The sequence below is a fragment of the Dermacentor andersoni genome, chromosome 3 (assembly GCF_023375885.2).
Source record: "Dermacentor andersoni chromosome 3, qqDerAnde1_hic_scaffold, whole genome shotgun sequence".
NCBI lineage: Eukaryota > Metazoa > Arthropoda > Arachnida > Ixodida > Ixodidae > Dermacentor > Dermacentor andersoni.
The window spans coordinates 203,351,846-203,496,024 of NC_092816.1; the positions used below are offsets into that span (position 1 = coordinate 203,351,846).

The window sequence follows — 144,179 nt, forward strand, 5'->3', positions numbered from 1 at the left end:
ACTTATCATGCCTGCGCATTTTCGCTGACGACTGCATTATCTATCGTTCTATCTTAACCAAATTACTAATTGGTGTGACACCTGGCTAATGACTCTATACTCATCAAAATGTAAAGGGATGTTCTTCACCCGCAAACGCACTAACGTGGACTATTGCTACTGTATTAAAAATATCCGATTATCTCGGACTTCATTCAAATATCTAGGCGTAAATCTTTCAACAAACCTCTCCTGGACTTCTCACATTACCACCATCTGTGCCAGTGCTTCTCGATCACTGGGTTACCTGCGTCTTAACCTTCGAAACTCATCAACACTTATCCGCAAACTGGCATTTCAAACATTTGTTCGCCCTCGACTTGAGTTCGCCGCTCCAGTCTCGTCTCCCCGCCAAAATTACTTAACAAGCTGGAATCAATCGAAAACAGAGCCGCACGTTTCATTTCCCGGGATTATGGCTACCATTCCAGCGTAAAATAAAGATTCACCTTTCACTACTGCTACTAAGTAATCGTCGCGACATAGCGCTTTTGTCATTATGTCATAAATACGCCCACCACACAAAGAAACGCTCCCTACATCTAGAAACGTCATTGCGCACGTCGCGCAGTTTGCACAATCATCATATCTTCACGCGCATCTATGGTAAAACAGAATCATTTAACTCGTCTGCAGTTCCACGTGCCATTCGGTTTTGGAACAGCCTCCACGATAACATAGTTACGGAAACTCATCGTGAAAAATTCAGGCACTCACTCAACTCGCTTAGCCCTTGTTAACAATTGATATCACACTAACTGTTCTCTGTTATTTTTCCTACCTTTTTCTTGAACTGTAATATGTTTGTTACAAACTTATCGAGTTGCTTTTTATTGTACTCATATACAGCTGTATGCAGCTAATACGTTTCTCTAATTTTTAGGCTGTGCACTTTGCTGATGTTTTTTTCTTCTTCTTTACCTTCATATTGTTACTTGATTTTATGTACTTACTTGGTTCTATGCACCCCTTACTCAATCCCTATGTAGGAGCCTTGTAAGGTATTTTACAAATAAATAAATAAATAAATAAATAAATAAATAAATAAGTTCTTCGTCCTCTACAGGCATTAGAGTATTGTGATGATTATGATCTCGACCACCCGGATATCCTCAAAGGCGGAGGCTGGCGCTGCGCGCGCGGCTATATATATATATATATATATATATATATATATATATATATATATATATATATATATATATATATATATATATATATATATATATATATATATATATATATATATATATATATATATATATATATATATATATATATATAGCCGCGGCAGCCACCGAATATTGTTTCTCCGCATGGTCTGACACAACACGACGACGGCGCCGGCTTGAAGTCTTCAATGAAGGTTTAATACGAATATATGCATCGGTTTGCCCAGGATGTAGACAGCTCGCGATTGAACTGACAGCTTAGTCGTGGGAACCATTGCTGAGGGGAACAAGGGGCGCTATTGTTTTCGCTGCCAGCGTCGGATGCGCTTTCGCGTCAAAAGTGCGCCTCAATTCGAGACCCGTACTCATTTCACCCACGGTGCCCAGACGCCGTCGTGGAACTCAGGACTGCCCCGAGGATCGATGGTCTCGTCCACGGGCGGCACGACGGTCTTGTTGTAGACTTCCAGCCTCTCCAACAGCATCGAGAAGAGCTGCACGCAATGACGGTGAATTAGTTTGTCGCACACGGAAACACTGCGGAAACCTGTGCTCTTGGGTAAGCATATTAAAGCGCACTAATGAAAACGTGGAATAATAAAAGCGCGCGCATAATTGTAGCTGAAAGCTGTAATCAGGTACCGCAGACAGAAACGTCAGATGCAATACAATAGCATTTTATTTATATCAGAAATATGAAAGGGGCTGTGGGTAAAAAGCACTTGACAGATTTGCACGAGACACTATAGTAAACAGTGACTAAATGTAAAACACCCCAGATAAGTCGAAAAAGAAGACTACAACAAAATGCGTTGACTTGCACGCATCGAAGGATATAAACGTAACGTTAGAATTCGTAACTACTCAAATGAAAATGATTTATTTACATCGAGAAAAAATTATAAGATTTCGTTTTGTAATTAAAGGCGGTTCGCAAATCGCCAAATTACAAATTCACTATAGTAGCAAAACGCCAGGCGACACGATGCAATGGTAGCAGAGTGGTAATGTTTCCACCGGGTCTTCGCAATCGACGGAATTGTTGCAGGCCAGGTGAAGGAAGCATTTCCGCTTATATAGAAGTTCACTGCCAAACATGCGGCAGTTACTTGTAATTCAAGAAGAGGCACAAAACGAAAATATCCCGCATTCCTCATGTACAGTCTGACATGCAAACCGTAGAAAAGCCTTCTAGTGATAACAGGCATTTTCCAAACACATAATGAATGATCACATTTAGCAACAACAGCAAAAAAATGAGTTAAAAAGATTCACGTTTCGCACAGTTTTTCACGAACACACTAAGTGTGGTCCATTTTCTCGAGTAGTTGCTGCTGCATTTTGCGTGCACATTTAGCTCGAGTGAGCATATTTTCTTCTTCGATTTCGTTTCTTTACCCTTGGCGGACACCAAGTGCGAGTAGTCGTCGACTTACAGCCACAGTCTCTCGCAGCAGTTTTCCCGAGGATAAAAATAATTGCGGGATGTTTACGGGTGTGCACTGCGAATGTTTCTGCTTCAGGCTGCAGTGCCGTCTAGAAGTTTTCACTCCTAACTTCGAGCCCGCTTGCCCGAGGAACCCAGACAGGTTAAACCTTGAGAGGGCGCTGGACTCTAGTTGTCGGTGTTCGAAATCTGACAGTTTCATCTTCCGTGCTAGGTGTTGTTGTGCACGGCGGCCATTCAGAGGGGGGATGCCGCCCCTGCGACATGCAGTTGTCACGCTTCACGCTACGATTCTTCGCACCTGTCAGCAGCCCAAATTAGCCTGTCCATGCTGGAGTGAAGGTCCGTGCAAGGCTATGCGTCTTGTCACCTCTCAGTCGCACAAACTGGGATGGCCACGCCGGGGATCGGAATCAGCGTGCGTTCCCTCTACTTTCCCTCTACGTGCCCAGTGATGTGCGTGCGTTTCCGACTGGGCCCACCGAGGAGGGCCCCAGTTCACCGATAACATCGGCGCACCGAAAGGGGCAACCAGCTCACCGACGCCGGCATTGGTCTCCTGATGACATCTGGATCCTGATGCCGACACCATGAACAATGATGACGTAGGCACAAAACGCGGATTCAGACGGCTGAGGAAGAGGACGCTGGGAAACAGTATGACTCGGACATGCTAAGACGTTACCATAGTCTGCTCCGATAGTGGGAGCCGTTTTGTAATCTCAACCATGTACCTTTTTCAATATATTCCTTTTTCTTATTTATCCTAGGCGTTACTAGGAACCCATTCTCCCGGCACCTGGCACGGCGCCATCAATGGAAAGTTCGTTGGCCGTACGAAGCCCCGACTTCGCAACAGTAGCAATCAGCGGTGAGATTGACCTCACGGAACTTGGGACGTGCTGACAATTGCAACAGTATGTATGCTGGCACAAAGGCGTGGCGTTCGTGCGAGCTGGTTTGTTCTAAATATTTTTGTTCTTTTCGTTTTTTACATGTTTATTGCAGAGAAATTTCATGCTGAAGATAGGTGCACGAATATATTATAACTTCTAACAGTTAAGCGAAGATCCCATTAATTTGATTCGGTCTGCAACACAATTTAACATGTACTACGCTGTTGGATTCTGATATCGAATAATTGGCATTCGCTATTTCAAGTTACATAGTTGTTTTATGATAATAGGCCATCACGCAAGCCTGACCTGACAAGCGGATTTGTAACAAAGGCGTTATCGTTCTTATAAATTCATAATTTGTGAACCTGAGTCGTAAAGCATCATCATCAGCAACATCATCATTATAAGCCTGGTTACCCCCACTGCAGGGCAAACGCCTCTCCCATACTTCTACAACTACCCCGGTCATGTACTAATTGTGGCCATCCTGTCCCTGCAAGCTTCTTAATCTCATCCGCCCAGCTAACTTTGACAATTTCCCAGTAATGATTAGCGCCTATCAAAAGGTCAATATTTCAACTTTCGCCGCCCTGCGAGGCGTCTGCGACTTGGAAGTGAAATCTTGGAAGTTGAAGTAGAATGGAATTTGATGGAGTAGCCATGATATCTGCACAGATGCAAGGAACTTCCAGCGCTTCCACTCACACTCCTTTTCGGCAGTACTGGCTTCTGAACATGTGTCGACCACATGACGCGTTTTTGTGCGCGCCATAGTAGACTGGTCTCCAAAGACAAAGATGTTAAGCTCCTCTTCCCCGTGATGATGATAATGACGATGATGATGATGATGATCATCATCATCATCATCATCAGCCCGGTTACGCCCACTGCTGGGCAAAGACCTCTCCCATACTTCTCCAACTACCCCGGTGGTGTACTAATTGTGGCCATGTTGTCGCTGCAAACTTGTTAATCTCATCCGCCCATCTAACTTTCTGCCGCCCCCTGCTACGCTTCCCTTCTCTTGGAATCGAGTCCGTAACCCTTAATGACCATCGGTTACCTTCCCTCCTCATTACATGTCCTGCCCATGGCCATTTTTTTTCTTGATTTCAACTAAGAAGTCATTAACTCGCGTTTGTTCCCTTACCCAATATACTATTTTCTTATGCTTTAACGTTACACCGATCATTCTTCTTTCCATAGCTCGTTGCGTCGTCCTCAATTTAAGTAGAACCCTTTTCGTAAGTTTCCAGGTTTCTGCACCGTGCGTGACTACTGGTAAGACACAGCTGTTATACACGTTTCTCTTGAGGGATAATAGTAACCTGCTGTTCATGATCTGAGAACGCTTGCCGAACGCACTCCAGCCCATTATTCTGATTATTTGAGTCTCAAGATCCGGATCTGCGGTCACTACCTGCCCTAAGTAGATGTATTCCTTCACCACTTCCAGTGCCTCGCTACCTATCGTAAACTGCTGTTCACTTCCGAGAGTGAAACATTACTTTAGTTTTCTGCAGATTAATTTTTAGACCCGACCTTCTGATTTGCCTCTCCAGGTCAGTCAGCATGCATTGCAATTGATCCCTGAGTTGCTAAGCAAGGCAATATCAGCGAATCGCAAGTTACTAAGGTATTCTCCATTAACTCTTATCCCCAGTTCTTCCCAATCCAGGTCTCTGAATACCTCCCGTAAAATTGCTGTGAATAGCATTCGAGAGATCGTATCTCCCTGCCTGACGCCTTTCTTTATTGGGAATTTGTTGCTTTCTTTATGGAGGACTACGGTGGCTGTGGAGCCGCTATAGATATCTTTCAGTATTTTTACATACGGCTCGTCTACACCTTGATTCCGTAATACCTCCATGACGGCTGAGGTTTCGATTGAATCAAACGCTCTCGTAATCAATGAAAGCTATATATAAGGGTGGGTTATATTCCGCACATTTCTCTACCACCTAATTGATAGTGTGAATATGGTATATTGTGGAGTTACCTTTACGGAATCCTGCCTGGTTCGTTGGTTACAGAAGTCTATGGTGTTCCTGATTCTATTTGCGATTACCTTAGTAAATACTTTGTAGGCAATGGACAGTAAGCTGATCGGTCTATCATTTTTCAAATCTTTGGCGTCCACTTTCTTATGGATTAGGATTATATTAGCGTTCTTCCAAAATTCCGGTATGCTCGAGGCCATGAGGCATTGCGTATACAGGGTGGCCAGTTCTTCTAGAACAATCTGCCCACCATCCTTCAACAAATCTGCTGTTACCTGATCTTAACCAGCGGCCTTTTCCCATCGCATAGCTCCGAATGCTTTCTTTACTTCTTCCGGCGTTACTTGTGGGATTTCAAATTCCTCTAGACTATTCTCTCTTCCATTATCTTCGTGGGTGCCACTTGTACTGTACAAATCTCTATAGAACTCCTCAGCCACTTGAAATATCTCATCAATATTAGTAATGATGTTGCCGGCTTTGTCTCTTAACGCATAGATCTGATTCTTGCCTATTCCTAGTTTCTTCTTTACTGCTTTTAGGCTTCCTTCGTTCCTGAGAGCATGTTCAATTCTATCCATGTTATGTTTCCTTATGTCAGCTGTTTTACGCTTGTTGATTAACTTGGAAAGTTCTGCCAGTTCTATTCTAGCTGTAGGGTTAGAGGCTTTCTTACACTGGCGCTCTTGATCACATCTTTTGTCTCCTGCGATAGCTTGCTGGTATCCTGTCTAACGGAGTTACCACCGACTTCTATTGCACACTCCTTAATGATGCCCATAAGATTGTCGTTCGTTGCTTCAACACCAAGGTTCTCCTCCTGATTTAAAGCCGAATACCTGTTGCGTAGCTTGATCCGGAATTCCTCTATTTTCCCTCTTACCGATAACTCATTGATCGGCTTCTTATGCACCAATTTCTTCCGTTCCCTCCTCAGGTCTAGGCTAATTCGAGTTCTTACCATTCTATGGTCACCGCAGCACACCTTGACGAGGACGTCCACATCTTCTATGATGCCAGGGTTAGCGCAGAGTATAAAGCCTATTTCATTTCCAGTCTCGCCAGTCGGGCTCCTCCACGTCCACTTTCGGCTATTCCGCTTGCGGAAGAAGGTATTCATTATCCGCATATTATTCTGTTCTGGCAACTCTACTAATAACTTTCCCTTGCTATTCCTAGAGCCTATGCCATATTCTCCCACTGACTTGTGTCCAGCCTGCTTCTTGCCTACCTTGGCATTGAAGTCGCCCATCAGTATAGAGTATTTTGTTTTGACTTCACCCATCACCGATTCGACATCTTCATAGAAGCTTTCCACTTCCTGGTCATGATGACTGGATGTAGGGGCGTAGACCTGTACGACCTTCAATTTGCACCTCTTATTAGGTTCCACAACAAGACCTGCCACCCTCTCGTTAATGCTATTGAATTCCTGTATGTTACCAGCTGTATCCTTATTAATCAGGAATCCGACTCCTAGTTCTCGTCTCTCCGCTAAGCCTCGGTAGCACAGGACGTGCCCACTTTTTAGTACTGTATATGCTTCTTTTGTCCTCCTAACTTCACTGAGACCTATTATATCCCATTTACTGCCCTCTGCAGCGGGGCAGAAATGCAGCGGTGGCGTAGAGGTAGAACAACCGCCTCGCGTGCAAAAGGTCCGTGGCTCCAATCCCAGTGCCACGCAATTTTCCACCGGATTAAAAAAACATCCGTGTGTTAATAAAATTGCATAAACAGGCCTGGAGTGTGGCCTAATCCCGGTGACCAGAAACGGTAACGCACTCCCTCACCAGAGCAGGATTGGCCACCCTGGTGCAGTACTTGGCCACAACCTCCTATACGAACACAACAACCAAACCCCGGCCCTCAGTCTCCAGCAGCTGCGAAGCAATTCACCACGGCGGCGGTCAGACCTGCGATGCAGCAGAGGGTGCTAAGAATCCCTGGCTCCGGACAGGCCGCCATAGGAATATCAACCTGGCAACATTTAACGCTAGAACGTTATCTAGTGAGGCGAGTCTAACAGTGCTATTGGAGGAATTAGAGGGCAGTAAATGGGATATAATAGGGCTCAGTGAAGTTAGGAGGCCAAAAGAAGCATATACAGTGCTAAAAAGCGGGCACGTCCTGTGCTAGCAGTGCTTAGCGGAGAGACGAGAACTTGGAGTCACATTCCTGATTAATAAGAATATAGCTGGTAACATACAGGAATTCTATAGCATTAACGAGAGGGTGGCATGTCTTGCAGTGAAACCTAATAAGAGGTACAAAATGAAGGTTGTACAGGTCCACGCCCCTACATCCAGTCATGATGACCAGGAAGTCGAAAGCTTCTATGTAGACGTGGAATCGGCGATAGGTAGAGTGAAAACAAAATACAGTATTCTGATGGGCGACTTCAATGCCAAGGTAGGCAAGAAGCAGGCTGGAAACAAGGCAGTGGGGGAATATGGCATAGGCACTAGGAATAACAGGGGAGAGTTATTAGTAGAGTTTGCGGAACAGAATTATATGCGGATAATGAATACCTTCTTCTGCAAGCGGGATAGCCGAAAGTGGACGTGGAGGAGCCCGAACGGCGAGACTAGAAATGAAATAGACTTCATAGTCTGCGCTAACCCTGGCATCATACAAGATGTGGATGTGCTCAGCAAGGTGCGCTGCAGTGACCATAGGATGGTAAGAACTTGAATTAGCCTAGACCTGAGGAGGGAACGGAAGAAACTGGTACATAAGAAGCCGATCAATGAGTTAGCGGTAAGAGGGAAAACAGAGGAATTCCAGATCAAGCTACAGAACATGTATTCGGCTTTAACTCAGGAAGAGGACTTTAGTGTTGAAGCAATGAACGACAATCTTGTGGGCATTATTAAGGAGTGCGCAATAGAAGTCGGTGCTAACTCCATTAGACAGGATACCAGTAAGCTGTCGCAGGAGACGAACGATCTGACCAAGAAACGCCAATGCATGAAAGCCTCTAACCCTACAGCTAGACTAAAACTGGCAGAACTTTCGAAGTTGATCAACAAGTGTAAGACAGCTGACATAAGGAAGTATAATATGGATAGAATTGAACATGCTCCCAGGTACGGAGGAAGCCTAAAAGCAGTGAAGAAGAAACTAGAAATTGGCATGAATCAGATGTATGCGTTAGGAGACAAAGCCGGCAATATCATTACTAATATGGATGAGATAGTTCAAGTGGCTGAGGAGTTCTATAGAAATTTATACAGTACAAGTGGCACCCACGACGATAATGGAAGAGAGAATGGCCTAGAGGAATCCAAAATCCCACAGGTAACGCCAGAAGAAGTAAAGAAAGCCTTGGCAGCTATGCAAAAGGGGAAAGCAGCTGGGGAGGATCAGATAACAGCAGATTTGTTGAAGGATGGTGGGCAGATTGTTCTAGAGAAACTGGCCACCCTGTATACGCAATGCCTCATGACCTCGAGCGTGCCGGAATCTTGGAAGAACGCTAACATAATCCTAATCCATAAGAAAGTGGACGCCGAAGATTTGAAAAATTATAGACCGATCAGCTTACTGTCAGTTGCCTACAAACCATTTACTAAGGTAGTCGCAAATAGAACCAGGAACACCTTAGACTTCTGTCAACCAAAGGACCAGGCAGGATTCCGTAAAGGCTACTCAACAATAGACCATATTCACACTATCAATCAAGGGATAGAGAAATGCGCGGAATATAACCAACTCTTATATACAGCTTTCATTGATTACGAGGAAGCGTTTGATTCTGTCGAAACCTCAGCAGTCATGGAGGCATTACGGAATCAGGGTGTAGACGAGCCGTATGTAAAAATACTGAAAGATATCTATAGCGGCTCCACAGCCACCGTAGTCCTCCATAAGGAAAGCAACAAAATTCCAATAAAAAAAGGCGTCAGGCAGGGAGATACGATCTCTCCAATACTATTCACAGCCTGTTTACAGGAGGTATTCAGAGACCTGGATTGGGAAGAATCGGGAATAAAAGTTAATGGAGAATACCTTAGTAACTTGCGATTCGCTGATGATATTGCCTTACTTAGTAACTACGGGAACCAATTGCAATGGATGCTCACTGACCTGGAGATGCAAAGCAGAAGAGTGAGTCTAAGAATTAAAGTAATATTTAACAGTCTCGGAAGAGAACAGCAATTTACAATAGGTAGTGAGGCACTGGAAGTGGTAAGGGAATACATCTACTTAGGACAGGTAGTGACTGCGGATCCGGATCATGAGACTGAAATAATCAGAAGAATAAGAATGGGCTGGGGTGCGTTTGGCAGGCATTCTCAGATCATGATCAGCAGGTTGCCATTATCCCTGAAGGGAAGAGTGTATAATAGCTGTGTCTTACCATTACTCACCTACGGGGCAGAAACCTGGAAACTTACGAAAAGGGTTCTACTTAAATTGAGGATGACGCAACGAGCTATGGAATGAAGAATGAGAGGTGTAACGTTAAGGGATAAGAAAAGATCAGATTGGGTGAAGGAACAAGCGCGAATTAATGACATCTTAGTTAAAATCAAGAAAAAGAAATGGGCATGGGCAGGACATGTAATGAGGAGGGAAGATAACCGATGGTCATTAAGGGTTACGGACTGGATTCCAAGGGAAGCGTAGCAGGGCGCGGCAGAAAGTTAGGTGGGTGGACGAGATTAAGAAGTTTGCTGCGACAACATGGCCACAATTAGTACATGACCGGGGTTTTTGGAGAAGTATGGGAGAGGCCTATGCCCTGCAGTGGGCCTAACCAGGCTGCTGATGATGATGAATTCCTCCAATAGCACTCCTCGGCCGGTATTTTGTAGCGATGCCTTTTACGATTCTATGCTTTTTCAGGCTTTTCGCGCTTGGCCAGTGGTCAGAGTGACGGTCTGCCCACATTATCAACGGGATCAGGCGGCCGTGTGTGGTGGATGATAAGACTAGCATAGAATAAGGCATAAGGCATCGCTACAAAATAGCGGCCCTAGACTCGCCTCACTAGATAACGTTCTAGCGTTAAACGTTGCCAGGTTCAGATTCCAATGGCGGTCTGTCCGGCTTTGATTGTTGTATTCATATAGGAGGTTGTGGCCAAGTACTGCATCAGGGTGGCCAATCCTTCTCTGGTGAGGGAGTGCGTTACCGATTCTGGTCACCGGGATCAGGCCTCACGCCAGGGCTGTTTATGCAATTTTGTCAACACGCGGATATATTTTAATCCGGTGGAAAATTGCGCGGCACCGGGATTCGAATAAAAAGGAAAGCAAGCCAGTGGAAATATTTGTTACGAATAAGCGATTGAATTCATTGCATAACACGTCGATACATGTTTGCTTCGACTTCAAGAATTGATTTCGACTGCCTGTAATACACACGCTCATATTTGAGCCTCCTGGAGCGTACAACGACGCCTTTTCACCGCAACTATGACAGAAGTGTATTCGTGATCCCGAATTACTACCAGTCGCGTGTTTGCGGTATCTATGTTTGTAAAGGAAAATAAAGTATTCTGCGGAGTACTCAAATACAGATATGTGCCTTCAATGTGTCCAACCATAAGAAACACGCTACATAACAAGCATTGTAAGGAAATTCAAGCACGAACTATCTGTAATACCGTATTAATGGTCCCACTCCACTAAGGCCGATAGAAGGCCACAGGTTAACCACACAAGGTTTTGCCTCTGTAGCAAGTCCCCCCTCCCCTTTTCCTTCTGTTTTACTCTTTTTGTAAGTGATATCAAGATTTCTGTGGAGCCCTATGCGGTACCTACTGGGAAACGAAACTAATTCATTCTTGGCATAACTGTCTTCATCATGTGTAAGGAAAACCGAGTCCCAGTTCTTTGTTTTTGTGTATTTTTGTTTTACAATGTACATATGAACTTGCAGCCGTAGATGGTAGAAACAGAAGACTGTTGGATTTGCACGTGCAAAAATTAAAATGCGCTTATATTGTGTGTTGACTACGCAACCAGGCTGCATCATTCAGCCTGTAGTGAGATTTACAGAACAAGCGTATTTAACAACAGTGGAGAAGGGAAGAATAACAATAAACACGTTTGAAGAACATACAAGACGAAATGCCACTAATACCCTTTGCCACTGTGGCGCGCGGCAAGTCGCACCAGGCAGTCTTTCAAGCGAGTAGTTTTCTATTGCGCTTTCACCCGTTTTCTAGGTATGGTTTACACAGCCGGTACAAAGGCGCTCGCGCAACCAAGTTGCGCGGCGTGTTCGTCGTCGAGCGTATATCGCGGGCACACATGGCACGTGCCCACCTTTGTGCCCCACTCGCTCGGCCCTTCTCCGGTCAAGTGTGTGCCACCCAAACCTTCTCGGTTTTGTACTTACTTCTGGTCGTTCTTCGGCCAAGTTGTTCAGCTCGCACGGATCTTGCGCGATGTCGAACAGGTAGCGATTGCCACCCGACGCGAAGTTATCCGCGGCGGCGTCTGCGCACGTGATCGTCGCTTCTCGCCTCCACTGGCTGGCGTGCTCGAAGACGTCCTCCTTCCCGTACAGGCGTCTGAGCACGGCTGCCGCACTTGAATTGCGCATGAGGGGGTCGAGGTCGCCGTAGGGGCGGCTCCCTCCTGGTATCTCGAAGTGTTCGTCCATGTCGCCGAAGTCTCCCAGGACCAGCTTCCAGTTCCGGTAACGCAGCGCCGATTCGCCCGCCTGCCGGTTGATGTTGATCAGGATCTCCGATCGCGGCGAAGCCTCTCCCGTGGTGAGCGCCCGCCACATGTCGAAGCCGTCTAGTGGTTTCAGACGCTCCACGTCACCACCTGTCCGAGGACAAAAGTTGTGAGTGCTATGCGCAAGTCCACTTTCGTTGCATCACATCTAAAACCGCGTCTCGAGTCCATGGTGACCTGCAAAAAAGCTATAGCTTCATTTATTTTGTTCATTCACATACACTTACATATCGCCCAAGCGGGCGTTACGGTAGAGGAAATTGACAATTAACCTCCATTGTGCACCATATAGTTGTGCACTATACACCACAAAATGTGCACCATGCAAAAAGAAAGAGAGAAAAAGAAAAGCAGTTTCGCCCGAACAACGAAGCACTCACACCGATAGCAAGGTCGCGTTGCGGTTCAAGCCCTCGGAGGGTGCCCTAAATATACACGCGTACAGAAGACGCTGGTGCATGAAAGTTGAAGTTGAAGCTGCACGAACAGCTTCAACGCACCGTGTAATGACAGCGCACAGGCGCCACTACACCGCATGGAAAGAGCGGCGCCAGTGAGATTGTGAGTGCTAGCATTGTTTTGTACTTATGAATGGTCTTAGGAGACTGAAGAGAACAGCTATGCGCTGTGAATTAAGTGTTTCATAACTTTATTTTACGCTCTGCTATTCTAAAGAAATGAATAATTCAGCGAAGAAGATAAGACCTGGCACGAGGAACTATCCTGGTTGAATGGCATAGCATCAATTTTCATATACGGCACAGATAAGCAAATAGCATACGCATGCGTATTTACGAAACGTGACAGCGTTATTTGCCTGGAGTGTCCATATACTGACTATCACAATAAAAGACTAGAATGAACACAGAGAAAGTTCTGCAACCAGTATTTACCAGTGGAATGAACTATAGAGTACAGAAGATACGAACTGCACAGCAGGAGCGAGGTTTCGCGAGTCAAACTTTGGGATGGCACCGAAAACCATGCTGCTCTTATAACCGAAGCTGCGCGGGTTGCGTCAGGCCGACTACCCAGACCACGCCCATTAGATAGTGTCTGTTAGCGACAGAGAGAGAGAGAGAGAGATCCTTTCTCTCTCGCGACTTTTCCACTTAATAGAGAGGCAAGTCTCTGTCTTAGGCGGAAAAGGCGTGTGAACCGAACTACGAAGTAAAGACGGAAGAGAGAACACGTGCACCAACTACACTAGTGTGCGCTTACCGAAACATGCAAGAAAGTATACGGCAATCATATATCGAAAGAACAGTACGCAAGCGCCATTGAGGCGTCACCACTAATCGCTCCCTCTCTCTCAAGAACGGTTGAAATTAACCGAGACAGTAGGACTGAAACAAGTTAAATATTTCACGCGGTTAACATTCCTTGTTGTAGTGACCGTCCGTGACTTCATAGTCCCCGCCATGAAGTCATTGTGCCTTGGCCCGGAAATGCAGTTTGCCTCGCCCTGGAGTCACTGCCCCCTTCTCTTTCTTGGAACCGAAGTTGCTGCACGACTGGGGCGCCACCACTGCCACTCGGCAGACCTGCTTTTACTTTTGAATAAAGCCAGTCGAGTCTCCGTTCTCGACCTGTCAAAGCGTGTATTACTTGCCTCCGCTAAACCGATCTCCCAGCAAGCGGTGACCCAGGACATTTACGCATTTTTTTGTCGAACACTGCCGTGGACGACGCTGCTCCTACTGCTGCTGACAGAGAAGACACCACGATTACGTCTCCTGTAATCGCGGCAGAACTTCAGCTTCCCAGCTTTCGGCCCAAAAATCTCCGACTATGCAAGTAGAGGCCCGTTTTCAACTCCAGCGCATCACTTCAGACAGAAGGGTACCGGCACCTCATCGCCAAGCTACCCTCCGATGTCGACGGTGCCATGGACCACTTGCTAGCGGGTACATTTTCGGCCACAGCATAAGGTAGCCCGAAACGCACATTCCTGCGGCGCCTCGAGCCATCAACAGAGTAAGCTCCAACAGCTCCTCTCCGAAGAACTCGGCGGCCAATGACCCTCGCAACTCCTGCACTGGTTGCATCAGTCACGGGATGAACACTCCGCAAACAAGAGCCAGCTTCTAATTTTGCGCGAGCTATTCTTGCAACGCCTTCCCCACTCCACACGAATGGTACAGGCGAGTTCTCACACGACGAATCTCGATCTGCTAGCTGCACTCGCTCACCGCATATACGACTGCTCCTCTGCGTCACAGCTACCTATCGCCGCATTGAGAGTCTCAGAGCCAGGATACCGACTCTCAGGCCTGGAGGAAGCAGTCGACCGGCTTTCCAGTGCACTAGAGAAGCTGACGACGGGTGGCAACACTGGCGACCAACTTCGGCTCAGCCATTCGCCTTCACTGTCTCGCAGCGCACCTAGGGACTCTCCACGGCAGTTGTGCTGGTACCACCGTCGCTTTCATGAACAAGCAAGTCGCTGCACCCAGCCCTGTTCGTGGACGGGAAACGTACCAGCCAGTCGTTAACAGCGGCATGCGACATGGGTCCTCAAGCAAGTCGCCTATTCTTCGTAGTCGACCGCATCACCGGCACCTGGCCCTTCGTCAACAACGGAGCTAAGCTGTCTGTCGTTCCCGCCACTGCCGCAGATGGCCAAAGCAACAAGTCCACACCCACGCTCCACGCAGTGAACAACAAACCGGTCAATAACGCTAGACATAGGCCTCTGCCGCTTACACAGATGGTTGTTTGTGATCGCCGAGGTCAGCTTTGCCACGATGGGAGCGCACTTCATCAGCCATTTCAACCTAGATGCGAGTGTTCGCGTTCGGTCCATAAAGGATAACGTCGCAGATCCCTCGATTTACTTGCCCTGCAGTCCAACCTCGCATCCTATGGCATCTGTACGTTTCGGGTGGTCTAAACATACGACAAGATACTTGCTGAGTGCCCGCAACTCACGAAGCCCCGAAACTATTAGCAGCCCGTGAAGCACAAAATGATGCATCATATCACCACCACCGGCCCACCTGTGGCCGTGCGGCCACTGAGGCTTGCTGGACGGAGGTTGGAAGTCGCCCGCCGCGAATTCGAACGCATGCTTCAGCTCGGCGTTATTCGTCCATCCTCGAGCAATTGGTCTTCTCCTCTCCATCTGGCTCCAAAGTAGGACAAAGGCGACTGGCGGCCTTGTGGTGAAAACTTGGCTTTGAATACCGCCACTACTCCGGATTAATATCCCCTTCCCGCGTAAAAGACTTCGGCGCCCGTCTCGATGGAATCAAAATATACAGCAAGATCGGTTTATGAGCGCGTACCACCAAATTGCTGTCGAGCCCAGCGACACTCCGAAGACAGCAATCACTACTTCATTTGACCTATTTGAGTTTGCCCGTATGCTTTACGATGCGAAGGATGCGGCGCAAACTTTTCAAAGGTTCATGGACGAGGTTACGCGTGTACTCCCGTTAATTTTCGTCTACCTTGACATTCCCGTTGCAAGTTGCACAGACGAAGAGCACAATGAGCACCTTCGCCTTCTCTTAGAGCGAGTGAATGAACACGGCATGGTCTAAAGCTCCAGAAATGCATTTTCGGAGTTTAAGTCCTGGATTTTCTCGGCCATAGCATTTCACCCCAAGGGACCATCAAGCCACTGGAATCACGGGTGCGGGCAATTGAGTACTTCCCCTCTCCAACTTCTTTCCGAAAGTAGCACGAGTTTCTCGGTCTCTTAAATTTTCACAAACGTTTCGTACTTCCCTGTGCGCAAATTCTTCAGCCGCTTACCGAGCTGCTGCATCGCTAGTAAAAAAAAAAAAAAAACGCACACCTTCCTTTCGGAGCAGGAACACTCCTTCCAGGAAGCCACAACGCCGTTGGCGACTGCAGTGTTGCTGCTTCATCCGTTGCCCGATGCGCCAACTCGCCTACGGTAGACGCATCGACCACGGTAGCGGGTGCAGTACTGCAGCAGCACGATGGCACAGACTGGAGGCCACTGAGCTTTTTCTCAAAGCGCCTCAAAACTAGAAAGGCTGGCTACATCACCTTCGGGAGGGAGATGTTCGCCCTTTGTTGCGCTGTCAAGCATTTTCGTTTTCTCTTGAAGGCTGTAGCTTTTACATTCTGACCGACCACAAGGCATTAATCTTTGCTTTCAAGAAAAACAGTTCCTCGTACTAAGAACAAGGGCTTTGGCAACTGTGTTTTATCTCAGAATTTTCTACGGAAGTCCGCTATATCTCTGAGACCGAAGATCGGGCTGCTGACAAACTGTAGCGGATCGGCGCTGTGCCCGATGGCCCTGTGGATTTCCAAGGTTCGCCTCCGCTCAGCAAAACGACCCGGAGCTGCGTAAATTTCGGGTAAAAGGCTCGTCGCTCCAGCTTGCGGAAGTACCGCTTTCCTACACAACAACATTAGTCCCGTGCGACAAATCGTAGGCAGCTCCTCGCCCGTTCGTGCCCAATAAATTTCGGCTGCGAATATTCGATACACTGAACGGGATAAACCATCCCGGCATCCCAGTGACACAGAGGCTTATCACAGACCGCTTGATCTGGCCACGGATCAACAACGATGTTCAAAGCAGGGCAAGCTCCCAAGCCTGTCAAGGCCATGAAAGTGACCCGGCAGACGCATTCAGCGGTGCAGCCGTTTCGACCACCAGAGAGACGTTTCGATCACGTGTATTTAGACTTGGTGGGGCCTCTCCGCCTTGTCAAGGTTTTAGGTGCCTCTTCACGTGCGTCGACGGGTAATCGAAGTGGCCTGAGGCGACGCCTTTACAAAACATCACGGCCGCCACGGTGGCGGAAGCATTTGTTGCTACGTGGGTGTCGCGGTACGGTGGCCCTCTGCGCATAACTACTGACCGAGGCCAACAATTTCAATGCTCGCTTTCTTTTGCCCTTGGGAGACTGCTCGGCACGCGCATTCATAACACCGCGGCTTCCCACCTACAGAGCAACGGCATGGTCGAGCGTCTCCACCGACAACTGAAGGCGTCATTAACGGCCAAGCTCGACAGACAGCACTGGGTGGGTACTACTGGGGCTGCGAGCAACTGTCAATGATGACTTTGGAGTCAGTGCAGCCGAGATGCTCTATGGGTCAGAAGTCCGCGTTCCAGGCAAATTTTTCGGCATCCAGCGAGGCATTCAGCCAGCGGCCGCTCAGCACATAGGGAGCCTATACGTTCCTGGCTCGAACAGCTTCGACTTACAACCCCACGTATGGCCCGCGGGTAGCCTGTGTTTAGTTTCCCGACGATTGACACAACCACGCACGGCTTTCTGCGGCGCGACTCAATCAAGGCACCATTGACTTCTTCCTATGAATGCCCCTTTACTGTGATTTCGCGTTCAGAGAGAAAACCTTGAAGATTGACGTTCGGGACAAGGAGGTTACAGTGTCGAGCGACCGCGTGAAACCATCCTATCTTGAACATTAACTCTTCAATCCTTCCGCTATTCACACCTAAGCCTCCGGCATTCTAGGGGGGCGGGGGGGGGGAGCCCTTGTAGCGACCATCCGTCGCTTCGTTGTCCCCGCCAATTGGGGTCGTTGTGCCTCGCTTCGGAAACCCAGTTTGCCTCGTCATGGGGGTCATTGCCCCCTGCTCTTTCATGAAACGTAAGTGGCTGCGTGACTTGGGCGCTACTACTCCACTCGGCAAATATTTGCTTTTACTTTTGAATAAAGCCTGACGACTCTACGTTCTCAAGCTGTCAAAACCTGTATTTCTTGTTTCCGTAAAGCCAAGCTCCCAACACTGTCATTCAGCACTTCCATGACGGACAAGTTACTCGCTCATGGATCTGATAGAATTTGTACGATGCGCGATTTCCCTTTCCGTGCAAGAAGCTCGTTCAGAGTCACAGGAATGAAGTTCAGGCAAATCCTTCATTCCCGTAATGTCTCAAGTGTCAGAGTAGATTACTGTGAAAATACTGGACGAGGTTTTCAAGCGGTGGCTTCTGCATGAGGCGCCTGCGGTGAACTGCTACGCCATCACTGTTTAATTGGGAGCTCATGTGAACTAGCTTCGTTCAACGCGAAGTGGCGGGCTTACGCGTGCTATGCGTTGCAATTCCTCGCTTTTGCGTGCTGCGCGAGCCACTTTGTGACTCAATATAACGGGAATTTAATGCTAAAGCGCGACATGGTAACCACACTATTCTAGAAGTTAGTGGTTTCGCCATTAGGGTAGCAAGATAGGGTAAACGGCGATATTACGGCGGTAAACGCGGTTTCGCTGCGATATTATATAGCAGGCGTGATATGCTGTAACTGACCTTGTGGAGCCTCGGGCAAGAAAGTTCAACTCAACATAGAAGAGCGAGCGAGCGAGATAACTTTATTTGGAATCCGGCGATCGGGCGGCCCGGGGCTGGGGCCGCCTAGATGGCCTCTGAGAGCTGAGTTCTCAGCTGAGCAGCGCGGCCGACCACCGCGCCCGTATATTTTCGGGGGAGACTGCCATTTTATCTTGATATATTTTACATACCTCCAAAATGTGTTGAAGGGTGACGCTAGCAGACTTGCATAGCTTGCATATATCACTCTTGTATATATCGGCGTAGAAAGCTTTTAGTTGCACGGGACTCGTATAGGTTTCTGTTTGTGATCCCCTCCAACTAACGGAGTCAGCTCTGTTCAGTTTACTGTGAGGCGGTGGTAATACTCACCTCCAATTTTGATAGAGTTCGCTAATATCACTGATTCTCTCCAGATCTCCTTCACCGCGTTCTCCTGACCGATGAAAGTCACTCTTTGCTCAGCTCGGCGTGCAAGAATTCGAGCTTCGCGGTGTGCGACCTTGTTGAGGTTGATTGCATGAATGCCTGGAGTCGTATGCTCTGGGGACCAGAACAATTGCCTGCCGTTATTCTCTGCGTTGGAGAGTTTCGCTTTATTGACTCCGATGATGTGCCATGCCCCAGGAGAGATCCTACCTTTTGCACAATTTCTAATGGTCACCTGAGAACCGTTAGTGATGTATTGAGCATTCGCGGAGACCAATGCTAGCGCAATGGCTACTTCCTCTGCGGTCTCGGAATGTTTGGTATTAACTGACACGCTTTTTGTAAGGGGTCTTTGGGTGTGATCTACAACTTCCACGTAGATATTTCTGTGGGGGTATTAAGCCGCGTCTACTAAGGTTGCTCTGCCATCTGGCCCAAAGCTTCAGATCATTTTCTCTGCTCTACTCTTGCGTCTGCCCTCGTTGTAACCTGGATGCATGTTCTTGTGTATATTTGGTACTAGGAATTTGTCACAAATTTCACTTGTTATCTTCCTCTTTTCCCCGTATAGATTGTGGTGATTCCTTCCTAGCTTGCGTAGTATATGCCATCTCGTTTCGGTTTTGGTTAGTCGTTCTGCCTGAGGTGTTTGTTGTGCTTCTATGAGTTCGTCCAGTGTGTTGTGCAGTCCTAACAACTTTAGCAAGAGATCAGTGCTCGTACTTATGGGAATCCCTAGTGCTAATTTGTATGCCTTTTTTGGTGCTTGTTAGCAATTTGTTTGAATAATCTCATGGTGTTTGTTACTTTTGTGTCTAACTTCTTTATAGTTTCCCCATTTGTGCTTTTGTTCTCGACTACTAGACCCAGCACACTGAGCTGGTTGACTATTGGGATATTCCGTCCGTTCTTGGTGTGTAGCTTGATTTCCTCATTAGCCTCGTTTCTGTCGTATCCTTTTGGAGGCCTGCCCCTATTTGTGGGGCGGTATAAGAGAAGTTCAGATTTCTCTGCAGAGCATGTGAGGCCTGTTCCTATGAGGTGTTTCTCTACTGTGTTTATTGCAGTCTGGAGTCATTGTCCTATTCATCCGTGGCTGCCATCACAAACCCAGATAGTAATATCGTCCGCGTAGATTGTGTGATTCAGGGACTCTGTCTGATTTAATTTTTCGGGGAGTCCCATCAAGACGAGATTAAGCAGCATCGGGGAGATGACAGCGCTCTGCGGCGTGCCTCCCTCCCCCTTATGTCGGTTTCGGGCGACTTGAGCCCTCCGACGGTGATGACTGCTTTCCTATCTGATAGGAAGCTCTTCAAGTAGTTATAGAACTGTTGCCCCAGTCCTATTTCTTCGATGTTTTCCAATACGGTTGCATGGTTGGCATTATCAAAAGCCTTTTTAAGATCAAGGCCCAAGATGGCCCTTGTAGAGCGCGGTTTCTAATCGATTATCTCATGCTTAAGTTGAAGCATCGCATGTTGTGTCGAAACGTTTTTGCGAAACCCTATCATTGTATCTGGATATATGTTATTGTACTCTAAGAAGTTATCTAGTCTGTTTAAAATTACATGTTCCATTAATTTTCCGACGCAGGATGTTAGGGAGATCGGTCTGAGGTTGTGGATCTCAAGCTTATTACCAGGTTTTGGAATGAGCGTTATCGTCGCTTTGTTCCATTGAGCTGGCGCTTCTTTTACCCAACACTTCCCTATGTATTCTGTTAGTTTGGCGATCGATTCATCATCGAGGTTCCTGAGAGTCTTGTTGGTTATACCTTCCGGGCCTGGGGCTGATTTGGTGTTTAAATTTTGCAGAGCCGCGCGGATTTCTGCTTCCGTGAGTTCCTCGTCTAATTTTGCGTTTATATTCCCGTTGTAGCTAGGATGGCTGCAAGGGGGTGCCTCATAAACAAAATTATTCCAGCAGTCTTTCTTTCAAACACAACGACCGAACTGCCATGTTGTGAGCAGTGGCCATTTCGCTTAGGGCTATTCGACTCGCGCTCTCCTATTACTGGGGTGCTGGTACGTGCGCAGCATGATATTCGACGTACCAGCTCTGAATGCTTGCTGAGAAAGCATGAAAATAGAGTGCACATGAAGGAAATGGCAGAAATGAATGAATGTTTGATGTTTAATGGCGCAAATGCCAGGTACGGCCAAAGAGCGCCATGCTAGTGTTAATGAGACAATGCTCACCTCGTCTTGTTTATTTCGTGCCTCGCCTACTTCCTTGCCGTTAACACTTTACGTTTTCTCCGTGCCGGAAGTAATGTCAGCTGATTTTGCACCAATGACAGCGCGCGGCAGCGAGCTCCGCCGTGCCCATCCGACACCCGTAATATATGTGGACATCGTATAAAGGCAAATATTGTAGGCAGTGCACTGAGCCGATGTATAAGGCAGTACTTATCGGTTAATGATAGGCAGGAACACTAGCGGAAGAACAAATTAGGTGACGTTTTCGTGCTGTTATTTAGTGACTGTTGCTGTGAAATGAACAGTCTCAAGGTGTTCGTAACGCATTCCAAGTGTGCAGAATTCAGCAATGCACTTGTACGTACTACTTTAGTCCTCCCACTTGTGTTCACGCGCTGTGACATTCCATTCACTAAAAGAGGAGCTAAACAAATGCACCGCTCGCGTCAACAGGTAAGCTGAAAATTTTGAGGGACAGATTCTGTCCCAAGTGTGTAAAGGCCTTTTCCCTGGCTTACGCACCGCAAGGGACGATCGATAAATAACGCGGGTGTGCTGAAAAAGAAAAAAAAAGGCATTGTTCAGGATGCGTTGAAGACTACTGTTGGCGTAAGCGATGCGTTACTCTTCGTCTTATGGCTAAATCAGCTTCAAGTGTAATGTCGGTCTTCACAGGTCAAGTAGCTGCTGTATTATCTGCATGTGAAATCGTTTGGGAGGCACCTCTGTCTCCATATTGTCATGTATAGTTGTGCACAGCTATGCTAGAACACGTGCTCGGATGCGCGCATGGCTGCGAGTGTGGTGTCACGCGGCACGGGACGCGTTGTTTTTGCCACCCGGCAAGGGTGCCTCGACAGCCGGGCTTGGTCTGCGTCGAAAACTGAAAGCAGCCGCAAATACCCCACTGACTTGAAGCTGCACTCTCAACAATGGGAGTTGGAATCAAGTGAACACGGTATTATAGTCCGACCACAGCATGAAAGCCAATCCCAACCGTAGAAATGTAACCCGCCGTGGTTGCTTAATGGCTATGGTGTCGGGCTGCTAAGCACGAGGTCGCGGGATCGAATCCCGGCCACGGCGGCCGCACTTAAAGGGAGGGGAAATGCGAAAACAACTGTGTACTTAGATTTAGGAGTACGTTAAAGAACCTTAAGGGGACTAAATTCCCGGAGTACCCCACTACGGCGTGCCTCATAATCAGAAAGTGGGTTTTGCACGTAAAACCCCTAATGAAGCTATAGAAATACATTTAAAACGAAGGAAGGTACTGCGCATGCGCAGAGGGAAGGCGCGCTCACACTACCAATGACGAAGTAAGATGGGACTACCACTTTGCGTCAACCTCAAGCACTCAATTTCCCTGTCGTGGAGGCATGTGTGTACTTACGACCAATCCTATGTTTGGCACAATTGCGTTCATAGAGACCGGCGGATCGAAAAAAGTACAATTATGCTAACCTCGTCTCATGGTCGTCGGTAAGTATGGTCATGTCAATAATGTAGAATTCCGCGTTCGCCCATCCAACTGGCTTAGCGCAGTGAAATACCTTCTTTGAGAACATCTGTCAATCGCTCCCTTTCTCTTTCATTCAGCTTTCGATTCATTTTCACTTGGATCTCACAGTACGTTTGAGCGGAATGTGTATGGGCCCTTCCGTTATAAGGAAAATACTGCGGCATTCCCAGCGAAGTGAGTGTTATAATGAGGAATACACGAAGGCATTTGAAAAGAACGCGTAATAGATGATTACGGTGGATTCAACGCGCTGACGCCCTTTCGTCACTCCTAGCAGTCTACTCGCGCTCTTTGGCCAATCTTGGTCTTTCTGCCATAAAACACCACATATCATCATCATAATAACAATCTACGAAAACGAACCACACTCAGACCCTTCTATATGTATACATAAATATATACAGCACTGTGACATGAACGACAACCTAAAAATTCTTAGGAAAATTGAGAAATTACACAACCAAGCATTTTAGCGTGCCAAAACATAGTCACTGTTTATGTGCAGAACCAGATCTCCGCTTGAGTTATTTTGTGCTGTTATTGCGTTCTGATGCGCGCCAGGCCGGCAGCGTTCTCTAAGTTAGAAACCTCGTACTTAGAATTGATGCAAATGGGAAAATGCTCGAGGAGCTACCAGCCGCAGAATAGAGCGTGGGAAGCCAGTCGGTGACGTGCATCAGCTGGTGAGACACCCGGCGGCGCTGCAGAAGCTCGGCAGTCCAGAGGAAAGCGGCCGCACGAATTCCGCCCTCCCAGAGGGTACCCTTGGCTCCGCGGAGGGGCCAATTCATGCCTCGGTTGGAGATGGGGCCCGTCGGAGCACCGCCGTTGTCGCTGCTGAAAACTATGATGGTGTCGCGCAGCATGGAGGCCTCTTCCAGCGCTTCCAGGATGATGCCGACGGACTGGTCCAGGGCATCGGTCATTCCTGTCGATGGAAAGCCAGTATGCAAACTTTCGACTTGCGTTGGCCCATATGGGGACACATAGCCGCTCTCGAATACCACCACCTTCCACCTTTCGGGCGAGCAAGCGAGCACGTGACCTACCTCGGTGCAAAAGGAGGGCGCCGCGCGGCGGAAGAACGCTGTTATATATATATATATATATATATATATATATATATATATATATATATATATATATATATATATATATATATATATATATATATATATAAGCGATGCAATAATCACAACACAAATCGCTGCTGCTTTGGGCGAGTTAGTGACTCGTTTGGTGAGGGCATGTGGCAGTCTCCGACGAGGGTTGTGTATGCGATGCAGCGGGCACCAAGAAAGAGGAAAATATTATACTCGTCAAAATGCTTGACATTCTTCAATTCTGAATGAACATTTTGACTTATGATGCCATAGTCGTTGTTCGAGATAACTGATTATTTTTCGAAGAAAAAGATGAGTCACGCCTAACTTTGTCATTATGAGTGCATATGGAAACGTATCGTAACCATTGTTGGCGGTTTGTTTCTGCGTTTCTGAGAGTTAATATTCAATTGGCTCTTATACCCTCGTATGTTACTTCAAACGTCAAGGAAACTAGAATTGCCTGTTTTTATTATACCGTTCTACATGCCTCGTGTACTGTAATGAATATTCAATATCCGCCGCATTTGCTGTAAATAGTGCTCATTAACACTCTAAGCACTATATCTAGTACACATGCACAAATACCTAAGAAAGGGCACAAATAGAGGGATTTGAGGGCAGAGGACAGTCATCTCCCTATCTCAAATTATAAAGCCCCAACCGCGTCATCCGGAGGTATGCGTGGTACGGCTCCCAGCGGTGCCAAGTTGTCTTTCGAAAATTTTCCCCGTTTTTCTTTTCATGAAAATGTGAACCTTATCGCACATTTCCTTTCTTCCATAAATATTTCTATACATCAGTTGAGAAGGATTCCCGGCTATGCTTTCATAGGGTTCATTGTATTTTTGTTTTTGGCTTCATACGAGAATACACTGGAGCGCCTCGCACCGATAGCCGCCCGGTGACAGCATTTTTGTTTTTGCATGACTACGGAGTAACACGGGTGGCAAATAAATTCTGAAGTGTGTGCAAACAAAGACCCACACGGGTCAGCGCCAGCACAGCCACGGTGGCATCGTAAAGGAGGCAGGAGAACTACAAACGATTTCTCCACGGAGTTGAGTCCGGGACCTCGAGGTTGGCACCTGTCGAAAGTCTTATGCACACTGGCTCCCAAAACCGGCGCCTAACAAGGCAGTTACTCGACAACGAAAACGCGAAGTTACCTGCGTAAACCTTCCTGTCGTCCTCGTCGATGTAGGGAAACTTGGCCACGTTCTCTCTGGGAGCTTCAATGGGCTCTGGGCCGACGCCACCGTGCGTCGCTTGATGCGCCAAGTACAGAAACAATGGCTGCGGGGAGAAAAGACCTCGTGGCTGCAGTTCGATGCGAACCATCGACATGTTCTCGCGTTCCTATCTCATTTCGCCAAACTATAGCGCAAAGCCGAAAGCAAAATTAAACCGTGTTCAGCTTTAATTGTTTCTCAGCATGACGAGTACATTTGTAACAAAGGAGGGACATTTTTATTGAGTACGTAAATACTTAGTACAATAATGCATTAATGCATTGGTTGCGGAACTAACTACTACCGAAAACTTGCTTCAAAGTATAAAAAAACTGTTACGAACTTTGCGCCTGATAATGAGATCACTAGTGCAGTTCCTGTTTAGTTTCTGTTCAGTTTCACTTTGTTATTGCACAAAAAATAACGTTACAAATGTCGAATATACAAACGTACAGAGGGAGGAGCCATAGTCAACATACTGCAGAGGGCCCCTCCCGTTAGTCGTAACTAGAAACCTTTAATACATGGAGCCAATATTCATGACAATAAAAAAGACACAACATATTGCTAATGTCTCCAATTAACGCACACAAAGGAGAACATATCTTAATGACAAAACGAAATTGTCAACAACAGTGGCCGGTGGAATATCACACATAGTGCAAACATTTACGGTGGTTAGATTTGAATCTCTAAATGTCAGATGATACTTTAGGATGACAAAGTAAAGAACTACATAATAATGTGGCTGGAATCGGCAGCGAATTTGTCTTAATTCGTTGTAGGTTTCGGCATTAACTGGCTGTTGTTAGAAGTGAATCGGGTGGACATGGAGTGAGTAAACTGGCCGTTAGTAATTAAAACAAATGTGAGCTTTCCGTGAGAAGAGTTATGTACAAGTAGACCCAAAAATACTTAATTTGTTTTGGGACAGATAAAGTACCATGAGAACTGAGCAATAGGAATGAGTCTGATCTGTAGCTGCCTACGTTTGTTAATGTGATTTGCCTGACTTTAGGTATACTGCACTGGGAATAAATCTGTAACAGGTGTTCCTCCATGACGGTACGCAACACCTCATGTGATTGTGAATGAACGCGAAGTGAAGGTAGGTGAGTGCTGTCGCATTACGAAAATTGCGAAGTTTTAGCAATATTCTTAAACTTTATAAGCCAGTGGTTCGTAAACTTTTTCAGTGCATTACAAGCCTTCTGAAAACTTACTTTTTTCCAATAACGCACATACATTTACATTATGCTTTATTCAAAAGATATTACCCACCGCACAAAGAGCTTTCAAATATACAGGGTGCCACAGCTATCATGTATCGCATTATCAAAAAAAAAAGGCGAGGCATTTTACGCGCAGATAACCAAATGTGTATTGTTCAGTAAAGCGGAGTAGCCACCAGTAATATTTTTGTTAATGCCATTCGATTCAATAATTATTTGGAATCAGGTACTTCTTTAGTTACTGCTCTCAATGCCGCGATTTCAATGAAGAAATTGAAGGAAATTGAAAGAAATTTAAACCGGCCTGTGTTCAGTCAGGTACTTTCCGTCCGTTTATTTTTTCCAGCTCACAATGAAAGTCCGCGAAAAATGAAAAAAAGAAATATCGCTTAATTGTCCACCAGCATCAAAAAGCAGCGCCCTCAAACAGGCTCCACGAGAGTTAGTGGCAGAACTGGCGCTTTACCGGGCGCGTCCCGCCTACAGCGAGGCGCCTTAAGGCGCCACGTTGTCGACCTGTCGCCGTAGGTCTTATGAGTGGATCTTGAACCACGTTTTACAGCGAAGCTGTTAGCCTCTAGTTGGTCGGCATTTTTTGTGTCGGAGTCCGTTTGCAAAAATATGGGCCGATCGCGGCGGCATGTGCAGGGTGTAAGCATTGGGAGGTCAATCCCACCGCTCGCAATCAGTTGTCAAGATTGGACTGCTTCTCATCGAGAACGAGGAATATGGGTTTATTTACAGTATCTACGTAAGAACGTTGCAGTTCATCAGTCTAGCATGACTGCGAGAGAAAGTACACTGAGCAGCCGCACAACAGAGGTTTATAAACACTCGGTCCTCCCTCGATCCCTAGGTGAGGGAAACGTTCGACCAGTAGACGAGCCGCCTTCCAGTGGGAGGGCTTCCGCACCGGTTTCACGGTCCGGAACATACTTCCGCACCGGTTCACGGTCCCCAACCGAGGTCAGATGGTCTTCGCAGAACTCGGGGCTTACGTCAGGAACGGTGCGTGGGACGGGGCCTCCAAATACGTTCCCTCGGGAACTCCCTTGCTCACGGCAGACCGGGTCGGCGGTGGCGTGTTCAGTCACAAAGCCTGGTTCGTCGAACTCATCTCGGCTCCTGCGACGGAGAGTCGAGGACGCGGCACTGTCCTCCGCACACAGTAGACTTAGTGGCGCCGTTTGGCTAGAGGGTGACGGTGGCTTTCCAGGAAAAGTCGACGCCGCTCTCGCACATGGCTGGCAAAACTTGCACCTCAGCAAGCCATTCTTAACAAGGGCCAGAACCAGTGGCTCGCACCCCCGTAAGACTCAAGCACTTCAAGCACTCAACAAAGTTGAACGAACAGTGCATACATTCTTTCGAATCACACATTCACCACAGAGAACAGCATAAGCTTTAATAAAGAACAAGCACAAAACAATAATCCTTACCGCATAATTGATAACGCGCTCCTGATAGCAATGTGAAGCATGCTCCCCGCATATGTCTGCCGGTTTATATTACTGGTGGCCAAGCTGCCACGTTGACGGCAGCTTGCAAAGTAGAGAGTGACGTCCCTAGCCTTTCGTGTATAAAAGAACCAGTCTAGCAACTGATTTCCCTGTTGTTGTAGCACCGCTATGGGCGGCGGCGTGCTGTCAACGTTACCAGTACTACCATTACTCTAATGCAATAAAACATTGCATACCCCCCTCAGTAGTTGTAGCGGTGGTTTTCAACAGCTTCGCTGGACATCCACTTATGCAAGGCCGGCATCGCGGGTCAATATTTTATAAATTTTTTTTTGGTTGAACAGCTTGACTAACGTTAGCTGGGACACACGATATACATACACCGTAAAACCTTGATATAAAGAAGTCAGTAAAATCGTCAATTTACTTCGTTGTACACAAAGCTAGTTCTATTGAAATTCAACCTTTTAGACAAATAACTGCATCCGCTTATTGATTTTTCTTACACCGAAAGGGGCCGCAGAATTTTCCAAATTATAGGGTAATCGAAAAAAGCAAATTTGACTGAGAAAACAATTCATTTTGATAAATTCGTGATTCTGCCACGAATGGTACGGTTTCATGCCACGTACGTCCACAATATAATCTCGGCGGTACGAATTAAGCGAAGCCAGCAAAGCTTTCGCTTGTACTCCACCCCCGACGCTGATAGTGTGGCCCGCACTGGGACGACACCATCACGAAAAGCGCCGACAGCGTGGAGCGAATGCTTCGTCTTCCTCTCTCTCCAACGGGTGTCCGAAACTCGACATTGTGTAACCTCCAATACTAAACGTGCGGTAAGGCTGGTGCGACGCCGTCTCGTAACGCCCACTTATTCCACACGCGGCAGATTGCCTCTAAAGGAGGGTGCCCGACTGCGCATGCACTCAGATGCGCTTACAGCCTTGCGCAGCCACGGCCAAGACGCCAAACTACTCTTCACTCCGTCCACCCCCCCCCCCCCTCCCCCGGTCCCTCACGCGCTCTTCATCGCGATACCGCGATATTGCTCCCCTCTCCTTTCTCTTTGCTCGCGCGGGAACGCGCACTCCTGAAGCCGCCATATTTCTTTTCTCTACCCTCGTACGCTTTCACTCGCACCCGAAGCACACAGTGCGCGGGGCGCGATAGTGTCTTATCGCACTTGGGCTTTATATGGAAGATTATGCGGCTCCACTTCGGCGGTCATATTTGTCACGCGGCGCGCGATTTGAGAGGTGCCCGTTTGCAAGCAGCCACTTATAATTCAATCGTTTGACCATATGCGTCCATGGAAGTATTTATTTATTGTCTCTGCATTCCTTTGCGGTGGCAGTGAAATTTCGTTATATTGTAATCGCATACACACACACTTCGTTATATTGAAGTTCTAAATACATGGTGTTCTATGGACAAGAGGTTATGAAAAGTTAGATACTTTGTTATCTTGCCGCTAGGTGTCACGAGCCAGTGCTGAGAGAGAAGTGACTGGAACGCGCGCTCGGCAAGAAGCGGGCGCCGAAGAAGAAGTAGAGGCTGAGGGCGCCGGCTTGAGTTTTCGCACGCCATCTTGTACAACTTTCTGTCTCGCCGACGCCGCGTGCATCTTCAATTGTCTTTTCGCGACAAAACTGGTGGAGGTGCTGGGTACGGTTCATCCGATGCCACAAACCAGTCCTGGTAGCAGCATTACCAGTCCTATACTGGTGAAACCCCTGTTCACCGGGCCAGCAGGAGAATCAGAGGATTGCCTCCGGAGCTTGATCATCTCTTAAAAACAACATCGACGCCCCCACGGACCGGTATGGAATGAACGTCGACGTTTCTATCGACCATTATGCAAGGTACGGCCACAACGGCAACTCAGTACTTGCTGCAGAATCTCCGAGTGCCGAAAGTGTTCCACGGGGATAACTTCGAGGATGTAGAAGACTGGCTAGCCCAATTTGAGCGCGTTGCCGAGATAAACGAATGGAGCGACGCGGCGAAGTTGAGAAACGTCTACTTCAGCTTGGAGGACGGTGCCCGCACTTGGTAAGAGAACCAAGAAGGGCTCATCAAATCGTGGCTCGAGTTCCGCCGTGCCTTGCTGGAGACATACACCAATGCTGACCGCCGCGAACGAGCCGAACAGGCGCTCCAGTCCCGCATTCATCTGCCGAATGAGAGGGTGACGTCATACGTCGAGGATATGACGCGCCTCTCCCGTCGGGTGGACCTTACCATGTCAGAGGCAAACAAGCTGTGCCATCTAATGCGGGGAGTTAAAGAACAGCTATTTGCTGGTCTTGTTCGAAGCTCGCCGAAGACCGTGGCTGAATTCTTAACCGAAGCCACCACGATAGAAAAGACGCTACACCAGTTCTCAGCTTTATATGAAAGGCAATTGAACGCTACTTCACCTGATGACCCTCGCTCAGCTCCGTATGACAGGCACGCGAATGCTGCTGCACTGATGGACGCGATTGCCTTTGGAAACGTGGACGTTCTCCGAGACCTTATCCGCTCTGTGGTGCCTGATGAGCTTCAACGGCTCAGCTGCCCGCCTCAACGCACGCTGGGTTCTATCTCTGCCCTTGTGAGAAGTGAAGTGCAGCAAGCGATCCAAGGTCCCGTTCCAAGCAGCAGTGCGTCGCCTGTGACAGCACAGCTGCAGCGGCCGTCGTACGCGGATGTTTTGGGGCGAGTCCCTGCCCGCGCTCCTACACATTTCGTCCCCGCCGCGTCATACGTCCCGGCGCTCCCATCAGTGCAACCGATCCAACGTATGGAGGATCGGCGCCCGCTCGAAAGGAAATGTGACGTCTGGCGTACCCCAGACTGAAGGCCTCTGTGCTATCACTGTGGAGAAGCCGGTCACGTATACCGCGACTGCACATAGCCACCTCGGACTGCAAGGTTTTGCCGCAGATTCACCAAGGCCCAGATATGGCGAAAGGGGTAGGGCGATTGAAGAATACCTGAACCAGCAGAGTATGCCACTGTTCCCGCGGCGGCAATCGCGCTCGCCGTCCCCGAGGCGGTCTTCCCCAGCTCCTAGAATCTGTTGTGCCCGTACAACCAGCCCGGATTCCGAATCTACAAGATGCAGAATTTATCCTGCGAACGCCCTTTGAACAAACCCGGGGCTGCGCCGAAAGGCACAGCGCCCTAACGCTTCCTTGACAAGTCAAGATGCTGCACCGCTAGGCATCGGAGTCCTGTGGAGGAGCATCGGCGAGCGACATGTCCAAACGTGGAACAAATTGCTAGACAGCCCGGCGCCGGATTTCCTTTCCCCTGGAGGTCACTGCGCGCGGCAAACTTGAAGCGGGTGGCCAGCGCGGTCGCTGGTTGGACCTCTCGGACGACCGTCGAGTGCTGGCTTTGTATTGGGCCGTTTGAGTGACAATCGTTTCTCGGGGCTTTATAAGCCCCAACGCTGCTGCCTGGAGAACCGGATCCACCGAACCACCGTGAGCCGAGTGCCGCTCTCGAGTAGAGTGAGATGTGTTACGCGTTGGAGTCTCGCCGGACGTCACCGTGCGGGAACAGTCGCATTTGCTGTTAGCTCTCGGACCCCGTACCGATCCGATCTTGTCCTGTATAATGGCCTGTATATAGTGTATAAAGTCTCTTTTGTTATTCTCACCGACGCCTGACTCGGAGTCTTTGCTACCGACTAGAGAGCTGGTAACGCTCTGTCACGAAACGGGTGACGAGCGCTACTGGACCACCTCAAAGTCGCAACAAAGCCCTCCAATGGCAGCGCAGGGACGATCGCCAAATCCTCACCGGGAAAATTAAGAACAGCGACCTTCGGGGGCGAGGCCGCTGATAATCGCCCTTCCGAAGACCTCCCATCGACCCGAGCACGGTCTATTCAGCACGATTCAGCGACGACAGCAGCCGAACTCAGCGACAGACTCTCGCTAGATATACCTATTCTGCTCGACGGCCGCCACGTTAGTGCGTTATTGGACACGGGTGCCGACTACTCCATCTTGCGCGGAAAACTAGCGATGGAACTTATAAAAGTTATGACGCCTTGGTCTGTGCTGCAGATAACCTATTCGGAGCCACGTGCGCCTCTCCGCGCATGCGTCGATGGTCCCTCTTTCCTTCTTTCTCTCTTTTCTCTTCTATATATATTTCCGAGCTGGAAATAAAGCGTCGTCTTTTTGTTCTGCGAATCGGCCTGGATTTCATCGCGTAGCTGCCGGCCTTTGGCCGGTACAACGTAACAGTGGCGACGAGGATTCTGCTGCAGCAAGGAAGCCAAGCAGAAGGAGCCTACCACCGACCATGGCACACAGGCTACCGTAATTTGAAGACGAAAAAGATAAGTGGCAGGCGTACCTAGTCAAGGTTGAAGCCTATTTCGAAGCGAATGATGTGAAGGACGATGCTAAGCAAAGGGCCCTGCTGGTAGCTGCGCGTGGAACAAGGACAATAGAAATTTTGAACGGAAAGGTAGCCCCGCGAAAGCCTAACGCCCTGACCTACAAAGAAGTTGTGCAGACGTTAAACAGCTACTACGACCCGGTACCGAATGAAATTTCTGAAAGTTTCAAGTTCTTCCATCGCTGCCAGCAAGAAGGGGAATCTGTAGATGCATTCATAGTGGCAATACGGCAGATGGCACACAAATGCAATTTTGGAACTATGCTGGACAGAATGATAAGGGACCGTATTATGTGCGGCGTCAGATCCAAGAATCTGCAGAAGCAGCTGCTAGCGAAGAAAGATGTGAATATTGAAGAAGCCGAGGCTCTTGCCCTTGCCGCAGAGAGCGCTGAACGCGATTCGCAAGGTATTGTTACGGACCAAGAACAAGCAAGATTGCTAAAGCTCTCTGGTCAATACGAATCGCGCGCAAAGTCGCAAGGCGTGCAACAATGCAAATGTTGCGGTAAGCGTGGTCACAAGACCAATGCTTGTCGACTAATCAAGCGCAAATGTTACAAGTGTGCACGGCCAGGGCATTTAGCGAGAATGTGTGCGGCAAATGAAACAAGCAAAATGCTAGCAGTAGCTGCTCAGGTGACGGAAAGCGAAGAGAGTGATAGCAGCACGTCACAAATCTGGTCCTTGACCACCACGCGCTCTCTCATACCGCCCATCAGGAAATCGTTTGCGTGGAATGGCATCGAAATGATGATGGACATCGATACTGGTTCCCCTGTTTGTGTCATTCCCAAGAGCATTCACAAATTGCACTCTCACCGATGGCCGCAGCTACGAAAGGCGGAAGTGCAGCTTTCATGCTATCTCGGAAAGTTGCTGCTTCTGGGTGCACTGACAATGCCAGTTTCTTATGAAGGTACAACAGTGCAGTGCAGTCTGACAGTTTTAGACTGCAATGGCCCCAGTCTATGCGGTCGGGACCTGCTGAAAAAATTAACAGACGAACGCATTCAGGTACTGAGCGTGTATTCGACGGCTCCTGTGCCAAAACAAGCCTTGGAGGACGTGCCGACGCTGCTCCAGCAACACTCTGACCTTTTCACTGAAGGCGCTGGTCTCATGAAAGGCCCGCCAGCCCGACTGCACATCAAGGCCGGAGCAAACCCCAAGTTCTTCAAGGCAAGGAAAATTCCTTTTGCACTTCGTGATAAAGTGTCTAAGGAGCTTGACAGATTAGTCTCAGGTGGTATAATATCTCCAGTCCCTCATTCCGAATGGGCAACGCCCATCGTGCCAGTTTTGAAGAAGGACGGAACAGTGCGCATTTGCGGGGACTTCAAGGTTACACTAAACCCTGTGTGCGATGTTGAGCAGTACCCCTTGCCTGTCATAGACGATATTTTTGCAAACCTGTGTGGAGGAAAAAAATTCAGTATTTTAGACCTTCGCGATGCTTACAATCAGGTCGAGCTAGATGAAGACTCGCGGAAATTAGCAGTGATAAACACACAAAAGGGGCTCTTTTGCTACAACAAGTTACCGTTTGGCATCGCACCAGCTCCAGCGGTATTCCAACGAAAAATTGAATCTGTGCTGCAAGAGCTAAAAGGGACCCAGGCTTATCTAGACGACGTCCTGATAGCCGAGAGCAGCGATGCTGAAAACGTAAACCTGCAAGCTGTGCTACAGCGTTTCCGCGAGAACGGTATCAAGCTTCGTTCCGACAAGTGCAAGTTTGGTGAACAATCAGTTACATATCTTGGCCACCGTATCGATGCTGAAGCGCTACACCCACTCGAGAAGCACGTGGATGCAATCAGGCTAGCCCCGTCACCGCGAAATGTTGCTGAGTTGCGATCCTTTGTGGGAATGGCTACATTTTAAAATAAGTTTTTGCCAAATCTTTCCACTATACTTTCACCCTTGTACAGCCTTCTTGAAAAAGGTGCAAAATGGGTTTGGCACGAAAAAGAAGACGCGGCATTTCAGAAGGCCAAGGATGCTTTGTGTTCAGCCCCAGTCCTAACGTACTTTAATCCGCGGCTCGAGTTGATGTTGCAATGCGACGCGTCACCTTACGGTGTCGGTGCTGCCCTTTTCCATCGAATAAATGGTGAAGACAGGCCTATTGGTTTCCGATCACGAACGCTCACCTCAGCAGAGAGAAAATACTCCCAAATTGAGCACGAGGCTTTAGCCCTGGTATTTGGCGTGACACGGTTCCGCGATTACCTGTTGGGACGGGAGTTCAGGCTTGTAACGGACCACCGCCCCTTGTTGGGCCTTCTCAGACAGGATCGTCAAACTTCTGTCATGGCTGCCGCCCGAATTCAGCGCTGGGCGCTTTTGCTCGGGGCATACCAGTACAAGCTGATCTGTAAACCTGGCAAACAGATGCCAATTTCTGACGCTCTAAGCCGTTTGCCTCAATCGCTGCAGGAGCCGCTAGCGGAAACCGAATATCTGTCCGAAATGGTGCTTAGAATAGACGAATGGGACCAGTCAGCGGTTTACCACCAGGAGATTCAAGCACTCGCAGCAGCTGATGGTTTTCTGCAAACCATATGCAGGTACGTGACTGAAGGGTGGCCCTTCGTCGCAGATGACAGCAGAGAAATGGCGGAATTCTGGAAAAGACGACACGAGTTGTCTGTAGAGAAGGGGCTGTTATACTGGGGCCATCGTGTGGTGATACCAAATGAGGCGCGTGAGAAACTGTTGAAGATGCTGCACGAGTCTCATGAGGGGGCGTCTACCATGAAGACAAGGGCGAGGGCTATATTTTGGTGGCCAGGTCTAGATCGAGACATTTGTAGAATGGTCTCAGACTGTCGAAGCTGCGTGCAGGCTCTGCCCATGCCACCCGCACGGAACCCCGTTAGCTGGCCGATTTCGCGAGAGAGGTGGTCACGGCTGCATGCCGACTACGATTCCGATGCCGACTACGACTACGACGCCCATTGCAAACAAGATGTTGTTGGTAATCGTCGACGCACACAGCCATTGGATAGAAGCCATTCCAGTATCTCGAGCAACCACTAATGCAACTGCCGATTGCATGCGAACCTTGTTTAGCAGGTTTGGATTGCCCCGCACCATAGTTACGGATAACGGTACGCCCTTTACCGGTTCAGAGTTTGCTGTATTTGTGCATAAAAATGGAATCGAGCATATTCGCACCCCGCCTTATCACCCTCAAAGCAATGGTCTCGCCGAATGGGCCGTGAGAACTATCAAGGAGGGCTTGAAGAGAATGCCTGGTGTGGAGTTGGAAACTGCTTTGGCTAGAATTTTTTGTAACTACCGAAATTCGCAACAGGCTTCAGGGTTTTCACCGTCTGAACTTCTTATTGGGTACCGTTTGCGTACAAGACTTGATATGTGTCTTCCTCCCAGGAGCCACGAAAAGCCCAAGGATCCAGCGGCTGATTCCGCCAGTTGGTACTTCGCCCCTGGAGATGCCGTCTATGTGCGCAACTACGGCATAGGAGAAAAGTGGAGACCAGGCAAAGTAAAATCGACGAGTGGTGCCCGTTTAGTCACTGTGGCGACCGAGGACGGCGTCGCTCGACGCCATGTCGACCAGATCCGGAAACGTTCATCAGACACAGACGGAAGCATAGAAATATCAAGTCCCGAGGAATCGCCTCCGACGACCTTAGGGGCACCGAAAAACGAGGCTGAAGACCCTCCCGGAGGGCCTGTTCCTGACCTTCGTCGTTCCACAAGAATCGGAAAGCCAGTGGAGCGCTACGGCTACTAGGGGAAAGGAATGCTGCAGATAACCTATTCGGAGCCACGTGCACCTCTCCGCGCATGCGTCGATGGTTCCTCTTTCCTTCTTTCTCTCTTTTCTCTTCTATATATATTTCCGAGCTGGAAATAAAGCGCTGTCTTTTTGATCTGCGAATCGGCCTGGATTTCATCGCGTAGCTGCCGGCCTTTGGCCGGTAAAACGTAACAGTCTGGAACGCCAATTCATACTGCTGGCGGGCATATCGTAACACCGTTGGGCATGTCACGGTCAGAGCACAAATTCGTGGGTTTAAGTTTCCAGCCAGGTGCCTTAATTATAATCCGCGATTGTTCTCGGGACCTCATCTTGGGCGTCGACTTTCTGCGAGAGTATGGTGCCATTATAGACCTCCGGGAGCGCATAGTGACCTTTTCGAGAGGAAAAGCAGCGAACAGCCGCGACTACTGCCTACGTAACGCGCTCCGGGTTTACGCCGACAGTGTAACTTGACACCACGCGCAAGTGTCCTGGTAGCGGTCGTATGCGACGATCTGCGTGACGGCGAAGCTGTTGCCGAGGGCGATTCCTCCCTTATGCTGACTCGTGGTGTATGTGCAGCCCGCAGTCTTATTATGCTTCGAGGTGGACGTTCTGCGCTCCTCGTGACGAACTTCAGCCAGGAACATCGGCACCTATTTCGTCGTACTACTATCGCTTTCGCTGAGCCCATAGCAGACGTTCCTGAATGCTTTGCGTCTATGACAAAGGACAACCCAGCTCAGACACTCAGCAATATCGACATCAATTCTTACCTTTCGGAGGAAAAGCAGAAAGCGCTGCGCGAGTTGCTACTTCGGTTGAAGGAGTGCTTCGCATCTTCTTCTAAGGTACGCCAGGCGCCCATCACGAGACACCGAATAATCACGTATGACGATTCTCGTCCCATACGACAACTGCCTTATCGTGTATCAGCGAAAGAGCGCAACGTGATTAATACACAAGTGAAAGAAATGCTTGACGGTGACGTCATACAACCATCCCAAAGCCCTTGGTCGTCGCCGGGGGTCCTCTTCAAAAATAAAGACGGAACTTCGGTTCTGTGTTGACTATAGAAAGTTGAACAACATCACAAAAAAAAAGGCGTTTATGCGCTTCCGCGCATCGATGATTCGTTAAATCGACTGCGGCGAACCAGGTATTTCTCATCCATAGATCTGAAGAGTGGATATTGGCAAATCGAATTGACGAAAGAGATCGCGAAAAAACTGCCTTTGTTATCCCGGATGGACTGTACGAATTTAGAATACTTCCATTCGACCTGTGTTCGGCACCAGCCACATTCCAGAAAATGATGGACGCTGTTCTGACGGGTCTGAAGTGGCACAGTTGTTTATTATACTTAGATGACGTCGTCGTGTTTGCGGCGACCTTCGAAGAACATCTGAAGCCTTTAAAGGCGGTACTTGAGGCGCTCCGCTCCGCTAACCTCACACTAAAGCCAGAAAAGTGTCACTTCGGTTACGAAAAGCTGAAGTTTCTCGGGCATGTCGTGAACGCCGACGGCGTCCAGCCTGACCCAGACAAACCATCTGCTGTTGCTGTTTTTCAGACTCCTCGTGACAAGAAAGCAGTACACTGCTTTCTCGGTCTGTGTGCGTACTATCGTCGCTTCATCGCTAATTTCTCCCGGATCGCCGAACCACTCATACGCCTCACGCGAGAAGACACCCTTCGTTTGGACGGATGAGCAGGACACAGCTTTCACCGAGTTACGGCAGCGCTTGCAGGAATCACCCGTCCTCGCTCAATTTGACGAGGACGCTGACACCGAGGTGCATACCGAGGCAAGCAGCATCGGTCTTGGCGCTGTACTCGTTCAACACCAGGAAGGCGGTGAGCGAGTAATCGCTTACGCCAGCCGCACCCTATCATGCGCCGAAAACTACTACTCAACCTCCAAGAAAGAGTGACTAGCGGTTGTGCAGGCCATCATGAAATTTCGGCCTTATCTCTACGGTCGCCCTTTCAAGGTGGTGACCGACCGCCATTCCTTGTGTTGGTTAGCCAACTTGCGAGACCCGTCCGGACGACTTGCTCGATGGAGTCTCCGTCTGCAAGAGTTCGATGTTACCATCGTCTACAAATCGGGCCGCAAACAGGAAGATGCGGACACGTCGCGCGCTCCGTCAAAACTTGCGATAAGGACATGGACGAAGACGGCGCATTCCTTGGGGCTCTCATCGCATCTGACCTGACCATACGGCAGCGCGAGGACGCTGAAATAGGCCCTCTCATCGATCACCTAGAAGGCAAGAATGTTGCAATCCCACGACACATTTCTCGCAGTCTCTCGACCTTCTGCCTCCGAAAGGGTGTTCTCTACAAGAAAAGCTCAACTGCCAGCGACAAAGAGTATCTATTGGTCGTACCTGCTGCCCTCCGTGATGACATTGTCCTAGCCTGCCATGATGAGCCCAGGTCTGGACACTTGGAATTTTCACGTACTCTTGCAAGAGTACGCCAGACGTACTACTGGCCCAGACTTTCTACCTCGGTGAAGCGTAACGGGCAAAGCTGCCGTGAGTGTCAACGCTGGAAATCACCGTCTTCGAAGCCCGGGGGGTTACTCCAACCCATCGTACCACCTAGCGAGCCCTTTGATCAAATCGGCATGGCTCTTCTGAGACCCTTTCCCTTGTCAGCCAGCGGAAGCAAGTGGATTACAGTCGCCACAGACTATCTAACGCGCTACGCCCAGACGAAAGCTGTACAAAGTGCCACGACCTATGAAGTTGCCCAGTTCTTTATCGATCACATAGTCCTCAGACATGTTGCCACCTCACATCTCATCACCGACAGAGGAACTGACTTTACGGCCCAACTGATAGAGGACATATTCGAGCTGAGCTGCACGCAGCATCGCAAGGCCACTGCCTATCATCCGCAGACCAACGTACTGACGGAACGGCTAAACAAAACCATTGCTGACATGCTGTCTCTGCATGTAGACGTCCAGCATAAAACATGGGATCAAGTCCTGCCGTACGTTACATTCGCGTACAACACCGCCATTCAGGAAACCACACGCTTCACACCGTTCCGTTTTCTCTACGGGCGCGAGGTCCAGACCACGCTAGATGCTATGCTCCCGCACGACACCGACGCATCACTTACTTCCGACGCCGAGCAACTTACTCAACACACAGAGGAAGCTTGTCAACTCGCGCGCATACACATCAAGAAGCAGCAGAGTACAGACGCACGACGCTACGACCTTCGACATCGGCAAGTCGAGTACCAGTCAGGTGACCAAGTCTGGGTGTGGACTCCAATCCGTCACCAGGGGTTGTCTGAGAAACTGCTTAGTAGATACTTTGGACCCTACAAAGTGATACGTCGCGTTAGTGAACTATGAGGTCATTCCCGATGGTGCCGCGTCGCCTCGGCGTCGACAGCATCACTCAGAGATAGTGCACGTGATTCGCCTCAAACCGTATTTCGCACGTTAAGGCGGCGCCAACCCGATCTCATACGACCTCCACACTTCCACTTTCCAGTTTAGGAAGCATCGGGTCGATGCTTTTTTTTTTGGCAGGGGAATAATGCCGCTAGGTGTCATGAGCCAGCGCTGAGAAAAAAGTGGCCGGAACGCGCGCTCGGCAAGAAGCGGGCGCTGAAGAAGACGTGGAGGCTGAGGACCGCGGCTTGAGTTCTCGCACGCCATCTTGTACAACTGTGTGTCTAGCCGACGCCGGGTGCATCTTCAATTGTCTTTTCGTGACAATATAGAGAATTCAGTTATATTGAAGTTCATTATATCGACGTTTAACAGTACTAAGATGTCGTCCACTACTTTTGCCACCCGCTGTGGTTGCTCAGCGGCTATGGTGTTGGGCTGCTGAGCACGAGGTCGCGGGATCGAATCCCGGCCACGGCGGCCGCATTTCGATGGGGGCGAAATGCGAAAACACTTAGATTTAGGTGCACGTTAAAGAACCCCAGGTGGTCGAAATTTCCGGAGTCCTCCACTACGGCGTGTCTCATAATCAGAAAGTGGTTTTGGCACGTAAAACCCCATAATTTAATTTTAATTTTTTAATTGCTTTCAGTTCAGCTTTTCTAGGTGTAGGATGACCTGGAATGGTACTCACTTATATGGAGTAAAATTTTTTGTAGTGTCATACTATTGTTACACTTCAATTGCAATATCAGTGTACTATATGTGCCTGATGTTTGCTTACATCTTCATGATTAGCAACCTCCTCTGTGTATTTGGCAGTTGCATATAGTCTCCTGGCCTAATTGTTTGCCCCCATATTGCACGGTTAAGCCTGTTGTGTTTCATGTTCAGGTGCTCTCGAGGTTATTTCTGAAGAGAGGGGTAGTCGTCTTTGCAGCTGATATGCTAGCTGGCATAAATCTTGGGGCCAGTTTCTGAGCTCTTGAGGCAAAGAATTTGCGCTGCAGGCCGCAACTCTACTTTGCCTAGGTGCTTGTTCATTTGCTCTTTCTCATAGAGGTCTTCAAGCATAGTAAAATTGGAAAGACCTGTTATTACCCGATGCCTGTATTCGATGAGTTGTCTTTTTTGTGCGCTGCTGGTAATTCATAACGTACAATACCTTGAACACAAGCACAGCATCTACGATTTTCCATAGTATCCACTTGTCCACCCCCCATGATTTCAAGATTATTTTTTAACCAGGTGTAGAATTTGTGTCCAGGCACGACATAATTGTTTCACCCACGTACTGGCTCTGCCGTCATGGTCTTACACTAGCGGAGGATTTGTGGATGTTGACTTGCGGCTATGTTTGTCGAGCTATGTGGAGCACAATATGCAATCTGGGGTAGTTCTTGATTCTAGTCTTTTTTCCGACGTCGATGTAAGCTGACTTACCAGAAAGTGAGAGGCCAGACTGGCCAAGAAAGTGGTTTGCATGTGGTATGCACGAAAGTGGTATGAAAGTGGTATGAAAGTGGTACACGAAAGTGCAAGAAAGTGGTATGCATGTTGTCGAGAGCTTGTTGCATCATTCTTGATTTCTGTATAAGATAGCTTTCCCATAGACTGTAGTACACCATAGGCTGTACTACACCTGTGTTGTTCGTGTGGGTAGGCCAAATGCACCTCCAACTCTCACTTGAAACTATCTGTCTTTCGAAAAGTAACTGTTTGACTTAGGTGCTCTACCAGAAGTTTTTCTCATCGTCCTCTTATTAGAGTAGCATGAAGTACTGCTGTTAAAAGCCTCTTCACTCTCTTTCATAAGCGGTATTACACAATGCCCTGCAATAAAGCTTCTGCTGCTTATGGCCCACTCATCTCTGCCAGAAGGGGCAACTCTTGGAAGAGGTATTCTTTGTGCTGTGTGCGCGACATAGTATGAGCATTCATGTCTTGACATTTATACATCTGTAGAACCAGCTTCCTGACAGAGAACTTGCTATACCTGATTATTCTTATTTGTGCAGTGCTGTTGAACAATACACATTGATGCAATGAATGTTTACATACTGGAATTATCACGAAAGATGGTTCTTTTACAGTTGTAACCTTTGCTTTGGATTGGCGTTAGATTTTGCATAAGCACGCCCCCTCCCCCCCCCCCCCCCCCCATGCAATAGTATTTGGAAGTTTAAGGGTTCAATAAAAGGGGATGAACTAAATCTAAGTGCAAGACCTTTTTTTACCTATGACTCCCATCGAAATGCGACTTCCATGGCTGGCATTTCAAACCCTCGCCTTGTGTTAGCAGCAGAATGCTATAGCCACACTGGAAGGTGAATAAATTGAAGAACAATATTTTTGTGTGTAGATTTTTTTTTCCTGTATGTAAGTAAAATTTGTAATAAGTTTGTCGTTGCAGAAAAAGCAGTTTGCGGTCCTTTATTGGATAAAGCAGATATCGTGTGTAGTTGAACTGCAGAAATTTGTTCTGAAATCCCCGCGTAATATGTTCTTGCAAGTAGCATGGTATTTAATTACTTATAAAGTTGGTAATCACAGCGGATATCGTTATGCGGGTTTACACACCAATATATGTGATCATAAACTTATTAGAAACTTCTTAGAAACATGTAAGGTATGAATGTTTCTGCACACTTGATCAGCTGTGAACTTGCAAGAACTGCTTGTACTTAAAAAATTCAGTTTCACAGGAAGGGATGCAACTGGCTGACTTCACTGCACAGTTTTGATTTACTCTTCTTTAACGTGTCGTTTTGTACTGTTTTATACCCTTAACGGCTGGCTGTTTGCCTGCATTTCGCATTGTTGCACGAGTTTTACATGACGGTGCAGGAGGGTACGTTGTCTCTGTGCCACTATAGCAAGCGAATAATTTACTTAATTTACTAGCTGTAGAGGTAATTACCTTTCAAAGCAAATGTTAATACAGGTGCAGTAAGGATACAAACTACGCAAGAGATTCAATGTTTATTGGTTTCTGTGCAAGAAAAAAAAAATTCTTCAGGGAACAGGTGCAACTTAAGATGCATGTAATATTCGAAAACAAATTAACGAAGCTGTTTATTCAAGCCACGGATTTAATGCTATCGTAGAAAATTCATTACGATAACCTACGCTTTTGCTCTGTCAAACTTAATAAGTGAGGTAAGATAACCTTTCAAGATGCATCGGGAAATTCACGCTTGAAAAGCGACAAGAAAATGCAACTGAACGGTAGCACATTCAGCACAACGTTGAAACTTCGGGTACATTGCTGTGTTGTCATTTGCCCTAGCCGAGGCCGAAATTATTTAAGCTGCTCCGTACGCGCGATTTTCGTATGCTATTCAACAAAAGAAAATTGTGAAGACCCCACAAGGCCATGTTCTCGTGGCAACTAGCAAAATTGTACGAAGCAAACGTGAAAATGCACTTCATTTGCTGCGTAGCGTGTCACCGAATGCGTAGAAATGGGAGAATGGAATCTGTGGTACAAGTTTTTATTCTCCCTTCGCGTACGTACCGAATTCGATAATCCACGTCTCCGCGCATTGCACGTTTTGAGCGAGACGCCATTTTCCAAAACAAACTGCCGAAATAGCTCTCCGCGCAATTTCGACGGAAAATCGCAGCGATTGCTGCGACGGTGTGGCTGTGCGACCAACCGGTTGGTCGCAGCCGAAAATCGGGGAGTCGGCACTGCGACTGCGATTTTCGTCGCAAACGACGGAAATCGCACTTCCGGTGCGACGAAAATCGCATCATGTGAAACAGGCTTTACACTGAGGAAGCACCAAAGAAACCTTCACAGAGGGCCCCTCACTAAGGAAGCTTACAGAGTGACCTAAGGTGGCCTCACCAGAAAGAAGGCTTCCTTACTGAGGTAAGGAAGGTCTTATTGTTTGGCCCTTAGAGCCGAAGAAACCTGAGCTACATAAAAAAGACAGGCGGGTCGTAGAACAGGCAAAGACTCACATGCGCCTCCGGTGTCGCTCGCTTCGATGGCATGTCTGGCGTACGCCGCATGCATCTGGTGCATGTGGCGTGTCATTGACTTACCGCTATACGTAATGCCGGAAAAATAAGTCGCGAAGTATAGGCTCGTTTATACGCAAACCTTTGTTAGTTTTTGCAGGAAATGATAGAAATGTAGAACTTTGTTAACTTCATTTCACACTCTTTTTTGCCGATGCTCTCGTCAGGTAACGGCTGGCCCCAATACAAGCGTTACGTATGTCTTGTTCCCGGTTTCCGCCGGGTGTCCGCTTTGGTTGAATGTTCTTTTCTAGGCTGCTAGTGTTACAAGTTGCCGCTGGGAAAAATGGCGATCCGCACATACCAGTGCGAGGAGGAGAGCCGCTCGGTACGTTGGTTCGAAGCTAAGATCCTCTTCGCCGATAAGACGGTCTATAGCAAGTCTTCTCGCTTCGAAGGAGATAGCTTGTCAAAGTTGATAAAACGATGACCGTAAGATTGAAGGCTGTTATAGAGCGCCGCTCTCAGGCGCCCTTTCCGGCGGCGAGCTTCCGCGTCCTTAGGCAGCCCTCGGCCTAGCTCGGCGTAACAGAGCGAACAAGCACAGCGAAAGTTGAAAGCAAATGCGGAGTGCAGCCGAGGATGAAAGACGCGGGGAAAAATGTGGAAGAGGGTATGCGCCCTCTGGTGTAAAGCGGAGGAGGGTATGGCAAACGCGTGAGAAGAAAAGCGCAGTGTGGCTGCGATAGCTACGAGATGGCGCCAGTGTAGCGCGCATCGTCTGCGAGGTCTGTTCGCAGCGGCGACTGCTGTGAATTGCGCCCACGCGCCACCCACGCAATATCTCTCGCGATCTCCAGATTAGCGAGGCAGTCGTGCCGCACTTCGCTCCAACTGCAACGTGCCGCACGAGACAGATTTTCCGCGCCAGCCAATATTTCGCGAAATGAAAATACGTTTACAGCTGCGCTCAAATTCGCATTAGGGAGTATCGTAATCGTCGGTGAGTTTTTTACAGTGTAATAAGCACTAAGATGACCGGTGATTACGATCTAAGTCCCAGACGTCGTCGCTAAAACTGCACTTCGTATGGTGGTAGCGAAACGATTTGATCACGAAATGTGGTTGCCTAAAGCCGGTGTCAGTGGTGGTGGTGGTAGCAGTAGTCATCCTGAGTATTTGGGGCTTATGCCCACAGTGAGAGATAATGGAGCTCACTAATTCTAAGATTTCGCCGAGAAAACGTTCTGCAGAAGAATAAAAAATGTCCGCACGCTTTTCTTGCAACCTCGATGGGTATAGATACTTTGCATCATACCGTATGAATAAACATCTGTAGACTGTCCTTTTTAAGCATTCCTCTAATAGACTGGAAGTCTGAGCCGACTGTCATGGTACGACTCGTACCACTGTCAAGGTACGACTGTCATGCAGGATTACCTAAAGTTGCGAAAAACATTGCGCAATTATTTCAGCGGACATGAATTATAGCCTTTATATTTACGTTATATCATAATTTGAACGGCTTGCTTTACAGCCTGCAAGTATGTATGAATGATGTATGCAGGCCCGCGTGATATCAGAATCGAAAGCTGCATTAAGGAACTTTTTGTCCATGACCCAACACGTACAACTATCTGCGGGATCGATCTGTATCTTGGAAGCTTCTAGAATTTTGTTTTGTGAAGTCCTCGTTCTTTGAGACATCCACAGCATATGGTGAACGTCCACTGTAGATGCAGCGGCAGAACTATCTCGATAGCTCACGGGTACTTCAGGTGTGAGACCCTGGGGCCCAGGTGACGATATAGTTGTTTTCATTAGGTAGAAGGTATATTTCGTTAGGTAGAAGGTATAGATCACCACCAGTACAGATGGGGAACATTGACCTATTATTTCCGCTAGACAAACGCGCGAACTTGCTGATCAAACTTTTTTGACTGAAACTACTCTCTAACACAGTAATAAAATTTACGTATCAGGCTAACAGTAAAAGGTCTAGACATGCTCGTAGAAAATAATGAACCCTTATTTTTTCCAGGAGAGGTGATGTTGGCGCAGCTTTTTTACCCAGGACCACTGCTGCATGGAATACTCTGCCTGTAGGTGATTTAGAACTATCCTCATATAACCGTTACTGGTAACGTGTCAAAAGGGAAAGGCGTGCGCACCTTTGACTTGTCCCTGTTGGCGATAATGGATTTGGCTCTTGTCGTGAACAGCGTAGTCGCATACGTGCCATTTTCAGTCGTAAGGGGCTCCGTGTTGTGCCAGAAGTCGAGACCCTGAAGTCCATCCTGGAGCGTCGAAGAAAAAAATACAAGCATGTCCGCAAATGCTTTGCCTTTCACCACAAATGTTAGAATTTCTACTGTCAACTGCAGTGGCTACAAAAAGAACAGCGCTATCTTGGGAACGGGACAAAACAACGAGGAGCACTCAGTCACAGCAATATTACCGTTGTTATGGACACGATAAACAATAATAGCAGTAGGACAGCGCTATGTCTGCGTGATATTTAACGCGATAGCGTTAAGGAGCCGGTGTCCCAGGAACACGGCACCGGCGTCCTGTGGCCGGAGTCAGACGTCGTTCCGGCAAAAAGATTTTCGAACCACGCATACCGAAGCCTTCCACGTGACGCAAGGAATGGACTGAAGTAATTGAATTTCTCTAGCTAAAATACGTGGAAATATCGTAAACTACGACTTACAAACAAGCTACAAACATGATAACTCTCGGATTGTAATTTGAATATACGCGAGAACATAATTATGCTATGCGAAAACTCCAACAAACCCCTTTTCCAGCGTTTCTACAGTGCATAGACCGGCGACGGCGTTCGGCATTTGCGCGCGCCGGCTCGTAGACATCCCAGAGTCCATGGAACGGCACGCCCGCTTCTTTGAAACACTTCCAGATGGCACTCGCCTGGGCTGCGTCGCGGCCCATGAAAGAGACCGTGTTTCTGCCAGAAAGCCCGCCTTCGTGCATAGCGTTCGCCGCGAGCGTTTCCCGGTAAACATTACGGTTACATATGCTGCAGTTTCCGAGAAGACTGAGAAGCAGTCAGGGATCTTTGAATGCTATCGTGTTCCATTCTTAAAGGCGAAGCTTAAGCGTCGTCCAAATTTTTCGTAACATCTTTGTCAGGTAGCTCTGTCTTCTTTTTGTAACCGTGAACCACCGGGCGCGTCAGTCATTCCTTGGGTGATGAGGCTGATTGGAGCCGTCGAGCGCTAGTCAGAAGCACAGCGGCAGCAAGAATAGTTCAGCTAGACGGGCGACAGGTGATGACGCCTGGCGATGGAACGCCGCAGTGCCGTCCTTCCTTACAATCGCACCCCGGCTGAAGAAGGAACCATCCTGGCGACCTACGCGTCGACGACACGATGGGCTATTAGCGGCTGTCTGGATGGATGGATGGATGGATGCTATGAGCGTCCTCTTTGGAATGGGATGGTGGTTTGCGCCACCAAGCTCTTGTTATTGTCATCATACGTTGGTGGGGAAGGATCGCACTGACAAGGAAAAGGTGAAGACACACAAGAATACACAACACTCGCTGTACTCGCAACAGTGTTGTGCATTCTTCTGTGTCTTCGCCTTGTCCTTGCCAGTGCGCTGCTTCACCACCAAGGTATGATAATTAATCACCAACTAGCCCAACTTTCCCCATTACCGAATCTTGTTATTATATTACCTAATGTCCTACCTATGTTACATAAGACAAAAGAAAAGGAAAAAGAGAAACCCCACGATAAATTCTCATAATCAAATTTTCTGAACCCCTATTGTGAACTTTGTTTTTGCACGCCTCCGTTGTTTGTCGTTTCCCTACTTTTCTTTAACCAATTTTCCAATCGCCTCTTACCAATCTCTATTGCGGACATGTTTACTTCCCCCTGCTCTCGCTGAACCTATGGCTTCATGGAGGTCAGAGGTACCTAAATCGACCGCGGGGCAGATATCTTGACATTCTAGTAAAACACATGCTCCATAGTTTCCCTAGCTTTGCCGGAGCAAGTACATGCATCTTCTTCCTTGTTGCATCTCGCTTTATAAGTTCGTGTTCTAAGAGATATAGAGCTTCCCTTTGAGTTATCATAAATTGTTTCTTTCCTGATTTCGTTTTTTCCTCCTAAGTAGTCACTCATAGCAGGTTTCTTTTCCATTTCCGCCACCCATGAGAATATCTCAGCTTCTGATTTTCCACTTGACGTTCTTTGTTGCCATGTTGCTCATCATACAGGTCGTATGCTTGCTGGCAAGCTTCCTAGATCTTTTTTCTGCACTGTGAATCAATGTTTTTTCCTGTACAAATAGCTGAACACTCTACCAGCCCATTTGCTTTCTTCGATATTCTTCAGTCGTTCTTCATAATCAATATTACTTTGAGCTTCTCTCACTTCAAAACTTCTCCAGCTCATACCACCCTGCACAGCCTCATTTGTAGTCTTCCGGTGAGCGCGCAATAATGGTGGAGGGCGAGAGCTCGGAGGGGCGCCCTCTCGCTAGTGAGGTCACGGCCAGGGCGCCGCTTTCTCCGGCTCACTCGGCTGACGCGCGAAATCATTCCTTTCGTGTATGCTTGGGGTATGGGTGGCTCGAACCGTACTTATTGAAATCGATGTCTTCTTTCTGCTGCCGTGCCTGAACCACAGTTACTTCTTTAAAAACGCATGAGTCAAGAAAATTTACGGCTTGGACATCGCAAGCTATATAGCGCTGAAGGGGCCTACTGGTTTGGCAATGCATATATGCGCCATGTATAGGCGCTCCCAGAATAATTCGGAACGCCACGCACGCGGCCGCTCACCGGCGGAGCGCACCCGTGGAAGAAGTAGTACCATGGTCTGCGCGTGCGCAGTCTCCCTAGCGAGCAAGGTTGTCTCCCTAGTGCATCTAGTTTGTGTTGCCTTGCTCCGGAACGGTAGCCCTAGGTGCCCCGTAACGTTTTGTCAAGGGGGGCTGGGCCGGTGGTGTCTGTGACTAGCTGTGTCTGCGCATGCACTCGAGTTGGAGCATAAGCGCTCGTGTCAGCATGTTCGCGCGCTTCGCCCTTTTTTTTTCATTTTTCGTGTGGGCCGTATTTATCATTTGCTAAAAATATTTATGGTAGGTTACCGTGACTAGCGCTGACAAAGGGCGGCGTTTTCGTCTGATGCAACCGTGATGATATCGGCGGCTCGATTGATAAAGGGATACGAACATATTTAAACAACGACAGTTACGCGAATTCCGCCCTATTCCAATCGAGGCAACATGCCGAAAAGAGTGCTGATGAATGTGCGGAGAAATATAATTAAGAGGAAGCTTTAGCTCGGGTGCTCCTATCTAAATACATGTAAAAGGAGAATTCGTTTTTCTCGGCAACCACTGCACCAAATTTGACGGAGTTTGCTGCATTTAAAAGAAAAGCTTAAAATCTAGTGACTGTTGGTTTCGAATTTTCGATTTAGGTCGTCAAATTTTTATAAAAATTTGGCAAAAATCGCAAATTCTCAGAAAACGAAACTATCAAGTTTACAACTCCGTAACTCAGCAAGAAAAAATGATATCTCAATTCTGTGAATTGTACCTGATAGCACAACTAAAGCGGACAAAATTGATATGTTGCACATGAACCTCAAAAAATGGAGTAATGTGTAATTACAACTTTTGCAGAACCTTTGTAAACAACGTAACAAATTCACGTAAGATGTAAACTGACATATCAAATTTGTCCGCTTTGAACGGTCTAATGGATGCCGTTTACAGAATCGCGATATCTGTTTTCGATGCAGAGTTATGAATTTGTAAACTTCGTTCTTCTATTTTTTTCAAACGTCTGAATTTTTGAAAATCCTTTTAACAAAATTCAAGCCCTAAATCAAAATTCCGCTTCCAACAGTCACTAGAATTTAACTTTCTCTCTCAAATGCAACAAGTTTCTTTAAAATCGGTCCAGGGGTTATCTCAGAAAAACGTTTTTGCGTTTTTACATGTATTTGAATAGGCCGCGTCGGAGTTGGGCCCGAGCTAAAGCTTCCTCTTAAGCTCAGTTCACAAGGTATACCTCAACGTGAGATATGCCGCCTCACAGGAAAGTCTATAAGTGCGGTCAACCGAATAATCCAAGCATACAGGGATGAAGATGGCCGACTCAAAGATGCAGCACGATCGGGACGACACCGATGCACATCGGAAGAGTCCGATCTTCTTATTGTTGCTGCAGCCGTTGCTGATCCTTTTAAGAGCGCCCGCCAGATCAAGACAACCCTCGACCTGCCAGCCAGTGAGGAAACAATTAGACGGCGCATGCGAGAGGCTGGTCTTCGTGGATTTGTCGCGGCATAAAATCCACACCTTACGGAGCACCAAAAACGCCGGCGCCTTGAGTTCTGCAGGGCATATGAGCGCTGGACGACTGCAGAATGGAAGGAAGTAACATTTTCAGATGAATCGACATTTTCATCTAGATGGGACCAAGAGCGCCGCGTATGGAGACCATATAACTGCAGGTATTTTCATTTTCTTTCTGATATTTTAAGCACAAATTCTTCGGACGCGCAAGAGGTATTTCATCTGAAAAGACCATTATCTATTCCCTTCTTTTCGTGCAGATACGAGCCTGGGTATGTTTCTGAGATCCACAGCAGCGGCCGCTGTACTGTCAACGTTTGGGGAGCAATTGGCAAAGAGGGCCTCGGTCCGCTAATCCGATTGTCCCCATCGTTCACAGCTGAAGCTTACTGCGACATTCTGGACTACCACCTATTGCCATACGCTCTGGACGGGCCATTTAAAGATGACTGCTACTTGTTCCAGCAAGATCTGAGCCCGGTGCACACCGCCAGAGCTGTGGAAAAAATTCTTCAAGAACGTGGGGTTCGCGTTCTTGACTGGCCTCCGAAAGGTGCAGACTTCAATGTTATGGAGAACGTGTGGGGCACGATGAAGGAAAGCTTATCCAAGCTGAATCTGGGAGGGGCCAGTGCCGACGAGCTCTGGCTCGCCATAACGCGCGAGTGGAAGCGCCTTGGTGAGAGGAGGGACTTCGTCGATGCGCTCTACGAATCAATTCCACGCCGCGTACAAGCTGCGCTTCGCGTGGACGGCGCATTCGCGAGATATTGATAGCGGAACACGCCAATCGCTTTAGACGAAACAGTTACGCCTCGATTCTTTTTTTTTTTTTTACTCTGGAAAAAATAAACCCCGTGTTCTTCCTATTATTTAGATTTACTATGTTCTCCTTACTACTTTTTTGCATTCAGCTCACACAGCCTACCCTGGATTATCATTGTATATTTCCTCTGAGCAAAAGAAAATGAGTATCTTCGCCAACAAACGCCGACTCGCGATCAATACTTAAGGACACTCGCTACCAATGGTCCAGATTCCGTGATTGATTGGCGCACAATATATACGAACCACTTAACGGGGTGAGTCAATAAATGAGTAGAGTCGTGAAGAGTTCATTAGAGTGACCTTTGCATGAAGTGACTTCCTGTGCGTGAAATTGGCCTTGATGAATGTGCCGCGTTATTTCATTTTGTGAACTCCTTTATTGCCACTATCGCAGACACACCCGTTAAGAGGGGTCATGTAATATTCGAAATTGTCCCCGTATTGCGGAGCTAGTAGTAACACGGATAGGGAGATATTTTGCTAAGAGCTAATACTTCGCAGGACAGGCTAACACGGTGGAAAAATAGGGCAGCGTTGCCGTTGTAGCCAAGCCGCCCCACTAGCACGTAATCACGCAAAGCATTGCTATCCCCCAGACGGGATGCAGACCATGGCGAGAATGCGCTGCAAGGAATGCAGGAGCCTTTATTTGTAGATAACGGTGCATGCATGCTGTGCTTCAGACATTCATTCGCCCAGCCCCCATTGCACAATGCTAAAGGGCACCTAGCGCTACCTTCTTGGAGCAAGGCAACGCCAATCTAGATGCACTAGGGAGCGAAACTTGCTCGCTAGGGAGACCGCGCATGCGCAAATGTTGCCTGTATTTATCCGCCGGCGCGCTCCGCCGACGAGCAGCTGCGCGTCCAGCGTTCCGAATTATTCTGGGAACACCTGTATGTCCATAAATTTTGCGTAAAGAGAATGACTGAAAATTCAACACACGAAGTTGTGTACGATGCTTTGCTAAATACTTAACATTTCCGCAGTACTTAGCTATGAGAGACATTGCATTTTACAAGGAAGAAAAATCTTCGTATTTGGTGTCGACATGTAACACGCTAAAGACACTTCCGAGCGAAGCTGTGATTACGATTCTTATTACTCTGTTGTGTTGTTCTAGTCAAATATGGCCCCTTTATCAGTACGTAAAAGAAAGAGTTAGCCGCGGATTTCGTATGAAAAAGTTTGCTGCTACTTTCACCACTCTCTGAAACAGGCCCTAATAAAACGAATTGCTCATGGCTGCTAACACGACGGCGCGTGATGTAGAGTATTTACGTAGTTAGTGCACAAATACCATAGTAGCAATCACCTGAAAGAAAAGTTTCGTGGTTAAGATCGAGAGCCAATCAATTGCAAGCGATGAAATGTTTCATGGACAATATAGCACACCCCTCACTCAATCCAGAGAGCTTATCACATATAACTTACCTGCAAGAAATTAGTGATCACAAGGTTATCCACGCCGAATTTTCGTTCTGCCTTGAACGGCGCGAAAAACTTAAGAAAACAATCCTTCTATATGAAAAAGGTAACTATGACGCAATTAACAACGAGCTTAGAAATTTTTTCCCTTTATTTGAAGCCCAATTTTACAGCATGCCTCTCCAGAAGAGCTGAGAGGTATTCAAATACAAAATACAGGACTTGGCCAACAAATTCATTCCTAAAATTACTTTCCGTGAAAATCACCAAAAGCCATGGTACACTAAGACACTTAAAACATTAGAAGGCAGAAAAAAGCGCTTCTTTCGTGCTGCTAAGATAAGAGCCTCGTCTAATGCGTGGCAGCGGTACTATACTGCCGAGAATGCCTACCTGATTGCTGTGAGAAATGCTAAGTTCAAATTTTTCAACAACGATTTGACAAAATTGTTAAATGATAACGCGAGAAAATTTTGGAAGGTCATCAACCCTATCGAATCGCGCGCTATCACTCTGACCAACGAATTGGGAGAAACCGTCGGGGACCTCGAATGCGCTAACACCTTCCACATTGCTTTTAGCACAGTTTTCACAAAAGAGCCCAGTACACCTCTGCTTACGACACCAGCTAAAACTTTGTCTACTATGCCTGCTATCACAATAACTCATGATGGAATTTTTTCATTGTTAGATAACATTAAGCTTTCTTCATCGACAGGCGTCGACGAAATCAATTCCAAGCTGTTAAAGAACACCAGACATACCATTACTGCGTATCTGTGTATTTTATTTTCTCATTCACTATCTGTAGGTCACTTGCCAAATGATTGGAAAGTGGGGAAGGTTGTTCCTGTCTACAAATCTGGTAAAAAAGATTCCCCACTAAATTACCGCCCCATATCATTAACAAGCGTCCCGTGCAAAATCATGGAGCATGTCATTTATTCTAATATCATGGCATTTCTCGATAAAAATAACTTTTTTCATCCATCTCAGCATGGCTTCCGAAAGGGCTTCTCATGCGAGACCCAACTGGCCATTTTCATTCATGACTTGCATGTTAACCTCGACACCAACATAATAACTGATGCCATTTTGTTAGATTACGCAAAAGCGTTTGATAAAGTGCCGCATCAACGATTACTTTTTAAACTAAACCAGTTAAACCTGGACCACAACGTTCTGATTTGGATCAAAGAATTCTTGTCTAACCGGTCCCAACACGCCCTTGTTAATAATCATACCTCTGACCCTATTCCTGTAACATCCGGTGTACCCCAAGGCTCGGTTCTCGGTCCTCTCCTATTTCTAATATATATTAACGACTTGCCTCAACACTTATCTTGCCAAATCCGAATGTTCGCTGACGACTGTGTAATTTACCGATCAGTTTCTAATCATTGCGACGCAGCAAAGCTTCAGCATGATCTAGACCGTGTCCAGGAATGGTGCGACCGCTGGCTAATGACCCTTAATCCGACTAAATGTAAACTTCTTTCCATTACTCGCCAAAAGCACCCCGTTACATTCCCGTACATAATTGCTAACGAACCTATACAAGCAATAACATCATTTAAATGCTTAGGCGTTACTTTGTCCAATGATCTCTCATGGCGTGCACATACTACAAACATCATATCATCGGCAAATAGAACTCTCGGTTTTCTCAAACGTCACGTTCGTAACGCTCCCCAACACGTTAAATTACTAGCCTATAGGTCACTCATCCGTTCAAAACTAGAGTATGCGTCACCCATATGGTCCCCACATCAAGCATGCGTCGTAGATGACCTTGAAGCGGTACAAAATCGGGCCGCCAGATTCATTCACTCATCTTATTCTCACGAAATCAGTGTTACCGCCCTCAAAGCGGAATCTGGGCTGCAAGCATTATCCCTCCGCCGACGCATAGCAACACTTTGCCTATTCTATAAGCTTTACCATTCATCACTTAACAGTGCCCCTTACATAACACCACCCGCATACATATCCCCTCGCACTGGTCACCAACTGCAAGTTTCCCGTACACGTACGAGAACTGTTAATTTTTCAGCATCTTTTTTTCCTCGCGCAGCCAAAGACTGGAACGCCCTTCCTCGCAATATCGTCGTTCTCACCTGTCCATCATCTTTTTCTACCAATGTGACTGAGTACCTGTTGTCACAAATTTGAGTGTTATATTTTTTATGTACACCCACCCCTTATGTAATACCCCCTAGTGGGGTCTTTAAGGTAAATAAATGAAATAAATGAAATGAAAAACCCCTCACTCAACGGCCGCAACCGACTGTCGTTATGGAGAGGCACGCACTGTTCGCGAAGCCCATCATTTATCTACAACTTCGCATTGAAACCATGAAGCAGTTTTTTTACAGTGCCAATTGCAATGCCTAAAGTATACTCGAGGTATTACAGCGCAGCTTATGGTTTTTAGAAAAGGGAAGTTCAAGCTCCTTCTGCCTCACCGTGTCTCGATCCACCGTTGTGTCATTATACAAACGGGAAACTATTCGCTTTATCAGTGCATAAAATTTATCCTCGCAAACCTTCCTAAGGAAGACACCACAAGCCCTAATTATTTCACTTGATTTTTGACGCCCCACCTAGGAATTCTAATATCTCCAATATGTCCCATACTACTAATGAATGACGCTTCGGCTTCTTTCTGGCTGAACCCATACGGTCCAAAAGGCATACTTCACTAAAAAAATTGAGCCGAGCAGCCAGTGTCAGTTCGCCAAACAGATTTGTCATGTATGCTCCTCAAGCAACAAACACCAGTAAACTGCTCAAGTGAGTTGAACGTGCAGCACGGGAAACGGAATATTTATTGATACATTTCTTTTCGTACTCTGCAAATAGCTGTAAGCCTCAATTAGCTTTACTTCAAGTTACCGCCACTTAACATAAACACTTGAAGGACCACCTAATTTTGAGAAGCAGTTAAAGAAGCCTAGTGCTACTGGTATAATGTAAAGCGCTGAGTTAGTTAAGTCCTCGTGTTACTGACGAGCGTTTCTGTTAATAAATGAAAAAAATCGATATTATACCATGAAATACTCTTCGTGAAAACACCTAGTTTAGCCGATTAAAGTTAAGGTAACATTTGTAGATATCAAATATAGTCAGGGTTTGTGGCATACCTGTTGCAGCGCGGCAGGTATGGTATCATAACTGGATTCGTATATGCTATGTTCTTGCGGTTGTCGATCCGCGCATGAAAAACCCACAGTGAGCTGGTCTGCGTCGGTGGTCATGACACTGTAACGTTGCCTTTGAGGACTGTATTGTCATCCAAGAAATCAGCTCTTTGAATAAATTTTCGCGAACGAAAACGTCGCAAAAGTATATTTGACGACTGCCAGAAGTATACAAGCAGATGGAACAAGAGCGAACAAACGAAAACACTGCAGAAAGCGCCCAGACACCGCCCTAACTGCCGCAGACGACTAGCGCGAGTCCGTGCCCCTACGTCACGCGAGCGGCGCTCGCAGCGCCCCTGTAGTTCGTTCTCGGTGCTAATAAGGCTTGAGTCTATCTACGTGAACAATTTCCCTTCCCCGGCGTCGGTGGTCATTTGGGGGCGGCAGTGGCTAGACGATGTAGTTGACGGGCGTGGTTCGGGCAATGACGCGATAAGAAACATGAAATCTTGGAAGCAGTTTGGAAGAGAGGCCAGGACTCGTAGGTAGGACCCAAAGACATTCGAGAGATTCAGGCGGGAAGGTAGGAGCGGGTCGGCAGTCGTGACATCGAAGCTTCTGGCGGGATTGGCCTGCGGTACTGAGCGAGCGGGCGAGCTGCCGACATTCTTCGCCACGCTTAGCGGTGGTGGAAACCGCAGTGCACTGTGAAGCGCATGGATGATATTGAAAAATTGTGTCGATGGTACAGGAAGGCTCACGGCCGAAGAGAACGGAAAAAACGGAGGGAATCAGGTTGTGGATTGTTTGGCGCTGTTCTATGCGTGTGCTACGAACTGTAGAGCAAGGTCCCAGTTGGAATGATCCGAGGCGACATACATGGGCAGCATGTTGCTGACAGTACGGTAGAACCGTTCTGCCAAGCCATTTGTCGGGGGTAATAGCCGGTTGTGATGCGACCTATAATGCTGCATTGATGAAGCAGCGACTTGACTACTTCATAAAGAAATACTCACCCTCGGTCATTGAAGAGCTCAAGAGGAGCGCCGTGGCGCAGGACGAGGTGATGGAGGATGAAAGAAGCGACGTCCTGCGCTGTGGCCACTGGGAGGGCAGTGGTTGTGCATGTCGCGTCAGGTAGTCGACCGCGACTATCGCCGAACGGTTGCCAGCAGCCGTACAGGTGAGGAGACCATTTAATTTAATCCCGACACGGTCGAAGGGGCAGACTGGGCATGGAACTGGCTGCAACGGAGCGGCTGAATGAGGAGCCAATTTGCGGCTTTGGCAATCACGGCATGAACAAACGTAGTTGCTTACGTAATTTACATGCTCCGCCAGTAATATCGAAGTCGAAGGCGCATGGAAGTCTTGGACACACCGCCATGGCCACACTGCTGGTCGGCGTGAAATGAAGCGCAGATATCGCTACGAAGTGGGCGCGGGACCACTTGAAGCCACTTGCGACCATCGCAATGGTAATTTGGGCGGTAGAGAAGCCCATCTCGAATTGCGAAATGCGGTGTTTAATGGCGGAGCGCACGAGGCATCGGTAGTCCGACAGAATTCTTCAGAAGGTTCAGAAGAATGGCTATACCCATGGGTCCTTTTGCTCCTCTGAAGCCAACTGGGTGATGTGCGAAGGTAATAGAGCGGTCGTTAGGGGCGAAACAATGTCGACGTCGGGTGGGATCGGCGAACGGGATAAAATGTCGGAGTCGGAATGTTTGCGCCCGGAGTGGTAGACAACCCTAATGTCGCATTCCTGTAAACGTAGGGCCCATCTCGCGAACCGACCAGATGGGTCTTTGAGGGACGACAAGCAGCAAAGCGCATGACGTTCAAAAGGTCGACCGTAAAGGTAAGGCCGAACTTTGGTAAGAGCCCACACAATGGCTAATTATTCCTTCACAGTCACAGAGTAGTTGGCATTAGCTTTGGTGAGAGTTCGGCTGGCGTAGGCTACGACGTATTCGCACAAGCCTGGTTTTCGTTGCGCTAGCACTGCACCCGCGCTGACGCCGCTGGCGTCAGTGTTATTTCTGTAGGAGCATTCGGATAGATGGAAGGATGGAAAATTGGTGGCGAGGTAAGTAGACAACGTAAGGTGGTAAATGCGACGTCACACTTTTCTGACCCGGTAGAAAGGTCGTTGGTGCCGGGAAAAAGCTGTGTTGGGGGAGCAATGATGTGGCAAAATTTCGTACAAAACGGCGAAAATAGAAGTACAGGCCTATGAAGCTACGGAGTGCCTTAGGTATCGTTGGCTTAGGAAATTCGACCATGTCGTGGAGCTTAGCGGGATCAGGAAGTACGCGGTATTTCAAAACAATATTGCCCAATATAGTTAATTGTGCTGCGTTGAAAAATCGCTTCTTTCATTTAAGCAGCAAATTCGCTTGCGTGAGGCAAGTCAAAACTTGTTTCAAGCGTTGCAGGTGTGTCTAGGTGTTGGGCGCGAACACTAAAACACCATCTAAATAAAATAGGCATGTTTGCAACTTCAGGTCACGCAAAATAGCTTCCGTCATCCGTTCAAATTTGGCCGGTGCATTACAAAGAACGAACGGCATGATATTAAATTCATATAAGCCGTCTGGTGTGACAAATGCAGTCTCACCGCGAACAGCCTCGTCCATGGGCACCTGCAGGCATTCAGAGAGAAGATCTAAGGAAGAACAAAAATGCGCTCCTCCTAAGTAGTCCAGTGCTTCGTCTATGCACGGCAAAGGATCGACATTCTTCGCTTGGTCTTATTCAAACAGCGATGATCGACGCAAATTTTCATGGAACCATCTTTCATCAACTAGAGCGATTTGGGATGGCCATGGATTACTTAGTGCCTGAATAACGCCGAGAGGTAGCGTGTCGGTCACCTGCTCATCAATAACCTGCCTTTGTGTGTCCGAAACCCGGTATGGTCGCTGCCGCAGAGGAACATGAGAGCCAGTGTCAATTGTGTGGCAGACAGCTTCCGTTCAATCCATAGAAGTACTGTGGCAATCAAATGAAGCTTTGAAGTGATGAAGAATACGGAGAAGCTCGTCGCGCTGCGTCTTAGAAAAGTTACAGTCGATGGATGCGGGAAAGGGGTGGTGTGAATAACTCTAAAGCACAGGGTCTACTGCGCCGGTGTAAGCGACAGGTGGATTGGTCTCCGTGCGTGTTGAAAGGGAAGTACACCACCCGCCGTAGTTGCTCAGTGGCTATGGTGTCGGGCTGCTGAGCACGAGGTCGCGGGATCGAATCCCGGCCACGGCGGCCGCATTTCGATGGGGGCGAAATGCGAAAACACCCGTGTACTTAGATTTAGGTGCACGTTAAAGAACCCCAGGTGGTCGAAATTTCCGGAGTCCTCCCCTACGGCATGCCTCATAATCAGAAAGCGGTTTTGGCACGTAAAACCCCATAATTTAAGTACACCATGCTCAGCATGACTAAGGCACTTGTGGCGTAACGAATGAAGCGGGAGTGACGTCGGGTTAGACAAACACATCGAGTGACACATCGATTCGTCCGATGGGCTCATAGAATCGAAAGGCGGATCCGATGAAACACAGCGTTGAAATTATCTTGGCGGGTGGTTTAAAGTTCGTTGCGAGAAGCATCCGGCGCAGGCAGAAAGGCGCCACGTGGCCAGCAATTCCGCAGGGGTAACAAATCGGCTGCTTGTCTGGTGTGCGGCATTGGTTTCGCACGCGGGGATACTGTAGCACTAACTGGGCGGGAGACGGTAGTGTCGGTGGTGTCCGTGTTGGTGCGTGAAACGCGGCACGGGTCAGCGTTGCGGGCACCGTGCCGTCCTGCGCATAGCTGAGTGGGGCAGCAATAGGAGTGTTGTGAAAGGCAAGGGGAATTCACTCAGCGACTTGTTCCTGGATGACGTGCTGCAACAGGACGTCAAGGAAGAGGAGGGCGTCTTTTGCGTGGGAGACTCTCATGAAAGTTGGCGCGCCACCTTTTCGCGACAAAACTACTTAATCTGCGTCATCATTGAAAAGCGTCGGGCAGCAACAGTCACGCCAGGGAGAGCCTACCAGCGAATTGCACGTGGCGACCGCTGCTTGCACCAGTCATTGTAGCTCCGGCAAAGAATCACACTCTAGACGCAGTGCATGGGGTTCTTTGCCAACAGCATCTGAAAGGCATCAACCCTCTTTAAAATATGCCTTATCTTGTCGCTTTGGGCCATTGTCGTATCGACACGATTGCATATATCCATGACATCCTCGATATGACTTGTGAATGTCTCACGGCTCTGACACGCTCGTTCTCACAAACGTTGCACGGCGCGAAGCTTGCGGACTGCAAGCCGCCCAAGCACCTCTGTAAAGCTAGTCGTGAACGTCACCCAAGTCGATAGGTCAGGTTCGTGGTGGCGTCGCCAGAAGTTCACAACGTCGCTCAGATAGAATATGACGTTCACTTTTGTAGCCTCGTCCAAATTGTTGTGGTTGCTCACCCTTTCATAGGAGGCGAGCCAGTCTTCCACTTCATGGTCTCCTATCTCGCTGGAAAGTGGCAGGTTTGCGTTGAGGCAATGCACCCGAGCAGGCCATGGCAGGCATTGTGGCCGTTGGACGCAGTGAAAGGACTTGCGTCATGACGGGAATGTACAGCAGAGTCGTGCTTTGAAGTTGCAGTATTTCCAGGCGTGTGCAGCACCTCCACCAAATGTGAGGAGGTTTATTTGAGTCCTTGAGCGATAGCCAGAAGCACAGCGGCCGCAACAATAGCTCAGCTGGACGGGCAAATCGCCTGGGTGACAGGCTATGGTGACGGCGCTTTCTAGCATGCCGATTTGCTGGCTACGTGACACGCAATATAACTGTCTGGTGCCGCTCTTCTTCCTTGCACTCGAAACACCAAATATTAGTACGTTGTTATCTCTCTCTCCTTCTCACAGAAAGGCATAATCATGTGCCTATGGTCACTTGTGAGATAGGTTCCACATTGTCCCGCTGACTTAACCCCTCGCACCCCCCCCCCCCCCCCCATAATTTTTAGCGTTCTGTTGGAGCACATGACTCGGCCAGGAGGGTGCGCAATGATCGGGGCAGACCTTATTAAAAAACGCATGGCGTTTGCGGAAAGTGGAGTGCACTAGAATGAGGTCAAATGGGCCAGACGGCGCTTGTCCGCTGAGGTGCCGCGCGTGAAAACAATGTGCAAGGACGTTGCGAGCGATGTGGGTTGGAGCGGAGACGCGCTCCGCGGCGTATTCAAAGAACTTTCACTGAGTGTGCCGAGGCCAATTGCGCGTTGTATGCGCTTAAATTATTGCTTTGTTTCAAGTGAAAATTTATGCTTGAGCTATTTTGACAATTATATATATTTGAGGCGTGGATTATGCTACTAGATGTTTTCAATTTTGTTGTCATTATGAACTGCGTCGTCTGCTAACGAGCGCGCGTTCGTTGCGTGGACACCCTGTTCCGGTTGCAAAGAGCTTGTACAATACATTTTCTTACATGTATTTATTTGCTTTTGTGCGCCCATGGGTCTTGTTAGCTGTTACCAATTGTAATATTGGTCCGGCGAAGTGCTGTCTTCAAAACAGATTCTTAAAAGTAACACGTAATTTTGTCACAGCAGCCATCGATCGGCAACATGAAGCTATGTAAGAAAATTTAATCGTGTTATTCCACGCCTGCGTCTTGGTGGAATATTGAAGAGCATGAACAGTAGTCAAAGAAAACAATAATATAGGGAAATAAACCAGGTTTGTAAGTGCGTTTAGCGAACAAGAGAAGCGGATAGTTAAACGTAATTCTCGATAAATTAAATGGTACATATAGACATACTACGACATCTACATAATAGAAAAATGATCAGACACTTAAGATGCACGAATTGACAATGTGATAACCCTATACTGGAAAAATTGGGGGAGGCTTAAGCTTCGCCTTCAAGAGTGGAACGCGATAGCGTTATGGCACCCCGTTCGCACTACGCACTCATTCGCTCGGCATGCTCTTGAGTCACACAAAGACATAGTTTTCATATACAACACTTCTGCGTCTACAGCACAACTTACGAGGCGCCTCGCATCGGACTTTGCACCCATCAATCACGCGGTGAGCGCCGAGCAACGCAGCGTTCGGCGCGGCAACGAAACGTGCGCCTGAGCAAGCGGAACGAACCAAAGAACTCGGTGTCTCGTAGGGAGAAACGATATACGCGAGCCAAACGTCGTGATCGGCATGGACAGCCGGGCCGTGATGCGCCATGAAGGCGGACGCGATCATGGGGCTGACGCCTCGATGGGATCGTCCTCTATCTCGTTTGGGAGCACCACGCAGACGCATGACTCCTCGCCATCAGCACGGCACACATCGCAAGGGACGCTTTCCCACCAGACGCGCTACGGCGCAGTGATCACGTCAGAGGCGTCCGGCATCGGACGCTACACCTAGAAATCACGCTGCGGTGGTGGTGGTAAACACTTATTACTTGAGCCTTTTTACAACATTACTTGTGAGGGGGCTCAGGAGCGCGTAGGGTGTCCGGGTGTTTGTGGCCCTAGGTGACCCTCAGAGCCCAGTCCACCAGCCGTATTTGGTCGGCAGGGTTGCAGCTAGACACCGCGGTCTCCCATCCCTCGACGTCGGTGAGTTGCAACTCAGAGGGTGGCTGGAGCTCAGGGCATAAGAACATTATGTGATGGAAGTTGGCTCTAGGCGCGCCGCAGCGCGTACATTCCTGTCGATATAGGCCTAGATGAACCAAGGCGAGAAAAGCTGGAGAAAGGAAAGTTTGTGCCTGAAGCTGGCGCCAGATACTTTGTTGGAATTTCGTTAAGGGTTTATCAGGGGGAGGATATCTCAACCGCATTTCGCGGTAGAGGAGAGTGATCTCGTAATATTCTACCAATCGGTCTCTGACGTCATCCAGGTCATCGGACGGCGTGGCTCGGTTGACGGCTACTCGAGCGACAGAATGGGCCATCTCATTGCCTGGATGGCCTGCGTGCGCGGGCACCCAGATGAGCTTAATTGGTCTGAGGGGCGTCTGATGACTGAGAATTTCCCGTGCCGGTTCATGAACTCGGCCTTTCGAGTAGTTGCGGATTGCAGTTTTGGAGTCACTAAGGATAACCTCGGCAGCGGCGGTTAGATGGCCAGCGCTATGGCAGCTCCCTCCGCCTCTATGGACGTGCGCGCCTGTATTGTGGCAGCTGCGATGTAACCAAGTTGATGTGGCACTGCACTTACGGCATAGGCTGCTTTCTGTGGGTAGCTAGTGGCGTTGACACACAGTGAGGTGGTCGTGTTGGTGTTGTTTGCAGAGGGCTATTGCCCTGGTCTGCCTGCGTGCCTCGTGATGCACGGGGTGCATGTTTTTAGGCAAGGGGAGAATAGTGATGCAGTTTTGCATGTCCGATGGTAAAGGACATGTCTGATTGGCCTTGGAAGTCAAGATTAGTCCTAGTTTGTCCAGGATGTGCCGACCTGTGGTTGTAGAGGACAGCCAATTTGGGCTGTGCGATGGGCTTCCGTGAGCTCATCAAATGTGTTCTGTACCCCCATGCGAGGGAGGCGCTCATTTGGCGTGTGCCTGGGGAAGTTAAGTGCTGCCTTATACGCTTGACGTATAAGGGCATCCACGTTTTCCGTTTCCGCCCGGTTGAGATGCAGGTATGGGAGCGAGTATACTACTCTGCTTATGACAAAGGCCTGCACTAACTTTCTCAGGTCATGCTCTCTCATCCCATTGTGTCTATTGGCTATCCGCTTAATCAAGTCCATAGGACGCACGCTGGACGTTGGAAGGGGAGAGAGCGAGAAAACTTATTAAACGTAAGGGTATTGGGGCATCTTCGCACCGGTCCCCGCTCGCCCCAATGCGCTCAAACGAGACGAAGGGGAGAAGCGGGCGAGTGGCGCGCCACCTGTCGGGGCAGTGCCGTCCATTGCGAGGAGGGGGTCTTCTGTGTTTGCCGCAAGATTGCTCTGCGTGTACTGCAAGCGCAGAAGAAATTTAGCGGAAACGTACTTCGCTTCTCGTTTAACTGCGACTTCTGTAATTTTCATGCTCATAATTACCGGTATACACCGCAGTATAACTTTCTACGGCACGTTTCTAAGGCTACACCGCATTCAGTAGAGGCGCTTTTGTCCCGCTTTGAACCATCGAACTCATGGCTGAGCTACTATATAGTAGTACAAAACAGGCAATAAACAAAAGAAGTAACTCATGGCTGAGTGGTAGCGTCTCCGTCTCACACTGCGGAGACCCTGGTTCGATTGCCACCCAGCCCGTCTTGCAAGTTGTTTTTATTTATGAATTGCCTTCCGGGATTTTCGCTCACGGCCAACGCCGCCGATGCCGACGACACCGGCTTTTCTGCGGCACAAGCTCCTTAACACTGTCGCGTTAGTATTCGCTCTGTAATCGTACTGGCTCACCATAGAGCGCGGTGATATCTTAAGAGGCAGCTTTAGCTCGGGTGTTCCTATCTGAATACATGTAAAAGGAGAATTAGTTTTTCTCTGCAACCACTGCACTAAATTTGACGAGGTTTGTTGCATTAAAAGGAAACCTTAAAATATAGTGACTGTTGGTTTTAAATTTTCGATTTATGTTGTCAATGTTTTATTAAAAATTGTCAATAATCTAAAAGTCTCAAAAAACGAAACTATCAAGTTTACAGCTCTGTAACTCAGCAACGAGAAGTTATAATACAATTCTGTGAATTGCATCTATTAGTGCGTCTAAAGCGGACAAAACTGATATGTTACACTTGAATCTCAAAAAATTTAGTAATATGGAAATACAGCTTTTGCAGAACCCCTATAAACAACCTAAAGATTCACGTAAGATGTAATATGAGATATTGAATTTGTCCGCTTTGAATGATCTAGTGGATGCCGTTTGCAAAACCGCGATATCTGTTCTTGATGCGGAGCTATGAATTTGTAAACTTCATGCTTCTATTTTTTTCAAACTGTCGAAGATTTGAAAATGTTCTTAACGAAATTCGGGCGCTAAATCGAAATGACGCTTCCAACAGTCATCAGAATTTAACGTGCTCTCTCAAATGCAACAAATTTCATTAATATCAGTCCCAAGGTTGTCCAAGAAAAACGTTTTTTGCGTTTGACATGTATTTCAATAGGCCCCGTCGGAGTTGGGCCCGAGCGAAAGCTTCCTCTTAAGTCGAAAGGCGGCGCTGTGATGCCCTCTTTTATGTTGAGTTGCTGTGTGAATGAATGTTCTTGAGTTCTGTAGTAAGAGCTCCTTGAAAGCAAGTTCGTTCGACGAATGACATAATAGGAGATTAACTGAGTTGCAGCAAGATATTGAAAGAAATGTGGAAAAGCTTTCTTGAAATGCGTAGATTGTTAGCGATTGTATTTTGTTACAACTCCTGCTAAGAGACTATGGAGTATCTGCGAGCTTTTATGTTTCAGTTTGTCGTGAGAAAAGTAAGGAAGGCTTCTTCCATTTGATTTACTAAGAATGGGGACTTAGTTAATGAAAAAAGCAAATGTGCACATTCAACTCACATGTTGGAGTTTGAGAAGTGTAGCATTCGAGAAGCTTTTAAATAAATGCCATGCAACTGATTATATTCTTCCCGGTGTTTTTCTGATGATGCATATACGAGGAGTCCCCACCACGTGACCCATCTGACTGCCATGTGACTGCGCACACGTAGAGCACACCGACGGACGCCCTAGCGGTGGCGGCCTATTTAAGTGCGCTCGGGAAGCAGGCAGTCGTTCACCCTAGATTTCATTGCCACATGTGCGGGATTGACGGAAGCAATGAATCACCACCATGTGGCGGGAAACTGCACGACTACAGGACTGCTTCGCGTTGTGTGCTAAAGCTGCCGCGGTTTGTAAGCACTGATGATGTTGGTTTTATGCGTCCTGTTAAATTATCGCACCAGCTGTCACGTATTTCATGTTTTTGTATCTATCTTATGCACGGCTTCGCGAAAGTTGAATTGTTGCTAGTTGCTTCACGCTAACTTTCGATTTTTTTTTAGTACCAGGTTCTCTTTTTACCACAGCATAGACGAGTTAACTGCTGGGCTTGTTGGTGATCTTGCATACTGAAAAGATTTTGCGCCAAAAAACAGCACACACAAGAGGCTTCTACCGCTTGACTGCCTCGCTTGAAGCGCCCGTAGTGTCGTCGTCTTTCTTGTGTGTGTTGTTTTTTGATGCAAAATCTTTTCAGTATACCATACCATACCCTACCAGGTTCTCGTCTCGCCTCGTTTGTATCGGAGTTAAATCACACTTTGCTTTATCAGAATAAAAAGAGGCAAACGTTTCATTAGCAGCGTGATTTTTTTGCCAGTCGACATCTTCGATATTGTGGTTACCTAAAAAAATGTTTTAAAACAGAGGTAGCTCTAGGTGACGATTGCTGTTAGCTGCTGCATGTGGTGCTGCTGTTCGATTTCAACGACAAAATTCACGTCATATTTGTGAACTCACTAAATCTTGATGCTGTGTGAGCAGACTTACCACACGGAGCACTTGTTTCAGAGCCGAATGCCTGTTCTATGTACATTTGGTAGTCACGTCAATTTTTTTACCGTCTCTTGTGGCGTAGGTGGGCTCTTTACGCCGTAAAGGACAAAATCCTGCACCTGCCGCCAGCGCCCATCTAGACTGGCCGGCGCAGCTCCGCCGTTAATTATGTCCTTTGTCTTTTCTCTTCAGTAGCATTGGAAAAATGATACTCCAATTTTGGTGAGAGTTGAGCTGTGTACGTTTCAAAGCACATCATTATGATAATTTCAAATTGAGAAGACACTAGCGGGAATATGATTTCGCCGACGTACGCAGGCGCATTGCATCGGCGGTGCAGCACGATCTCGCGCTTGTATGCACCTGTGCTTTTGGCGAATTCATTCACGATGGTACGAATATTCATTAGTAGTTTCATATTGGCTCTTCATGAGACGATTTTTGGGGCGGTTATTCTGCGATGTGACGTGTATTAAGCGCTAGTAATATCACTACAATGTGTGCTGCCATCGGTATTGCGAAGTCGTTTGAGATATGAGTGTACACTAAACACGTGCACTTGTTACTAAGGCATAGAAACAATAAGTTAACAACGGTAGAAAAAAGAACAGTAGATATATTGCATTAGCCAACAAAATAAGATCGCTACTTGAGACGAGCTCTACTTCGTAACTGGGCTTATCTGCTTATCTGGCGTAACTGGGCTTATCTGACGCACCTGCACGTATGCGGTCTGGGTTGTCCCCAACTCCGGCAACATCGCCTACATGTCAGCTCTCATAGAGGCCCGCGCATTCCCTGCAGCTGTCACCGCAGAAGCAGCAGACTGCGGTGACAGGGCATCCGAACGAAGGAGAAATCGCAGCCGCGAACTTCAGCCACCCTTGCTGAAAAGAGTTGTCGTCTGTTACTGCTTCCTAGCGTTCTTTCGAAAGCGCTCGCTAGGCGGCTGCCAGCGGTTCCTCTACTTAGGGTGCCTCGATGCCACGCTTCTTCGTACAGGGTGGTTACATGTCTAGTTGCGCCGCCATATTGTGTCGGAACACGCAAAGGCGCGCTATGACGTGCAAAGGGAATTTAATTTCTGTGCTCGCTGACAGTGTAAAAATTTCTAATTTTCGCAGTTTTCACGATGACGTGCATTGCAATATTTACATCTCACCTTAAAAATGGAGGTTGAACGCTCAGAGTAAAGCAATACTAGACTGAGCTTCCATCCCAGCAGGTAACGATTCATTTTTTCCACGGCCCCGTGGCAAAAACGACAAAAATAGTTGTTTGAAACACAAAGTTGACGCATATGCTGTACACTAAAGCTTTTAGAAGTTGTCCATTAAAAAGACTGACGCACGCTTTTGCCGTAAAGCTTTAGCTGCGTCATGCCATGAAAAGATACAGGACAGGACAAGGGGAATAAATACGGCAGCATTACCAATAGCTGAAGGTATTGTATTCATCGAGATACAAGTCGTGCGTGTTAAAGGTAAGAATGATAAACAGCACATAGTCGGAAACATTCTTACATTAGCAGCCACAGAGTATGCGAGTGTTAAAAAGCAAGCTCGTGGTCTCGGTTCCGGCCACGCCGTGGCTGCCGAATTTCAAACTAGGCAAAACGCAAAAGTGCTCGTACACTTACATCTACGCGCATGTCGAGGAACCACAGCTGGTCAAACTTATTTAGAAGTCCCTCACTACGCATAATAATCAGAGCGTGGTTTTGGCTCGTAAAACCATAGAATTTATTCTTTTTATGAAGTGAAAAGCAGAATCAGTGTAATTATACTGGCTAAATATTCCTTAGTTCTGTATGCAACGACCCGTAATGAGCCCAGAAATTTCAGAAAACTAAACATAGTGGCACGTCTCACTAAAAGAAAAGGAATGTTTGTTGCCAGGGTGATAATTTATTGCCGGTGTGGTCATTTTTAAGTCTACCGGAATTTTTAAAAATCGCCTGCTGTAGATAATGTAATTCTAGTTATTGAGATGGATTACTCAGACAGGCGGCCATTACTTGCCCGGGAAATCAAAACACATATTCAACTAGTAAAAAAATGACTTATTAGCTTCCTGATTAGTTACTTTACGGCACATATTGTAAATTACCAATTGTAGCTGGTGAATTTGCAAGGCTTATCTGCATCGAATGAATTTCCAGAATGACCCCACATTGGATACGTGCGTCATCAAACTCGTCGTAAAATTGCATTGTTGTTGTGCTTAATTTTCTAACTTCAAGTGGATACGTTTTGCAATCACAGCGGGTACCATTCATAAATTGCAGTGTGCCGCACAGTATTTAACTATAAATTTAATTAGCGTTTTCCTAATTTTTGAATAAAATTTTTTAGTGCGCGTTCTGATTTCTCGTGCTATTATTGTCCGCCTTTTTTAATGTACCAGTTCAAGGACAAGAAGTATGCTACCGGGCTCAGGCGATTTTTAAAAATCCCGCGACACTTGAACATGGTCACCCCATATAGCTGTCACTTGAGTAAAACCAGAGGAAGCGAAGACGAAAACAGAAATGTAGCTCAAGGCAGCTCACCAACGCGATCAGGCTGTCTGAAGCCACAGGAGGCCATGCCCACAAACTCGAGAGAACTGATAAAGCAAAGCTGAAGTTTATATGCTTATTATAAACATAAAAACAGATCAGTTTAGGTTTACACCTGTGGCGGTTTTGCTTCCATATTCCTTCTCTGTCTTTACATCTGGCTCAAACAATCGGTACAATGCTGAGCGGCAATAATACAGAACATCCCAGGAGCATTTTCCCAACATTAGGATGCTCAGTGCATGGGACTTGGAAATGACACAATGAATTTCAGCAGGCTTCTCCTCACCTTGATCAAATTATTTAGATGACAAACGCTTAGTAAATACGAAAATTTCCTGAACACCGTTTCACACGAATATACAAATTTAGGAATCATGGCTTAGATGAACAAGGTTCTTGTCAACTTTTTTTGATGCGTTCTGGGTCCCTGGCAAACGTAGGACACGTGTGTCGTTATTGCGTTGAGCTGGTGCAGAAAGTTCGCAGCGCACGGGCATGACAGGGTATTTCTAGCGATAAGATTGCCAAGCACCTTTCATGTCACGTCGTGAGGCCAAAAAGTCGACTTAGTGACGTGAGCAGCATCTTTGAAATAACAAACACCCGGCAACACTACCATGCCGCACTAATGCGCGCACATGTACGGCCCCTTCAACAGCTCCGACACAATATGGCGGAGGTGCGGCTCGGGCCTGGTCGAAGGGTTTCACCTCGCTGAACGGCGGGAGCCGGCGCTGACAGCGACGTGACCTACCTCTACCATAGAGTTAGTAGAACATCTCTAGAGGAAAAGCTGCGCCGGAAAAGTGGGAACCTCTAGGGCGCCGCCCTGTTGCTACTGGTCACTGTGGCCAGCGCAATTACTATTGGAAGAGCTGAAAACAGGTACAGGTCACCTTATGCTTTGTCATCTAAAAACGCATACCTGATGGCTTTATGAAGATGGTGTGTTAATATTAAGTTTACAGAAAGCGATCGCTAAGTCAGTGACTTATGTAAATCACGATGTACGCATTCATGCAATAAAGGATGACGCGAATTTCGGTTTCGAATCTGTTTTTCGGATGCGTAGTAGTTTCGTACAGTTTAGGTTTGACGTGCGATCGCGCGTCGACATCGGACGCTATGGCACATTTGAGGGAGCATTTGAGGGAAAGCAACAGGCAATGTGAACAGCCACTTCTCAATGTAAATGGTACTCTTCCGCTCGGATGACTCCTACGCCTCGCCACGTCAGCACTCTTGTGCACAAAGATGCCGCGGAGGCACGTGCAGGTCAGAGGCAAGAAGCAGTGGTACTGGTGTCGACATTCACTGAATTTCTTTTTCTTACACTGAGGCAGCCAGCACACCTCGAACAGCCACCTTGACTGCGGGTGTGTCAGTAGATTCCTGTTGTACATATGCTCATAATAAACTTCAGTAAACTTGAACTTGATAATAAACTTGAAGGCAAATGGGACATTGATGCATTGTTTTTTTGAACATTTTGTGTACACATACGTTATACTTTGCAGTGCTACAGAGCGCATTTTGAAGCTTCCCCCTATATTTTGCACCTTTAATTACGTATGTGTTGTGTGGCCCTCAGTGCAGTTCATGTTGTAGCAGCTGCTTTGTCTGTGTATCGCACATTGGCTTAAGCTCGTGATATCCACATACATTTCTCACATGTACAAAATAAAGTTCTATGTAGTCCTCAGTGTTACAATAAAAAATGAAAGTAAACAATCCGATCGTGGAATTGTGTTTATTACAGTGATTTCTATGTCAATTACTGACAAATTGACAACTTGAACTGGTATATCCGTCCATAGTCTCCTCTATTTTTCAAAAATAAAGGAGGCTATGATCCGTCATGACAAAGAATTGTATGTATACATAAATAAAGGGGTATGTGATTGTGTTTGTAGTAGAGGATATAGGATTAGGGCGGTACGAAAAAATGTACCAACACCGTCCTCTAGACCCATTCGGTTAAGGTACCGTAACAAAGCGTATTATGCATAAAGTTCATACAACCAACTCTGATATTACTACACACGCCAGGTGACGCGAGCTACATTTGCCATGACGCATTCGCGACTGCACCGGATGCCCTCCATATTACTCTCGTTAATCGTGCTCACTGCACCGAGGCAAAAGAAAAATCATGGGCGCAGGTGACTTTAATGTATCTCGACCTTGCGAGGCACTGCTGCGCGTGCCAGGGGAGCTGTCCGTGCGAACACTCCCTGGCACACACCTGCCTCGGCGGCCCCAACCTACGTACCGCTCTGCTTCGAGCTTTGATCCCCCCACCGTCCCTTGGATGCCCTGGAGTTCCTGCGCCGCCTGCTTTATTATAATCTCAGGTGCTCTCCTGAGACTTCCGTTGGTCGGTTACATGTGCCCTACAGCTGGATCAGTAGTTATAATAATAAAAAAAACGATCTATCGTCGTGTCGATAGTTCGCGAAAGCGGCTTTTGCAACATACCGCGCCCGTGCGAAGAGAATTACGGAACGCCGACGAGGAATCTGACCACAGCTTCGAGCTCGTAACCTCGTCGAATGACACTCCTGCAGCAGGCGTGACCCCTGAAAACCGCATACCGCCGGAAACTTCAACAGGATCATCCCTCAGTTGCATAACTGCCACCTGTACGGCCACCATGGACCACACCCACATCATCATCATCAGCATCATCATCATCATCATCATCATCGTCATCATCATCATCAGCCTGGTTATGCCCACTGCAGGGCAAAGGCCTCTCCCATACTTCTCCAACTACCCCGGTCATGTACTAATTGCGGCCACGTTGTCCCTGCAAACTTCTTAATCTCGTCAGCCCACCAAACTTTCTGCTGCCCTCTGCTACGCTTCCCTTCCCTTGGAATCCATTCCGTAACTCTTAATGACCATCGGTTATCTTCTCTCCTCATTACGTGTCCTGCCCATGCCCATTTCTTTTTCTTGATTTCAACTAAGATATCATTAACTCGCGTTTGTCCCCTCACCCAATCTGCTCTTTTCTTATCCCTTAACGTTACACCTATCATTCTTCTTTCCATAGCTCGTTGCGTCGTCCTCAATTTAAGTAGAACCCTTTTCGTAAGCCTCCAGGTTTCTGCCCCGTACGTGAGTACTGGTAAGATACAGCTGTTATAAACTTTTCTCTTGAGGGATAATGGCAACCTGCTGTTCATGATCTGAGAATGCCTGCCAAACGCACCCCAGCCCATTCTTATTCTTCTGATTATTTCAGTCTCATGATCCGGACCCGCAGTCACTACCTGTCCTAAGTAGATGTATTCCCTTACCACTTCCAGTGCCTCACTGCCTATTGTGAACTGTTGTTCTCTTCCGAGACTGTTAAACATTACTTTAATTTTCTGCAGATTAATTTTTAGACCCACCCTTCTGATTTGCCTCTCCAGGTCAGTGAGCATGCATTGCAGTTGGTCCCCTGAGTTACTATACCTCCTATATGAACACAACCATACCAACCTATATAGTTACCTCCTATATGAACACAACCACACCCACACCGTCCCGCAACATAGAATAAAGAACCAACTTATAAAGCCCAAATACACAGCTGCACGCACACATCACGACACTACAAGCGAGACGCCATGCTGCAACGCTGCTATGGTTTCCGGATTAAAACTGACTACTGTCACCAAGTCTAGCAAGCGTCTCAGGAGCTGGCAACCTCGGCGCGTAGCAACATGGCGGCGCTCTTGCGGTTCCAGATTTCAATGCATGGGCTATATGGGTAGCTTGTCCTCTAGAGTCAGTATAGTAACTCTATGACCTCTATATAGAATCACTGTATATGCTTCCCTTGGGGAGCATAGTTGCGCATCTGATTGATGCGCCGCTCGCGCCTCTATTCGCCAAATCTGGTCACATGGGCAGCAAAGTAGCCATTTGAGGGAAAGCCAACTTCACGGCGGCGTCTGCGCTGCCGCCCGCCGCGCCACCGCCTTCGCGAGCCTCCGCGTCCTCTGCCACGCCAGTGTTGGATGTGTTGTGTTTGTGTGCTGTTCAGTGCAGGTTGGATGGGCATTCCTTTTCTTGCCCTATGGCGCAGCGTCAAGATACGGTGCTCTACGGTGCTTCTCAGTGTGGCGAAGTCGCTACGATGACAGGGTGCTTTAAAAAAAACACTCTTGTTCGGACGACTCGCGAACGGCATCCATCTGCCTATAACTAATCAGGTTCGTCAGTCACTATGAAATCGACAGCTATTCGTCTCCTGATGCCTCGCGTGTAGTCACAACTATTCTTATTTTCTATTCTAACATTCTATTTTCTAAGCGCGGCCTCTGGTTTGCTGGCTCATAGAGTCACGAAACACCACTACAGGTACTGTGTTGCATGGGACAATGTGTAAATGTCGGGATGCAGAAATCACTCCTTGGGTACAAAACAATCCTTGTAAAGCAACCAGGCCTGAATCGTCAGAATTTTGTAATTGGCTCTTTTGTATGATTACATTGCCAGTTCTATTCGTGAGAGTGAACAAGGCAGTGCCCAATTTGTGACTCACGAAACTGACATTTGGACAATACTGTTAACGGCCAGCTTTTTCTCGCACCCGCTGTGTTATGTATTTCCCAAACACAAAATAAATTGTCTCGCTTGTAAAGCATGTGCCACCAAAAACAAGTGACCTTCGAACCAAAATGATCTTCGCATGTAGAAATCGGTACTGAGGGTCGAGTACCTCGGCCATTCAATACGACTCGTTAATTATTCCAGCCTAACGGAACGTTCCAGAATGTGCACACATCTGATGACTTAGAGTGATGCTAAAGTTTCTACCTTCCAATACTCGTAGCAGAGATTGCTCCAAGCTGGCGTAAGCAGATTACATGGTAGAGAAACTTCTCTTCAGCTGCCGTCGTCGTCGCTTCTGCTCTTACACCAGAGATGAGACGCCATAGACTTTTGCACTTGGAGAACAGACTTTATGTACACATTATTTACATCGACAGCTATTTACAGTAAGTCTGAAGTATCAATTCGACATAGCCGATAGGGCATAACACTGCTTGGACGTCAAGACCCTTCGGTTACACTGGGACCGGCGACTTAACTCGGCAGAGCCGAAAGTGCAGCGCACCGTTCCTGCATCCGGAACCCCCATGAAAGGTCGGGAGCCAGGCTTTGACCGTTCGGTTGCCCCTCCCCAATCTCCTCACGGCAAATCACGACACCCCAGGGACTTGATTGGGTCAACTGGGCTGTCACTCACTGGTCACTCTTTTTCTCACTCTCTCCCTGCGTTCCTCGGAACATTCATAGAGATAGAGGGAGAAAAATGAACCACCAAATAACAAATAAACAAATAACGTCCAAACCATCCTGCTCTGCGACATGTATGGGAAAATCTCAAGAACAATTGCGGGTAAAAGAACATCTGCGTCGCCCGGTCCTCGTGGCTTAATGAAACATCGCGCACTGCATGCCGCAAAGAGTATCCCTGCCGAAGCGCACCCACCGATTCACTATGCCGTCTTGCGCGCGGATCGTCTCCTGCGGCGGGCCCATAAAACTGCCAGCGCAGAGACGGATTGTGGCTCTGGTGCCAGCCCGTCTTTCAAGAGGCCGCGTATCGGGTCACACGATCCGTCTGGCTCCTTTGTCCCCCAAGCACGCCCATTGACGCCCAAATGACGCTCCGCCCGTGGTCCATCCCAGGCGGGGCGCGAGAGGGCAGCCGTTCGCGCCTCCGTCCGCGCTTCCGGGCCAAAGAGCTCCCAACGTCACACACTTTCCCACGTCCCGAGACCGCACGTGCGGCATTATACGATGTCCTGGGGTGGCGTAGCGGATTCTCTGCAGCCAAAGGGCCCCTCCTGACCCATCAACCAAGCGCCTCGCTGGTTTTGCCCCCGGCGAAGCCCGAAAACGGCGATCTTCCTCAATTCTGGGGCTAAATCACTTTTCAGCTCCCATGCCGTCATACCGTTTATCAGTATGCTTTGCAGTAAATATAAATCTCATTAGCAATATTTCTTTGATGAAAATCGGCCATAACTTCCAGATGTATGGCTCCTCTGACATTACATAACAGCTGGTTAGCAGGTGAAAAAAGCTGTACCGAATAAAAGATACAAATGTGTGCGTCAGAATAAAGTATATATAAAGATTTACCTTACAGAAATGACAGGGCAACGTAATACAGTCTATATAGTTAGTCGTCGTCCATCGAACTGCGAAGTGCAAAAGTTTGAAGCCGTATCGATCGAGCGTCTATAACCCAAGACCTACCTCGATTGGCGCAAAAATTTACTTAGCGTGCGTTATTTATCAAGCATAAAGCACAGATAATTTTTAGCACTTGTTTTATCCCCAATCGTTGTTTGCTCAAGTTACCGGATTCATCTTTCATAGCACTGTGTCACAAACGACGTGCAACGAGCGATTTGTTGAACTTTATACAGAATAGTGTCTGTTCGACGTTTGTTACATTTTAAACAAAAATATTTCTGCCGATAGTAACCCGCAACAAACAATTTATAGAATAAAGTTTAACTAAATTCGTTCTTTCATCGAGGTTTCCCTTTTTTCTTTGATGTGAGACTCTTCTAACCGCCAACGACAAGGAATGAACGAGTAAGCACACTTGCCCGCTAAGCCGCGCCGTCTCCTGTGTTCAAGAGGAGTGGCTCTCCTGCTTAACATGGATGCGTCGGCGCGCAAGATGGCGGACCTACGGGCAACTCTGCTGCCGTAAGCAGCATATATAGTAACTGTACCTCTACAGGCGACGCACTACGGGTATACTGTCTCCGCAATTGGCCCCTTTTGCGGCGCACCGTCTAGAGCAGGCCGGTCCTGGAGAGTGTGCAACAATAAGTACCCATTAGTCGGTGAAAGACCTACCGAGCATATGCGCCAAACTTTAAACCCTGGGACAGTAGGTACAGAAAGGTTTGCTTAATATAGCAACTGTGCGTTTAAGTGCGTATATCTGTTACAATGACGATATTTAGGTATCATGCGTTTTTTCACTGAGTAATTCCGTAGAAAACCAGGCCAGCCGCGAGGACACTTGTAAGGGTTATGGTAAAGATGGTAGTGCTATCATGCATGCTGGCTCTTCGGGAAGACAGGAGCGGCGGCCACGGTCAAAAAAACTCCGGGAGGGTTCTCTTCGAACGCTTTAAAAGAGAACAAGCACGATCGCCCGCGCGCGAGTGTCTGGCTTTTTGAGCTCATATTCTGTCTTTAGCAACGTTTAACCAACTCGCGCCCAGCAAGAGACTCTTCAGACGCACTTAATTTGAGGTACCATGTTACTTATGCTTTGGGAAGACTTGATGTGCTGTATGACGCGATTAGTGGTATTACCACAGGAAAAAGATGAGGGCGTTGTTCGAAAGTCTGCGCTTTCTGATGACTCCATCATGTGTTTCGATAATGTTTAGTGGTTCACTATGCTATTACACAGTCTTAAAATAAATGGATCTCAACAGCTCCCTACCTTGCCTTTATTTTCTTCATATTTGCTTTTTGAACTCGCATGTAGGCCGCCGAATATAACGTTGACTCATATCTACGCAGAGGTACGATTTAGAGACCAAAAGCACAAACAATTACATATCATTAAGCCTGGTGTCTATCGGTTTGCACCAATTTTACGGCTTCCATCCCTTCTGCTAGCTCCTTCCGTTTTCTTACAGGCGAGTGTTGCCGCTCTTTTTCAATTTCAAAGGAAAACACAGGCAAACTATCAGTGCAGTAAAGTTCGACGCCTAGGATAAACCGCTTAAACAGACTCACCCACTTCAGCACATGAGTGTAATAGTCGGTGGGACCGACGTGCATTCCGAGGAAGCTGTCGAAGCCACGGTAGGTTGGAGTGTAGTTGAAGCTATAGTATCCCAAGTGCCACTGGAATGAGAGCAACATAAGTACAGTTGCCGGACTACAATCAGCAACCAATGCGGGGAATGGAAAGTTGATTGAGGGCAGAAGCAAATATTGTCGCATTGTCCACAGCGAGTACCATGTGGTCCGGAGGAATCATAGGGCCCTATAAGGTAAAACTATTCCAATATCTTTTTATTCCAATCTCCTGCCGTCAAACTTGCGTAACCGCCGACGCAAGGATCGAGTGGTCACCCACAGGGTTGTCTGAACAGACCAATAAAATGCTCTTTTCGTTCATAGCAGGTCATTTTTGTTTGCTTGAAAAACGAATAACATTGCCTACACTTAGCGGCTTGTCTTATCTAATTCGCTTACAAGAGGCGAGGAGCACGCTCAAGTGGGGAGGGATTCGATGGGGCCGAGCCACTGCACTGAATATCGATAACCGGATCAAGAGGGTGGTGCCGGCGTCTGCCGTTGGTCCGCTTTCCCTTACTTAGCTTGCGGTGGCTCGTCGAAAATCGCGGCGGCATGCAACGGAAGCTTAAGAATGACGCTGAAACGTATCCCCAGCAAAGAAGAGTTGGCATAACGAAGTCGTAAACGTGCCGAAAGTGCTCGAAAACGTTACACGGCCACGCAAAAAGTTTTATTACACGCAATTAAACCCGTGCTCTACGGCAAGTGCGAGTCGCCAGTGCCTGAGCGATCGCCAGCAGCCATCTTTTATTCCTTTCCGAATGGGGCAGCCTGCGTCTATTGAGAAGAAAATTTAGTTTCGTTCGGCATATTAATGCATCTCTATAGCGCACACGTCATTTTACCGCGGTGAGTTTTTGCACTTTTCTGACGTTGCTTGACAGACAGGTGAAGTGAGTGCAGCCCGAAAACTTTTGACCAATTGGCGAGGGCTAATGACGAAAAGCGGTCGAATCAAAAACAACTATTTTTCTTTTGTTCGATCAAATCATGCATAATCAGTGTGTACGAGCCATATCAGATGGGGAGCTATCACGATTTTCTTGACGTCGCGTGACACACAGGTTAAGGGTGGGTGGGTGGTCCAAAAAAGTTTTTGACCAATCGTGGAGGGCCGATTGCAGAATTTGAATTGAAAAGTTTGAAATAGTTTTACGTTATAGCGCCCATATATACATTAAGAGGCCCGCTCACACCATGACCTACACTCTCAAATATATGATGAGGGCAGCACGCCAGTCCCCACAAAGCACGCGTGCTCACCAAACGCTTGCTCCTTTTAATTAAAGCCCGCGCGGCGCAGCGGCATGGGGGCAGTGCTTGGCCGGAACCATTTCGGGACCATGGCCGCTGGACCCTCTGAACAAGTAACTGGCTTTTTCTTTTTTCCTTGTTGACGAGGCATAAGTTCGCCTTTTCGCTACGTCCTATACGTTCCTTCTGCAACTGCTTTCGTTACCGTTCTTTTTTTTTTCCCTCACTTTTTGCACTGTGGGCGCGCCTTTGTTATTACCCTTTGCCTAGTTGTGTGCAAACCCGCTTTGTTGAGAAATGTGCACATGACAACTGTAAACGTTTCAGTTCGCCACAATACTGGTGGTCTTTTTTTTTTTTTTTATGCAACTTCTGCACCCCTCCATCGAGTCGGGGTCTCTCGGACCCTTCCCTTCGAGGCAGTGCCCTCAGTGTAAACGATGCGTAAAAACTTTGTGCATGTGTACCTGAACTCGTTGACCCATATGCTTGGCTCACAGGGAAATTTCGTAAGATATAAGCAATAAAGAGCATGTGTTAGGACGGGCGGAACGCACCTTCCCACGACTATATACTCGTACAGGAGCATAAGAAAGCGAGACATTATGAAGGAAGCTTAAAGTTTCAGTACACCTTTCCCACGATATGTGGCTCGTAGCCCAACTCCTTGAAATATTCGGGCATGATCTTGATGTCGAGAGGTAGGCCCCCGAGTTGTCGTGGCAGCAGGGGGCTGTCCTGGAAACCTGAGACGCAGAAGGATGACTATATTAACAAAGCGTATAGACATATGCCAGTATACGGAAACACGTGAATGGGCAGCAGCACTCCTGGCGCTATCTTGCGATTTTCAAGCATAATGCATTAGAAACGTAATGGTGTTGCACGGCGATTGTCGCAAGTCAAGAGACTCAAACACCGTCGCCATTGTTATGTCGCCGGAAGCGCGGTCACCCTAGCAGGTAAATACCCACTTGTTGCAGTGAAGCCTCTGAGCGGTATGTTTAGGCCAGAGCGCAGTACTATGGGCGGGTGAAATCTGCCGATGCAAAGTGTTTGCGGTGGCTACAAGCAATTTCGGGGTAAACCCTAGTAACTTCTCCTGGCCGAATACACTTTGCATACAGACAACAGTTTGCATCGGTAATGCGCACGTGTCCCGGTCACTGGCGCGTGCTTTTAAACACTTATCGCTCTTCATCACTAACTTACTCCTTCATCTCGAGGTACACGTGGGCGCCCGCTCACTCCTCATCATTTAATGGCGTTTATTTGTATCAGAAAAACGAGCAGATGGTTCCATCGCAGACGTTCCGGTAGAGAAGTCCTCATAAAATGGTTAGTGGGGGTGCTATTCAACCGTTTTTGACACGAGGCGCGTGGTCATACACTTCTCTGGTATGTCTCTGTTGCGTAATACTTTTCTGGGGCGAACTTCACTGAACAAAAAAAGGATGGAGAACTCTTCACGAGCACTCTCCTTTCACTTCATGTGCGCTGTATTCGCTCTTACATCGACGGTTTTTCTAGAACATATGTACATAAATCTAATAAAAAGTGAGAAAATACAGCATGGTTCCCAACCCAGCTTAAAATCCCTTTTCATGAAATGCACCCGGACATTGATGTGAACCTACAGGCTGACGCATACTTTCTTGATTATGCAAAACATTTGATAAAATCTCTCACCACCCGCTGCTAGTGCAGCTTTCACGACGCAACTTGCAGTCTGATATTTTCAATTGTGGCTATCAGCTTCTAAGAGCACACTCAGTTTCCTAAAATGGTGCTGAAACAAGGAAAGCTACTTGCCCACAAAGCAGTACTTTGTTCAAGACTAGACTATGCATCTGATGTCTGGAATACACAATAAAATTATCTCATCGACACGTTCGAAGTAGTTCAAAAGTCCACTGCACGATTCATTCAATCTTGCTACTCCGCATAGGCGGAAAGTTTTCAGAGCGTTCTTCCAGGGGGGGGGGGGGGGGGGGAGGAAGGTGTGCTGTGGCCGGAATAGCTTTCTAAACTCTCTCTCTCTCTCATATATATATATATATATATATATATATATATATATATATATTTGTGCGGAAGAGAGTCGGAAGACTATTGAGAGAAGCCGACGAAGTCCGGCAGCCCAGAGAGAAAACTAAATTCATCAATATCGACGGCAGTCATAATGACGTATTCTTCATCTTTATGTACATCGCTCACCCTAAATAGTAATACTATGCTTTTACGTACACTTCATTTTCTGGTGCCTGCCCACATTAGTTTAATTGATTACATTGTGGGCCTAGTATTGGGGATTATAGATGAACGAAATGGCTGACAGCCTCGCGAGAGTGGTCGTCAATGGCCCTGTACTATCATAACTTCCTACATCAGCCTACCAAACTACTGCTAAATTCAGGACATATGCGATTGCTCAAGACTTTTAGAACCCAGCTATAGCAAATTTAGCAGAATATCGACGCGTCCTATTCCCTTGGCACAAAAATTCCTTTCACATCAGAAAAACTGAAGTAATTTTTACCAGATTACGCTGTCGAACACCGTAATCAAATTTTTATCGTCACAGGGCTGGCCTGGCGCCCTCCTCATGTGCCCAATCTGTGCAGAAGAGAGACCATAGATAATTTTTTTTTCTTATTCTGTCGCCGTTTTTATTCTTTAAGGAAAAAACATTTTACAAGTAACGTTCAGGCAACTAGCTTTATATATTTCAATTCTAAATATCTTTTCTCTAGGAGCTTCGTCTCTTGGAAACGGCCACAGGAATGTTTGCTCAGCCATGGAGGAAATTATAGTTGCGTCAAGGCGATTCTCCCGAATTCTGCATTCATTATGTTCATTTATTTCGACCTGACACTTGTACTAATTTTTGTGTCAGCAGCATCTCCCTAATAGCATCAAAATATTCACTAATTCTCAGCATTGGGTATGCGTCATCGTAGAAGGATATCTATCCTATCCTATTCTATCCTGGAGAGTGCAAAACAGCGACCCACGCTCTTAGGCCAAGGCTGTTGTTGCGCAGCCCTGCTTGTAAGTAAGCCCTTCTACAGTTTGGCCGAAGGTGCCGGGTGTCTCCCAGTCTCCCAACCAGGATTTACGAAGTTGCACCTTACCTCCAGCCTCAGCGATGCCTGAAGACACTACTACTCAAGGCTCCGAGAATCATGCGACCGTCTGTCCCGGCGTGGTGCTTCAGCGTCACCCACCGATATTCAGTGGGACTAAAGACCAACACGTCGAGGACTGGTTGGCAACTTACCAGAGGGTGAGCGCAGCCAACAAATGGGACGATGCGACTATGCTGACTAATGTAATATTTTACTTGACCGGCGTCGAGGAGGAAGAAGAAGAAGCTGAAGAAAGCGGACGTGCCCCGCATCGGCTCCGTCTTTTTGAATGATTCTGCCGGCACTTTTGGCAGGACCACGCATTGAAGCTCATCATCGGATTCGTGAGGTTAACCCGAATCGGTGGATACCTTTGGACAAGGTGGGCCAGCATTTCTTGGACTTCTATAGCCTCTTTTCTGTGCATCGCAAGTGGGCGCCACGCTGGGCCTAACGCCACGTAGGTCTAGCGAGCCCGCCAAGCCGGCATGGCCGATATACGCATGGACGACGAACTCTCCTCGGAGACGGAAGACGGCGAGGAAAGAATGGGTTGGCAGGTGGTCACCAACCGAAGATCGCGATCTGCGAAAAAGACCTGGGGAGCTGGTGGAGCCGCCAATTTGATCCAAGAATCACAAGGAAAGGTTATCGCCAACAAAGATGCTGCCGGGGCCGACAAGCTCAAACGCCGGATTGTGAAGGCGTCAAGAATGCCGCAACTGCCGGAGGAGCACAGGAAAATCATCGTTAGGCCTCGAGGAGGCCTCAACCTGAACAAGGTCAGCACAGCTATTGGAGAAGCGGTCGTCGAGGCAGCCGGGCTTACAGCAGACCAAGCGAAGGAAGACATCGTCTGCCCCAACTTCACACAGAATATTGTGGTGGTTAGTACACCGGACTCCTCTCGTGCTGAAAGGTATGTGAGAATCAAGTCCATTACGATCATGGAGGCAGAATATGAAGTGAGTGCTTATGAAACAGCCCCCCACTCTACGTGCAAGGGGGTTATTAGAAGAGTGAACCTCAATGACAGTCAGGGTGTGATCACGAAAAAGATTGTGCATGAATACAACCCAACGGCGTTGGCTGCACAACGTATTAAAGCTACGGGATCGGTTATTGTGCTTTTCGACGGATTCAGGGTGCCCAACTTCATCAAATATGGGTCAACCCTCGTGAGGTGCTATCTGTACAGGAAGCAATTTGACGTATGTTACGCATGTGGAAGAATCAGACACAGATCAGACGTTTGTCCAACACCTGATGTTGTGCAGTGCAGGGGATGTGGTATGCAAGACCCAGGTGAGGCTCATATCTGCTCTCCCAAATGCAAGTTCTGCGGTGAAGATCACCCCACAGGTGACAGGGCTTGCAAGCAGCGGTACCAAATACCATATGTAGTAAGAATAAGAAGAAGACAACGCTCCAAAGTGGAGACCGAGATGGAATCGGCCCAACCGACAAAGGCAACCCCTCCAGGCGCCGGAAGGCGCTCACGCTCCAGAAGCACATCAAGATCAAGACAGCGCTCAACATCGAGGGGAAGAAGCCGTTCCAGGTCTCGGGAGGCGCAGGTGCGCTTCGAGGAGCAGGAGCTGAAGACAAACAAGAAAAAGGAGCCAGGAGCGACTTGGGCCGAGAAAGTCAAAGGTACTGTGAAAGTCACAGATGCGCTAGCCTCGCAGGAACAAAGTAATGATGCCAGAGTAGAACAGCTGATCAGAGAGGTTATATCACTAAAGAAAGCAAATGAAGAACTTAAGCAGCAGATTCAGGAAATGAAAAAAGGGTTGAGGACAGAAAGCGGCAGTGTGGCAATAGCTAAGCCGGTGTGTAGAAGTAACAGCCAGGAAGAAGACACACCGGCGCCCAAAAAGAGAGCTGTAGTTCCGGAGGCAGAATCGATGTGCTCGGCTCTGGAAGAGATTAGGAATGCGATTAGGGACCTAAAGGACACGGTAGACAGCGTTAACCTTAAGGTGGATAAAACATGGAAGAGGAAGATAATAGCCGAGAAAAGGTTGAAAAGGCTAGAGGCCCAAGGAGAGGATGAAGAATATATGCCCTTGGAAGCAGAAAGTGCTAGAATACCCCCAGGAGCGGTAGGTGGTACAGTCAAGCGAACAGTGACAGGGGGTAGCAAGTCAGGGGGCAGCGACAATAATAATGGATAATAGAAATAGACTTAGTGTGTGGCAGTGGAACTGCAGAGGATTTCAGCAAAAAAGAGCGTCACTAGCACAGATAATCAAAACGGTTGAAAATAGGCCGAAATTAATAATGTTGCAGGAAACTCTAGCGGAGGAGATCGGGCTGTCCGGCTTCAACTCGGTCTGCAAAGGCAAAGAACCAGGCAGAGGAATTGCCACCCTAATTGACAAGAAAATTCCCTACATAGAGCACGATCTAAAATTAGGGGCGAGTTAAATTGAATACATATTGATAGAAATGGTCCTAAAAAGGCACAGAGGTAAAGCGCAAAGCTTGTTCTGCCTCAACATATATAGCAGTCCCAGAGAGGTGAGACAGAGCTTCAGAGCAATTTCTAATAAGGCCATGAGGGTAGCCAAAACTGCGCCACTCAAATTAGGAGGGGACTTCAACGCCCCACACCAATCTTGGGGTTACCGCTGGAGTAGTAAAAAAGGGGAAGGAATCTGCATCTCGCCACAGATTTAGGCCTTTCTCTTATCACGGACCCAGCCTTTCCTACCAGGTGTGGCAGTTCCACGTGTAGGGACACTACCCCGGACTTATCCTTCACTTATAACTTACCCAGGGCAGACTGGATCAACTCTGGTACGGACCTAGGAAGCGACCATTACATACTACACATAATGGTGGAAACGACAGGGGGGGAGGTAAAGCATTTCACTTACATAGACTGGGAGCACTTTAGAAAAATCAGAAAAGACAGAGCAGACACAGATAGAAAGGGGCGCATCACACTACAAGAGTGGGTGGCTCAGCTTAGGGACGACTTGAATGCAGCAACTAAGGCTATAGAGACTGAGGAAGAGGTTGAACAAATTGATAGTAGATTGGCGCATTTGATCGAAGCCAAGCAATCGATTTTACAAAGATGGAAATCACAACGCCTAAACAGGAGACTTAGAAAACGAATTGCTCAGCTCAATAAGAATATAGAGGAACACGCACGATATTTGCAGAAACAAAAATGGGATGAGGTGTGTAAATGTCTAGACGGAAGGATAAAACGTGGAGGCAATTGGAGTCTGCTCAGGCATCTGCTCAACGAAAAAGGCACTAAATCGAATAGACGTACGGCAGTGGCGAAACTGGTACACCAGGAAAGTCAGACTGCAAGCGCAGAGAGCATAATGGAGCGATTGGCTACTAAATACTTGCCTCTCAGGAAAGAAGATCAGGATGTGAGTTATCCCGATTACTTAGGGGTAGAATGCAAATATATGGATCAGGAATTCACCGAAAGTGAGGTACGCACGGCACTGTATGATCTGAATAGTAGGTCAGCAGCTGGCCCGGATGGCATCTCTAACAGATTGCTTAAGAATTTGGACGACGATTCAATAAAATATCTGACCACATACATTAATGACCTATGGAAAAATGGGGTATATCCAGAAGAATGGAGGACGGCCAGTACTATCTTAATACCAAAGCCGGGCAAGCAACTCAACTTGGATAATCTGAGGCCAATTTCGTTAACATCATGTCTAGGGAAGACAATGGAGCATGTCATATTGAACAGGTTAACGAAATATGTGGAGGACAATGACATCCTACCGTACAATCTGATTGGTTTCAGATCAGGCTTGTCCACACAAGATGCCATGTTGTTAATCAAACATCAACTGCTATTAGCTAAACCAAAAAACACTCGAGCTCTCTTGGGGTTGGATGTCGAAAAAGCTTTTGACAGAATTAAGCATAGAGCAATACTTGAAGTGATTTCCGAACTGGGATTGGGGAGAAAACTCTATGAAGTGGTCAAAACCTTTCTTGGCAATCGTTCAGCTCACCTTAGATTCGGGGATATTAAATCAAAGAAGATGGATCTCGGTGACAGAGGGACGCCACAAGGGTCGGTCTTGTCACCTATGCTTTTCAACCTGGCCATGTCAAAAGTGGCAAAGGGACTAAAAGGGATAGAGGCATTCACTTTACCATTTATGCAGACGATGTGACTATATGGACCGCTGAAGGAAGTATGGGACATGCGGAAAGCAGACTTCAGAAGAGCATTTATGAGGTAGAGTCTATTTTAGAAGGCATGGGACTCAAATGCTCTGCTAATAAGTCTGAACTCCTTGTACTTAAGAACAGAAGAAGGGGTAGAAAACCGAGGGGATACGTTCCCGAGGAAGAACCCAGGTTAGTACTGACCACGAAGGCAGGCGAATCTATTAAGCAAGTAGAATCCATTAGAGTCTTAGGGTTATTCCTGGAGGCAAACGGGGCAAATGGAAGAACAATACGACACATCACAAGCAAGACTGTGGAGGTAATAAGACTGCTAAGGAGAATCACTAACAGACACAGAGGGCTGGGAGAGGAGAGCGCCATGAGACTGGTCCACGCTTTCGCCTTGTGTCACTTCTCATATGTAGCTGGGATGCTCACTTGGACACAGACAGAGATAAACAAGTTGAACAGATTAATTAAAAGGCTAGTCAAAACAACAGTGGGGTTACCGATTAACACTCCGGATAACAAATTAATGAAACTCGGGCTCCACAACACAATAGCCGAGATAATTGAAGCTCAGCAAATTGCCCACAGAGAGAGGCTCTCTGGAACAAGGCCAGGTAGAGCAATACTAGAACAGGTAGGATGGTGCCCAACCGAATCCAAAATTTCAGGTGAAGGCACAGTAGAACTAAAAGATAGCATAAGAAAGGTAATCAAGACGACTCCTTTCCCCAGAAATATGCACCCGGTGCACAACCTGGAAAGACGAAAGGCAAGGGCCAAAGCTCTCCTACAAGAGATAGAACACGACAGAGAACATGCGGCATTTGTAGATGCTGCATGGGTCAGAGGAAAGAAAGCCTTTACGGCAGTAGTAGTAGGTTGTTGTGCTAGAGCTCCCAACAAAGGTTCGCTTTGCCGGCATGCGGCTGAAGCTGGGCGCCGAACGAATTCGCCCGGCCCGACGGCGGGTCGTGTTCGGTTTACATCCGGTGGCGCCGCCGGAGCGGCGCCGTTGAACCACTTCACCGGGATCGCCTGATGCAGGTGCCTCTCGTCCATTCGTCGAAATTCGCACAGCAACCCGTGGTGGGTCCTGATTGGAGGTTCGAGCCGATGGCAACTGCATCGACTCCTGTGGTTATAAAAGCCCGAACCACGGGACGACGACGACGACAGCAAGCAGAGGCGTGCTCCAGTTTCTCACCGCACGCTTTAGTGCGAGTCCATTATGCCCCGGCCTCTGAGCCGTTCATGTAACGCCCTTGTACATACTGCACATAAATGTTTCGTTTAATCACCGTCGCCTTGGATCCTCCTTCGCAACAGTGGCGGCAGCGTTGAGACGTCTCCGTCACAACAGTTGGTGGCAGCGGTGGGATCGACCGGCGTCAGCTACCCCGGCGCGGTGAGTGCCTGATGTTTTCCCCTCAGTTCACCAGACTTCTCTAGCACAGGTTATCGTAGTTTAGAGTAGGGCTGTGTGAAGCACTGTGGAGAGCTTTGATTGTTTCAGACCTAGTGAGAGTTTTGAAACCAAAGCTAGTGCCGAGGGAGTAAACAAGACAGTGTAAAGAATTGCTTGCGCGTGTCACGCTAGTAGCTCGATAGTAGTGAACGGCAAGGGAATTCCAACAAGGGCAAACGGCAAGAGGCCACTGTGAACAATGGAGAACTTTCGGGTAAAGGAACTCATCGAAATTTGTGAGGAGCTAGGCCTTACCGTAGGCCGTGCGAAACGAAAGCAAGCCATTCTTGATATCATGAAGCACGAGAACGTAACTGCTGAGGAGGCCAATGAGGCCTGGGCTGCGATCAAAGAGCGCCGTGAACGCGAGCTCGAGGAGGCCGAGAGGCAGGAGCGTATACGTAAAGAGGGAGCCGATAGAAAAGAGCGGCTCGCGACAAAGAGGTTGGAGTTAGAGCTTGGGCAGTCCTCGCCGGCGGTAGCTTCTACGACAGTTCAGGCGAGCGGTCCAAGAATTCGGGACCAACTGCCGCCGTTCGTAATTGGCGAAGACATGGCAAAGTATCTCGTCAAATTCGAGCACGTTTGTGAACGAAACGACATCGAGAGGTCTCTTTGGGCACAGACCCTGTTAGCTATGCTTCCTGGGGAGGCATCTGACGTGATAACGTGCCTGTCAAAGGAGGCGTTTGAGAGGTACGATGATGTCAAAGAGGCTCTATTGAGGAAGTATAGATTGTCACCCGAGGCTTTCCGGCAAAGGTTCAGGTTCGCAAAAAAGGGCAGTGAGTCGCACATCGACTTCGCATTCCGCCTTAAGGCTGATTTGATTGAATGGCTTAAGGGCGAAGAAGTTTATGACGATCGAGATAAAGTGGTAGAGTGCGTAGCATTGGAGCAATTCTACCGCTGCATCGAAGATGACGTCAGGCTCTGGCTGCAGGATAGGCTTCAAGAAGTAAAGCTGAACAAGGCAGCAGAGCTAGCTGAGGAGTACTATATCCGCCGAAGCTTGCATAATAGGGCCGTGCGAGTGGAAAAAGCGGAGAGGAAGGACGCTTTTACAAAGCCCGATGAAAGGAAACCGTTCGCGTACCGCAGTTTTCGGAAGGACTCATCTCCTCCTAAAGAGACTGTGAGGAAAGAGTTATATGAATCGCAAAAATCAAACGATGATGCCAAGCAGCGAGAGGATGCCGCACGTGCATTTGAGACGCGGAAGCCGCTAATCTGCTACAACTGCAAAAGGGAAGGGCACATCGCGGCAAACTGTAAACAGAAGGTTGCTTTTGCAACGATTCGAGAAACAGAAAAGAACATGCGGTTGTTGGAACCCTATATGCAGGAGATAAGCGTTAACGGAAAAAAATGCCGAGCACTCCGGGACTCAGCGGCCACTATGGACGTGGTCCACTCTTCACTAGTTTCTCCAAACGACTTCACAGGAGAATGCGCGTGGATAAAGCAGGTTGCTGAGGAGCAGTGTGCTTGCTTACCGATCGCTACGGTGATCATTGAAGGCACTTTTGGTAAGCTTAGTACCGAAGCGGCCGTGTCTGCAGCCCTCCCAGAGCATTTTCCTTATCTTTTCTCTAACAGCTCGGAGCAGCTCCTAAAAGAACAAGGAAAATCGTTCTTTGCCAGCTTGGCGTGCATGGCCCTCACGCGATCGCAAGCGCGGAAGCTTACGCAGAAACTTGATACTGCCCCAGAGAGTGAGACACAAACAGCGGCCGAGCAGCGTAACCCGAGCAGTCAGTCGACCGGGCTGGAGAACTCCCGCAATAGTGCAGTCGGGCCGTCTGCTGCGGAAGAGGGTTGCATCGTCCCCACCGGCGGAAAAACCGAACCGGCGCCGTTGGGCGAGGTGAGCTCGACGTTGACCCCAGTCTCTGACAGCTGGAATGAGCTACTGAACGTTGACCGAGCGACGTTCATTCGAGAACAGCAAGGGGATATCTTGATAAAGGACTTGCTTGATAATGTGAAAGTGGGAGCAGCGAGAAAGAATGTTTCATTCCATGAGAAATCTGGCTTGTGGTACCGCAGTTATACGGATGTACAGGGTCGTAAGTATGAGCAGCTTTTAATCCCTCTAAAGTATCGCCGACAACTACTGGACCTCGCGCACGAGAACGCGTGGGCAGGGCATCTCGGCTTGAAGAAAACGAAAGCTCGACTTGCCCAAGAGTACTACTGGCCTCGTTGTTGGAAGGACATTGAAGAGTTTGTGCGCTCTTGCGATACATGTCAAAGGGTCGGTAAGAGTACTGACAAATGGAAGGCACCAATGAAGTTGGTACCAGTCATAACTGAGCCTTTCCGTCGGCTGGTAATCGACATAGTAGGGCCACTGCCCGAGTCCGAGAACGGATGTCGATACATTTTAACTGCCCTGTGTGTCGCAACGAAGTTTCCGGAAGCGGTGCCACTCAGAGAGCTCAATTCTCCTCAGGTTGTTGACGCGCTCCTTTCTATATTCGCTCGAGTCGGATTTCCTTCGGAAATTCAATGTGATAATGGTAGCGTCTTCACTAGCTGCCTAACCTCTACTTTCCTGGAAAGGTGCGGAATCAAAGTGTTCCACAGTTCGATCAATCACCCGCAATCCAATCCAGTAGAGCGAATGCATTCAGTGTTGAAACGAATATGGAGAGCTCTTTGCTTTGAGCGGAAACGTGATTGGGAAGCATGCGTACCAGCCGCAATGTTCGCTCTGAGATCTGCTCCCCACGAGAGTACGGGCTTCAGCCCAGCGGAGCTTGTATACGGTCGGAGTTTAAGAACCCCGCTGCGCATGCTACGAGAGGCGTGGGAAGGCTACGATGAGGACCCAAATGTAGTTGCGTACGTTCTTAACTTGCTTCAGAGGCTCGGAAGAACTAAAGACCTTGTCGAGAGCCACCTTAAGGCTGCACAGTCATTGTCAAAGGTGTACTACGACCGGTCAGCAAGGAAGCGTACTTTTGAAGTGGGTAGCCAAGTGATGTTACTGCGGCCTTCTAAGAAAAATAAACTGGAGGTTCATTGGGAAGGGCCAGCGAAGGTTGTATCGAAGCTTTCTGATACAAACTACGAAGTGAAATTAGGCAAACGACCGAACAAAATCTACCACAGCAATTTGATGAAACCATACATTCAGCGTCACGCAGTGGTGAACGTAGTTTTGAGTGTTCAGGACGAGGAAGGTACGGAAATCCTGGCCACTGCGGACATTAAGGAAGGTGGTCCGAATGTCCTCCTGGAACAAGTAAAATTAGAACCTCGTCTAAGCGAAGCCCAAAAGGAGTACTTGAAAATAATTGTTTCTGAGTTTGAAGAGGTCTTTTCCGATCGGCCCGGAAAGACAACGCTAATTAAGCACGACATTGAACTAACGTGCGAAGAGCCGATACGTAGTAAGCCGTATCGTTGTTCTCCCGTACAGAAACGGATTATAGCGGATGAGATTCAGCGCATGTGTGACCTAGGAGTCATTGTGCCGAGTGAGAGCGACTACACCTCGCCTCTAATACTAGTCCAAGTACCGGGAAAGGATCCGAGGCCGTGCATCGATTATCGACGCCTCAATGCGATAACCCGAGATCAGACCTATCCGATACCGAACCTCGAGGAAAGGGTGGAGACGGTATCGAAGTCGAATTACATATCCACACTAGACCTTGTGCGAGGCTATTGGCAAGTCCCCCTCACAGAGCGGGCCAGTCGCTACGCTGCGTTCGTTTCCCCGAGCGGAACGTTCCGCCCCGTCATGTTGAGTTTTGGACTCAAAAACGCGCCGTATTGTTTCACCAGTCTAATGGATCAAGTGCTTCGTGGCCTGTCTGAGAACGCACTCCCTTACCTCGACGATGTCGCCATCTTTTCAAACACTTGGGTCGAACATCTGGCGCACTTACGAGTCGTGCTGAGCAGGCTTAAAGAAGCAGGTCTTACGGTAAAACCTGTGAAGTGTCACCTTGGTTGCGCCGAAGTGACTTATCTGGGGCATGTGGTGGGGCGCGGCCGAAGAAGACCGTCTGAAATCAAAGTAGCCGCGGTCGTGAACTACCCCCGACCAACCACCAAGTCCGAGATAAGGGCCTTCTTAGGCTTGGCTGGATATTACCAGCATTACGTGAAAGATTACTCTGCGCTTGCTTGTCCTCTAACTGACGCACTTAGAAAGTCTGAGCCAGTGAAGGTGCAATGGGACACGGCAAAAGAGAACGCATTTCAAATGCTGAAACAAGCCTTGAGCGAGAAACCAGTTCTACTGGCGCCAGACTTTTCAAAAGGTTTTTTGATCCAGTGCGATGCGAGCGACCGTGGTATGGGAGCGGTGCTATGCCAAAAGGATGATAACGGCCATGAACGGCCAGTTTTGTACTTGAGCCGTAAACTAACTTGCAGAGAAGAGGCTTACAGCACCTCTGAAAAGGAATGCGCCTGCGTCGTGTGGGCCGTGCAGAAATTGGCCTGCTACGTTGCCGGTTCCAAGTTTGTGGTGGAGACCGACCACTGCCCACTGACTTGGTTAAATAATATGTCGTCTAAAAGCGGCCGGTTGTTAAGATGGAGTATGACGCTCCAGCAGCACAATCTTGTCGTTCGCTATAAGAAAGGAAAGTTGAACGCGAACGCAGACGCATTGAGCCGTGCGTTCTAAACAGTGCTGCCTTCGAACTCCTCGTAACTTGCATTTCGTTACTTCACGAAACGCTAATGGTGTTGTTATTAGCTGAGGGCAAAATTTAGACACCTCATTTTCAGCCTCAGCTTAGTGTTTTCTGACCAAGTGATCTCAAGAAAACCAAAATTTTGTTTTGTATCGTAATCATTACGTGTCATGTAGTGACACATTGTGCCGCGCTTGAGAGTTCTGTATACCACATGTATCTCTTGTCGAAGAGGGAAATAAATTGGGACAGACAAAGCTAGAACCATTTCGATACGTTTGAGTCTGGTATGACAAAACGGCACTTGCTCGTGTTGGGGGTTGCCTGTTGTCGGTTGGTTCCCTGATGCTGCAGAACTAACCCTTACCGGTGCCGAGAAGAAAGCCTGTCGGAGCTGCCAAATAAAGCTGGTCGAGACACTTGGGCGACAAGCCGGAGAACGAGTGACCCTGGCCTGGCGAGTGGGGCCTGTTCACGGGGAGGAGCGTGGAGCCACCTATTCCCCGGAGCACGGAGGGGAACCTGGATGGGCCTGACCAACAAGCGCGCCCGGCATCTGAGCCACGAGGGAGCAGCTCGTCTTCCTGGCGCATGGTCTGGCGGCGGGGGTGCTGTTGTGCTAGAGCTCCCAACAAAGGTTCGCTTTGCCGGCATGCGGCTGAAGCTGGGCGCCGAACGAATTCGCCCGGCCCGACGGCGGGTCGTGTTCGGTTTACATCCGGTGGCGCCGCCGGAGCGGCGCCGTTGAACCACTTCACCGGGATCGCCTGATGCAGGTGCCTGTCGTCCATTCGTCGAAATTCGCACAGCAACCCATGGTGGGTCCTGATTGGAGGTTCGAGCCGATGGCAACTGCATCGACTCCTGTGGTTATAAAAGCCCGAACCACGGGACGACAACGACGACAGCAAGCAGAGGCGTGCTCCAGTTTCTCACCGCAAGCTTTAGTGCGAGTCCATTATGCCCCGGCCTCTGAGCCGTTCATGTAACGCCCTTGTACATACTGCATATAAATGTTTCGTTTAATCACCGTCGCCTTGGATCCTCCTTCGCAACAGTGGCGGCAGCGTTGAGACGTCACCGTCACAACAAGGTGCAGATGGTCTCACTCGGGATGCTATTACAATCATGACTAAAGACACGACAGTCGCGGAGCAAGTAGCGATAGCATTGGCTTTAAGGAATAATAAGTGGACGAAGATTTACAGTGACTCTAAGATGGCTATTAGACACTTTACCAATGGCTTTGTAACCAAAAGGGCTGCCCAGCTGATCGGTGAGTTGGACAGCCAAGAGATCGAAATCCGCTGGTTTCCTGCGCACATGGGGTCTGTCGATCCATCTCGGAAGAATTTAAACGAGATGGCTAACGCAGATGCACGAGGACTTACTATCCGTGCACTACGCGACCAGGACCTTAATAATATACAGGAGGAGAACAGGGACCAATTACTAACATATAATGAAATCACGAGGCATTATTACATGAACAGAAGGGAATTCCCAGTGCCACACGCTAAGCTCAATAGAGCTCAAGCGGTGACTCTGAGATTGTTGCAAACAAGAACTTATCCAAGTCCAAACTTTATTAACAAGATATATCCTGAAAGAGAGATACCAATCAATTGCGAGAAGTGTAATGGCATCATTACTCTGGATCACATGCTTTGGCAGTGTCCTGTGACTTTCACAGACTGTGACAAGGAGAGAGACTGGTGGCAGCGAGTCCTACACAGTGGAGGTCTTTTCGATCAAGTACAGGCCGTCCAGAAGGCCCATGATACGGCGGTAAGGTTAAACCTTACTGTCCCGACGTGGGAGCCGCCTGCGTCAACCTAAGGGTTGATCTTCAGGACATTAAATAAAGTTCATCATACCATACCGGCGTCGCTAGTCTCTCGTTCTGAAATCACCAAGCGGAGATTCGTAACTGGGCGTCGTTAAAGACTACTCTTTCGTAACTCTTCGGCCACCCCGCGGTACGCAAGCTCCGCGCTGAAGAGGGACTTCATGAACGCGCTCAATAACCCGGCGAGGACTTCACCAGTTAAGTTGAAGACGTCGTCGACTTGTGTAAGCACATAAACCCGTCGACGCACGAGTTCGATAAGATCAAGCAAATTCTCAAAGGAATAGCCGATGACGCATTTGAAATTTTATTGGCCAAGGACTCACAAACCGTCGCAGATGTCAGATTGTGCTAGAGTTTCGACGAATTACGCAAGCGACGCCTGCAAACTCCACGCCCTCTGGAACCGAACGACTCGATCGCGGCCTTGACTCTGAGTGACCAGAATGCACTGTTGATTCAGATCAAGCAGTTAGTTCGTGAGGAGGTCGCCCGACAGCTCTCCATTTTATCGAGCACGCCCGAGCCATCACAAGCATCACATCTGGTCCCAGTCATACGACAAGTGATACAGGAAGAGGCCACTGACGCTTTGCCTTTCGCTCGTCCGCCACCTCTGCAGTCTGCGCCCTTGTCCTACGCGCAAGTCATCGCTGCCGGGTCGCCCCGCCAACCAACCGATTCTTCGGCGTCGCCACCCGTTCGGCCACCAACAGGTCCGCTAAGCCGACCAGTCCCCACGTTTTCGAATCCATTGCGCACTGCGGGCAATCGGCCTAGATGTTATTCTTGCGGTCGTGCATGACACGTGGTATGCTTCCGTCGCCGTGGCCCTCCTTTTGAAACTGTGCCATGCGCAAGTCTGCGTACGATCCGTTAATAGCACAGAGCGGCTACAACAATCCTCTTCGCCCGAACGCCTGCCCTCAGCTAGCCGCCTATCCCCATCGACGTCGCTCGCTGTCACCTACGCGCCGTCGCACTGCCCTTCTGACGTGGAAAACTAGATGCCGCAGTTCCTGAGGCGTGAACTGCGTCAACGTCGAAAAATTCAAGTTCGCAAATTTCTCCGGCTAACTTCAACGAAGTTTTTGTGGATAGATTTCGTACCCTTGCGCTTGTGTACACTGGTGCTGCTGTTTCAGGGATAGATATCAAACTTTACCACTTGCTTAGGAAGGTTACCACGACGTCAAAGGGATCGTACCTCTGTACCGCCTGCGCGCAGCATATTCAGCCATCAGCCACCTGCGCAGCGCGTGTCGTCATTCAAGATGATGTGTATCCCGTTTATTTTCTTGTGTTACCAGCCTGTTAGCATGATACCATCCTCGGTTGGTGTTTTTTCTCTCGCCATCATGCTGTTATTGATTGTGCTCGTGCCGAGGTGGCGTTCTCTGCGTTGTGTTCTTCGTCGTCTGATCTTACGTCTGAAAAGTTGTTTGTTGACGACGATACGAACATAACACCCAGTAGCACAGCCCTCGTCCCCGTGTCCTGTGCCGATTTTGGTGGTTCCAAAGTTCTATTTACACCCTCTGAGACCGTTCAACACCGCAGGAGTCTCGCGTTGCCATTTTCCGTTCTCGACATTCCGAACGGCGCTGCATCCTTGTTTGTAATGAATCCGTTGCCAGTTCTCTCAACCTTACTCCGTGGTAAGTGTATAGGTACAATTCAGGCATTCGGCATATCCTCCATCTTCTGCCTTGACGACGCGGACAACTTGTAACTTAGTGCCCTGACGTCTTCTACTGGTACGCCTGATCGCCCACCATAAGTATGTTTGGCTCGGCCATCGACGACAAACTAGCAGCGGCGTATCGCGAGACACGTCTTGCACTTCTACACCATACACAAGTTTCGTGGCTCGTTAGTTGGCCAGAAGACGTACACTGTTCTCCATTCGATTGACACTGGCTACCAAGTGCATCTGCGACAGCACCCTTACCGCGTATCCCTTGCTGAACGTCGTGTGATCTCCCAACAAGTCGACCACATGCTTCAGCGCGGCATCATTCAGCCGTCCTGCAGTCTGTGGTCGTCGTCTGCTGTTCTTGCCAAGAAAAAAGACAGCTCGATCCGCTTCTGCGTCGATTACCGCCGATTAAACGAAGTTACGCGCAAAGATGTGTATCCTCTGCCACATATCGATGATGCCCTGGACTGCCTTCGAGGAGCCGAATTCTTTTCATCATTAAAGTCAGGTTATTGGCTGGGCTTTATGGCACCATCTGATTCACGTGGCACCATTCATGTGCTTTTCACAGGCTGTCGATGAGAGGCTCTGCCGGAGGTGTGAAGTTTCTTTTTCAGTCAACAAAGCACGCAAAGCAATTCGTAGCTAGATGAGCATACAACAATATATTCATTTTCTAGACATAGGCTATCCATACCATCAGAAATAATTGTTAGTTGGCTAACTCCTTCTCTTTAAAAAAATATAAGAAACTTTGTCCTGTGTATACAAGGTGTCCCAACTATCTTGCAGCAAGATTTAGAAATATGCACATGCCACGTAGAATAAAAGTAATGTTGCTTACTGTCGCTTGGAGATACTCAGATTATTATTTTTGCATTCCGCCAATAACACACTAGTCTTAATTGAGTAATCATTGCAACCTCTCAAAATATTACATTTAGATGAAAAGTGCCAATGAGAAAATTGTAGAGTGACAATAAAAACTACCGATACAGCTTTCTGTTGCTCGATACGTGCTAACAGTGGTTTCCGAGTTTGACAGAAGCCCGCGAATACACGCAGCATTGCGTTGCGACGGGCCGTTTGGGGTACTTTGCGAGTGTTCGGAGGCTTCTTTGACGCTCGGAAAAACACTTTTATGTCGCTCGTATCAAGCAACAGAAAGCTATATGAGGAGTTTCCCATGTTGCTCTACAATTTTCTCATTGGCACTTTTCATCTAAATATAATATTTGAGAAATTGAATAATTAACACAATTTATGTAGTTAGGCGGAATTAAATAATCTGGTTATCTTCAAACGATGACAAACAAAATTACCTTGGTTCTGTTCAGCTACGTAGAATCTGTATACTTTAAATCTTGGTGCATGATAGTTGGGACACCCTGCATATTTGCATATGCGTATTGGGTCTGTGCAGGATGTTCGCAGCAGAAATAAAGAAAAAAATACGGAAGTGAAAAATACGGATGAGGTAGCTGCCGCTGGTGCTTTAATGCACTTGTCCTCCTATTGTAAGGATATGCAGAAAAACGATAACATGAATTAACAGCCGTGCAGGTCCGCGCCAACAATGATGCAGTAAGCTTTTAGTCGCAGTAAAAATTTTTTTTAGTCGCAGTAAAAGTGAAAAGGTAGAGGCAACTGAAAAGAAACCTCAAATGATGTGGATAATCGAACACTCCGGTAATGACAATTTAAGGGGTAGGCTGCGGCATCGCCGGGCAGGAGAGGTGGCTACTCTGACCCTCGCCCCTCCGGCAAACTCGGGAGTGGGCTCGGGCCCCGGAGCTCCCCCTGTAGTCGGCACCTGTGCTACACCCACCACATCAGCGTTGCGTCACCGAAATTAGAATCTGGCCTACCATCATTGTACCGTAAGTACTTTTTCAGTGCGGCCCTTCACCGAACAGCCTATACATCACACCTGCATCACACAAAATATTACTGGACCAGCCATTAGTCTCAAGCTGCGACATAAGGGAGCGGCTTCCCCTGGATATTGTTGTCTTCACCTGTACGTCAATTTTTGCGGCGAGACACAAGCCATCATGAGCGCAGTTGTGGATAAGCCTGTTTTATTTTGCATCAGTTTTGATTTATCCCGCCCACGATGTGATATCCCCGGGAAGAAGGCCTACAAATTTAAACGAACTGCAAGCAGTATCCAATGAATAAGAGGTAAATAAGATAGACGCGTAAGAAAACGTCACATCTTCAACAGAAGGCCCACTGGATACACCTTTTGCTTTTCATCTATAAGGAAGTGAACTTTTTCGGGGCAACATGGGCGTCCTACACGAGAAACCGTGAGCTAGTGATCAGACTGGAAGGTCTGCCTTCTAAATCTCGTGATCGAGCAGGCGGACACCAACCTATGTGTATGCAGTAGCGGCCGCTCAGGAGCGCTCCCCTGGAAGGCGAGCAGGTCGGCTGCACGTAGTAGTTGTTGAGCACCACTCCCGTGCTGGCAAGTGCGTCGATGTTGGGCGTGGGGATCTGTGGGGAGCCGTGGAAGCTGACGTCGCCCCATCCCTGCATGAGATCAAGGTAAGGCGAACACAAAATCACCCTTTGGCAAGGCGCGTTGTTTTTTGGCTCTACCAAAAGGAAAGTGTGTGCCCGTGTGGGAGAGAAAGAACCCTCTCGGAAAGTGCAGCAGGGTGGAGAGCTTGCCTAATTGGAGCAAGATGCCTTCTTAAAATGAGGGCTAAAATAATAATAATAATCATCAGCTTATTTTAGGTCCACTGCAGGACGAAGGCCTCTCCCTGCGATCACCAATTACCTCTGTCCTGCGCCAACCGATTCCAATTAGCACCCGCAAATTTCCTAATTTCGTCGCACCACTTCTACCGTCCTCTACTGCGCTTTCCTTCTCTTCGTACCCATTCTGTCACCCTAATGGTCCAACGGTTATCTAATCTGCGCATTACGTGACCTGCCCAGGTCCATTTTTTTCGCCTAATGTCAATTAGAACAACGGCTATACCATTTTTCTCTCTGATCTAAACCACTATCTTTCTTTATCCTATTGTTTTGCCTAAGATTCTTCGTTCCATCGCTGTTTTCGCGGTCCTTAACCTGTTCTTAAGCTACTTTGTCAGTCTCCGAATCTCTGCCCCATATGTCAGAACTGGTAAAATGGGCTGATTGTGTACCTTCCTTTTCAATGATAACAGTAAGCTCCCAGTCGGGAGCTCACAATGTCTGCCGTATGCGATCCAGGCCATTTTTATTCTTCTGTGAATTTCCTTCTCAAGGTCAGGGTTTCCCGTGATTAGTTGACCTGGGTAGACGTACACCTTCACAGACTCTAGAGGCTGACTAGTGATCTTGAACTCTTGTTCCTTTGCCGGATTATTTATCATTATCTTTGTCTTCTGCATAAGAATCTTCAACCCCACTCTTACACTCTCCCTGTAAAGGTCCCCAGTGATTTGTTGTAACTCGTTCGCAGTGTTGCTGAATAGAACAATGTCATCGGCAAACTGAAGGCTGCTGAGGTATTCGTCATCGATCCTTACTCCTAAACCTTCCCAGTTTAATTGCTTGAACACTTCTTCCAAGCACGCAGTGAATAGCATTGGAGAGATTGTGTCCACTTGTCTGACCCCTTTCTTTATAGGTATCTTCCTTCTCTTCTTCTGTAGAATTAAGGTGTCTGCGGAATCTCTGTAGATAGCAGAAGGGTTGAAGTCTGGGCCAGTTGGTACATACTTGAAGGAAAAAAACCAGTCAAAAACACAAAGGACAAGAGGAGAGGTTCACACCACAACGACTGGACTATCAACTGAGCTTTATTAGAATCGGTGTAGTCCCCGCAAGGCCAGCAGAGCATGCTCACCCGCATCATCGCTAATCACAGAGCATGAAACGACAAGAATCGCTTCTATCGTGACCAACCTAGAAATGCAAATTCTTTTCCAAGTAAGCGCACCGAGGTTGTACTAACGCAGTCATCACCTAATAAACTGATGTAGTACGCTTCCAGGATTTCTCGCTCTTCTTTGCCCTTGCCCCTACCAAGAATCGTTACATTGCTGAATGAAGGGGACTACACCGATTCTAATAAAGCTCAGTTGATAGTCCAGTCGTTGTGGCGTGAACCTCTCCTCTTGTCCTTTGTGTTTTTTGACTGGTTTTTTTCCTTCAACTCTGTAGATATTTTCCAGGGTATTTACGTAAGCCGTCTGTACTCCTTGATTACGCAATGTCTTTATGAGTGCTGGTATCTCTACTGAATAAAATGCTTTTTCGTAATTTATGAAAGCTATATAGAGATGCTTATTATACTCTGCGGATTTCTCGATAACCTGAATAATGACATGCATGTGATCCATTATAGAGTATCCCTTTCTGAAGCCAGCCTGTTCCCTTGGTTTGCTAAAGTCCTGTGTTGTCCTTATTCTATTGGAGTTTATTTTGCTAAATATTTTATATAATACTGGAAGTAAGCTAATGGGACAGAGTTTGGCAAAATTCCGGATCTCCGCGAGCTCTGGTGACGCACTCAAATGAATGAGCCAATGGTATCAAGGCTTTAAATTTAACATTCCGCACGCCTCCAGTTTCATTGGTTTATCTCGATTTAGGTTTGGCTTATCATCACATGGACGTTAAATATTGGGCGGCTGAATGAGAAGGAGTCATGTGGTCGAACCATCGGTACCTTCTTTCATTCGTTTATCGTTTCGCCCACAGCATTACCTGTTCAAGTAAGGTATAGAAAAAGACGTTATGTATCAAATTATTCCAAAGAAAGGAAATGGTTGACGTGAAAATGCGCCACGTCTTTTCCCTTCCCATTGGACGGTGGGTAGACAGATAATGTCAGAAAAATGAAATACGCCCGTCATGCCTGCCAGATAGGCGTGGCAAGCAGCTTGGGCTGAGCATGCACATAGATAGAAGGGTAGTCACGGTATTGCGATATTGCGTTGAAAACAATAGGCACTGCTGGCGCGTAATATTGTCCGGTCTTCCTTGTTCGAAACGAGGAAGCGGCGTGCGCAGGGTGCGCTCGGTTGACATACGCGGCTTTAGCTCGACATTAGACGTCGTCGCTTTACGTACGTTAAAAGATTGGACACGACCACCTTAGCGGAATGTTACGGTACGGGTCCCTTCATGGCATGTAGTTTAACGTACGGGAACGCAAATGAAAGGGAGACGTTAAAAGATGGGGCACCATCTGGTGCCTTGTTCTAAACGTACCCAATTCAAGACAATCCAATATCAACAGTAGTGCTATGCGCAGGGAAACAGTCTCGTTAGGCCTATGGGCACCGGTATGCGCTATGCGCTCATGACTAAGGTTTCGAGGAAGACAACGCTAATTTGAGTAGTTTCTGGCGATCAACGAAAGTGAGGGCCAAACCATCACGAAAATTCACGCTGAAGCGGGAGCCATGGGTGCTGCCATATTCGACAACAGTATTTCTTTGCGTGTGTAAAAATTACGAACATTAATATCACCAAATAACGTACGTTATTACAGCGCACGTAAGCTGCAGAAATCCAGTGACGTTCGAAACATGCGCTGTGAGGACAATGCTATTTCTTTATGCATATAATGCGCTTACATTTGGTTGCAAACGCTATAATAAAGCCATATATTTTTCTGCCTGCTCCTTTTGCGCGTTTCACGCTATCTTTGTTCACTGACTACTGGCGAGCAAACTCAGCATAGCAAAGCCTTAGCATAGTTAAAGCTGACGAAGCGTGATGGCCAGCTGAACAGAACCGCAAGAAGCCTCCTATCCATGGAGGAAGGAGAACGTTGAGGAGAGATCATACCCACTCCGCGCGCTAGCAGAAAAGTGTGCAGGAAGTCACGTTGTATTTTTTTTTTTTTTTTTTTTGCTATAGCGGCCATGTTGTCGGGCCACGAGGGCAGTTTTGTTTGGTGGTGTGCTCATACGTGTGCTGCTCCGTAGGTCTCGTAATGTGGTAAAGGCATCGTGTGTGCCGGATAGCGTTAGTCCTCGTGTTTAGTACCGGTGTGTTACCTAAAGCGTGCTTTCTCGGCTGTTGTGACCATGTGAGACTGCAAGAAGTAGAAAGCGTGAAACGAGCGCGCTTGCAACGCCGTATAACACTTATTCTGAGGCCAAGCAGCTCGATAAAACGCAAGCAGTCGCGTTTAGACGACTCCAGACAAACACATACCCACGCCCAAAGTACATTAACAAAATCACAGGGGGCAAGGAAAGCGACCTATGTAGGCTCTGTTCACCAACAGGGACACTCACACACATAATGGGCCTCTTCGATTTTCGGAGTTCTGGCAGCCCGCTGGCAGCCAGATGGCAGCCAGCTAGTTCCGGTTCTGACAGGAAGTCACGTGGGCTGGGATCCCAAGACAACCCGAACCTGCCCGAAGTTTGCAAAATCGAACGCCGGTACAGCTGGCCAAATGTAAACATGCAACCAGCATGGCAGCGCCCGGCGAGGCCGGCGCGCACTCGGCGTAGTCGGCCCATTTATGCGTTACCAGCTTGAAAATATATAGCTGCATTAAGGAATACGATCACTTTCGCGCGCGCGATTTCACGCGACTCGGCGCAGGACGCGTACTGGGCCAACCTCGCCTTGCGCAGCGCAACAGACGGCCCCCGACGCGGCGGGTGACAAGACGCGAAATCGTGAAGCGATAGTTGAAGGATCCCTGTTCGCAGCGATCACGTCGCCCAACGGCGACATTGATGAGTTGGCGCTGTGTCATCACAAGACATGAAAAAGCAGGTTATCGGATACGTCTCATACGCATAAAATTTCGCGCCAGACTGCTTGCATGGGCTTCGATTTCAGAAAGTTTGTTGTGGCTGATGGTGCCTCTCATTTTGACCCCAAGGAGCTGGGGACGCGGCTGGCGCATGAAAATGCACGTCGCCTGTGACCAGCGAAACGTTTCACACGAAAAACATTGGTCGCAATCATGAGAGCAATCAGCCAATGTACGTGTTTCTAATGTGCCTAGTACAATCAGTGTATTCTTATATGAACGGCCTGCAGTTCGAACACATATCGGTTTCGAGCTGCCACCTAAGCATACGACGGAGAGACGGATAGAACACGGGGTAGCTGCAAAGCCTTCGCTAATTGCAGAGATAGGAGAGATATACATACGCGAGATATGTGAAAAGGAACGCCACCAGTGAAAGACGAACCCAAAATGTACCGCAATGTGTGAATGAGCGTCTACAACTTGCGTGGAACACGATGCAGTTAACATGCACGCATGAGAGCGCGGCGCTCTGTTCACCGCTGCGAAGAAGCAACCAGGGGACACATATACACACACACAAAAGCTTCAAACGGTTCACCACGGCTCGTATCACACCGCTTCGCGATGCAGAACGGAGCGTTAGCACCTAAAAAGATAACGCTAGAAGTAAGGAAACCCGAAGATGACCGTAGACAGTTGGCTGAGCGAGGTAAATGTAAGTCCTCAAGCGCCCGCGTTGCAATCTGTGAAGTCCCAGCAAAGATGGCGGCGAGCGCCCATCGCCTCTTTTAGTCGTCTGCTAGCCAGAGAACTTCCAGAGAGCAGCCAGACCAAAATCGTCCTGGCAGGTTCTGGCAGCCCGCGGGTAGCCAGAACCGTCCAGCCCGAGCAAAACGAACGCCCGGCGGAAGTGCGTCGCGCGGTGGGCGGAGCAACCCGAGAAAAACGAAGGCGCTCTGGCTGGCTCTGGCAGCCCGCGGGTAGCCAGAAGTGGAAAATCGAAGAAGCCCAATGTGGGAATGCACCTCGCTCCCGTTCTCTAATCCCCGACTGACTGGACAGCCTGGCTCAGGTCCGGGGACGTCGAGCGACAGCTTGAACTGGTGGACTGGGCGCAGAAGGCCAAGCAGGCCCAGGGCCTTACTTGACCCCGATCCCGAGAAATGGCGCTGGGCAGGTCATGTAATGCGCAGATTAGATAACCATTGGACCATTCGGGTGACATAATGGGTACCAAGAGAAGGGAAGCGCAGTAGAGGACGGCAGAAGACTAGGTGGTGCGACGAAATTAGGAAACTTGCGGGGGCTACAGATGGGATCGGTTGGCGCAGGACAGGGGTAATTGGAGATAGCAGGGAGAGGCCTTCGTCCTGCAGTGGACATAAAATAGGCTGCTGCTGCTGATGATGAATGACGACGACGACGACGACGACGACGACGATGATGATGATGATGATGCACCTTAATGCCCTCTCATTCTTTTTTAACTCTTGAAAGCCTCATCTACTTCGAGATATTGATCCTTCAGTTGTGACCATAAGTCGAGACTGAGAGCGACAGCTCTGGCAGCACAGAAAAGGCGACCCCGCTAAGATATCAGACCGAAACGTCCCGTGACGACAAGGTCAGGAAAGTTTTAAACTCAATGTTTCGGCCAGTCGTGGCAGCTACTACTGCTACTACTACAGTACGCTTTGCCTGACAAGCATGCGCACCTCTCGGTCGGGTCGGGGTTTTCCGCGGCACGCTATCATTCAAACTTCACTCCAGGCTTCTTTACCAGGCGTTGCCATCTAATGCGCAGCGGGACGCTCTCAGCGTCGATAATGGCACCATGGAGCTTTGGAACTTGGTGACGAATAGCTCAAATTAGGTGGGATTTTAAAGATTTAAAAGGAAAGTGGTGTCCATAAATATGTGACTGCCTCTAAATTTGTTATATAGTCAACTGCCCCAAGGTAGAAATAAAAAGTAAATTACTGAATTCTTCTTAATCAGTCTTCCGAAGATCACCTTATTGGTGACGAAGTTTGTCCACCTCACCTAGGAATTCGTCTGCAAAAAAGCCACGTTAGATGTCCTCATTACTATATCTTATAAAAAGTCTGTATGGACTAAAAAGTAAGCCTTCTATACACGTAAGAGCAGAGAAATTGTGTTTCTGGGCAGCCACAGGGCCATTTTTTTTTTCGCATTTAAAAGAAACAGCGAAGACGTAATTGTTCGAAGTGCATTTTCAATTTTGTCAACCATATAGTTCAAAACATTCTGGAAAATTGCCATAAAAACTAAAGTATGAAGCTTACAGCTCTGTAAATCAATTAGAAGCATCTATTCTGTACGTAAGCTGCGCATGATAATAAATCTAAAGTGAACAAAATAAATGTACTATATATCACCCTTAAGCACATCGCAAAGTTATCATTAGGACTTTTGCACAACCTTTCTGAACATTTTTAAGAATTTCACGTAAGCAGCAAATTTATATGAAATATCTGTCCGCTTGAGATACTCCAATTAAACGGAACAGTTTGCATAACTGCGATACTTGCTCTTGGTGCACAGCCTACATTTTTAACATCGCGCTTCGATAATTAAAACCCTTGTGCACTTTTCGTTTATTTTTGCGAACGTTTGAGATTTTGAGTCAAAGTTCGGTGTCAGCGAGTTGCTAGAAATTATCTTTCTTTCTCACATGGAACAAGTTAAATTTAAATTCGTTGAGCAGCTTACTAATGAAATAATTTCTACATTTTACATGCGTTTGAATAGAGAAATCGCAGTTGGTCCCGAGATGTAGCCATTTCTCTACCCGCATTTCCTTCTGTTCTAGCGGCCACTTCATTAAGAGAAATATTAATCCGACGTATTGGATACTATGTTGCAGACGTCACTGAGTTTTTTATAATCATTTACTACCCGATCAAAAGTTTCATACACTACATATCGAATATCCAGCAAAGCAGTTTCAGATCACATACAAAACAGATGTATTCGTTGGAGATTATTACATGTGAGAGCTGTTTCTTACGAGATATCTTTGCTAGAGCAAACGTTTATAATACCATTTTTTATATAAACTTTAGCTTGGCTTTTGGCATACATAAACGTGCTAAATATGATTGTGAAGCTTTGTCTTAAAGTTAGGAAAAGAAATGCTGGCTCTCCCGTAATCGAGAGTAGATGTAAGCATGAAATGGATACCGGCAAAGCCGATTGGTTGGAGTAATTACGACGATTACTCACAACCCTTTCAGAAGCATCCCCGGCGCACCGGACGCTGCCGGCCTAGTCGCGCAGCGTGACGTCATCTCTTGACGGAAAGAGCGCAAATTCTGCGCCGCGGAACTCGCGGACCGCTGGCTTTGAAAAGAGCACAGCAACCTTGGTTCAGCACCAAAAGATGACAATCAAGTGTATGGTGCACTGTGTCTACCTTTGGGAAGTCGCTATTGGCAATGACAAAAATTTAGCATTACTAGAAGTTACAACTTGAGTGGTATCGTGAATAAACATTACAACAAAAAAAAAGCTCGGGAGGAATATTCTTTTTCAACTTGTTTCGGCAGTAACTACCGTATGAAAGCGGCACTGCGTAGAGGGTAGGGGCTCACAGACCGCATTTTCTTTAGTTTTGACTGATTGCCCGGATGATCTCGTTTTGTTCTCGCAACAATGCCCGGATAACGGATCTGGCTTTTGGCTCAAGGTCGCTTGAAGGGTCGCTGACAACGGGAGCCAAAAGCATCTCATGCTTAAAATAAAGATAGATGATCTCGTCTATGAGTTAATTTGATGAAGGCCACCTGACGTGGATGACGTCGACGGACCGTTTTCAGCCCGGTAAATGTCCACACTAGGTGGCCAAGTCCGCCTGCCATTACTCTGCCATCATTGGTTTTTGCATTTCACTGTATATTACGCGCAACATTATTAAATGCACGAGAATCCTGCATAGGGAGCGCTCCACCGAAATAAACCAGCCATTATTGGCCGTAAACGAACTATACATAGAATCGGGTTGGCTGAAACCAAAGAATAGCATTATGTGTTTGACAAAAGAAAGGGCGGGTGCGGGCGATAGCCTGGTAACATCATAACATTGAATAACACGCAGCCCAAGAATGGCTGAGACCAAACATGAAAAATGTAGCTTGAATAAATTAATTTTTATGTGACAGTCAAATACCAGAATACTTCGGCCAGTTGAGAAATCACCCAATATGTAAGCAGCTGGCACTGTTGTGGGACAACTATGCCGCAGTGCATGATTTGTAGCCTTTGTACGTACCAGGTCGTCGGCCAGGATAAACACGACATGGGGCGGTGATTTACTGCTGTTCACTGCGACGGTCCTCGTAGCACAGGCGAATAACAGCGATAAATGGAGCCCACCAATGAGCCCGCGAGTCCGGATGTGCGACTGGGAGTGTACGGGCATGTTCGAAGAATACCTACGGGAGAATGTACACAAAAACGGGTCATCGAAGCTTCCCAAGATTTCGTGCTCGAGTTCCTTGACTGGCGTGTACTAAATCAGCCTTTAGGAGAACGTGAATTAGAGAGCAGACGGAGGTAGACGATGTTCTAGTTAATCTTAAGACGAAGAAATGGACTTAGGCAGGTCATGTAATGCATATGACAGACAACGGTTTGCCTATTACGCAGCTGCATAGTGAGAGTGAAAGGAAAGGGATGCGCCTTCGAGGATGGCAGAAAAATAGGAAGTGGTGAGATGAAATTAGGAAATTCACGGGCACAGGATATTCGCCAGCTGGCATGAGACCGGTGGTGACTGTGAATCAGCAGTTTTGCAGCAATTGATAGGCGTGCAAAAGGCTCGACCATAGTTAGAGAACGTGAGTGCAGAATCTACAAATAAACCCCCCCTCCCTCCCCCTCTCTTCATCTCATGCTTCGTCCAAGCTTTTGTCCGATCGCATTGCGGTGCGTGTTCACTGAATAGATTTGTCCAGCCACCATGTATCACGGGCCTCTCCTCGGGCCGCTGGTTTTGCATGCTTGTATGCGTCTTGTCGGCATAAGCGCAATTAGTTACATGAACAAAAACTAATGCGTGCACTCGTTTTTACATCGCTTTTACACCACATGGCGTAAGGTCCATGAAGATTCAAAATTGGCGCGATGGCGCACGCAGTGTGCTGGATGAAAACAACATACGCCTTAAAACAGGTGGGACCATATGATATCAGCTTTCACCGCCTAGCGCGAGTCGGGCATCGCTGATCTGATAGCCGCCGCCCGTATAAGACCAGCGGCCGGTTGGTCAACTGTGAATCAGCAGTTTTGCAGCAATTGATAGGCGTGCAAAAGGCTCGACCATAGTTAGAGAACGTGAGTGCAGAATCTACAAATAACCCCCACCCTCCCTCCCCCTCTCTTCATCTCATGCTTCGTCCAAGCTTTTGTCCGATCGCATTGCGGTGCGTGTTCATCAGGTGTATGAACACAGAAGAAAAAAATCACCGACGATTACGATACTCCCTAACGCCAAATTTGACCCAGCTCTGTACACGTTTTCATTTCGCGATATATAGGCTGGCGCGGATAATCTGTCTCATGCGGCACGTTGCAAACGGAGCGAAGTGTAGGGGGACCAAGGAGGCTAAAGAAAACTGCTGGAGTGGAAGACGTCTATACCGGCCTATGGGCTCAGGTGAAGCCGGCGGCGGCCATCTTGCGGGGGGCAAGAAGCGGCCTGGCAAGAGCTTCGCAGCGCTGCTCGCCGACTTTTCCAGCGGTTTTGAAGCGCTTAGCTGATTTTTAAGTTGTAACACAACACTGTGGGCGATGAGGCGAGCCATATTGGAGGTCGCCGGATCACAGATACCTGAGCACTGGGGAATTTTCCATTTTCTCGGCATGAATATGCAGCTGCCGCAAAGTGGAAAGAAATTCGCGGAATAATTAGCGTTTATTCGCATTTTCAACGCAGCGTACAAATTTATTAATCATGAAAGCTGTCAGAACAAAAGTAATTACAAACTGAATAAGTAGCATAGAAGATAGCAGTACATGCAACAAGCATAGGTATCAATTATTGGATTGGATTGGATTGGAGAAACTTTATTTATGCCTGCAGTTGGGCGCTCGCGCGCCCCGACGAGGGCCTACGTCATCCTCGAAGTTGCCGTTACTCGGCGCGGGTCTCCGCTCGCCGTTGCCGGCTCGCTGGGTCCGTGCCTTTCGAGCGCCTCGAGGACCTGCTGGACGGCCCAGAGCTGATCGTCTCGGTCGTAGCTCTTTGCGGCTGCCTCGAGCCACGGTGGGAGTGTTCTTGATTTAGCGTCTTCTGGATATTTGATGCAGTCCCACAAGATGTGCGTGTAGTCTGCGGTCTCCCTCCGGCAGACTCTGCACATATCTGTCGGATATGTCTCGGGGTACATGCGATTCATCAGTTTCGGGCTCGGTAGCGATCCGGTCTGGAGCTGTCTCAGTACTACCGCCTCCGCTCGACTCAGTCTCGGGTGCGGGGGTGGAAGAGTCCTGCGAGCCAAGCGGTAGGCCTTCCTGATTTCATTGTAATCCGCCATGCGGTCCTTAGTTCCGAACCACGTCGGACGGTCTGTCGCCGGGGCGCGGTTGGTTAGCGCTCGCGCCGCGGCGTGTGCCGTCTCATTATGGTTCTCATTGCGTTCCGACGCGTCGCCCGCGTGCGCCGGGAACCAATTGAGTCGTACTTTTCGTTCGTCTAGTTTTACCGCTCGCAGTACGCGCTCAGCCTCCCTGCAGATTTGCCCTTTGGCGAAGTTTCGCACCGCCTGTCTAGAGTCACTCAGCACCGTGTGGCAGTCTGCGTCGGCGATGGCCAGGGCGATGGCTACCTCCTCCGCTTGTTCCGCTTCGGTGCTTCTCACGCTCGCTGCCGTCCTCGTGGCGCCGGTTGACGCCTCTATGACGACCGCTGCGAAGGCGTTCCGTTGGTATTCGGCCGCGTCCACGTACCGCGCGTGTTCGTCGTTGGCATGCTGGTCGATGAGAGCCTTGGCCCTCGCCGCTCTTCTTCCCTTGTGGAACTCGGGATTCATGTTCTTACGTATGGGGGCGATTCTGGTCTGGCGTCGGACCTCTTTGGGGACGGGGAGCTTCATCTCCACCTCGTTCGAGCCTCTTATTCCCAGATCGTCCTGTATCTTCCTCCCGGCTTTGGTCATGGACAGCCGCTCCAGTTGAGAGGTCCGTTGCGCTTCCGCTATTTCTTCGAGCGTATTGTGTAGCCCGAGCTGTAACAAGCGGGTCGTGCTTGTGGACTCGAACAGGCCCAGCGCTGTCTTGTACGCTCTTCTGATGAGCACGTTGATCTTGTTTCGTTCGTGTTGCAGCCATCTGTGGTAGGCTGCAACGTACGCGACGTGGCTGATGACGGAAGATTGGACGAGCCTAATTAGGCTCTCCTCTCTGATGCCAGCCTTTCGGGAAGTGACTCGTTTGAGGAGTCGAATCGCGTTGGCTGCTTTTGCCTTGAGACGGGTGATGGTTTCGCCGTTCCTTCCGTGCTTTTCGATGACCATGCCTAGGATCCTAATTTTGCCGACCTCGGGGACCACGTTGCCGGATTTGGTCACGATTCTGATTTTTTCGTTTTCGCGTTGTCTGGTCTTGCCTCTGCTGTATTTGGTAGCGGGAGTATGAGAAGCTCCGATTTGCTCGGCGAACATCTCAGTCCGGTGCCTTCCAGCTGGTCTTCTGTTGCGTCGACAGCGGCTTGCAGCGCGCCCTCGATGTGGGTGTCGCTGCCACCGGTCACCCATATCGTGATATCGTCCGCGTAGATGGTGTGCCTGACGTCTTCGATGCGCCCGAGCTTTTCGGCCACTCCGATCATTACCAGGTTGAACAGCATCGGCGAAATGACCGATCCCTGCGGTGTTCCGGTGCTTCCGAGCTTCTTCTCTTGCGTCTGTAGGTCGCCTGCTCGTAGCTCGACGGTCCTGTCCGTGAGGAAGTCCTTGATGTAGTTGTAGGATCTTTCCCCCATGTTGAGCTTGGAGACTTGGGACAGAATCGCCGAGTGTTTCACCTTATCGAAGGCGCTCTGCAGGTCGAGCCCTAGGATGGCTTTGTTGTCGCGGGCGCTGCCACCATCATCGATGATTTGGTGTTTGAGCAGCAGCATCGCATCCTGCGTGCTGAGATGCTGTCTGAAGCCGATCAAAGTGGCCGGGTACAGCCCTTCTCGTTCCAGGTAGTCTTGCCACCTGTTGAGCAGGACGTGCTCCAGCACCTTGCCCACGCAGGACGTGAGCGAGATGGGCCGGAGGTTATCCGTGTCCGGCGGCTTCCCCGGCTTGGGGATCAGGATGGTCTTGGCTGTCTTCCACAGCTTTGGCAGCGCGCCCGCTCTCCAGCACTTGTTGTAGTATTTTGCGAGCTTTTCAATCGAGCCGTCATCGAGGTTCTTGAGCGCGTTGTTCGTGACGATGTCCGGGCCGGCTGCCGACCGGCTGTTGAGGTCGTGCAGGGCCGCGCGTACCTCCTCGACGTCGATGTCACGATCGAGCTTCGCGTTAGGCAGGCCGCAGTACGGCGCGTGTTGTTCGGTAGGTGTAGCCGGCAGGTATTTATCGTTAATGCGCCTGGTGACTTCGTCGACGCCGAGTGCTGAGACCGCCCGATGTATGAGCCTGGCGAGTCTGTCCCTTTGGTGCGACTTGGTCTTCGTTTCGTCGAGCAGGTGCCGCAGTAGGTTCCACGTCTTCCCGCTATGCATCTGCCCGTCTGCCGCGTTGCAGATCTCGTTCCACTGTTGCATGCAGAGAGCGCTGCAGTGATCCTCGATGGCTCGGTTCAGCTCCGCCACCTTCTTTCTCAGTCTGCGGTTAAGCCGTTGTTTCTTCCAGCGATTGAGTATCGACTGTTTGGCCTCGATGAGATGCGCAAGCCGGCTGTCTACTTTGTCGATCTCCGCGCCCGTTTCAATCTCTTTGGTCGCGTCGCGTACGCTCTTGGTGATTTCGGCCGTCCACGAGTCGATGTCTTTGATCTCGTCGTCACCGTCGCTCTTCTGGCTTCTGGCGTCTCGAAAGGCATCCCAGTCTATCCATCTGTGTGTTTTGACGCTGGTGTCGTTGTGTTCCGGTATGCCGATTTCCACGATGGTGTGGTCGCTGCCTAGGTCGATCCCCGTGTTTCTCCAGGTGATCGCGCCCCGGATGTCATTCTTGACAAACGTGAAGTCCGGAGTGGTGTCCCGGGACACGGAGTTACCAATTCTCGTCGGATGTGTCGGGTCCGTGATGAGGGTGAAGTCGAGTTCCGTGGCTTCTTGGTACAGGTCGCGGCCCTTTGCTGTGTACTTGTTGTAGCCTCAGGCAGGGTTCATCGCGTTGAAGTCTCCGCACGCGATCAGCGTGTTGCGGCCCGCTAGGTGCTGGCTCTGTGCAGTAATGTCTTGAATCTCTGTTTTCTCTGAGATGGGTTGCTGTAGACGTTGAGCAGAAATATGCTTCCTTTCCTCTTCTTGCCCGGGATGATTTCGGTGAGTGTGTGCTCGATCTTGATATTGCTTTGCAGCTCATGTTCGACGAACGTGAGTCCCTTCCTGACCAGGGTGCACAGGCCTCTGCCGTCGGGTGGTCCCTTGTGCACTCTGTAGCCGGGGAGGGACGGTGCGTCGGTTAGTGTTTCTTGTAGTAGTATAACGTCTGGCTTGCGCGCGGCATGTACGATGTGCTTTTGGATGACTTCCTTCTTCCTTCCGAAGCCGCGACAGTTCCACTGCCACGCGGTTACACCTGCTGCTGCTGGTGTTGCGTTGGTGGCCATGATTGCGTTGGCGTGTACGGGGCTCCCTGGTTGGGTGGATGATGCGCGAAGAGGGGCGCAAACGTCGGGTGGCCTACCATCGGCTGTAGGGTCCTTTCGATGTAGGCGAATCTGTTCGTGTTATCGGCTTGGTTGGTCTCCATTGTTTGTTTCAGTGCTGTCACTGCTGCGATGTTTGTCGCGATTAGCTGTTCGAGTTTGCTGAATGTCGCTTCGAATTTCGCTTCGAGGCTGTCGATGCGATCGTTTTCTGTTTGCGTGCGCATGGCCTCGATGGCTCGCTTCTTCGGTGCCGGTTCCTCTATGGCTTTCTCCGGGATGTTCGTTGTCGTTTCCTCGGCCTTGCTTGTGCTTGGCGTGGGTCTCTGTAGAGGCTCGTTGTTGCTTAGCAGCAACTGACGAATCTCGGCGATCTCTTTCGTGAGGTTGTTGATGGTCGCTCGCAACGCCGCGTTTTCTTGTCTTAGGAGCTCATTTGCCTCCCGGACCTTATTAATATCTTCTTTCTTCGTGGTTTCGGTGATTTTCTGCGCGTTCCTTATGTTGTTTCCTTTCGCTGCGTCGACCCAGCTCACTCGCTCACGTGATGGTGACGTTTTCCTGCTGAGGCTTCTCTTGCAACAACTGCTGTCTCTGGATTTGGGCGCGCGGTTTTCCGATGGGGTCCTTGACTTTCGCGCAGCTGGCGGCTTGTCGAGTGGCGGGAAATCGCTCTCCGACAGCAGCTGGCGTTCGGCCTGTCGGCGCTCCCATTGTCGCTTGCGCACTACGTAGGGGACCTTGTATTTCGCCTTGCACGTTCGGTCTCCGGTCGGGTGTTCGCCTCCGCACAACTGACATTTTGGGCTACAGCGATGGTCTTCTGTAGGGTTCGCGAGTCCGCAGGCCAGGCACGTCTTGATTGTGGGGGTAGGGCACACGTCCTTGCGGTGTCCCACTCGGCCGCACTGCTGGCAGACGTCGATCTGTTTCTTGTAGAGGCGGCACGGTATCAGGGTATCAATTATTGTCTTCACTGTCACCAGGTGTTGCCGGTGCTTTATCGTCCTCATTGCATAGAGGGTCTCGGAAATATAACATTTTCCTTTATTTTAGAGCAAGGCAATGAAACCTTATGCAGTGTTGGGCTGCTGAGCACGAGGTCGCGGGATCGAATCTCGGCCACGGCGGCCGCATTTCGATGGGGGCGAAATGTGAAAACACCCGTGTACTTAGATTTAGGTGCACGTTAAAGATCCCCAGGTGGTCCAAATTTCCGGAGTCCCCCACTACGGCATGCCTCATAATCAGAAAGTGGTTTTGGCACGTAAAACTCCATAATTTAATTTTTAAACCTTATGCAACCAATGCAACCTTATTTGAATTAGAATGAAAACGCTAACATATCATCTGTTTGTACTTCAACTTTCCTAACAATACCCGAGCGCGCTAGCACATTTTGGGATCTGCACAGCACCGTGCACGGCAAGTACGACGATCCGAAACACATAAGCTGCGGCAACTGCAGGGCTTTTGCCCCCCACAAGATGGCGTCGCGGTGGCTTCACTTGACGGGCGCTCCCTCCAATCCAGGAGTTTTTCTTTAACCTGCTTGGGCACGACAGCCTTGCTAATCGGGAGATGGCGAGAGGTGGCGCGTGGGTGACGCATGAGTGCGATGCACAGCAGCCGCCGCAGACAGACCTTTGCTGATGCAGCACTTTGTTTCCATTTATTGTATCGATCGTTGGCCTTATCAGTCAACAAACGCCGCGCGCTACTCTGGCGCCATGTAGCGGTCGTCGCCGCAGAGCCCGTCTTGCGCGGCATTGCGTTATTCTCACACTCTCGCCATGGCCGCTCCTCCGCTTTCCTCCTCGCGCTCTCTTCGATATTGCCGTCTTTCATTACCTGCTGTGCTCCGCGTTCCCTCTTTGATCTTTCGCTATTCTCGTTCTCTCGGTTACGACGAGGATTCCGAGGGACGCTGATGCCCCTCTCAAACTGGTTGTCTAGGGACAATAACTCACGGAACAAGAGAGAGAGAGAGAGAGAGAGGGAGAGAGAGAGAGAGAGCGGAATATAAGGAAGGCAGGGATGTTAACCAGTCAAGAGTCTGGTTGGCTGCCTTACGCATGGGGGAAGGGAGAAGGGGAAGAGAGAAAAGGGGGAGAGAAGGTATAGAGACGTGCACGGACATTACTTGAGTCAAAGCCGCTCGCACAAACCAGACGTTCTGACAAAGCACAGAATTGCCTTTACTGCCTTCTGAGCCGGTGATCGGTGGGGACGGTGCTCGAGTGCTGTCTGTTGACTCAGAGGATGATCACCTAATTTCCTCAATGTGTGAGACTAAGATTGTCTTTGTGCTTGAAATTGAGGACAGTGCCACAATAAGCGGTCAATATTCTCCTCGCATCGTCAGACATCACATGCCGGACTATCAGCCATTCCAATGAGTGCTGAGTAGGCTTTCGTGAAGGCAACTCCAAGGCACAACCGTCACAGAAGAGACGCTTCACATCGGTGCAGTCCGGCCGGAGGTCTGAACTGCAGTGAAGGGTTTTGTCTGTGTAGTCTTGTGTGCTTTGTATTTCCGGTATTCCACTCTGCTAAGGAGAGCGTGCGTACTAGAATGCGAAGTTGTCTCGCAGCGTCAGTCCTTGAGAGAGGAATGGGGACGCAGCGGCCTTCTTTGTTTGACGTCCGAGCTGCCTTATCTGCGTCATCATTTCCAATGATACCGAATGACCTGGTATCCATTGAAAGGAGATATCATGGCCTTTTTCTCTCAAGTCACGGACAAGTTCCACCATTTCGCACGTTAGCTGATCATGAGTTCTATGTCGGGGGAATGACTGCACATATGGCAAGGCCGGCCTTGAATCGCAGAAGTCTGCTAATTTTCGAGGAATTTCAGCATTTATTAAATGAAGCGCGTCGGGGAAAGCCGTGAGCTCTGTAGCTGTAGATGTATTGATATGGGAAGCCTTGAACCGCTGGGTTATTATCATTGTTGCTATAGCTACAGCGCCACCAGAACTGGTTGATGTAGTTGTTCCATCAGTATAGACGTGTATGCATTCGGTGTATTTCTCGTACAAGAGAAGTAAAGTTATTTGCGTGAGTGTTGATGACCGCAAGTCCGACTTTTCGTGAAGTCCTGGGGTTGTAAGGTTTATTTGAGTACGGCTCACACACCATGGAGGAATCGAAGGTCTGGCCGGAGGTGCGTAACCTGACCTGGGAGACGCACGGTGCGCGAAGACAGTTGCACTGAATGTCGTGTGGGGCCGTTCTACTGGGAGACTTGCGAGGTGGGGGGTAAGGGTCTGATGTTATCTGAGAGGGGCTCGCAGATGACAATGATGGGGAAGTTATTCATGAACACAAGCTGTGGAAAGTCTGACATGCGTGGCTTAAGTCATCTGGCGTTCCACTGGAATATCTACGCGTTCCGGACTTTGTCATGAAACGATGGCCCCTTCTGGAAAGCCACGATTTCAACCAACAGCGGAAAGTATTGGACTTAAAGCGCCCAGCACCTGTAGTGCACTTTGCGAAGACGGAGATGTGATGTTGAGTATAACACGAATGAAATTCATGAGCGACCGCAGAATGTTGATGACCAGGATATCATTAGCCAGCGTCGCTTCAACAGCTGCCGAAGCCATCGAAGTCGGTGCGTTTTGAGGTAACTTAGCAGGTAGTTGTGCCTCGGTAGCTCAGGCCATTCTTCAGGACGGCTTCAGGACAGATAGCGGCTTTCCTTGTATCTGTCTTGGTGGCACTATGCGGTGAAGCGGCAATCCTTCTGACGGAAGATGGCGTGTCACTATCTTCAGCTGCGGTATTTCGTGAACGTTTTCGGTGTGGATGCCGACGTCACCGAAGAGCGGCAGCAGCCTCTGGATGACTTGAATTTTCACGCACCATTCGTTTGAGGATTGCGAATTCCTTCCGCGCCCGTGGGCAATCCTTTAATGATGCCTTGTGAGCACCATTGCACTTCGGGCACGTTAAAATATCTGCGCTGCAGGCGTTTTCTGAATGCGACTCAGTGCACCGCGGGCACACGACGTTGTTCACGCAGGCACCATTTACGTGGCCAATCTCGCAACACTTGAAACACTGGAGAGGGTTCGGTACGAATGGTCGTACTGGATGGTGGACATGTCCTACTTTGACGGGGGAAGGAAAGCTGTTTCTTTCAAACAATGTCTTCACACAGCGTGTGTTTCCCAGTCTGAAAATCCTCCTAATGAAAGTGCCTTCTGTCGCTTGATCAGTATTGGCAAGTGGTCATTCATCATGGCAACGTCGACGTCATAAAGGATGTCCGCGGTACCATCGCCCCCTGTAGGGATCAGTGATCGCCGCCTTTACATTGTCGATATCAATTATATTACGTGGGCCTAGCAGGGCACTGCGATGCAACACATCAATTTCCAGGACATTTTGCGCGAGTTTATTCTCACGTCTTTAATCTCATTCGGTGCGATTCTCTCGAGCAACAGATAGGACCTGCCTGTTTAGGAACCGCATATTGGTCGCCGGGTCCACGGGAATGATGAGCACAGTGTGCGGCCAGCGCTGCGGTGCACGTTTTATGGTAGAAGCACTCACCGACGAAGATGCTTGCAGTAGCCTTCTTTTTGGGGACCTACTTATCACGACCTCGAAGTCAGCGTCCGACGAGTCGTAGCAGTACAAACATATCTCAGCGGCCTCGCTGTCTGTATCGCTTGACGCACTTGAACGTTTCCTGGACCTTATCCAACCTGACGGCTGCGCATCAGGAAGGCCCTCGGAGATCTCTTCTTCCGTTGCCGCAAGGAGGGAGCGGCAGCTATCAGAAGGGCAGGGAAAGAAAGCGAACAAGCAGAGAAGAAAGCACAAGCGTTCTATCAAAGAATATTCCTAACAAGGCGAGGCATGTGTCTGCTGCATCAAAAATCGGGAGACCACTCGGTCACCCAAAGACTAAACTACGCATTCGCTATCCGGCGCGTGAAAGCTCGCGCCCACGCGCCTCACGCATGAGCAGATGGTTCAGGACAGATCGTGCGCTTGAATGCGCGGCGGGAAGCCAGAAATTTTCTACAGGCAAATATCGGTGCTCTGGCTTCCTCACAATAATATCAAAATAGTACAAAGTGTTTTTTAGATGTGAAAGAAGCCCAAGAATACACGCAAAGCAACTCGAGTGACCAGTCGCGCGGCAATTTTGCGTGATATTGCGGGCTTCTTTCACGCTTGGGAAAACACTTTTATATGGTACGTAATGAGCAACAGAAAGTTGTATCGAGTTCTTTCGTGTCAGTGTACAATTTTCTCATTGGCATTTTTAAGCTAATTATAATATTTCCGAAGTTGATTAATTAAGACTAATTGTGTAATAATGCGGAATGAAAAAAATAATTTTAATACCTTCAAGCAACGGTAAACAACATTATCTTGGTTCTTTGAAACTCTGGATAAAGTTAGCTGGAACATTATGCGAACAACGAAAAACTGCGCAAAAAAGAACAAGACAGAGAAAGAACCACACGACACAGGCGCATGTGTCGTGTGGTTCTTTCTCTGTCTTGTTCTTTTCTGCGCAGTTTTTCGTTGTTCGCATAATGTCATACCAACTAGCCCCTCACCGTACGCTTCTAGCTGGAACATCCTGTATAATGATTATGAATTGTCATAAAACGAGTGATTCAATTATGCTTACTGAGAAGTGGTGTGATTAGTCAAGTGTGCTAATTAATAATTTATTTACTGGTACAATGGTATGTCTCATTCGTACAATTCCTCAGTAAAACTTATTAAATGAATATTTCTGTGGTTACCACTGCTGAATGATTATGCCTGGTAATTAGTTATTACTAGATACGCTCAGTTCAATGTTCTCGTACCTTCATATAGGTTAGTGTCATGAATATCAAGTGAAGTCATAAAACGATGATTCATTTATAGCAATTGGGAGGTGGTAAGGCGGTATCACAAGTGACCTTAAATCGCTAAGTTTAGTATGACAATGGTAGCCTTCATTTGTGCACGTCATCATTGGCATCAATCAAAAAGTGATATGTCACCATTGATGACTTATAAAGCGTATTTTTTAGTGATCTCTAGTGACACGCTCGGTTGGATGTTTTCGTATTTTGCACAGTATAGGGTCATGAGTATTAAACAAAAATTACATAAACAGTGATTGAATTATATTTGGGAGGTAGAAGTATTGAGTCACTAGCGATCACTAATAATTTTGTTAGTATCACAGCGGTTGCGTTCATTCGTGCACGTCGTCATTGATATTATTAATGCAGTCATGAAATGAGTGATGACGAGTCGTTAGGGATCAATAATATTACGTTCAGTTCATGTGCTCATACTTTTCAGCAGCATGATGTCATAGATATCAAAGGAGAAGTCATAAATATGTTGACTCAAATATGTAACCTAGGAGGCGGTTGGATTGAGTCACTAGTGATCACGAATCACTTTGTTTTATGACAGTCGTAGTCTTCATTCCCTCGTTGTCACTTCTAGAATCAGTGTCATAATATAGTTATTTTTATGAATATATACCAGACAGGGTCGTCATACTGGCAATGAATAGTGATTTTGTTCAAGTTAGTGTTCTCGACTATTTACGGATCTGAACATTATGGATATCAAGTGAAAGGCTTCTTAAACGGTGGTTGAATTTTGATAACTAGGAATTGAAAAGTTTGAGTCACTTGTGATTACAAATGTGAGGAGTGGGCTGGGAGGAGTGGGGAATGGGCTTAAACGTTAATGACTGCTCTGTTATGAAGATGAACAACAAGACATACCCAGGAATTCTGAACATAGCCCTAGCGGATATCTGCTGAACTTCAGCGCAATGCTCCAGCGTAACTCAGAGGGCAGCGTTTAAAAAAATCATATTTCGAAAGGCCGCCAGAATTTCAGTAGCTTTCAGTTAGCAACACCAAGAGGGTATGCCCTTTTAATAACAAGCGTGTTTACGGCACGTATTGGTAACATTCCTGCTGAATTGCAGCAGTGTCTTAAACCTGGCTAAAACTGTCTTTTTATTGACGCGTTTATCCTACGTACCCAACCACGACGCGTAAAATAAATACAATCGTACTAAAAAGGGATTTGTACTCATTTGTGACTCAGACTTCTCAAGTCCTAATTATCAGAGTTGAATCACCCTTTAAACAACGTTTTAGTTGATATTCATATAGTTTAGATTTGTAAATTGTTGCGAACACTTAAGTGAACATAATTACTGGTGATCACCCATATTTCAACCCTGGCTGCTATATATTAAACAAAGAAGTTTAGGGAAACTGATTTACAGAAATGAGAATGAATAAATGGAGACTACCACTGTCATTCTAAATATAGTGATTCATAAACGCTAATGACGGATCCTTGGCATCTCATAGTTATATTATTTGGATTGCCATTTAAAGAAAAATATCTTGTTATCCATGACGCAGTCGTGCTCGTACGAATTCGCCTTAGTCGTTGCCATCAAGTCGTCTTTCAAGTTACAAGCTGAAGCCATCCACGTATCTCGTCTGACAGGGTATTACTCGGCTACATAATTCCCAATCTAACGGTCATGCTACGGTGCCAGTTGAAGACTCCTGTGCATTGAAGACCATGAGAGTTGCAGGTTTCATGACCATTTAGTCTACTACTTTGCCTATCTGCCAGTGCTTCTATACCAGATGTTTCTACGAAGACCTTAAGTAGTATTTAAATATAGCTGTTTTAAAACGAAAGGGCGATTCCGTCAGAGACACGGAGACCACGACGGGAAAGGTGATACGAACTAATTAATCACTATTTTGACGAAATCAAATACAAGATGGGTATAAGTACACATTCGGAGGTCCAGAAGTAACAACTGTCGGGGGGACCTCCAAACAAAACATGAAAAGGGGATAGTAGGATGGTGCCAAACAGTGAGTCATGTCATATATTATACAATTTCGACATCATCATAGGAAATAAACTGTAAGAGAGAAAGAACAATCAATTAAAAATATCCTAAGTATAATCACACAGTTAAAGAGGAGAAAAATAATTGAAGAAGCCTTAAAAAAACTTGCAGAAATTCAAACGAGGATAAATGGCACGTAGAGCTAACGAGAAGTATCAATTATAGGCAAAATTCAGTGACTCGGTAATTGAACAGTACATTGCATAATGGTAAAGCAGAACAATATCTAATCCTAGGTTCGTTAAATTATACTATTTGTCAGATAAAGTGCTCATGAAATGCTGCTTCGTTCTACGCTTGAATGATAATAATGTAGAGGACTTCATATCAGATCGCATTGAATTCCAAACAGAAATGCCTGAAAACGCAACGGTAAATTTCCCATAATTAGTTCTTGCTTTTGGAAGGAGAAGATTGAGTTCTGCTGAAAATCTTGTGTTGTTATAGTTGATGAGGCTAGAGCGAGTAAAACCTGGACTATTAAACTGGGTATTTATAAGACGAAACATAAGTAGTGACAGCTTATGATTGAACAACATGCGTAAAGGTAAAACATTTAGGGAACGGAATATGGGAGCAGAGGGAGATGTATGCGATTGGAATGCAAATCATCGTAATGCCTGCTTTTGCAAAACTTCTAGCTGATGAAGATGAGTGGCATATGTATTAGCCCAAGATGACAGGCAGTATGAGAGGTGACTTTTTATGTACTCGTAATATAAAGACATGAGAATGGTTTGCTAAAAAAAGAGCGAGTTTTTATGATGATGTGAATACCAAATGAGATTTTTTGAGTAAGTGATTGAATATGGCACAGGAACTTGAGGTTCTTATCTAGAACTACACCAAGAAATTTAATAGACGCGGATCTTGCCAATACATTACAATAGAGTCAATGTGCAAAGTTTTTGAAGAATGGGATACCATAACTGTTGTTTTAGACGGGTTAATGGTTAGCTTGTTTGTTTACACACCATGAATGAACATTCGCTAGGTCAGCGTTAAGCTTATCCTGCGATGCGAATAAATTTTTATCAGATGCAAAAACAGTCGTATCATCAACACAAAGAAGGCAGTGCGCATGTGTTAATATTTCTAGCAAGTCATTAATGAATACGAGAAATAAAAGTGGCCCAAGTATTGATTCCTGAGGGATGCCTGTATTTACAGTTTTTAAGGAGGAGAAGACAGCATTAACTTCGACTATATATTGTCTGTCTATTAGGTAGTTGCGAATTAATTGTAAAGGCGGCCCAGAAATTCCATACGATTCAAGTTTACTTAAAATAATACGATGGTTAATTGTGTCAAACGCCTTAGTGATATCAATAAAGAGAGCACCGACTAAGAGGCCTTGATCGATGGATAGTTTAACCCTCTCAGTAAAAGTAATAAGCGCTAGTTCAGTTGAAAAATTGTCACGAAAACCAAATTGTTCAGGCGTTAAAAGATTAAATTTGGATAAGTATTCTGTTAAGCAATTATGTATTAACTTTTCGATCACCTTACTAAAGAAAGACAAAATGCAGATATGACAATAATTACTCATGCACTTATGGTCACCTTTCTTTAAATACTGGGATTATTTTACCTGTCTTGAGGTGATTAGGAAAGATGCCATCTATAAATAGTCTGTTTGCTGCATGTGCCAACTCAGGTGAGATTTCGTTAGACACAAGCTTAATGCTAGAGGGGTGTATCAAGTCGAGGCCTAGACCGGTTGTGTTAAGCGACTTGATAATGTTGTATACTTCTAGTAATGTTGTGGGGAACAGGTAAAAGGAATGAGAACAGCGTGGAAAACTAAGCAACGTTGAATCAGGCTGGCTACCGTCTGCAATACTAAAATGGTCACTGAAAACATTAGCTATGTCTTGAGGGTCAATAATATTAGCAGAATTGTGGTTCACGGAGGATGTGTGATCTTCAGTTGTACTAATGTTTAAGAATTCTTTAATAACCTGCCGATTTAGTCTGGTATCACTTCCATTTTTTCTTATTTTATTTTCGCAGTAGTTACGCTAGGCATTTTTTAAAGTGGCTGTTAGAACATTTGAATATGTGTGGAAGCCCAAACGCAACGCATTATTGAATGGCTGGACTTTAAGTTTCTTACGAAGTATATCTCTTTTTTTAATGGGCGGCAGTAAAGAATCACTAATCCAAGGCTTTCTTGGCGAGCTAAACCATCGCGTCACAGTAGTGTTACTTGTACTCAGGTTAGAGCATTCGGATATTATTGCAAAAAAGATTGAAAAGCCCGTTCGCCACATTGCTCTTCAAGCACGTCAGCCCAGTCAATCGCACGAATCATACGAGTGAACTTATTAGAATCAAAGAAAGTCCTGACATCTTTTGCTGCTTCAAAACGCGTTATGGGACCTATGCAAAAAAATATAGGGCAATGGTCTGTTACGGCATATTTCACTATTCCAGCTGTGCTAAGATAAGTAGGTATGTTAAACAGTACATGGTCAATTAAAGTATTAGGTCCGCCTATTTCACACCTGGTTGGAACTGTAATTTGTGAAGAGAGACCACAGATTGTTCGCGCCAGTAAATATATCACGAAATGAATACACGTATGGAGCTGCGCTTAATTTCGCATTACGGAGTGTCGTAATCATTGTTGAATTTTTTTTATTGGCCGAATCTGTTGTGGCCACAAAGGCAAATAGTTCAAGCACAACGATAGCAGCGAGCACAGTCGGCGATCATCGAAATTCGATCTGCGGTTCAAGTGCATCGGCTTTTATACATGACTCGTGGAAGTTTCCAGAGTAATCGCCAGTGCTCGCACACTTTCCCGAAAGCACAACATTATTCGCGACGCGCATACAATGTGATAACACAACGTCCGCCGAGAACATACAAAACTGATAGAATCAACGATAAGATTCGAGTCAGTTAGCAATTATGCAGGCGCGTCTTGAGCTGAGCGATAATTGTAAGTTGTTAGCGTTTGAAATGCAGTCCCCGGAAAAAGGCCAAGAGTTGTCCACTCTCTACTCTTGTGTCCTGTCTGCGCGCCTCACCTCTTTCTTGCAATAATTAATCCTTACCAACTAGCTCAGCTTTCTGTCGTTCTAAGCATAAATATGAACACGTGTCAGTATTCGGTCCATCTCAGGCGCAGTGCTGTACCTACACTCTGTACAATTGAGCAATGTATGGCATGTTGCATGGTGATGGTGCTGATGATGATGTTGCATCAAAGGGGCTCAGTCTAGCAGTCGAGCCGATTCCACAGTAGGCGTGAATGTACTATTGAGCTAGTTCGTTTTACAAATTTGCATTTACCAGCACCAATTCAGAGCCAACACTATTCTCTTTCCTATTTGGTTTTGCCATCTCTGTGCCGGAAGATAGCACTAAACCAATGTTGGCACTCGCTCTTTTTTCAGGGCGCCTCTTTAGTGCTATAAAATTCATATCACCATGCGTCTGTAAGTCCAGTGTCACGAAGGAACACCACAGCACACCAGATTTATCTCCGGTTCCCTGAAGATAGCCCTAAGTCAATGTGGGCAGTCCTTTTTTCCGGGCCCTTCTTCAGCGCTATAAAATTCATATGCCCATACATCTGTACTCGTACTTTTAAGTACGAGTACTTCAAACAGAGCATATCGTTAGTTTTCACTAATGACTCACAACCATAATTTAACAATGGTGACCAAATATAGTCATTTAATCCCTTCTTGTTTGATATCGATAGCCACGTGCACGAATCAGAGCTACCGCTGCCATACTAAACAAGGCGATTTGTGATCACTGGTGAGCCAGTCCTACCATGTCCAAGCTACTATAATTGAATCATTCTTTCTATGTATTTTCATTTGGTAACCATTACGTTTCATTGGGTAATACCTTGGAGTACGCTTAAGCTTCGCCTTTAAGAGTGGAACGTGATAGCATGCGAAAATCGCTGACTGCTTCTCACGCTTCACGGCAACTGCAGCTTTCCAGCTGCAACTGCAGCTAGAAACGTTGGCAGCGAGTGATGTGCACGAAGGCGCCCTTTCTGGATCTTTCTTTTGTCTTTCCCCCGTGGTGGGCGCAGGGGTGCCGCAGGTGGGCGGAGGCGAGCGCCATCTGGAGGTTGTTGGAAGGAACCGAGAAGGGCGCGCCGCTCTTACTAAGACAAACCTCAAATGGCAGCTGGAAAACGGGTGTGCGTTTTAGTTGCGGCCTAAAAGAATTATGTTTTCCCGTACATTCAAATTACAATCCGACGCTGTCGTGTCTGCAGGTTGTGTGTGAGTCGTACATTACGAATTTTTCTGAGGCATTTTACTTTGAGAAATTCAATTAATTGTGTAATGCCTCTGCGCCACGCGGAGGGCCTGCGTCGTTCGGGATTTTCTCTAACCGACAACGCCGCAGACACTGGATTTTCGGCGACACTGGGCTCTTAACGCTATGGCGTTAAATTAAGAGAAAATTGAGTCGAGTGTATCAGTCGTATTCAGTGATAAATGGACTTAATCGGTTAGCAGCGGCAATCAAAGAGATAATCGCTTAGTGTACTTGGATTCATATAAATGAAGACGTATATGAATAAAGGCCTACCACCGCAATACTAGACAAAGTGATTCGTGATCTCTTGTAACTTACTTCTATCACCCCTAGTTATCATGATTGAGTCACTGTTTGAAGAAGTTTTCACTTAATATTCGCGAGGCAATGCTGTATGAAAGATTCGACATTATCATTTAGCGAAGCTAAAGAAATGTTCATTCACCAATAATGCCAATGACACCAATGACGACGCGTAAGAATCAAACCTACCATTTTACCAGTAAAATAAATTACCCAATATAACTACTGCATTCTTAAGCAAAATTGCACCCTTTGAGTCGTATCTTGCCATACGACAATAATCGTCATCGGTCTTGTCCGAATTTCCTTTCTTTAACGCTGCGAGCCCGGTATTTCCAAGTCACGAACGGCATGCGCGTTATCAGCATGACAGAGCATTCTCGACAGGAAAGTAGCGAGCGCAGCGTTTTCAAGAAAGGAAACGCAATGTCAGGATTGGGGGCATTGTCAGGAAGGTAGCTGGCCCATGCCGTCGTCCACCTTATCCACGCTGAGGACGCTGATGAAGGGAAGGACTGCTTCTCATCGAGAACGAGGAATACGGGTTTATTTACAGTATTCACATGCAGTTCATCAGTCTAACACGACTACTTGAGAGAGTGTCTCAGTCCAACATGACTGCTTAAGAAAAGTGTGTCGAGCATCTGCACAACAGCGGCCTATAAGCACTCGGTCCCTGCTTGATTCCAAGGGGACGGAAACGTTCGTCCAGGCATTGTAAGCGCGGCGCCTCTCCCCGGGACGGCTTACACACACATACACACACACACACACACGTACACACACACACAAACACACACGCACGCGCGCACGCACGCACGCACACACACACACACACAGGCACACACACACACACACACACACGCACACACACACACACACATGTGCTCGGTCCGGAGCCGACGTCAGAGGGGCTTCGTAGAACTCGGAGCTGACCCGGGTAGCGCGACCGGGTAGCCATTGTCCTACGTCTTGGTCGGCGCGTGGGAAGGGGCCTTCGTCGACGTTCCCGCGGCAACTCCCCCACTCACAGCAGAACAGGGCGGCGTTGGTGGGTTCGGTAACAATAGTTGGCCCACCGAACGCATTCAGTCACAATGGCGACTTAGTGACGCCGTGGCTAGAGGTTTGCGGCGGCGCTCCAGGAAGCGTTGACGCCCGTTGTCGCAACTCGCTGGCAACACTTGCGCCTCATCTTAACAGCAGCAAGACAAATGACGATTTTTGGTGTGTGGCAAATATATACCCCAAAAGGTGCACTTTTGTTTAAGTGTGCGTCTTCCTACTACCTGTCCCTAGCGGGCATCATTGTTGAATCATTCGTTTTTACATTTATTTGATGTTGATGACATTAATGTAGTGTAAAACCGAGGGAACTCAGCATAGCATGTTTGTAACTAGTGACCACGAATTACTATAGTCCCATAATCTAGCTATATTGCGGTATTACGTAGTTAATTGCTGATTATTTCGCTACAGTTACTCATTGATTTTCATAAATTAAGCAATCTTTATCTTTCTAAGTACAAAAATAAAACATTTTTACTTGTGACGAAACTTCCAAATGTAACGGTGCCCGCTGCCGCTCTTAATGCTTGGATAGCTCTCCAAAAAGCCATTCGGTCAACTGCTTCTTGCGGTGTCTCACAGTGTCGTTTGCCTTACATGTCAGGGCGTGAATATTCAGCATAGCGGCACATTCGAGTCCACGAATTTTAGCGTGCTCGACGAACCATTTCCGCTTAGTTCAAGAACGGATGAATCTTGCTTGGAACCATGCTTGGCCGCATGGTTCCCGAACAAAAGCGCCCCAGGAAAAAAAGATTTCATCCACGGAATAAAACTAAACTACACTTAAGATATAGAGGGGGACCTAGAGTATATACCACTCGAGTGCAATTCGGGGAAAAAACATTTAAAAAATGATGCCGTGCATTTCAAAACGGGTCTAAAGAAGTGTCCCAGGAAAAATAAAATCCAGCCAGCGGGATTAAACTAGTAAACATGACGCGACATATAGCGTGAGATCGTTGCCCAGATTAAGTGCCTAAAGAGCAGTTGGAGAAAAATGATGCATTTTTCAGCAATGACGTTTTAAAAAATGCTTTCCATAGACTTACGACGACAGCATCGCCCTAAGGTTGGCTTCGCCGTACTAATGGAGGTCCCTGGATCTCTCGACTTGTTTCTTCTTTCTAAGGAGAGATTTGCCTTCGCCCGCGACTTCCAATATAATCACCTCGAACAGAAATGTGCGACTTTTCCTACAATAGGCACTTCATGCTTAGTGGCCATTATTACCTTACCGATTCTTGAGCAAAGGAAGCATAGCTACGACACAAGACTCTCTCATAAAGGCCCACTAGATCACATAAATAGGGTCTAATGCTCTCTCAAGCGCCATAAATGGAGATTATCTTTAAATATTGTAATCCCGTTCCGACTTTTTTCCTGCGTAAAGCCACACTCAGCGACACTCTCCTTCCTCGCAGCGCGTTCCGTGTACAAGAGAGCTGTGGCTTTGAATCGTGCCTGCGCGCATTTCTCACTGTGTGCAGACATGCGTCGAGCTCGGTGATACGAAACGCTTTACGCGGTCCTGCCGGCGTTACACTGTGGAACCAAATGCAGTATTACTCGTACCCCTGAGAACAAGATGACTTGCAGATGACTGTGTGGCGCCTTTAGTGTTTCGTAGAATGCCACAATGACATCCGGAGGTAAATCTGCTGTTCTGTGGTGCTTCTGACATTTCGTGACACTGGACTTACAGATGCATGTTGATATAAATTTTATAGAGCGACTGCCGACATTGACTTAGCGCTATCTTCCGGCACAGAAATGGCGCAACCAAACAGGAAAGACAACAAAGAGCATTGACTCTGAAGTTGCGCTGGTAAGTACAACTTTGTAAAACTAACTAGCCCAACAGCACATTCACACGAACTGTGGAATCGGCTCGACTGCTAGGCTGAGCGCATTTGTTGCAACATCATCATCACCACCATCACCATGCAACATGTCATACATTGCTCAATAGTATAGAGTGTAAGTACAGCACGGCGCCTGAGATGGGCCGAATACTGACACGTGTTCATGTTTATGCTTTTTTCTGCGGACTGCATTTCAAACGCTAACAACTTCAAGTTATCGCTCAGCTCGAGACGCACCTGCGTCATTTGGGACTTACTCGAATCTTATCGTTGATTCTATCTGCTTTGTATGTTCCCGGCGGACATTGTGTAATCACATTGTATGCCCGAAGCGAATAACATTGTGCTTTCGGGAAAGTGTGCGAGTATCGGTAATTACGCTGGAAACTTCGACAAGTCATGTAGAAAGCCAATGCGCTTGAGCCTCAGATCGAATTTCGATGACCGCCGACTGTGCTCGCCGCTATCGTTGTGCTTGAAGAGTCCTTTGCCTTTGTGGGCACAAGAGATTCGCTCAATAAAAAAATTGGAACGATGATTACGACACTCCGTAATGCGAAATTGAGCGCAGCTCCATAGCTGTATTCATTTGGCGACATATATACTGGCGCGGATAATCTGTCGTGCGGCCCGTTACAAACAGAGCAAAGTGTGGCGCGACTGCCTCATTAATCGGGAGATCACGAGAGGCAGCGCGTGGGCGACGCACGGGCGCGATACACAGCAGCCGCCACAGACAGACCTCCGCTCATGAGCACTTTGTTTCCATACAGACGGCGCGCTACTCCAGTGCCATCTCGTAGCCATCATTGCCACAGAGCCTGTAGCGCGCGGCACTACGCTTTTATTCTCACGCTTTCACATTACCCTCTTCCTCGGCTTTCCGCCTCATGGTTCCGCGGCATTCTCCTCCTCCACTTTCCTCCTCGCGCTCTCTTCGCTATTGCCGTATTTCATTCTTCGCTGTGATCGTTCGCTCGGTTAAGATGGACACCGGCGCCGTCGCCCGCCGCAGGAACGCGCGCCTAAGTGCTAAGCTCCGAAGGTTGTTTCGTGATTCACAATTTGCTGTTCTGCTCTTGACCGTCATTACGACATGACAATACAATGACAGAAAAAAATTCTGCGTCATTCCACTCTTTGAAGGTGGATGACCAGTGTAGCTGTTTAGCGCACGACACATAGGTGACCCAGAATATTGAGCAAAAGCACGAACATATCTATAGCTGTAATCTGTGGTCATCGTGGTGATATAGGTACGCACAAAGGCGTAAACCTCTGATATTAAATGTGTCCAACACGTAAGACAATAACTCATACCTCCTTAAACAATGACTCATACCCCCGCAAAAGCGGCCTCCCGATTACAACGACAGAAGTGAAATTCTACGCTGGAATGAAGAGAGGCAACAGAGCCAGCCGAGTAAAAAAACGGCGACGACCAACGCGCGACCATTGGCGGTTGCGCGGTTGGCGCCGAAAATTTTAAGTCCTTTTCAGAAAAGTTGTGCAAAACATTTTTTTCCTCAAAACATCCGTTCTTACCCTTGTGCCTGGGGCCTCCTTGAGTCCCACGTATGACAAGGCGAGTTAAAGGTCCCCAAAGCCACAGGCTTATGGGTTATTGAGCTTGGACCCTTCCTGCACTATATCCAGGATCGGTTCGCATGCTGATTTGTTTTTGTCAACATCGCCGATACATTTCTTTCCAGATCCTAGCCATAGACAGCTTCGCTGTAAAAGGTGGTGTGCAAATAGTATAGAAATGTATGCTCACCATGCACTGAAGACTGTAGTTTCAGACGAGTGGACTAGCGACGTGAAAGGTGCTGTGGAAGAGTTCTCGCCTTACTGTAGGGCCGAATGCTTCGATTTAAGTGACGTTTCAGCAACGGATATAGGCGTCACGAGTCACAATAGCTGGTGCATCAAGTGGTGGCTCAGACAAACCGCATCGTGGATACAGTCAAAATACGAATGAACTCGTACTTATGAAAACCTTTGTACAAGTATGTATTGCGTAGGCGCAACCACACCTGTGTGCGGACCGAGTAGGAGCAATACCAAAAGTAGTTGCATATTCTCATGCAGAAATCCAGGTCGTTGTCGTATTGTTGCAATATAATTTCGCAGATGCAGAAAACGTCGCTCTAACAGCAACATATTTAGTCTGGCTTTAAAAAAAAGTAATAATGCGCTGTATAAATATATATTCCAAAAAGAAAGTGCCATGATTGGGGAAAATATTGGCCGTTATAAAGAAGTGATATTCAAGCCACCAGCTGCGGGAAACGTCCTTCACCGTTCGAGGCCCCGAGGAAAGCGTGTTTATGCTGAGTTCAATGCGCATTAGGGGATGTGTACGTCGAAAACTGAGGCAGTTTTCAGATATATACGACATTAATAAAAAAGATTTCCCGGTTCGTGTTCATTTCATTGGGTGTCGTTAACGAACCAGCTGGGCGTGCTAGTGGCATCGCCGGAAACTTTGTGTCAGTTCTAGGTTTTGAGCAGGAAGCGCAGGCTCCAGAGCAACACGCTCACGTTTTTTTTCTTTTACAGCGTGAAGTGGATTTCAATGTACGCAATGTGCATACACTGCACAAGTATTCCTGAGCACTCAGCTAGTGAATATAGTATGTGCAATATTTTACCTACATCTTTTTATTATCTGTAACAGGTGGATTGTTTGGTCGTCGAACATGCCAGCCAATGGCAAAATTGTAATAAAAGAATACTAGAAGAAAAAAGGTTAGGAAGTAACGCAACACCGTGGAAGCAAGTCCATAGATAACGAGGAAGACTCAGAAAAATAAGCACTTATAAGAGTACACGCAAGCATGTCATGAAAGCATAGCAGAAATTAAAAACACATAAACTACTGTTTGCAAACGGCTAAGCCCTTGTTCACGAGAAAATTCTATGTAGCTTTGAGAGCTGTGTGTTTTCCGGGGGAATGATCAAGGGATGGAGCACTTTCTGCACGGAGAAATCAAGTCTAGCTGACTGCGTCGAGACATCTGTTCGGAATCTCTCGCTGCTGGTCATTTTGCGGGCCCTCAACGAGACAGTGCTCCATAGAAGCTTCTGGGGTGCCGCAGTTTTTGCGCTCAGATGATCTCATATTTTCTTCTACGTACATCTGTCGAGTACTTCCTCTGTCCGAGCTTGTTCTGTGCTGCTCCTTCAAAATATGTGCTACCAGCAAACCGAATCTCCAAAATTGTCACAATGCAAGAAATAGTGCCTGTAGGTTACCTCCATGTGTAAGCGGACTAGGCGTGCGTCTAATGTGCAGCCGATCATGAGGCTTGCATAGAAGTGAAGCACATGATCAGTGCTATACAATACAGATGAATTCGCATGCCCACGAAACACGCTCGTCCAGCATAGCTGTCATACTCTAGCGAGAGGGCAATATGTGTCAGTGTGTCTAAAGTATATTCCTCAGAAGCGTGTTTATCTGCAACTTCACTGCCTGCTGTACTAATATATGGCTTGTAATCTGCTGTAAGTCATGTAGGCTGTCCTTAAGTGTCGTAAGAGCTAATGTTTTAGCAATGTCATAACCCAATGAGGAAGGCTCACATTCGAAAGGGCAATGCATTAGTCTCTTTAGGCCTACTTCATAGTCGAAGAAAACGAATTTTCTGCGTGGGCACTTTCAGTAAAGTATTTCGTAGCTTGAAAAATACAATAACTGTGTCACTGTATAGATGGCGTCTCTGAGACGAGCGAGAAAGTTTCGGTGTTGGAAGCTGGAATGTAAAAAGAAGTCTCGTTTTTGCATTACAAAAAAAAAATACAGTTGTACGAGGTGACTCTTACGAAACCTGCAAGTGCCAGCCTAAAAAGCTGGCTCGACGGTAAGAGAGTGGCACGAGCATGGCGGTAATGATGGCGAAGTGACCAGTGACAAGGAAGCAACAGCCATGAGCTCCCATTCAAAAAGTTGCGTCGCTGCAGTATTCGGCCATGCGAACTTCTTCTTGCCTTCTTTTTTACGACCTAATGGCCGCTACTTCTTGTTCAGGCGTGCGTGACGCTCACTCGGCGCCGGTGGGCAACAGCTTCTTAGTCACGCCCAGGCGTCCAGCTCCCATTGTGAAATCGGCGAGGTTATGTGTGTCGCCGCTAGGGAAGCGAGCGCCGGAGGAAAAAGCGCCCAGAGGTGGAGAAGCGAATCGCGTGGCAGGCAACATACGAGTTAGTATAACCAACTCAAGAGGAAAAGCTGGCCCGAAAAAGTGGGAACCGCTAGGGCGCCGCCCTGTTGCTACTGGTCAATGTGGTCAGCGCAGTTATTATTAAAAGAGCTGTAAACAAGTACAAGTCACCTTATGCTTTGTCATTTAAAAACGCATACCTGATGGCTTTATGAAGGTGATGCGTTAATATTAAGTTTATAGAAAGCGCTTGATAAGTGTATAACCTATGTAAATCACGACGTACGCATTTATTGAATAAAGGATGACACAAATTTCGGTTTCGAATCTCTGATTTTTGGATGCGTAGTAGTTTCGTACAGTGACATGCGATCGCGCATCAACATCGGACGCTATGGCACATTAATGACTTTGTGCCACCTAAACCCCGAAGTGCTTTGGCATATACCTTCACATGTAACTAAACGAATGTATCTTCTTGTTCAGAACATCACGCGAGTAGACAGCTCTTGTGATGCATCACAATCGCTTGAGAAGCTTCACAGTAGAGCATTTTTTTTACATGCGGAGAGGTGTTTTTATTTGCAGATTTCCCTTCGGTAGGAAATTGCTAGACCAGCGCACAGGAATTGTAATGGCGAATCCACAAGCAAGTCACAGAATCTGTGTAATTGTTGCACTGTAAACAATCATGCTTCTACAAAGGCCACAGCAGAAAAACAGCCCGATGCCGAGTATTTCTGTGCCACGAAGCAATCAAGACGCGAGTGCCTAATACGAACGAAATCGAGTGCATGAACACACATATTAATAGCGTAGGCGTTTTATTAACTCTGCAATATTTTCAACACTTCCTTGCATGCCATTTCATGTGGCATATCTTTTCTGGTCACAAATGTGTGCAGCGAATCTATTTGCAAGACGGATTCTGGGCCTGTCACTTGCACTTGATGCTGATTCCTTTACATGTATCTATAAGCTACAGATATGCGCATCATATCCCTACGAGCATTTTGAAAATTCAATTATTTAAACAACAGGCACATATGCAATACTGACATAATCTCAAATACCACTAAGCAGCTGGGACACATTTTTGTTGAGTATACTCGCAGGTAAAATAAGCAGATCATGTGGACAGCTCCAGCTCATTTTTCTTAAATCAGTGTGTACAAGTGGTATGCAAAAATAACTTTTTTCTCGCACACCGATCATTTTGCTGTATAAGCAAGAGAACCCACCACGTTAGTGTAACATATGTTGTACATGACATAAATATGTGCTTTCATTTACCAAGTGAGATGACTTACTTTTATGGCTCATTCAGTCAAATCACACTGCAAGCTGCATTCATCCATCTTCGATTGGATATTGCAAATGTTTAATGAAACATGTTTTCCTGTTATGCAGATATGCAATGGCAAGCCCTTCTGTGTGTTCCAAACGAAAAATTTAAGCTCTAAATTAAAGAAGACAACTCTAGCCAGAAACAACAAGCCAAAATAGTGAATGCATGGTATCAGAAGCCCAAGGTGCAGAAATTATGAGAAGTGTCGAATGATTTTAAGGAAAGAATGGTATTTGAAAATGCAAGACTCTTTAGTGGAGGTCAAGCAAGTCAATATAAATAGGATACTCTGCAAAATTAATTGGGTGATGGGATGACAAACAATGGGTCAGGAAATGTGTTGTTTTTCTGCAAAGCAAAAGCTGATGATTGTCATTACATAAGTCCCTTTAGCATCATGAGACTGCTCTTTGATAAATTCAGAAAAAAACCAAAATACAAGACACGCAAAAATAAAAACACTTTAATGATGCTCTCTCCACACTGGGATAAGTAAAATGAAACGGATCACATCTAATGTGGACATATCAGACGCCTTGTAAAGCACTAAAGGAAAAATTCAGTTTCGAGCTATGGCACTTGCCGCATAGATGTGGGGGGCCTTGCACTAATAGTGATAGTTAGCACTGCCTTTAGAAATTGAAAGCATTCATGCAGACAAGGATGATTCTTTATATTTTTGGCTACCACTTCAAATGCCTCTACCAAGTGTTATAATGCTGCACGCAGCCATACTAAGGATCTCACAGCAACACCTGCAGGTAAAAAGCAAAAGCAGTCAAAGTGCTGGTGTATTCTGGACACTATGTTTGAAAACTTTTAGGCAAAAAGAGTGCAAGAAGCAGACATAAGAATGGCATTTATTTCCATAATTCCACATTTGAATGGACTTTTCTTTTTGCTTAGACAATGCCTACGCCCAGCCACAGCTGCTCCCTCATGCAGACTCCGCAAGCCAATCGGCCATGGAGGCAAATGCAGGTAAAAGGCAAGAAGCAATAGCACCGGTATTGAGATTCATCCAATTTCTTTTTTTTTTCTTACATTTAGGCAGCGAGCACACCTCGAACAGCCACCTTGACTGCGGGTGTGTCACCCTAGTCGCCAAGGAAGCATTTGAGGGAAAGCAACAGGCAATGTGAATAGCCACTTCTCAATGTAAATGGTACTCTTCCGCTTGGATGACTCCTACGCCTCGCCATGCCAGCTCATCTGTGCAGACTCCACCAACAATGATGCCACAGAGGCACGGGCAGGTCAGAGGCAAGAAGCAGTGGCACTGGTGTCGACATTCACCCACTTTCTTTTTCTTACACTGAGGCAGCCAGCACACCTCGAACAGCCACCTTGACTGCGGGCGTGTTAACAGATTCCTGTTGTACATATGGTCATCATAAACTTCAGTAAACTTGAACTTGATAATAAACTTGAAGGGAAATGGGACATCGATGCATTGCTTTTTTGAACATTTAGTGTACACGTGCAATATATGTTATACTTTGCAGTGCTACAGAGTGTATTTTGAAGCTTCCCTATATATTTTGCACTTTCTATTACGTATGTGTCGTGTGGCCCTCAATGCAGTTCATGTTGTAGCAGCTGCTTTGTCTGTGTGTTGCACATTGGATTAAGCTTGTGATATCCACATGTGCAAAAGACCTATACTTCTGTCACATATACAAAATAGGATTCTATGTAGTTCTCAGTGTTACAATAAAAAACAAAAGTAAACAATCTGATCGTGTAATTGTGTTTATTACAGTAATTCCTGACAGTTATTGACAAGTTGACAACTTCAACTGGTCCATCCGTCATGGGAAGGAATTGTATGTATACATATAGGAAAAAAGGGGGTATGTGTGTTTGTAAGGGGGGGTATAGGATTAGGGTGGTACGAAAAGCGTACCTACACCGTCCTATAGACCCATTCCTTTAAGGTACCGTAACAAAGCGTATTATGCATAATGTTCATACAACTAACTCTGATATTACTAGACACACCAGGCGACGCGAGCTACATTTGCCATGACTCGCATTCGCGACTGCACCGGATGCCCTCCATATTATTCTGGTTAATCTTGCTCACTGCACCGAGGCAAAAGAAACGTCATGGGCGCAGGTGCCTTTAAAGCATCTTGACCTTGCCAGGCACCGCTGCGCGTGCCAGGAGCGCTGTCCGCGCAAACACTCCCTGGCACACACCTGCCTCAGCGGCCCCAACCTACATACCGTTCTGCTTCGAGTTTTGATCCCCCCCTCCCCACACACACACACTGTCCCTTGGGTGCCCTGGAGTTCCTGCGCTGTTTGCTTTATGGCGCTCTCCTGAGAGTTCCGTTTGTCGGTTACATGTGCCTTACAGCTGGATCAGTACTTCTAACAATGATAAAAAAAAACTATTTATCGTCGCGACGGTAGATCACGACAGCAGCTTCTGCAACATACCGCACCCGTGCGAAGAGAATCACGGAATACCAACGAGACCACAGCGTGGAGCTCCCAACTCGTAACCTCGTCGAGTGACACTCCTGTAACAGGCGTGACCGCTGAAAACCGCATACCGCCGGAAACTTCAACAGGATCGTCCTTCGGTTGCATAACTGCCACCTGCACGGCTAACATCGGCCACACTCACACCCTCCCGCAACACAGAATAAACAGCCCAAACACACGGCTGCACGCACATCACATTACCACACTACAAGCGAGACGCCATGCTGCTACGCTGGCTACGCTGCTACGGTTGCCAGATTAAAACTGACTACTATCACGAAGTCTAGCAAGCGTCTGAGGGACTGGCAACCTCGGCGCGTAGCGACATGGCGGCGCTCTTGCGGTTCACGACTTCAATGCATGGGCCCAATGGGTGGCTTGTCCTGTAGGGTCAGTACAGTAACTTTATGGCAGGGAATGTACGGAGGAGCGCGCGGAGCGCGCTGCAAAATGCCATCCAGACGAGCGTTGAGCGAAGCGAAAAAGGAGAAAGAAGGCGAAGCGTTGCAGAGGAGAAGGGTAGGTGGAAGCGCGCTGGGTTGACCTTTTCCAGCAGTTACTTCGAGTTATATGCGCCCTATGAACGTACCTGGTTTGTCTCGTGATCGAGAGGCTTAGCCTCCAGCGAGGAGGACGGAGCAGCGACGCAAGCGGCGGCAGGCCGAGCGCGAGTCGACCGACTCCGAAGTCGTCGCAAAGCGCGGGGCACGAGCTAAATAAGTCCGGCAAAAGGCGCGGGACGGGCATAACCAGCAGAGTCCAGAAAGGAAGCAGAAGGGAGAACGAATAGTGTGTATAGTGTATTACCAAGCTGATTTAAATAATAAAGACTTTGAATTTTTCTAAATATGTCTTTAAAGTGCCTTGTCATACTTCCTGACGGCACTCTATAGTTTATAAAAACCTCAAAATGGACATAATACGTAAAAATAAAAGATAAGCTTTGAAACAAACCGCCACATTTGCACACAATAAAATCATTTTGAAAACATTCTACGCGCAATGCGAAAAAAGGGAATACCATCCATACGCTTGCGTGTAAACCGCTTTCACGAAGTATAACGTCACTGTAACTTTTCTTTTTCTGAGGAGCAGGGATTTTGCGAGCCTCTTAAAAGCTGATAGCCCACGCTACGACGTGGTTCCAAAAAAAGAGTGCAAATTATCTGCGGTTATTCAACTCGTGGATTATTTACGATTCAGCGTAGGAAGAACTACTCACAAGTTTTGCCAGGATACACAGTTTCAAGCAATGTCAGGATATTTTGCATTTTTCCGAGTCGTTAAATTTCCGAAGAGGTGACCGCGCCGGCACCACTGTGCGCTAAAGCAGGAGGAGGAGGAGGAGGAGGAAAGTTATGGAGGTCGACCAGACGCACGCCCGGTTTGCTATCCTACACCAAGGAAGGGGTTTAAGGGAAGAAAAGAAAGGAGAGGGAGATGTCAATACGTGCGGATGTCCTAGCTGCTGCTTGCATAGACGAGGTAAAGCGAGAAGCGGACACGATCTGCCCCAATTGTCAGCATAATATTGTGGTGGTTAGCACGCCGGAAGAAGAAAATGCTGCGAAGTGCGTGAGGATCAAGGATTTATGCATTGCTGGGCGCATGCATGAAGCTGCGGCATATCGTGCGGCGCCGCATGAAACGTGCAAGGGAATCATAAGGAATGTTCCTCTCAGCGAGGGACCCGAAGCGCTAAGTCACAAGATTGTTAACCCGCGTAATCCCCTGGCCCTGCAGGCAAAACGCATAAAGGAGTCGGGTACGGCCATCGTCGCCTTCGATGGATACAAAGTGCCCAACTACGTTCGTTATGGTAACGCGCTGGTTAGGTGCATGCTTTACCGCAAGCAGATTTATGTTTGTTATGCTTGTGAAAAGCTGGGGCATCGCGCAGACGTCTGCCCCTCGCAGGAAGAAGTGGTTTGCAGGGGCTGCGGTTCAACCAATCCCGGTGAGGCACATCGGTGTACGCCCAAGTGTGAACTGTGTGGGGGAGAGCATATCACGGCTGCCAAGGAGTGCGAGCAGCGGTTCCGTACCCCATATGTGGTCCGGCGCCGTCGTTTTGAGCGGGCTATGACGGATATCAAGGCGGAGGATGAAGAGAAGGGAGGCTTCAGGTAGGACGAAAGCCAGTTTCCGACGTTGGGGAAGACGCTGGAGACTGGGCAAGGACGAGATCGTGGGCGTCGACGTTCAAGATCAAGATCAAGGAGACCAGGTAGAGCATCTCGCAGCCGCTCCGGTGGCCGGTCTGGGAGCAGATCGGCGTCTAAGGTGCGCTTCAGACTGGACGGACAGTTGGGAACTGAGACTGCGCGTGGCCCCAACGGGACTGCGGACAGGGTGTGCGCAAGAGTTGTGTGTTGCAGAGTCTAGAAGGCAAGGGCCCCAGTGGAGCGGCCAGTGGTATAACCTGGGCGGAGCGCACAAGTGCTCGAACGGAGATGCCTAGTTTGGTAAGGCCAGGGCAAAGCAAGAATGAGGCGAGATTCAAGAGGCTAGAACAGGAAAACGCAGAGTTGAGAGAAATGGTGAGGTTGCTTAGGGCAGAAATCTCGGCCCTTAAGGGTGTGGCAGTACCTGCACCGGCCGAGAGGGCAATGCCTGAACCCATAGAGAGCATGGATTTTGCTGATGTAGGTGAGGCTAGTGGGTCACGCCCCTCAAAGAGGAAGGCCATGACTCATGAGGCGGAACCCGCGTCGAGAAAGCTGAGATCTGAGGTGAAAGAGATGCTGTCGAGTGTTATAGATAGTGTTAAGCAGGTCAACGATGGTCTGGCACAGCTGAATACGCGTCTCACAGAGTCGTTCGGCTCGATCAATTGGAGGTTCAAGGAGCTGCAATGTAGAATAGAGGTGTTCGAGAACAAATCCAGTCTGAGTTCCTCTCCCCTTCTTAGGTCGGGATCTCAGTCGGCTGGTTCCTCGACAGGGAAGTCTCAGGTTCAGCAAGATGGCTCGCAGCAACTGCTTCAACATGGCGCGACAAAATGAGGCTTTTTGTGTGTGGCAATGGAACTGTAGGGGGTATGCTCGTAAACGGGCGCCTCTACAGCAGTATATTCGCGCGTGTAAGGGTAGGCCGCAGGCTATTCTACTGCAGGAGACAATGACGGAAGAAGTTTCTCTGACGGGCTACCGAACCGTCTTCGGCGGATCCAAAGCTCGGGAGACCTGCATGCTGTTGGATAGCAAACGGACGCAGGTGGTTCATGATCTCAAGATACCTTTTAGTTACCTGGAATATGTATGATTGAGGTGATTCCTAACCGGGTGAACAAGAAAAGCGTGTTTATTCTGAACGTGCATAGTGCCCCGAGGGACAGGGTGCAGAGATTCAAGCTGCTTCTGCAGAAAGCTTCTAAGCTTGCCGGGGACCGTCCGCTGATCGTGACTGGGGATTTTAATGCTCTGTATCACGTGTGGGGTTACAAGCATGACACAGTTAAAGGGAGAGACCTTTGGCAGAACGCTGCGGAGTTTGACCTTACGCTGGTCACTGACCCTGCCTTTCTGACACGTATAGGGACGTCGACGTGTAGGGATACTACCCCTGGCCTCTGCTTTGTAAAGAACGCGGCCAAGCCTAGTTGGGGCAATCTTGCCGAAGACCTAGGTAGATCATTATATTAACCAAGTCGTTTTTGAGGTTGAGGGTAGGCGCCCTAGGGCGTTAACGTTTATAGACTGGGATATGTTTCGGGTGATCCGTGAGGAGAGAGGAGAAAGGGTGAAGGAATTCCAAGGTCTGTACCGGCCGTCCCTGGAGGATTGGGTCATCCAGGTGAGGGAGGAAGTAAAGGAGGCTACGAAGGAGATCACTACGGATTTGGAGGTGGATAGTGTTGATAACAGGCTGACCCATCTGACTGAAGCCAAGCGGTCTGTGCTGGCTAGGTGGAAGGGGCAGCGGCTTAATCGCAGGCTGCGTAAAAAGATTTCCGAGCTGAATAAGCTGGTTAAGGAGCACTGTAAGCTTTTGTCTAGGCAACAGTGGGATGAGGTATGCAATTCAGTGGACGAGCAGGTGCGCAACGGGAGGTCGTGGGGCTTGCTTAAGCATTTGCTAAACGACTCCAATACGAGAGTTAGTCAAGGGTACGTCCTTGCTAGAGATGTACACGAAGCAGTGGAGTCTGCCTCGGAGGAAGAGCTGGTTGAAAAGCTGGCCAACAAATACCTTCCTGTTGCGGACCCGGATGCTCTTCTGACGGAGCAAGCCTACACGGGAGAGGACAACTTTTACCTAGATGAGGATTTTTCTGTGGAAGAGTTACGCATGGTTTTGCATAACCTTAACAGCAAGTCGGCTTCCGGACCGGACGGGATTTCAAACAAGCTTTTGAAGAATCTGGACGATAGGTCAATCAAGTACCTTACTGGGGAGGTTAACGCTATGTGGAGAGACGGGGTGGTTCCGGAGCAGTGGAAGACAGCTCTCGTGGTGCTGAATCCCAAGGCTGGCAAAGTTCCGAGCATTGATAACTTAAGGCCTATTTCACTCACTTCGTGTGTGGGCAACGTAGCCGAGCATGCGGTGCTTAATCGGCTTACAAAGTACCTTGAGGAGAACCAGGTCTACCCCCCACTGTGATTGGTTTTCGGGCCGAGCTGTCGACTCAAGACGCAATGAAGCTCATCAAGCATCAGGTCATTGATAGAGATGGAAGGGGCGTTAAGGCCATCCTAGGGCTGGACCTGGAGAAGGCTTTTGACAACATTCGGCACTCTTATATTCTTAAGTCCATTTCGGACCTTGGCCTCGGCGCGCGCATTCATGACTGTCAGGTACTTCCTGTCAGGCAGGAAGGCTACCCTGAGGGTGTCGGAGCCGGAGTCAAAGACCTTAAATCTTGGAGACAGTGGCATTCCTCAGGGGGCCGTCATCTCGCCCACATTGTTCAATCTGGCCATGGTCGGGTTGACCAAGAAGCTCTTGGAGATTGAGGGGATTAAGCACACCATGTATGCAGAGGACGTGACCTTATGGTGTCCCGGTGGTAGTGAGGGCTATATCGAAAGTGTTCTGCAGGAGGCAGTAGATGTAATTGAGAATTATTTGGACCCGACGGAGTTAAGGTGCTCCCCCTCCAAGTCGGAGCTGTTGCTGTACAGTCCCACTAGAAGGGGACCCAAGCCAAGGGGATGGATCCCCTTGGACCAGCTGAGCATTCAGCTTCGTACAAGAAATGGCGATCTCATACCTAGGGTAGATAAGATCAAGGTTCTGGGGATGATGATTGAGTAGAACGGCGCCAACGCACTGACGATCCAGAAGATCATTGCCAAGACAGAAAATGCGGTACGCCTAGTGAAGAGGGTGGCCAACAGGCAGACGGGGTTGATGGAGGATAGTCTGATTAGACTTATGCACGCATTTGTATTGTGTCACTTTACTTAAGTGGCGGCCATGCACAAGTGGAAACCATCGGAGAAGGAGAAGCTTGACACGCAGATTAGGAAGATCACGAAGAAAGTGTTGGGAGTGCCAATGTGCACCAGCACCGGCTGACTTCTCCAGCTGGGAATTCATAATACCTTGGATGAGATAGCTGAGGCTCAGGAGAGGACGCAGATGGTGCGTCTCTCTACGATTAGCACGGGTCGGCAGATTCTGAGAGAGTTGGGTGTTCCTCAGGAGAAGATTTCGCAGCTTCATGTCGGTATTCCCTTGAAGGTCCGTAATCGGTATCACGTCAAGCCTGTTCCCAGGAACATGCATCCGGAGCGAAATGTGGGTAGAAGAAAGGCCAGGAGGGCTTGACTGCTGAGACCTATTCGTGATGAGAATCAGAAGGTTGGCTTCGTCGATGCTTCTATTAACGAGGAGAGGAAGGTGTTTACCATAGTTGTCGTGGACAATGAGGGCAGTGTCGTTAACGCTGCTACCGTTCGGACTGATAGGCCAGAGGTTGCGGAGCAAGCGGCTGTTGCGCTCGCCCTGGTTGACAGGAGCAGGCCTTTTGTATATAGCCATACAAAGTCGGCCGTTAGGGCCTTTGAGAAGAGCTCGGTGGCTAAGGTTAATTTTAAAATTACGCAGACATGTGAGATCTCTCAACACTACTTATGTTGGTTCTCTGCTCACCTTGGGATGATTGAGGGAGCCCCTCCGAATCTCAGTGAGTCCGCTCATGAGGCCGCGCGAGATCTTATCCTCCGCTCTGCCCCGCGCCACGGCGTGGTGGTACTCCCCGAGAACAGAGAGTCCCCTTCCACATACAATGAAATCACGAAGTATTACCTTCTTAATCGCAGGGTTTACCGTTTGCCGCATCTCAAACTAAACAGGGCTCAGGCACTTACATTACGCTTACTACAGACTGGTACTTATCCTTGCCCACGGAGACTGGACATGTTTTATCCGGAGACGTATACAGAGTCTTATTGCCAAGATTGTGGTGCTTTAGCCACGCTCGAACACATGCACTGGTCTTGCGAAAGAATTGAAGACTCGGCGATCAAGGATGCGTCCAGGTGGGAGGCTGCACTTCGCAGCCCGGACCTGGATGAACAATTCTGGGCTGTCCAGCCGGCTCACGATGTGGCCGCGAGGCTTGGCCTTCCGGTCCCGACGTGGAAGCGGCCCGCTTAGTGGTTAATTATCACTACTTGCAGGACCAAATAAAGTTTTCCATCCATCCATCCATCCATCCATCCATCCATCCATCCATCCATCCATCCATAACTCCATGCCTATAAACGGTCACTGAGGCCAGTCGCTGTCACGATGCGTAGCAGTACCCGCGTCGCTTTGTAAGCCTGCGACACGTGGGGCCATGGTTCGAGAATATTAGTCTCTGAAAATGGTCTGTTTATAAGGCGGTTTAATTAACAAGCCAGAACTTGTTGATCAAGCGTCGGGCACCGAGCGCGCGATGTCTTTTCTTGAGCGAGGCGTCGACGATGCGCCTGAAGTACACGTATGCCTTCTTTGCTACAACTTCCCCCTGGAGAGCTGGGCGCCATCTCGGCGACTCAAGGGGAGGAGACGACGACCGAGTCATAGTACTGTTTGAGTCGCTGCACGTGCACCGTCTGACTTCCACGGCACCTTACGTCAGCTGACAGCGTGAGAGGCTCGACAAGGTAATTGACAGCAGACGTCTGTTTCACGACGCCGTAGAGACCGTGGTACTTGGCTAGAAGTTTATAGGAAAGACCGGGAGTGGTGGAAGGTATCCAGAGCCACCCTAAAGAGTCCCGCTTATATGAGCTGGTGGGTCGGTCGTCATTGTCATGGAACTTTTGCTGCCATTAGTCTTCAGTCGTAAAAGAGCGGGCTACCTGGTGGCATTCCTCGGCGTATCTAGAAGATTCAGACAGTGGCGTGCACTTGGATGGGTCAGGTCCGTAGGGGAAAACCATGTCGAAAGTGCAGGAAGGTTCACAGCCATATACGAGGACGAATGGGGAAGAGCCTGTTAAGGCCTGTGAGGCCTTAACAGGCCTGTTGTGTGGGCAGGTCGCATATATACGACCACTGAACTAGTGTCATGTAATTTGGTAAATGCCTAATGTAGTTGTGACATCTTTAGCATAACTCGTGTTAGTGTGTGTAACTACTGAATATGGCCTACAGAAAGGCTCTGGCAACTTAAGGTGGCTAACATATGTGAAATGTTCAGCAAGTTTTGCATTGATGTGCCACAGAAGTGAGCACACAGCATGCCTCGTGATAACTTTCGTAGTAGCCCCACTGCGAATACTTAAATTTTCTTGCTACACAAAGTGCATTTATAAACAGTTTAATTCATGTGCACTGTTACCAACCACGACGCGTTATAAATAGCTCCTAATGGCTGAGCTTGTATGATGAAATAATAATTCTTTTTTTGTGTGCATTGATGCGCTTTACTGAAAACTGATGAGTGCATTTGAAAGTTGAACTTCTGATCTTTTTGCAACTGTTTTATGTAAATAAATGGTGTATTTTTATTGAGATTGTCAAATGAATCAGCTGCGTGCAGAACTTAGCTCTGTTGCTTCGTTCCTGTTAGCTTGCATGTCTATATGTTCTGATTTATTGAACATTTATTAAGTAGTATGTAATGTATTAGCTTAACGTAGCAAGGAATTATGTCTACAATGCTTAGCTGCACTGCAGCCTTCTCTAGCATGCTTTGAGATACGGTGGACTGTATTATTGGCTTGTCTCCTGGTACTTAAGCTTATGCATGACAAAAATGTTTGGTTGCCTTATTGGACCGCTTGGATAGATCTTCAAGAGCCATGTAGTTCCTTTTCATCATTGCCCCACAAGCCAATACAAAACCAGGCTAAGGTTTGTTAATGCTAAGTAAACTTCAGCAGGCCTGCTGCACTGCTAGGGCAGGTTATGAGGAACGTCCCTATTATGTTAAGTTATAATCAATATGGATGTCCCGTGGATATCCTAAATTCATAACCAAATGTCCCACAAACGTCCTTTAGACGATTGGTAACAGAAAACATCCCAAAACCGTCCAACATCCTGACAAGAATGTCCTTAGGACTACTCGAGATTATGCAATAAGAATAATTTCTAGTTGAAGATCTCTTTGACGTCCTAATATCCCATTATGACGTTCTGAAGACGTTTATATGAAAGTAAATTCGCGTGCATGGGCCGATCCTACGGACATCCGAGAACGATCCACAGGCTTTTTACATATGTCCTAGGGACGTTTGAATGTTCCGTTCCGGATCTCTAATGGAGATCTGTAGGTTGCTGATGGTTCAGTGGGTTGCAATCCTTTGTCAAACGTCAACACATTTAATCGCTCTTCGCTGTATCTTTCTAACCATTATCATCATTCTCGATGAAGGAGCATAAAACGCAACCGAAAGTTGAGATTTACGCCACTTTGGGCGTGTCAGACAAAGAGGTAAGCATAGGTCACTACATTGTAAGCATTGTAGGTCACTACACTAAAAGCCCCGGGTCCTCTCTGACTAAACTCCTCCCCATAGGGTGGCACCACCAATACGGCTATCAATTTCTGCCTTTACGGCAATTCAAACAAGACTGAGTACCAGAGGAAGATGGAGGGTTATCAACAGTGTTGAAACAAAGGATACCGCTAGAGCCAAGACTCATTCTTTATCAGGGAAACATACTATTTCTCTGATAAACACTTGTCAAAACGATTCGTTTCGGCGATATTCCATGTTCGACCACTTTTGATCTTTCAGATGACCCTGTACTCCATGAAAACCCTGTACTCCGCGTTACGAGAGCTGACTGCCAAAAAGCGCTTCCATCTAGAATATACTATTCCATCCGCGCCACCCCTTTCCTCGCACATGGCAGGATCTTGCAAACGCCGAGCGGCACGTGGTTCCATGCGAGCGGTGGCACAACGACGAGACGAACGGAAGCGTCGTGGGCCAGTGGGACCTACTCTGCGCTCTTAAGAGCGGCCTGCTGAGGTGCCAGTTTTGCCAGCCAGGTGCGAGAGCGGCGTCGACTTTTCCTGGAAAGCCACCGTCACCCTCTAGCCAAACGGCGTCACTAAGTCTAATGTGTGCGGAGGACAATACGCCGCGTCCTCGACTCTCCGTCGCGGGATTGCCGAGATGAGTTCGACGAACCCGGCTTTGTGACTGAACACGCCACCGCCGACCCGGTCTGCCATGAGCTGGGGAATTCCCGAGGGAATGTATTTAGAGGCCCCGTCCCACGCACCTTTCCTGGCGTAAGCCCCGAGTTCTGCGAAGACCGTCTGACCTTGGTGGGCTCCGTGCAACCAGTGCGAAAGTGTGGGTGTGTAAGCCCTCCCGAAAAAAAGGCGGCTTGTCTACGAGAACTGGTCGAACGGTTCTCTCACCTAGGGATCGAGGGAGGACCGAGTGTTTATAAACCGCTGTTGTGCGGCTACTCAGTGTACTTTCTCTCGCAGTCATGCTAGACTGATGAACTGCAACGTCCTTATGTAGATACTGTAAATAAACCCATATTCCTCGTTCTCGATGCGAAG

General features: G+C 47.8%; 1 protein-coding gene across 1 annotated transcript; it reads right to left on the reverse strand.

The window, feature by feature from the left end:
* Positions 1-1,387: 1,387 nt before the first annotated feature.
* LOC126524734 (arylsulfatase B-like) lies at positions 1,388-105,347 on the reverse strand. Its single transcript, XM_072286982.1, has 7 exons — positions 105,198-105,347; positions 96,552-96,711; positions 77,838-77,941; positions 24,970-25,096; positions 23,332-23,625; positions 11,909-12,345; positions 1,388-1,705 (listed from the first exon to the last, which is right to left on the reverse strand). Exons 1-7 carry the CDS (start codon positions 105,345-105,347, stop codon positions 1,577-1,579), a joined length of 1,401 nt encoding a protein of 466 aa, XP_072143083.1. The 3' UTR covers positions 1,388-1,576.
* Positions 105,348-144,179: the final 38,832 nt, after the last annotated feature.

What these genes read in the sequence shown, in the direction of transcription:
- LOC126524734 (XM_072286982.1), bottom strand. Translation starts at nt 105,347, where the DNA reads ATGCCCGTACACTCCCAGTCGCACATCCGGACTCGCGGGCTCATTGGT. An exon ending in TGGGCTACGAGCCACATATC is followed by an intron (nt 25,097 to 77,837) that starts GTGGGAAAGGTG and finishes TTCTCCCCGCAG; the next exon opens with CCATTGTTTCTGTACTTGGC. An exon ending in CGACAGGAAGGTTTACGCAG is followed by an intron (nt 23,626 to 24,969) that starts GTAACTTCGCGT and finishes TTCCATCGACAG; the next exon opens with GAATGACCGATGCCCTGGAC.